Source organism: Bos indicus x Bos taurus, chromosome 3 (assembly GCF_003369695.1).
Source record: "Bos indicus x Bos taurus breed Angus x Brahman F1 hybrid chromosome 3, Bos_hybrid_MaternalHap_v2.0, whole genome shotgun sequence".
Lineage (NCBI taxonomy): Eukaryota > Metazoa > Chordata > Mammalia > Artiodactyla > Bovidae > Bos > Bos indicus x Bos taurus.
Window position 1 is genome coordinate 2,955,903 of NC_040078.1, and position 121,896 is coordinate 3,077,798.

The 121,896-nt window shown below is 44.9% G+C and overlaps 1 protein-coding gene, 1 long non-coding RNA gene and 1 other non-coding gene across 6 annotated transcripts; 2 read left to right on the forward strand and 1 right to left on the reverse strand.

The window, feature by feature from the left end:
* Positions 1-28,845: 28,845 nt before the first annotated feature.
* On the reverse strand, positions 28,846-107,309 carry UCK2 (uridine-cytidine kinase 2). Of its 2 annotated transcripts, none has more exons than XM_027526931.1 (7): positions 107,027-107,309; positions 51,127-51,286; positions 50,251-50,347; positions 43,053-43,195; positions 36,425-36,522; positions 34,349-34,397; positions 28,846-33,075 (listed from the first exon to the last, which is right to left on the reverse strand). In XM_027526931.1, the coding sequence occupies exons 1-7, from the start codon at positions 107,123-107,125 to the stop codon at positions 32,936-32,938; spliced, it is 786 nt and encodes a 261-aa protein (XP_027382732.1). In that variant the 5' UTR covers positions 107,126-107,309; the 3' UTR covers positions 28,846-32,935. The 2 variants fall into 2 exon arrangements, with proteins under 2 accessions (XP_027382732.1, XP_027382724.1); XM_027526923.1 differs by lacking the exon at positions 107,027-107,309 and adding an exon at positions 106,414-106,791.
* On the forward strand, positions 30,087-30,158 carry TRNAC-GCA. Its single transcript has one exon. It is a non-coding gene; the product is annotated as a tRNA-Cys (tRNA).
* Positions 107,310-107,487: 178 nt separating the features above from the next.
* Positions 107,488-114,629, forward strand: LOC113883313. 3 transcript variants are annotated; one of them, XR_003508620.1, is made up of 5 exons: positions 107,488-107,584; positions 108,597-108,691; positions 109,433-109,603; positions 109,949-110,062; positions 112,731-114,453. It is a non-coding gene; the product is annotated as an uncharacterized LOC113883313 (long non-coding RNA). The 3 variants fall into 3 exon arrangements; XR_003508621.1 differs by lacking the exon at positions 109,433-109,603 and adding an exon at positions 114,509-114,629 and having other exon boundaries at positions 107,498-107,584; positions 112,731-112,933; XR_003508619.1 differs by lacking the exon at positions 109,433-109,603 and having other exon boundaries at positions 107,498-107,584.
* Positions 114,630-121,896: the final 7,267 nt, after the last annotated feature.

Consider the following 121,896-nt stretch of genomic DNA (forward strand, 5'->3'; position numbering starts at 1 on the left):
TTTAGATCAGTGCTTGTCAATCTCTAAATGCAGAGGCATCAGCTGAGGACCTTGTTTAAATACAAGGTGCTGATTCAGTAGATCTGGTGTGAGGCCCAGAGTCTTTGTCAACCACAAATTCTTAGATGAGGTCAATGCTCCTGGAACATGGACCACATTTTTAAGAAGCAGAGGTCTGGATCCACAGTTTTCAGGTAGAGTTAGTTTTGCCCCATGGGAATATTCAGTTATGTCTGGAGATATATATGAGTCTCACAATTGGAAGGTGAGTACTACTGGCATCTACTGGGGAAAGATCAGGGGTGCTGCTAAACATCCTACAAGGCACAGGACAGCCCCCACAGCAATGGGGCTGGAAAATTCCAGCCCCAAAATGTCAACTGGGCTTCCCTCATAGCTCAGGTGGTAAAGAACATGCCTACAATTCAGGAGACCCAGATTTGATTTCTGGGTTGGGAAGATACCCTGGAGAAGGAAATGGCAACCCTCTTGAGTATTCGTGCCTGGAGAATCCCATGGAAGTAGCCTGCCAAGTTCTTCTGTCCATGGGGGTCACAAGAGTTGGACACGACTTAGCAACTAAACCACAAAATGTCAACAGTGCTGAGAAACCCTGGTCTGCCAGTGTGGTCCACGTCATTCTTAGTGTGGGTAAGAATCACCTGTGCGATTTATTAAAACACAGATTGTGGGCCTCTTCCCCAGAGCTTCTGATTAAGTCTGGAGTGTGACCAGAGACTCTGCATCCAGAACATGTTCCCTGGTGGTGCTGATGCTGCTGGTCCCAGGATGCACTTGGAAAACTACTGGTCTTGGTGACAGCTAAGCTTCTTGTAGCTCAGGCATGATGTGCTTCTCCCACTCTCACATCCATACATAACCACCAGAAAAACCATAGCCTTTACTAGAGGGACCTTTGTTGGGAAAGTAATGTCTCTGCTTTTGAATATGCTATCTAGCTTGGTCATAACTTCTTCCAAGGAGTAAGCATCTTTTAATTTCATGGCTGCAGTCACCATCTGCAGTGATTTTGGAGCCCAAAAAGATAAAGTCTGACACTGTTTCCAAGGATAGTCCTTGTTAAAAGCAAAGTATTGTGAGGACAACCTACTCCCAATCATACTGTCCCATTTTTTTCTTGCTCACAAGTGACCCATTAAATGCCAGAACCATGGGATTCAGCTAATAGGCAATGAAAGTTGGCTGTCCATCAAAGATTACATCTTGGCAGGCCCAAGAGATAGCACACAATGTCACCAAGCCACCCCAACCCCTCTACTCTCCTCCCATAAAACAACACAGAAAAAAAACTATCTGGTTTAATCAGGAGAATCTAGCAATAAATATGTGTGCTCTCATTACCTTGCTTGTCCATTTCTCTGTGTGACCTTGGGCAAGTCACTTTTCCTGAGCCTTTGTTTGCAATCTGTAGATGAGACTGACACAGTACTCCACGAGGCCATGGTGAGCACTCATGCATGAGGCAATGGCTATTGACTCCCTGCTACATGCCAGCACCATTATAAGCATCAGGGCTAGAGCAGTGAACAAAATAGACAAAAACCACTGCCCTGCAGGGCTAAGCCCTCAACACTTTTTGTTGAATTTACCCAAGGAAAATGAATGGGGGTGCCTCTCCCTACGACTTCACTTCTCTTTCATTACCAATATAGAGACTCTCAAAGACTTTAACATGAAATGAAAGGTTATAATTAAAGAGTAGGCAGAAGCAATTCTTGGAGAGGGAACTGGCAACCCACTCCAGTGTTCTTGCCTGGAGAATCCAATGGACAGAGGAGCTTGGTGGGCCACAGTCCATGAGGTCGCACAGAGTCGGACACAACTGAGTGATTTAGCAGCAGCAGCACCCTCTCCCTAGGAAATCTGTCAAACACAGCCTCCAATCCACTCACAAAGAAAAACTCCAGCAGGCAAGGCAATTGGAGCAGAGAAAATGGAGCCCAGTGAGGCCTCCTAACCAGGATGATTTATCTCTAGTTCAATATGGTACAGGGCTGTGGCTCCTGGAGCTTTAAATATTAAGGCTTTCATTATGACTATTTCATTATCCCAAGCAGTGCGCTGCAGGAGGCAAAGTAGCTTAGTGTGACCGGGCGAGAGGTGGGACGGGCTGGGGTCAGGAACAGAGAGCCCCTGGAGGCAGGACCGTGACTCGCTGAGCAGACCTCACCGTGTGCTGCACACTGTGGGCACAGAGGGCACAGCGGCACCTGGGGAGCTGCCAGACCTGCCCCAGGACAGCCAAGAGCCTGGGGAATTTCTGGGTGAAGACTTCTAGAAGACGGCCAAGAACTTCTTCCTGGTCAACACAGCAGACGGATCCAGAGCCTCTGCAGGCCCAACAGCTGGTTCAGTTCCATGAGGCCAGCAGCCCTAAGCCAACCTCAGCCCTTAGCCTCCCTCCAGCCCTCCCTGGTAGCTCAGCTGGTAAAGAATCCATCTCCAATGCAGGAGACCCTGGTTAGATTCCTGGGTTGGGAAGATCCCCTGGAGAAGGGATAGGCTACCCACTCCAGTATTCTTGAGCTTCCCTAGTGGCTCAGACGGTAAAGAATCTGCCTGCAGCAAGGGAGACCCAGGTTTGATCCCGGGGTTGGGAAGATCCCCTGGGGAAAGGAACACGTACCCACTCCAGTACTTTTGCCTGGAGAATTCCATGGACAGAGGAGCCTGGCAGGCTACAGTCCATGGGCCTGCAAAGAGTCAGACACAACTTTTCTCTTTCACACTCATTGCCCTCCCTCATGACTCACATTTCAGAGCCTCCCCTGGGCTGCTGCCCCATTACCTCCTCCCAAGGTGAGACCTCCCTATTGGTCTGGGCCTTCCACAGTTTTCAATGCTTACCCTGCCTGTGTCCCTGCTCCCTGAAGTTCATGGCTAACTAGATGTGATCAACTATCCCAGGGCCGGTTTGAGTGAATGCATCTTAACCAAACTGCAACACTGATTCACTAAATACAAATTTAAGTACTTTCTACAAGTCTTCTGGAGACTATTTCTTAACCCAAGGGAATAATGGATGTGGAAATTTATGACTACGGAAAAGTGTAGGGGGATTAAAGATAAGATAGGGGCATTTACTTATACTTGAGATGGGCTGTAGAAGTCACAATAACCCTAAGATAGATAGCAGTGAGGCAAATTTCTACAAATGAAGAATCTGTGGATAGGAGAGCTTAAAGGGCTTTCTCTCAAGGGTCACACAGTGACCAATAGACCCACCAGGATTTTCCGAGTCTAAATTTGCAAGTCCATCACCTCTCATGAGACGAAGGAGAACTAGAGTTAATAAAACATGGGGTAGGGGAGCCTGGAGAGACGAGGATTCCCCTAACATTTGCACTGAATCCACACCCGCACTTTCCTTTTTTTCTGATAAGGGGTTGGTTCATTTTTTGTTTTTATTGAAATATAGTTTATTGACAATGCTCTGTTAGTTTCAGGTATACAGTAAAGTGATACATATACTCTTTTTAACATTCCCTCCCATTATAAGTTATTACCAGACAGTGAGTATCATTCCTTGTGCTATGTAGCAGGCCCTTGTTGTTTATGTATCTTATATATAGTAGTGTATATTTTAATCCCAAACTCCTAATTTATCTCACTACCCCTCCTTTGGTAACCATAAGTTTGTTTTCTATGTCTATGAGTCTATTTCTGTTTTGTAAACAAGCTTTTTTAAAATTTTACATGATAAAGTGATATCACAAGTGTGTAAATGATACATGATATTTGTCCACTCCCTCACTTTCACCCCTTCCCTGAATAGGAGTAGGCTACCCATTCCAGTACTCTTGAGCTTCCCTGGTGGCTCAGAGGGTAAAGCATCTGCCTGCAATGCGGGAGACCCGGATTCGATCCCTGGGTTGGGAAGATCCTCTGGAGAAGGAAATGGCAACCCACTCCAGTATTCTTGCCTGGAGAATTCCACGGACGGAGGAGCCTGGTGGGCTACAGTCCACAGGGTCGCAAAGAGTCAGAAACAACTTCACTTTCACTTTCACTCTTAGCCCAGCAAAGCCCTAGACTGAAGAGTGGAGCTGAAGCCATCAAGGAAGAAGCCAGGCTGTAGGGATCCCCCCTGAGCCAATGGTGGATGAAAACATTTCAGGTGTTCCCTGGACCCAGGCAGCCACCTCATCTGAGAGCTCAGAGGTCCACACCAGCTGGTTTTGACTCAGGACCCCTGGCCTCAAAAGGGCGGCTTCTCCAGGCTTTACCCTGGGCTTCATTGAAGCTCAGATGGCCAGTTGAGCAAGCTTCAGCCTCACAGCTGGTGGTGGCTTACAACGCCAGCTCTTCTGACACTGGCATTTCCAGCCCTTCCAACACTGGCATTTTCGCAGCCTTCTTCACATTGCCACACTGGAGCTGGGAAGGGCTATTTGAGAGAGAAGCAGGGCCTTTCCTAGACCCAAGAAGTGTTTGATTCCCCAAGTGCTGTTTTCCTGTTTTTTCCATAAGCCTTCCCATGAATGCCGCTTCTCAGTTCTTTCCTCATTGGGAAGGGCTCGCTGGCCTTCTCAGCCCCCTGCCTGCCTTTTTGCAGCAAGTCAGCTTAGCCTCAGCTGGGGCTCCTTATTAGGCAAGGGTTCCAGCTAATGGGCTCCCTTGGATCTTCTGCAGCCCAGGGTGGAGTCTGGGAGGGGGGCGGGTGTCCCTAATGCCCTTTCTGCTGCCTCCTCCTGATTCAGGGCCACCCTCCTCCACCCCAGTACCCCCTCCCAGCTCCTCAACCCTGCCTTGGATTTCTCTGTTTCAGACTCAGTGCCTCTGATGACTACACTCCTGCTAGCTTCAGAACAGATATTAATACATTAATTTTGTCCTCTACATCCCTGCCCCTGGCACATGGGATCATCATATCACGCTTGCCCAAGCCCATGGTGAGAGGGAAGGGGCCCCAGGCTTAGAGCTGGGTGACTCCGGTGTGATCCCAGCTCTGCCTGGAATCTTGTTAATTGTATGGCCTTACTTGGGACATGTCATCTCCTAGCCTCTGTTTACTCACCTGAGAAAGGGGGAGGAAACTGAGACCTGCCTGACTCCCACAGCTCTTGTGAAAGTCAAATAAAATCATGTACTTAAAGGGGCCAATAAATAATATTCCCATCCTCCCTTTTTGAGCTTAGTACTAGTTAAGAAAAAAGACAAAAATGAAGCAGTAAATTTTTAAAATCAGTTTATGGTACTTCCCTGGCAGTCCAGTGATTAACACTCCATGCTTCCACTGCAGAGGGTGCAAGTTTGATCCTTGGTCAGGGAACTAAGATCCCACATGTCTCACAGTGTGGCAAAAAAAACACAAAAAAACAAAAAAAAACCCAAAAACTTATTTTTAATTGGAGGATAATTGCTTTACAATGCTGTGTTAGTTTCTGCCATACATCAGCAGGAATCAGTCACAGATATACATACGTCCCCTCCCTCCTGAATCTCCCTCTCATCCCCCACCCCATTCGACGCCTCTAAGTTGTCAGCACTGGGTTTGAGCTCCCTGCATCATATAGCAAATTCTCGCTGGCTATTTCACATCCAGTAATGCGTGTGACTCAGTATTGCTCTCTCAGTTCGTCCCGCCCTCTGCTTCCCCCGCTGTGTCCACAAGCCTGTTCCCCATGTCTGCATCTCCACTGCTGCCCTGCAAACACGTTCATCAGTTCCATCTTTACAGATTCCATATATATCTGTTAATAAACAATCTTTTGTTTTTCTCTTCTGACTCACTCACTTCACTCTGTATAACAAGCTCTAGGTTCATCCATCTCACTACAACTGACTCCAGTTCACTCCTTTAATGGCTGAGTAATATTCCACTGTATATATGTTCCACAACTTCTCTATCCGTTCATCTGTCGTTGGATGTCTAGGTTGCTTGCATGTCCTGGCTATTGTAAATAGTGCTGTTATTAACTCTGCACATGTATCAAAGTTCACGGGGTATGTGCATCTTTTTCTCTGTTGTTCATTTTTCTGTGTTGGGCCTTTGTTGTGGCATGTGAGACCTTCACTGTCTCGTGGGAGATCCTTCACTGCAGCATGCACGAGGCTCGTGTGAGCAAAGGCTTAGTCGCGTGTGAGATCTTAGTTTCCTGACCAGAGGTCCAACCCGTGTCCCTTGCATTACAAGGCAAATTCCTAACCACTCTACCACCAGGGAAGTCCCCATGCATCTTTTTGAATTATGGTTTTCTCAGAGTAAATGCCCAGTAGTGTGTTTGCTGGGTCATATGGTAGTTTTATTCCTAGTTTTTTAAGGAATGTCCGTACTGTTCTCCATAGTGGCTGTATCAATTTACATTCACATCAACAGTGCAAGAGGGTTCCCTTTTCTCCACATTTTCTCCAGCATTTATTGTTTGTAGATTTTTTGATGATGACATTCTGACTGGTAGGAGGTGATACCTCATTGTAGTTTTGATTTGCATTTCTCTGGATGAAGCACAAGCTGGAATCAAGATTGCTGGGAGAAATATCAATAACCTCAGATATGCAGATGACACCACCCTTATGGCAGAAAGCAAAGAAGAACTAAAGAGCCTCTTGATGAAAGTGAAAGGAGAGTGAAAAAGTTGGCTTAAAACTCAACACTCAGAAAACAAAGATCATGGCATCTGGTCCCATCACATCAAGGCAAATAGATGGGCCAACAGTGTAAACAGTGTCAGACTTTATTTTTTGGGGCTCCAAAATCACTACAGATGGTGACGGCAGCCATGAAATTAAAAAGATGTTTGCTCCTTGGAAGAAAAGCTATGACCAACCTAGACAGCATATTAAAAAGCAGAGACACTAACGTTGCCAACAAAGGTCCATCTAGTCAAAGCTATGGTTTTTCCAGTAATCATGTATAGATGTGAGAGTTGGACTATGAAGAAAGCTGATCACCAAAGAATTGATGCTTTTGAACTGTGGTGTTGGAGAAGACTCTTGAGAGTCCCTTGGACAGTGAGGCGATCCAATCAGTCCATCCTAAAGGAAATCAGTCATGAATATTCATTGGAAGGACTGATGCTGAAGCTGAAACTCCAATACTTTGGCCACCTGATGCAAAGAACTGACTCCTTGAAAAGACCCTGATGCTAGGAAATATAGAAAGTGGGAGGAGAAGGGGACAACAGAAGATGAGATGGTTGGATGGCATCACCAACTCAATGGACGTGAGTTTGAGTAAACTCCAGGAGTTGGTGATGAACAGGGAGACCTGGTGTGCTGCAGTCCATGGGGTTGCAAAGAGTTGGACATGACTGAGCGACTGAACTGACTGAATAATAAGCAATGTTGAGCATCTTTTCATGTGTTGGCTATCTGTATGTCTTCTTTGGAGAAATCTCTGTTTAGGTCTTCTGCACATTTTTTGCTTGGTTGTTTGCTTTTCTAGTATTGAGCTTTTTGAGCTGCTTGTATATTTTGGAGATAAATCCTTTGTTAGTTGCTTTATTCGCAATTATTTTCTCCCATTCTAAGAGCTGTCTTTTCATCTGGTTTATAGTTTCCGTTGGTTTCCTTAAGTTTAATTAGGTCCCACTTGTTTATTATTGGTTTTATTTTCTAGGAAATGGGTCAAAGAGTATCTTGCTGCAATTTATGTGAAAAAGCATATTGCCTTTGTTTTCCTCTAAGAGTTTTATGGTATCTGGCCTTACATTTAGGTCTTTGATCCATTTTGAGCTTATCTTAGTGTATGGTGTTAGGAAATGTTCTCATTTCATTCTTTTACCTGTAGCTGTCTAATTTTCCCAGCACCACTTATTGAAGAGACTATCTTTTCACCATTGTATATTCTTGCCTCCTTTATCAAAGGTAAGGTGCCCATAGGTGTTTGGGTTTATCTCTTGGCTTTCAGTCTTGTTCCATTGATCTATATTTGTGTTTTGTGCCAGTACCATACTGTCTTGATGACTGTAGCTTTGTAGTATAGTCTGAAATCAGGAAGGTTGATTCCTCCAGCTCTTTTTCTTTCTCAAGTTTGCTTTGGCTATTTGGGGTCTTTTGTGTTTCCATAAAAATTGTAAAATTTTTTGTTCTTGTTTGGTGAAAAATGTCATTGGTAATTTGAAAGGGATTGAATTGTATCTTAGATTGCTTTTGGCAGTATAGTCATTTTCACAGTATTGATTCTTCTAATCCAAAAATATGGTATATCTCTCCACCTGTGTGTCATCTTTGACTTCTTTCATCAGTGTCTTATAGTTTTCTGCATATAAGTCTTTTGTCTCCTTTGGTAGGTTTATTCCTAGGTATTTTATTCTTTTTATTGTAATAGTGAACAGGATGGTTTCCTTAATTTCTCTTTCTGACTTTTTATTGTTAGTGTATAGAAATGCAGAGTACCTTCGACTGCAAGGAGATCCAATCAGTCCATCCTGAAAGAGATCAGCCCTGGGATTTCTTAGGAAGGAATGATGCTAAAGCTGAAACTCCAGTATTTTGGCCACCTCATGCGAAGAGTTGACTCATTGGAAAAGGCTCTGATGCTGGGAGGGATTGGGGGCAGGAGGAGAAGGGGACGACAGAGAATGAGATGGCTGGATGGCATCACTGACTTGATGGACGTGAGTCTGAGTGAACTCTTGGAGTTGGTGATGGACAGGGAGGCCTGGCGTGCTGCAATTCACGGGGTTGCAAAGAATCGGACACGACTGAGCGACTGAACTGAACTGAACTGGCTGATAGAAATGCAAGGGATTTCTGTGTGTTAATTTTTAAATTTTTTTAAATTTTAAGTTTTTTTAAATAAAATAAAACAAAATCAGTTCAATTGGTAGAGAACCTGGATTGAATTTGTGATCAGTGAAGCTAACAAATCCCTCCTGCATTCATGCATGGCACTCTGGGCCAAAGGATGTACCATTTTTAGTTTCCAAGAATCACTTGGGAGACCCGAGGCAGGTGTGATTCTTATCTGTTACAGAAGAGGAGCTGAGGCCCAAAGAGGTTAGGAATCCTGCCTAAGCGCACACCACAAGCAAGTTGCACAGCTGGGTTCTGAACCCAAGTTAGTTGATTGCAAAGCCCAGGTTCTTACTACCAGCTCACAGGGGAGACACTTTCTTGCCACTGGAAGCAGAGGCACTGGATAATGGTCTTGACCAATGGGTAATGTGTCCAGTTTTCAGGGCAATTTCTCATGCATTATCTCATTTTATTCATTCAACTATTCAACAAATATGTGTTGAGCATACCTGTATGCTGGACAATCGGCTGAGGGTATGGCAAGAAGCAACCCAAAGTCCCTGCCCACAAAAAGCATACATTCTAGTGAAGAGACAGACCTCAAAGAATTATCCATAGAAAGAAAGACAGGTAGGTAGATCTAGGCCTAGCCATAGACAATCTCAATGAAAACACGGAATCAGGATTAAAGGATAGACAGAGAGTCTAGGATGGCAGCTCTGAGTGTCACGTGCAGTAGAGACTCAAAGTAAGTGAGAGAATGTGAGCATCAGAGGAAGGGCATTCCAGGCAGAAGGAACAGCCAATGCAAATTTCTCGAGAAGGCAGTAGTACAGTGATCAAGGACTAGTAATAGGACACTGTGACTGCAAAAGAGCAAGAAGGAGGGTGGTGGGAGGTGAGGTCTTACAGCTGGGGAGGTGGAGAAGGGAACATGTAGCCTTACTAGTCACAAGAAACACTCTGGATGTTTTTTCTTAAATGTGTTGGAATCTGGGAGATTATGGAGGGATTATGGGCCAAGTGAGTGGCTTGATTTGATTTAAATTCTTAAAACCACAACTGCAGCTGTTATGGTGAGAACAGGTTCTAAAGGGTAAGAAGTAAGAATGGAAGCAGAATCATAGTCCACTTATAAAACTAGAATATTCCATCTGACAAATGAGATTGGAGATGCTGGGAAGTGTTTGGATTCTAAATCTATTGCAAAGGTGGAATCAACAGGACTGGGCTTCTCACAACTCACTTGTGAAGGCAACAGGGTGGGTTTTATCTGAACAAGCAGAAAAGGAACCCAAAGCCTAGAGCAGGGAAGGGAGTATGAGTGTGCACACGGGAAGTGACGGGTTCATGAGAGCTGAGCCCCCTCTGGAAGCAGCTCCCTGACCCCGCCAGGGACCTCTGCATCAGAGGTATCAGAGCAACCACGATGTCCCTCTGGAAGCCCAGTAACCAGCCTCAGGCTGTCCTTGGTCCCCATCCCTCCCCCATTAAGCTGGTAGGCCAGATGCACCATCTAATGCTTGCTGCGTATTTTTCAAGTGACATTTCCTCAACAGTGAAAACACCGCATGCCACGTTAATGCAAGATGATAGGGCAAAGGCCCAAGGCTGGGGGAGGCGCTTCAGTGCCCTCACAGTCCGGGAGCCACACTATGTGTCACACCAACAAGCTGGTGATGCTTCATTTCAACTCATGTTTCTGAGCATTTGCTTGCCAGGTGTTGGCTGGGGGACACTGTGCTTGTAGCCTGGTGGTAGCAAGAGAGGTTGGGGGACACAGGAGAAAGAGCAAAGGATGACTCCAGGAGTAAGGGAAAGGGCCAAGAAGAGAGTGCCCTGAACAGGACTAGGGGGACAACAGTGTGTAGGCAGAGGCACCCAGGTGTGCAGAGGCATGGGCCCCAAGAGTCCTGTGCAGGGGGGCTCTGTGGAGCCTGAACAGTGGGAGCAGAAACAACTCATTCTTCCTGAGCAATGTTCCAGGCAAGCCCTGCACAAAGAGCTTAAAAGTCGCTTGGTCCTCCCTACAGTAGGAAGCAGCCCCATTGTAAGGCGTGAGGAAATAGGCTCAGAGAGTTTAAGTGACTTGACCAACCAAGATTACTTACTAAAAAGTAAAATTTAAATTTTTTAAAAAAAATTTATTGAAGTGTAACACACATACAGAAAAGAGTACAAATCCTAAATGTTACAAAACAGAAAAAACAGACTCACAGACTTCGAAAACAAATTTATGGTTAGCAAAGGGGAAAATGGGAGGGGGGATAAATCAGGAGTTTGGGATTAACATACATACACTACTATATTTAAAATAAATAACCAAAATGGACATACTATAAAGCACAGGGAACTCTACTCGATATTCTGTAATAAGCTAGATGGGAAAAAGAATTTGAAAAAGAATAGATATTTGTATATGTATAACTGAATCACTTTGCTATACACCTGAAACTAACACATTGTAAATCAACTATGCTCCAATATAAAATTAAAAATTAAATTAAAAAATTTAAAAACTTGTTGAAGAATAACACAATTTGAAAAGATTACAAATCCTAAGTATGCTGCTGCTGCTGCTGCTGCTGCTAAGTCGCTTCAGTCGTCTCCGACTCTGTGCGACCCCATAGACGGCAGCCCACCAGGCTCCCCCGTCCCTGGAATTCTCCAGGCAAGAACACTGGAGTGGGTTGCCATTTCCTTCTCCAACACATGAAAGTGAAAGTGAAGTCTCTCAGTCATGTCCGACTCTTAGCGACCCCATGGACTGCAGCCTACCAGGCTCCTCCGTCCATGGGATTCTCCAGGCAAGAGTACTGGAGTGGGGTGCCATTGCCTTCTCCGAATCCGAAGTATATAGGTAGATAAATCATCACAAAGAGACTACACCCAAGTTACCACCAGTCAGGTCAAGAAACCAAATCTCACCCTTCTGAAGTCCCTCTCCAGCCCCTTCCCCAAACTTTCCTTTCCCTTCTTCCCAAAGGTAAGCACTCTGCTGACTTCTGACTCCACAGATTCATTTTCAGAGTTGAGATTTACACCCAGGTTTGTGGGAATCCTGAGGCCAGGGTTTTTAGTGGCTGCAGGCATACGCAGAAGGACTTTCCCGGTCTGGCTGGGTCTGTACACCATCACCAGGACTGTTTTCCTCAGCCACATACCATCCTGTGCCATTCTCCTTGCAGGGTCATTGGTGGCACCAGAGGACAGGGGACAGCTCCAAAGCGGACTCTGGAAACAGGTGTGGGAGCTGCCTGCCTCCAGCCCAGAGTCCCTCCCCGGGCTTGGCGATAGGATCTGCAACTAGACTGTAGGTCACTGAGGTTCCCCATATCCCATCTTCAGGAACACATGATCTAACAAGTCTGTCCTTTAGGAAAGAGCAAACCAATAGCCCTGAGTGGTGTCTTTGAATGGATTTAACCATATTCTCAAAGCTAAGAGTTTTATTTTGAGAAACATGAAGAAATCTATACAGTCACTGCAAAATAGAAAGACTCCAGTTTGTCAATAGGACATTATGACACACTCTCCGTTCCCCCATCGAGCCCCCTAGTCTATGTTCTGGTACAAAAACAAAAAAGAAGCATAAACTTTGCTGAGACAGTGATCAGCTTGGGTTCTTCTGAAACCCTGAGTAACACAGCTCTGACTCATGCCCTGCCCCTTCACCCCCAATCATATTTTGGCCAAGTCCTTAATGCAGAATTCTGTGGTCCACTCACTCTTGACAAATCTTACTTTTCGTGTGTCCTTTCACTCAGGACCAGATCAACCCCTGACTGTCTCAGGCAGCACCCATCAAGGCCCTGCTCCCCTTCCCTGGCCATCCTGACTGGAGTACTGCTGGATGGAATCAGTCTAGTGAAGGACTATTTCTCCCTGTGAAGCCATGGTGAGTTCCGGGAGGAGCCACCTGAAGGGAGACAGGCAAGACACAGAGCTGAGTAAAGTAAAAGGACTGCAGATGGCGTTGGAAAGGGCAGTGAGAAAGAACTTTAACGTGCAGTTGTAATGGATACTGTCCCAAACGGGGGTGTCCTTGGGAACACGAGGCCTAGGTCAGGGGGCCGAGGTAACTGTTTCCTGGTCGGGCGAGCAGGGGCCTCCGAGGGGCTGGGTGAGTGGAGAGCAGTGGAGCACTTGTCAGGCTATGCAGTGGGGGAGAGTGGGGGGAGTCCCTGCCAAAGGCTGGCAAGAACCCAGCCTTGGGGACGCAGGACACAAAGGAGGCAGCAGAGTGTAAGGCACAGAATTGAAGCTCTGCAATCAGGAAAACACAGGTTCCAACTCCAGCAGCTCTGCGCACGGCCAACTTAGCATAAGTTACTTAGCCTCTCCTAAACCTCAGTTCCCTTATGGAAAGTGGGGTAATCTGATCCACGTCGTAGAAGTCAAGTGAGACTGAAAACAAAATGATGTATTCAGGTGACAGACATGTGGTAGAGGCTAGGTACGTGGTTGATGAATGAAAAGATTAGGAGAAATTTCAATTTCGCCCCCAGTGGAATTGTGAAGCCTAGCACATTGGAGAAAGGAAGGAGATGGTGTGACTGTAGAATGTCATGGCCAACACACACACTCACTCACACCTAAATGTCTGCATGGAAATCTCATTTTAACTAAAGTTTTAAAAACACTGATTGTGATCAAATGGATTCACACGTTGTTTTTAAAATAGACTCTGGTGGCAAAAAAAAAAAAAAAAAAAAAACCAAGCTGAGAATCCCCACAGGGGCTGGGGCAGAAAAATAACTATGGTGAGTGTGTTCCTTGATGGGACAGGAAGGTAACTATGGTGACATGTCTCCAGGCTGTCCCCTTCCCTTGAATCATGGGAAGATACCTGGTGTCTCCCATCAGCTGGAGGACTTGATCCCCTTCCCTCTATAGTGAGTGAGATAGGAAAACCGTCACTAGCCTTTATCACTGCTGCTGCTGCTGCTAACTCACTTCAGTCGTGTCCGACTCTGTGCGACCCCATAGACAGCAGCCTACCAGGCTCCCCCATCCCTGGGATTCTCCAGGCAAGAACACTGAAGTGGGTTGCCATTTCCTTCTCCAATGCATGCAAGTGAAAAGTGAAAGTGAAGTCGCTCAGTCGTGTCCGACCCTCAGCGACTCCATGGACTGCAGCCTTCCATGTTCCTCCGTCCATGGAATTTTCCAGGCAAGAGTGCTGGAGTGGGGTGCCATTGCCTTCTGCCTTGAAAAGGGACAGTGGCTTTTCCTCTTGAGAGCTTGTTTCAGGGGATAGGACAGCATCACACTCCACATACACAGCCCTACCCCACCCTCGATGTCATTTTCTACAAGGCCCCTGCCTGGGGAAGGAAAAGAGACCCTCTCCCCAGGCTGAGGCAGACCCCTCCCACAGCACCTGAAATAGGAACTCCTGCCGCAGAAGACCCCCTTTCTTGGACCAGGCTGCACCAGGTCCGGGAATCATTAGGGGCTTAGCCCAGCACTTCAATGACACTGCTATCTCCTTAGCTCTGAATCAGCTGGTACACATTAACCAGTGTTGGGCCTCCTCTTCCAGAAGAGTTTACATTCTAATCCATCCAACCAATGCCCAAGTGGACCTAACTTTTCCTGAAAGAATTTTAGAGAATGCTATATGAACAATGATTTTAATGCCTCCTAAGTCTATGGCACTTATGAATTTTTAAAGCATTGTAACATTTATTACTTCACTTAAGTGTGACACAACTCCGGGAGATGGTAAGGACCAGTACTGTTGTTTGGTTGCTAAGTCATGACAACTTTTTGCAACCTCATGGATTGTAGCACGCCGGGCTTCCTTATCGTTTGCTCAATCTCCCAGAGTTTGCTCAAATTCATGTCTATTGAGTCGGTGATGCCATCCAATCATCTCATTCTCTGTTGGACTGGTATTATGCTCCCTAAACGAGACTGAGGCTTAGAGAACAGTTAATCCAGGGTCACATAACTAGTCAACTGCAAAGCAAGGCCTAGGAAGAAAACCTGATGGGAACAACAAGATATATAACATGAAACAACTGTGTGAAGACGTTGGGTGAAACTGGGAGGGGGTGACCCGCTACCAGAGGCTTCCGTCTCATAAACTGACCAGCCTGAGTCCTGAAGGGAAAAGATCAGTGGTTCTTCCTTCTTGAGACTCCTTGGGTGTAATTTGAATCAATCAACTCTGTGTCTATACATGAGTGACTACTGGCCATTTATGAGGTTCCCAAAAGCAGAAAAGGATTGGCAAAGTATCTGGCACGTGACAGATGTTCGATGTTTTTGAATTAGCTGTCTTTCAGTTGTTCTGAAAACTAAAGCCGGACTTGTGTGTTGTGGCTCATTCTCGCCATCTAGTGGCCAATTCTAAGAGCACTAGAACAGAGGGAGCTGAGTTCCCCTAGCCAATCTGCAAGATGAAACCAGTCAATCCTAAAGGAAATCAACCCTGAATATACGTTTGGTCTTTCCCAGGCTCAAGCAGTAGAGAACCTGCCTGCAATGCAGGAGACACAGGTTCGATCTCTGTGTCAGGAAGATCTCCTGGAGAACTAAATGGCAACCTACTCCAGTATTCTTGCCTGGAGAATCCCATCTACAGTCTGTAGTGTCGCAAAGAGTTGGACACAACTGAGCAACTAACAATTCAAAAATTCAGGGCCAGTGCTAGCATGAGATGCACACACATTTTTAAAGTGTCATGGAAATCTGAGTTTTTCCTGACCAGAAGAGTGGGCTGTAGCCTAGGTGTGGCTGTGCTGCCGGATTGGCTTGTTGTTATTGTTCAGATGCTAAGTCCTGTCCAACTCTTTGTGACCCCATGGACTATCTCCTGGAATTTGCTGTCTTTCACTGTCTCTTGGAGTTTGCTCAAATTCATGTCCATTGGGTTGGTGTTGCAATCTAACCATCTCATCCTCTGCCACCCCCTTCTCCTTTTGCCTTCAATCTTTCCCAGCATCAGTGTCTTTTCCAATGAGCTGGCTCTTCATATCAGGTGGCCAAAGTATTGGAGCTTCAGCGCAGTATCAGTTCTTCCAATGTAAACACACATGGGTGCTCAGTCAAGTCTGACTCTTTTGCGGCTCTATGGGCTATAACCCACCAGGATCCTCTGTCTATGGGATTTTCAAAGCAAGAATACTAGAGTAGGTTGCCATTTTCTCCTACAAGGCATCTTCCCAACCCAGAGATCAAACCCACATCTCCTGTGTCTCCTGCGTTGCAGGCAGAGTCTTTAAAAATATGTGTGTATCCCATGGCAGCACTGGCCCTAGCTCCAAAACAAAAGTCAAATAAATAGCCAACTACTGAGAATCAATTATGTGGACAAGTGTTGATACTATGCAGGAGCACATGAAGATACGAGAAAGGCACATTTCCAGCTCCTTTAATTCCACACCCTAGACATCCCAGCACCCTCACATGCTTAGAACCATGGAAGTTTTAGAACTCCAAGTAAAATTCGGTCCTGTAGACAAAGTGAAATTTTTTTCTGGAGAAAAAACATTTGAAAAGATCAATAGGATACTTTCATATCCAGAAAAATAGAAAACTCTCTTGTTATAAAATACTAGAAATTCTAGATAAAATACAAATATATATATATATATAACTTAATGCATAGTTGAATACATAAGAAAAGTACAATTTTTTACAGTGGCCATGAATAGAAACTGAAAATATAAAGATAAGACACTAAAGAAAATCAATAAACAGATTTGTAATAAAGTGAAATAGTTTTCTAAAAGCCAAAAATATGGTCAGCAAGGGAATTCTCTGGTGGTCCAGTGCTTAGAACTCTGTGCTTCCACTGCAGGGGGCACAGGTTCTATGCCTGGTTGGGGAACTAAGATCCTCATTGATGCACGGAGGTGGTCTAAATAAATAAATAAAAATACGGTCAACAAAGTTAAAAACTCAATGGGTAGGTTTTAGACAGCAGAATAGATCTGAGACCCTTTGCAAAATTGTAGTTAAAAAGAAGAAAAATAGAATGGGAGCAAGAGACTCAGAGGAAAGAATAAAAGGTCCTAATATATGTAACTACAGATCCAGAGGGAGAAAGGTGAGGGGCACGTTAGGAAAGATAGTAGCTATGAATTTTCCAGAAAGTATGACACACATAGATCTTGCCGATCAGGGAGCACAAGTAGGATAAATGAAAATAGATCCACATCTCAATACTTCAAGGTGAACTGCAGAACATCACAGACGAAAAGAAGCTATTCATTAAAAAATATATATATAGCAGAAAAATATGCTCAAAATGTTGAGAAGAAATATACGGCTAAATTATCTTTCAAAAGTGAAAGTAAAATGGAAAATAAAATAGACATTTTCCAAGAAAGAGCATACCACTAACACCCTTTGTAAAAGTATTGCTAAAGGGTGCACTTTAGGGAAAAAATTTAATCTGGAACTAAGAAGAACAATGCAAAATGAAATAGTGAACAAAGGCATCAATAAAACTCAGTGAATATAAAACAAGCGCTGACAGCATAAAAAAGTAATGATTTTTTAATAAAATAAATGATTATTTAGGGGATATAAAAGCAAGGTGGACATAATAGAAAAGATCTGAAAAAGAATACATACATACATATATATGTATGGGCTCCCCTAGCGGCTCAGAGGCAAAGAATCCACCTGCAATGCAGGAGATGAAAGGTGGATCCCTGGGTGGGGAAGATCCTCTGGAGAAGGAAATAGCAACCCACTCAGTATTCTTGCCTGGGAAATCGCATGGACAGAGGAGCCTGGTGGGCTACAGTCCATGGGGTTTCAAGAGTCAGACATGAATTAGTGGCTAAACTATTACCACTAACATATATAAATATACATATGTTTTGAATCACTTTGCCCTACATTTGAAACATTGTAAATCCGCTGCACTTCAATAAAATACTTAAAAATAAACATTAAAAAAAATTTTTTATTCAAAAGTGAGGTGAAGGGCTTCCCTGATGGCTCAGTGGTAAAGAATCCACCTGCCAATGCAGGAGACACAAGTTCAATCCCTGCTCCGGGAAAGTCCCACATGCTGTGGAGCAACTAAGCCGGTGAGCCACAACTATTGACCCTGTGCTCTAGAAGCCAGGACCTGCAACTACTGGAGCCCTTGTGCCCTGGAGCCCGCGCTCCACGAGAGAAGCCACCACGGTGAGAAGCCCAGGCACCGCAAAAGAGTAGCCCCTGCTTGCCGCAACTAGAGAAAAGCCCTCGAAGCAACGAAGACCCAGCACAGACAAAGATAAAATGAAATAATAAATGAATAAAATTATTTTTTTAAAGCAAGATAGAAATAAAACTCTTAGCAATACTAACATGTAAATTGGACTGTGCGGAGTTATTCATAAAACTCTCTAAAGCTCTTATACTGTTTGATAGAAGATTAGAGATTTTTTTCCATTTTAAAAGATAATCACCAAAGTAAGAAAAATATGATTTCCAAACCTGTAGAGATGCTGAAAGACAATACAGAAATTTTAAGAACTTTTCATTAAATATGGTAGATGGAATCAGTTTTATTTCTGTTCCCTCCTGAAAATACTCTAAAAATAGTATCAACATTAATAAGTGAGTTTAGCAAGGTGGCAAGATAAAAGACCAGTACGCAAAAATCAATTCTATTTCTGTATGCTGGCAACAAGCAATAGGAAATCAGAATTAAAAAAAATACTTCGGGGACTTCCCTGATGGTCCAGTGGCTAGGACTCCATGCTATTAAACCAAGGAGCCCAGGTTCAATCCCCTGATCAAGGAACTAGATCCCACATGCTGCAGCTAAGAGCCAGTGCAACCAAATAAATTTTTAAAAATACTATGTAAAAAAGCACCAACAATTATGAAATACAAAGGAAAAAAATCTGATAAAAGTGTATAAAATCTGTAAACTGAAAACTACAAAGTATTGCTAAGAGAAATCAAAGAAGACCAAAATAAGTAGAGATATATACCTTGCTCATAGATCATGATGACATATTTAAGATCATTTAAAAATCAAAATGAATAACTGTGGTTCAGGCATTCAAAATGGAGCCAGATGGCCACGGTGGATGTGGTTTCAGTCATGTTCTTGCACCACTGAGAACCTAAATTTTCTGAATTGTATTAAACTCAAGAACCACCAGTCCTTTTCAAAACAGTATCTGCTATCAACTTCCAAATGCAACCTTGTAACTGTGTGATGGTTCTAGATCCTAATAATTTCTTGTTTAACAAGTTCCCTTCTTACCAGTGGCCGATCCTAATTCTTAAAAAGCAATTTATATAACTTTGCGGTTTTTGCCCATATTTACCTCCCCCGTTTTGTAGTTCATAGAACACAATTCAAGTGCTTCTTGAATTTGCATCTCCCAGGCTATAGTCCTCAGCTTGGCTCAAATAAAACTCTTTTCTATTCCTATTATAGATTGTTTATTGATGATTTGTTGACAGTAGAAAGATACAATGTTGTTAAGATATCAATTCTCTCCCAATTAATCTAAGTATTCAATGCCATCCCAAATAAATTTCCAGCAGGACTTTTTGTAGAAATTGACAAGTTGACTCTAAAATTCATATAGAAATGCAAAGGACTAGAATAACCAAATCAATTTTGGAAAAGAAGAACAAAATTGAATGGCTTATACAACCTCATTTTAACACATTATAAAGCTATAGTAATCGAGACAATGTAGTACTGCCATCAGATAGATAAATACATCAGTGGAGCAGACTCCAGAAACAGAACCACAAATATATACAACTGACTCTTTGCAAAAATGCAGACAGTTCAATGAAGCACTGTCCCCTCAACAATGCTGCTGTTGAAAACTAGCTGCCACACGTAAAATAATGAACTTCCATCTCTACCTCACACCATACACACATATGAACTCTAAATGGATCACAGACCTAAATGTAAAACCTAAAATTGTAAAACCTGAAGACAACCCAGGAGGAAATGTGACATTTGATTATGCAAAAATTTCTTAGATGTGGTACCAAAAGCAATTTTGACTAAAAATTTGATAATTAGACCATCAGATTTTTCAACATTTGGCACATGGAATGACACTGTCATAGGAAAACAGAAAGACAAGTCAAAGAGTGGGAGAAAATACAACTGACCCATGAATGACATGGGGGTTGGGGCACCAACCCCCCACACAGTTGAAAATCCATGTATCACCTGATAGTCAGCCTTCCATATACACTGTTGTGCATCTGTGGATTCAACCAACTTGGGAATCTTGTAATACCTTAGCATGTATTTATGGGGGGAAATCCATGCATAAGTGGACCAGCACATTTCAAATCCATGTTGTTCAAGGGTCAACTCTACTCACAAAGAACATATTTGAAAAGGATGTGTATACAAAATATTCAATGTATTTAATTCTAGAAAATACACAGTAAGTAGTCTATATTGAGAAAGTCTAGGAGGAAGCGCTTCCCTGATAGCTCAGTTGGTAAAGAATTCGCCTGCAATGCAGCAGACCCTGCTTCGATTCCTGGGTTGGGAAGATCCCCTAAGAAGGGATAGGCTTCCCACTCCAGTATTCTTGGGCTTCCCCTGTGGCTCAGCTGGTAAAGAATCCACCTGCAATGCAGGAGACCTGGGTTTGATCCCTGGGTTGGGAAGATCCCCTGGAGAAGGGAATGGCTACCCACTCCAGTATTCTGGCCTAGAGAATTCCATGGACTACTGCCCATGCGGTCGCAAGGAGTGGAGCACGACTGAGTGATTTTTCACTTTCACTTTCAGAGAATATATTGGATATATGGATATATTTACTATCTCGAATGTGATAATGGTTTCACAAGAATATACATGTCAAAATCTATCTAATTGTCAACTTTATGTGCAGTTTATTGTATGTCAATTATACCTTCGTAAAGCTCTGTTTAAAAAAAATTTTTTTTTAATTAACAGCTGTCATTTATCTAGAGCTCGGCATGCTTGGTTGTTTTTCTGGTTGTATTATGTTTGCATGTTTCTATTTTATTCAGAGTAGGAACGATTCAGCTAAAAGATCACACTTCCCAACCTCCCTAGGTGGTAGATACAGACATAGATTAAGTTCCGGCCAATGAGATGTTGGCGGTATATTCTACCATGGTGCACTTCTGAACAGTCTTTCTTAACAATAACCCGTGCCTTACGTCCCTGGTGGCTCAGACGGTAAAGCGTCTGTTTACAATGCGGGAGACCCGGGTTCGATCCCCGAGTTGGGAAGATCCCCTGGAGAAGGAAATGGCAATCCACTCCAGGATTATTGCCTGGAAAATCCCATGGACAGAGGAACCAGGTAGGCTACAGTCCATGGGGTCGCAAAAAGTCGGACACGACTGAGCGACTTCACTTTCACTTTCTTTCTTGTCCTCTCTGTGGAAGGCAGACTTGCTGACTAGTCCAGCAGACTTCTTGGAACACAAAATGATCTTCATGAGAAAAATAGACTACCTTGATTAAAGTTAATTATTTGGGGCATGTTTAGTTTTCTGTTGTTGTTGTTGTTATATTCAACTGAACCTAATCCTGATAGAGACTCTTTCAATGATGCTTAGTATAGTCGAGCTACTTCCCCGACTTTGGAAAGGTTAGATCTTGTGACAGGTTGACACTTTGTAACCAGAGGTAAAGAAACACACATTGTCTTCATGCTTCCTGCAGACTCACAGACACTGTCCCAGAGGCATTCTCTCCAAGTGGCTGACACAGCTTTCACTCCATGAATCCACTCTGCTGTTTTCATCTGCTCTCAACCTCCTTTCCAGAGAAGGCAATGGCACCCCACTCCAGTACTCTTGCCTGGAAAATCCCATGGACGGAGGAGCCTGGTAGGCTGCAGCTCATGGGGTTGCTAAGAGTTGGGCACGACTGAGCGACTTCCCTTTCACTTTTCACTTTCATGCATTGGAGAAGGAAATGGCAACCCACTCCAGTGATCTTGCCTGGAGAATCCCAGGGACAGGGGAGCCTGGTGGGCTGCCGTCTATGGGGTTGCACAGAGTCAGACATGACTGAAGTGACTTAGCAGCAGCAGCAACCTCCTTTCTGGCTATGTACAACAGCTTATTTTCCTCACCTGCAATTGGTCTGAGTCCAACTTGATCATTTCTTAATACTACTTTGGCCCAGTTACACTTTCCACTGAAAACAAATAACACATTTTATGTTGGACAGCTTTTATTGCTCTAATTCATGTTATAGCTATTATTTCACGTTATAGCTATACTTTCACATGATCTACTAAGCCATTATGTTGAGGAGGGCAGAGAGGCCTGGCAGGAGAAGCAATATGACTTGCCAGCATCCCAAGGAAAGAGTGGACAGAACCTCAGACCAGACGAGGTTCCCTGACTCTGTACCCATCCTGCTCTGCACGCAGAGCTCTCCACCTTTATTTGTTTATTCCTCCCTTTTAAAAAATTTGTCAGACACGTTCTGTTGCAGAACTATGCCGCCTCAAGCACTGGAGATCCTAAGTGTAGCCAGACATGCTCTTGGCTCTCAACGAGCTCCCCCAAGCAGGAGACAACTTTTTACACATGCAGACAGCATGGAGGATGAGCGTGACTGAGCTGTGGTTTATGACAATTCATTGGTGTCTACATAGTGACTAAGCTGCGGTTTAAGACAATTCTCTAGTATCTTCCCTTGTCTGTTTTTAGTAAAGAACCAGAAGATTCTAGGATTTCCCCCTTTTCTCCTTTCATTATCAGTCATTTCCACCTTCTATTTCATAATCATCACCTTTGAACCTCCATGGGATAAACGGATTTTTTTAAATATGTTCCCCAGCTATTCACGATTATCTCAAAGATTTTGCCTTTCCATACTACTTATTGACAGTTTTCTTTTTATTTCCCATTCATTTCTGAATTGGTCATTTCATCTTCATCCATTGCTTAACCAGCATATGTTCTTCCTGCTGTGAGGTGACCACCCCCCCTACCCCGCAACCATTTCTGACATCACCAAATTCCCCTTCACTCCCGCATGATTTTCTCTCATTAGCTGTTTTTCTGGCCTTCTTCACTAGGCTTTTGGAGAAAGCACTGGCAACTCTTGGGCCTCTCTTTAAGAACTCAAGGCCTTTGGAACTCAGGGCTGGAAAAAAATGTAACCTTTCCTGTAGGGCAACTTGATGGCAGACTTCCCACTAGACCAGGGCCTAACACAGCCTGGCTCTCTAGCTAACTAACCAGGACCTTGGGCAGATTGCTTCCTCTCTGGGCCCCAGGACCCATTTTGGTAAAAGAAGATTTTATTGGAGCCCCTACCTGGCACAGACACAATGTAATTCTAAATATACTGACTTGTGCTGTCCAATAGGCAGCCATTAGCAAGGCCACTGAGGCCTTGAAATGTGTCCAGTCCAAATTAAAATGTGTCCCAAGTGTGCAATAGACACTGGATAACAGATGATATGAAAAAATATATATAGATTACACATTGAAATAATAGTAATTTGGATATACTAGGTTAATAAAGGAGAGGGCAATGGCACCCCACTCCAGTACTCTTGCCTGGAAAATCCCATGGATGGAGAAGCCTGGAAGGCTGCAGTCCATGGGGTCGCTGAGGGTCAGACATGACTGAGCGACTTCACTTTCACTTTTCACTTTCATGCATTGGAGAAGGAAATGGCAACCCACTCCAGTGTTCTTGCCTGGAGAATCTCAGGGACAGGGGACCCTGGTGGGCTGCTGTCTATGGGGTCACACAGAGTTGGACACGACTGAAGTGACTCAGCAGCAGCAGCAGGTTAATAAAATATGTTAAAATCAATGTCACCTTCTTCTTACTGTTTTAAATGTGGTTCCAAACACATTTTCAATTATACTGGGGTTGCTTATTGTGTGTCCACTGGCCAGCACCCAGATAGCTGTCACACAAGAAGCCCAGCACCATGGCTGGAGCCTGACTCACCCAAGACACGTAGTAATAGTACCTTAGTCACCAGGTGACCTGGAGGATATGGATCTAGACCAGGGTTTCCCAGTCTGAGGATTAAGGACAGAAGCCTTGGGCAGAATCCAGGTGGTCTATGAACTTTATTTGTATTTATTCGGCTGTGCCAGGTCTTACTTGTGGAATGAGGGACCTTTAGTTGCAGCAAATGAACTCAGTTGCAGCATGTGGGATCTAGCTCTCTGGCCAGGAATCTAGTTCCCTGCATTCATTGAAAGCACAGAGTCTTAACCACTGGACCTCGGGGGAAGTTCCCTAAACTTTAAAATTTACATCTTTATTTTCACTAGTCTCTACCTGAAATTTTACCATTTCCTTCCATTATGAGTGTAGGCAACAAGCCACTGGAATATTAGCCATACTTGTTTCTCAGCAGTAAAAATCAAAGTTATTTTCCTAACGCTTTACAGTTGTTGCGGGATTTCAAAATACCGCTTAATTTCATCACTACAACACCACTGTGGTAGTTATAAGACCTGCCACTGGACCTTATTATCGGGTGTGTTAATAAAGAAGCACATTTAATACTGTACCATAGATTTGCTTTTATATTTTGGTAAATATGTCTCGGTATAATTTATTTTCTTAAATGTTTTTTGGATGCTATTTCATATGCATAAAAACATTATTATTCTGAGAAGTGGTCCTTAGACTGCTAGAGGGGTCCATGGTGTGCACACGCACACACACACACACACACACACACACACACACAAAGACTAAAAACCCAGTCAAGGAAGACAAGCCATTTTCATTGGCAGGGGTACTGGCAGGCAGAATGTAAGGGGAACCCCCACCCTGAAGGGGCTGCCAGGACAACCTACGCTGCCCCCTGGAGATGCCTAGTGCCCTCAGTGTCTGCCCACGGACGCTTCAGTTACAGAACAAGAGAGCATAGTGTCGGATCCCTCTGGTTTGGTGCAAGGACGTTTTGGTAGTCGCTGTTTTGCGGTCCTAAAGAGCAGACCATCAAGTATTTGAATCCATTTTAGATCACTAAATGATTGTACAACAGACATCCTTCCTATTCCATCGGTAATCTGTCTCCCATCTCAGAGCCTCACACTGGGGTCAGGGTGAACAAGACGCCCAGGAATGGGAGTTTTTACTTAGCATGGACGTCGTCACCCTGCTCACTTAATTTAAATGCAGAGCACATCATGAAAAACACTGGTCTGGACAAAGCACAAGCTGGAATCAAGACTGCCAAGAGAAATATTAATATCAATAACCTCAGATATGCAGGTGACACCACACTTTTGGCAGAAAGCGAAGAAGAACTAAAAACTACACTCTTGGTGAAAGTGAAAGAGAGTGCAACAGTTAGCTTAAAACTCAACACCCAGAAAACTAAGATCATGTTATCTAGTCCCATCACTTCATGGTAAATAGATGGAGAAAGAGTGGAAACAGTGACAGACTATTTTGGGGGGCTCCAAAATCACTGCAGATGGTGACTGCAGCCGTGAAATTAAAAGACACTTGCTCCTTGGAAAAGCTATGACCAACCTAGACAGCATATTAAAAAGCAGAGACATTACTTTACCAACAAAGGTCCATTCAGTCACTGACTGACTGAACTGTTACTTAGCAGGCAAGCAGGCACAGCACGCAATGTTCTTAGCCCCAGGGCTGGGGTGGGCTAAGGGTCTGAACCCTTTTGGGTTGGTCTGTGCATGACTATAATCCTGTTTTGGTTTTGCTAAACCCTCCTCTGGCAACTAGCCTGAGGGCAGGGCTCTGACAAAAGCTACAGAGAAATACGGTTGAGGGATTCTTCCCCATCAGCCAACTTCTCCCAGGTACCCTGAGCTACTAAGAAAAGGCCTTCGAGGAACTCAGTTGCACCCATGGAGCTCAACTACTAAGTGTATAAAGACAGTTGCCCCTCGCAGGACACCATATGCCCAGGCAGTCCTGCCTCTGTGAACCAGCTCTCATTCAACACAGAGCAAAGCAGGGGCCCTTATCCCTACAGCACAGCTTGCCCTACACCACACAGCCATTACGTATAGCAGCCAACATTTAAACTAAATCCGTCAACTCCAGAGTGATTTCCCCCAACAGGCTACCTGAAACCAAACAACACTGAAATCAATGGGCAGAAGGTGGAAGCCCTTTTACAGAACTCAGCTGACCTCCAACTAACCAAATGCAATTTTTAAAAGAGGCTTGATTTTGTCTCCTCCTTCTCCTGTTCTCCAAGCCAGGCCCTGCTTCCTGTAGCTGCCAGAAAGAATCAGTCCAGTAGCAGCACCTCCACTTCTGCTACCAACACTGCCCTGGAGAAGCCCTAAAAGAAAAAGGGGCTTTTGCTTCCAATCCCAAGTCAAATCCACTGCAGACCTACAGCCCAGTAGTGGGATCTGGAGCCAGGCATTTTGCCTATGGGCCCTAGGTTCCTCGTCTGTGGAATGAAGGGATTGGACTTCAATGGATGTGAAAGTTGGACTATAAAGAAAGCTGAGCGCCGAAGAATTGATGCTTTTGAACTGTGGTGTTGAAGAAGACTCTTGAGTCCCTTGGGCTGCAAGGAGATCCAACCAGTCCATCCTAAAGGAGATCAGTCCTGGGTTTTCATTGGAAGGACTGATGTTGAAGCTGAAACTCCAATACTTTGGCCACCTGATGCAAAGAGCTGACTAATTGGAAAAGACCCTGATGCTGGAAAAGATTGAAGGCAGGAGGAGAAGGGCACGACAGAGGATGAGATGTTTGGATGGCATCACCGACCCAATGGACATGAGTCTGGGTGGGCTCCAAGAGTTGGTGATGGACAGGGAGGCCTGGCGTGCTGCACTCCATAGAGTCACAAAGAGTCAGACACAACTGAGCGACTGAACTGAACTGAGTGATGATGGCCAACTGTGGGAAACACCACAGTAGATTGTAGCAATAGAGAAACTAACAAGTAGGAGCTGATGCTCCTGTCTCCCTAGTGAAGACTTTATTTAATAAAGATCTTCCAGACAAAAAAAAAGTCTAGATTTCTAGGCCCTGACAGCTCTCATAAAGAGCACGAGTCCAACAACCCAAGGCCATCTCCTGTTGAGAAATGAGTTCTACCACTAGATGGCAGACGTGTGCCAGGCAGCCTCATCCTACAGCTTGACCCACTTCGTAGCTTCCTCTGTAAAACTGGAACAGGACCACATTGCTTACATACTTTGCAGGACTGAGGACTGGTAAAGTCCCAGGAGTTATCATCAAAGTCAGGAATTTCAGGAACCTGAAAAGAGTACATGGTGCACAGGGCACGCACTGATAAAGAGGAATCTGGAAACATCCTCAACTCTAATACCCTTGGTGAGAGCCTCCTGGGCCTGTCAGATAAAACCCCATGTGACACATGAGCCTGTAAGGAGAGGTTAGGCTGGCTTTCCCTGGTCCAGGGCAGTCAGCACTCAACTGTGGTGAAGGCCACTTCATCCTCACTCAGCAACACACCATGGGCACCTCATTGTAAAAGGGCATGCCAAGCATAGATTGCCCTGTATGAAAAATCAGTTTACGTAACGCACAATTTCACATTCTCCCGTCCATTCATTCGAGGAGATATGTCTGGATAAATCTTTGCTGTTGTTTTGTTGCTAAGTCGTGTCTGACTCTTTGTGACCCCGTGGACTGTAGCCCTCCAGGTTCCTCTGTCCGTGGGATTTCCCAGGCAAGAATACTGGAGTGAGTTACCATTTTCTTCTCAAGGGGATCTTCCCAGCCCTGGGATCAAACCCCGTGTCTCCTGCATTGACAGGTGAATTCTTTACCATTGGGCCACCAGGGAAGCCCCGGATAAATCTTTAGTCCTGGCTCAAACTGATTCCACTGGCTAATTTGTTGTTTCAGTTCATGGTTTATTGAGAAGATAAACCATGGATAGTTAACTTCATGTTGGGTTTTAGCAAATGTATCTCAACTGTTTTAAACTGCCCTCAGCACCAGATGATGACAGAAATTGATCTCTGTGGTCCCCTCCTCTCAAAGCTACCGTCCCACATCCTAGGTCTCCTTCCCCACCTCTCATCTGTAGATCTTTTATGCAGGTCCTAACAGGTTTCTTTCAATCTGAGTCAAGGTGGTTTGACTCCAGCAGCACTTACTCGCTCATCAAACTAGTGAGTCCAGGCTGTGGAGCAGCAGGTGGCTCAAAGGACATTGTGACAGATGGGTGCGGAGGCAAAGCGAATGGCTCAAGAGCTCCACTAGCCTGCACCACTGCCCCTCCAGTTATAAGGAAGCAGAAAATGAGCGAAGTCCCAAGCAAAGCATCCAGCTCCAGACATGGTACACAGATCGGGGAGATGTGAATGCAATGCACAGAGAAAACTGGATTACAGCTAAAGTGATTGTAAAACCATGGCTCACAAGGTCTTCATCTGCCCGCAGATAATCACCAAGCTTGATAACACACACCTATGTGTGATTTAAAAACATACCAGCCTTCTGGGATGGATTCCTCTGAAATTCAAGTTCTTTTGGACCCAAACTCCTCCGTGGGTTTGCCTCTGTCCTTGGGACAAGTGGCTGGAAATAGCAGGGCCACTCTGCACGCAGATGAGGGTCATGTAGTGCCTGGGGACAGCGGGTGAAGGGACACAGAGAAGGTGGGGAGCGAGGGGGGACTGGGGTGCTACAAAGAGGGCAAAAGCCAATCATTTTAATTATTTTAAGATCTCTGGTGGTGGGTGGCCTAGATCTTTTAATATTGAGGTCAATGGTTATCTGCATTGATTGTATGACTATACACTAAATAGATATAGTCACTTAAGGTAATCACACACATGGATGTATGTGTATTCAGCTTGAAGTTGTTCATTGTTATAATGCCAAGTTTCCTCCAGCCAATAAGGGTTTAGAATGTTTTGTTTTGGCTTTTATTATTAAAGTTGAGGAAGGGACAGCAAAGGGAGGGGAGGGAGGGAAGACACTGCAGAAACTGGATGACCTCAAAGGAAGCAGAGCCAGCTAGAGCTAGAGAACAGAAGCCTCCCAGGGACATTGGCCTGGCTTTCAGAGATGGAGCAGAAGTGCACGCATGGAGGCCTGCAGCGCAGCAGAGGATGGGGAAGCTTAGCGACAACAGGCTGGTGCCCATATCCAGCCAGCGAAGGCCTAGAGGGCTACCCTCCCGTCACCCGCTGGCCTCAGTCACTGTTCCTCCTGCACAAGCACCACAAAGAAGGCAAGAGTGGGTTCTTTTCTGTTCAGTCTTTATTTACAGCAAAGTACAGAGTATGTGGTCATTTAAGTAAGTGCTAACAAGTAAGTGCAGGGCAGTAGAAGGAAAAGGGGAAAGTGCAAGCATCTGAAAGACCAAAAAAAAAAGGCCTATGTCTCTATTTACCTACTCACCCTGTGCCTGAGGCAGGACCAGCCAGGCACTCACCACCTCTATGGGTGGCCGGACACTGCCTTGAAGCCAGCCCACTGCCTGAGGAGGGCCACAGAAGGCGCAGAGAGCAAGCTCAAGGCGGGGAGTCAGCTCCAGACTCGCCCTGACGGTTTCCCGAGCATGCTCGTCTCACTCTCATCTGCTGGGACACAGACTTTGCCCCTCTACCCTCAGGTCAGGGGGAAGGGCAGGAGTGGCAGAGAAGCCAGCCCCCTCCCGAAGCCCAGCCCTGAGACCCGGAACCACCCTTGCCTGCCTCACCCACGTGGTCATTGACAGGCAGCTGGGAGACTCCAGGGTAGAGGAGAACATTTCCCTGCAAGAGGCTACTAGTTGCTGCCAATGGCTCTGGGCCCTGGAGCAGGTCCAGGTTGCTAAATTAGGAACGCCGCACAACAGCAGCAAAGGAGGTGATGCACCAACCAGCTGGGCTCCGGCCCCTGCTGCACACAAGCCTGACCTCACAGCCTCCCAAGAGGCTGGCATCCCACCCTGAGCGCCACGACAAGCGTCCACGCCAGCCCAGAGAGGCAGCAAGCCAAAGTCCTTGACCGTCCAGCAGCCAAGACCACAGTGGGTTGTTGCGGTTCACAGGCTCTGAAGGGTGAATGGAGACTTCTGCGGTACCCTCCACGGCCTGTTCTTCAGAGACCATGGCTTCTCGAGGGCCCACCCTATCCACTCCAAAACCGATGACGCCTGAGGTAACAACACTGCATCTTCCTTACACACACTCCCAGCTCTCTGCTCCTGTTGGTCCCAGGGCGGCAGAAGTCCCATTAGCGTGAAGGTGTGTGGGACCAGGACTTCCCCCGACACAGCGCCTGTTGCCTAAGCACATGGTTCTTGGACAACACCTGCACAGCGGGAGAAGCAGGCGCCACCGGGCGTCTCTGAAGGCAAGAGACCCCCATGCGTACACTACCAACACTGCCCTACGCCGCTCATCCGCGTTGCCTCCCCAGACAGTGAACAGTATCCATTTCTGGCCTAATAATTATATCTGATGCTCCAGCAAAAACAGAGATCCAGTGGGCTTCCCTGGTGGCTCAGAGGGTAAAGTGTCTGCCTGCAATGCAGGAGACCCAGGTTCGATCCCTGGGTTGGGAAGATCCCCTGGAGAAGGAAATGGCAACCCACTCCAGTATTCCTGCCTGGAGAATCCCATGGACAGAGGAGCCTGGCAGGCTACAGTCCACGGGGTCACAAAGAGTTGGACACAATTGAGCAACTTCACTTTCTTTCTAGTGGCTCTTAAAATACCAATTCCAGGATTTGCTGCATAGAAAGATCAAGTTCAAATAGATACCCAGTTGGCTAAATGCTGGGGTCCCCACAGGGTAGAGCTTCCTATCCCCTCCTTGCCCCAGACTTTCTGTGTCACAGAACCAGAGGAGTCATTAGCATGGCCAGCGAGCCCCCAGCCAAGAGGCCAAGATATCAAGAGGTGGGGCTTCCCTGGTGGCTCACACAGTATAGAATCTGCCCGCAGTGCAGAAGACCCAGGTTCAAACCCTGGGTCTGGAAAATGCCCTGCAAAAGGGAATGGCTACTCACTCCAGTAGTCTCACCTGGAGAACTCCATGGACAGAGGAGCCTGGTGGGCTACAGTCCACTGGATGGCAAAGAGTCAGACACCACTGAAGGACTAACACTCTGACTTTACCAAGAGGCAGGGCAGCCTGAGAACTGTTTCCTACCAAGGACAGGGCTACTCGGAGACCCTGGAGGCTTGGTCCCAACACCACGAGTGGATGAAAAAGCAGCTAAGTAAGTCAAGGCTCAGAGATGAGAAGACTCCATCTTCCAAGGCAGTAGGATAGACAGCCAAGGCACTGAATGGTTTGGCACCTGGGAGCTTCAAGTAAAGTTGAGCGTGCTACCCACCCAGGGGCCAAGGCTCCCCGAGACAGGGAGCGGCTGCCCCTGAACACAGACAGGCCCCAACAAAGCAGGAGGCCCTTGGGTCCTCAGGATCCTAACCCAGGCCTGCCATCCACCCTTCACCTCAGAACTACACAAGGCATGACTGGAAAGATAATCAATACTGGTTTGGAAATGCACACTTCAGAACTCAGCCAACCCACGGGGCACTGGCCTTCAGAACAGGCACCTTGGGGGCCTTCCCTTGCTCCAACTCAGCAGTTGCTACTCTCAGGGGCTCCTTCCAGAGCCTATAGTCCAGTCTCAGGGGTGGCAAAGCCCTGCTGCGGATTAGGTTTGACTTTCAGACAGAGCCCAACAGAGTTAGAGTCAAATGGAGTCCAGAAAAGGGGAAGCAAACCGGGTGAGGCTGAGCCTACAGGAACAATTCAATGTGACTGCAGTTAATGGTGTTGGATTTATCAGAATGGCTCCAAGGGGCTACAAAAGCAATGGAAAGAAAAGGGGTCCCAAAATGTTTCAGGCTGTGGCAGCCACAAGGGTAGCCTATCGAGCTACCTAAGGGCGATAGAGTAAGGGCGTAGCCTATCGAGCACTGAGATGGTCAGACGCCGAGATTAAAAGGTTCTGGCTCTTCTGCAGTTAAAAGATGAGGCTTTAGAACAGTATACTCACAGCTCCTCCATCTTACTAGGTCCCCTGCTTCCTCTAGCCCTCCCCACCAAGAATCTTCAGGAATCTGTACTGCTTCCAAAGAAGGAAGTCTCCACCAAGAGGGAGCCTCAGGGAAAGCTAGAATTCTCCACCCCAAATGTTTTCAGCCTAAGACTCCAACTTGTAATTTAAAAACGCTACTCTTCCTCCCCGCCTCTGTGCCCAGCGGCCAGGTGACGTGGCTGCATGGTAAATAAGTAAATCGGCGTGGCCATGATACTGCCTGTCATGGCCCCTGCTGTCTTCACCCTGCTGCAAATCCCTCAGGGTGGGGAAGAAATGCTACAGCTCCCTATACAGCTGAGCTCTCTGGCTGCCCTGGGAGGGGCTGGCTGCCAGGAGAGGTCCTCAACCAAAGTACAGGCTGCTAGGGTCCACTGTGCACCCCACAATCTGGGGGAAAGCCTGAGGACTATCATTGTGACCTCCCTGGAAGACGTCAGCATCTCAGACGCTACGATAGGCACAGTCCCTCTTTCCCCACTCTGTCAGGAAGCAACCCCATCGCATCCCCACCAGGGAAGGAGAGAGAAGCCGCTCTGGTTTTCAGAAGTGGGTGAGTAAGGAAGGAAATAGCGAGCTGCCTGAGCAGCCAGGGGTGGGGTCGGGGCAAGAAGAAAACACAGAAGACTCGTTCCCCTCCGTGGGCTTCTTCCCTGAGTTTTTTAATTGAGGTCTTGCCTAATTTCAACTCAGAAAAAAAAGAGAGAGAGAGAGAAGAAAAATAAAAGAGGATCTCTTATCCACATTATCCTAAAGCTCCAGCTCCAAGAAGGTAGCATCTGGCAGGGGAGGTGATCAAAGGTCCCAAACTCCACTTCCAGTGAGTCGCACAGACGCGGAGAGCCACGAGTCCCGAGCCTCCCTTCCAAGGCCACCTGAGCCTGCCCCACCAGGCACACGCTGGGTACCAGGCCTCCGGTGAAACCCCAGGTCCAGCCCCAACACACTCAAGGACAGGCCCTCCTGCAGAATACTTACGGCAAACAGCTGTACAGTATTTGTACATTTACACAAAAATAGATCCTTTTATATATATATATGTATTTATAACTGGTTACACGTTGGACTCATAATTAGGCATCACCAGTAGTAGTTGGCACAGTTTGTCATTTAAGCTCAGGGTCAACTTCTGTTTCATTTCGTCGCTCCAAAGTACCAAAAAAAAAAAAAAAAAAAAAGGCATTTCATCTCCATGGTGTTTTCTTAAATACAGCAATGTCATAGGAAACCACATGTATAGATGCACAGTGCCTCCTGCCCCCTCCTCCGGCCCTTTGGAGACGGGGTCAGTGCGGCCGGCTGCTGGACTCCGAGGCCTGCCTCTTGCGGGAAGGGGTGTAGCCGTTGAGATAGCCATTGGTCTGTCGTTTGGAGAGCCCCCCGTTCAGGATGTCCTGGATGTGCTGCACGATGAGGTTGATGGCCACTGTGGAGCAGAGAAGGGCAGAGTGTCAGGGGCACATGGGGGTGGGGGCGGGGCTGCGGGTCTGTTTGGGTGGAGGGCACACAGGAACCGGAGATGAAAAACCGCTCCAGGAAGCCGGCTCTGCTGCTTGTGGGAAGTCACCCGAACTCCCCAGACCTCTATGGGGGCTAATATAACCCCACAGCAGAGTTCTCAGAGTAGGACAACCAGGGACACAGTAAGCCCTGAATCAGAGGCAAGAACTGGATGGAAGCAATCAACCCAAATTCTGCAGACATGAGGACTGGTCTTTGTTCTGACACCATTCCACCAGGGAACCTACCAGCTCCCCACCCCAAAGACAGGGAACCCCACAGAAGGCCCTCTCCTCCAAAGCTAAGGCTGGACTCTCCTTCCTTAGCCTTAGAAAAAAATCATATGCTTCAAGCACATGATCAATGTTAACATCACCAAAAACAAGACAAACATCAAGTGCTTTCTGGGGTGATGCCCCAAGAACATGGCCCCCCCAGGGTATTCTCCACGTTGTATGAGCTGAAGCCAACCATGAGGACACAAAGGCAAACCCAAGCTGAGGGCTGTTCTATAAAAACGACGGGCCTGTACTCCTCAAAAATGTAGCGTCACAAAAAAACAAAGGCTGAGGAAGGTTAAAGGAGTCAATATTAAGTGTCCTGGATGTGACGAGTGCACTGTGGCTTGAATGAAGTGAAATTTTCATTGCTGAGACTAACTCCCAAATGGCTCAGCAAAAAAATTACCTTTTTAAACAGAGGAAAACTGAAATAAATTATAAAGAGAATAGGAAAACAGGGTCTCCCAATTCAACTCTGCCCCATTACGCCTAAATCCAGAGATATTCCTACTTTCTAGACAAGGCAAAGCTAATGCATAAGTACACAGTGGTAAAAATCCTTCCCACCCCAGGAAAAGCTACTTTGAGCTTTCTAAATGAAATTAAGAAGGAACTCTGCTTTTACTAAAAAACGGCCTTAGATACAAGGTGCCCAGGTATCACTGGGAACAGCAGCAGAAGGTATCCACCGCCAGAGGAGCAGGAACAAGTTCGCGTCTGTCCCCGCTGATGTACACGCATAAGCACAGCGGCCTGTCCTGGAGGCCAGGTGTGTAGGTATGAATCCCTTTCTGGCTGCAGCAGCGGCCGGGGCCTCAGCCACACCTACAGAGCCTTGTTTGGTTACCACATCCTATCCAAAGTATAACTGACAAAGGGAGGAGTCGTGCCCATGCATGGCACCCCACGAGGACTCACCGAGATTATCTGCACCTCTAGGAATGATCACGTCAGCATACTTCTTTGTCTGTGGAGAAAGATATTTATAACACATTAGATGGATTGCAATGCGTTAAAGAGGAAAGCTGGCCCAAGCCCTTCTCCAAGGGAATGTGGAGAAAGGGCCAGCCTTTGCCTACTAATCCCAGAGGGCAATAATCTGTTACTTCCAATGTAATATATTTTATCCCCTTTATCTAATTTGTAATAGATCAGCTTTTTCCTGAGTTCTCATTAACATTTAACACTTGTTCAGCTTACAACCTGTACAATGAACATGGTCTTGGAAACTAAATATATAACTGCCTCTTCACCACTATGAAAAGCCTCAATTCATAACAACCAGACTTAGGAAGAAGCAGTTCACCTTGGACTTCAACAGTTTGTCTAGTCGGAAAAAGTAAGTCCCACTGATGACCATTTTCTTCAGCTCTGTTATGACACAGCCTTAAAAAAAGAAAAAATAAAGCGCACAGTTTGTGGGTTTTTTGGTTTACTAAGACTTGGTGAACCATTTTACACACAACTGTGTCCTGGTGAGGCTGTGTAAACAATGCCTTAGGCCATGGGTCTGTACCCTGCACCATGTCCATACTACAGCTGTGGAAGGCCAGAGGCCCAGCGTGAACTAGGCAGACGATGTATCAGGCCCAAGCTCACACAGACTGAGCTGCTCTTTCCTGAGCTGAGTGGCTGCACAGTGGGAGCTAGTAGAAACAACCTAGAAAATACTTACTTAAAATTCTGAGTTCTACTACAACAAAGTTAAACAGCAGAAAGTTGGCAGTAAACTCTAATCTATGTCCACAAAGAATACTTTGTATTTTTATTATTAACCTAGAAAGAACAGAGAGGTCCTCAGATGGATGGGTAGAACTTCAGAGCACCACAGCCACCTCTGCCCTCTCCCCAGAAACCTAATCCTGTGACCCAGGCCTCTCCAGGGAATGAGCAGGGCATCAGGGTTACTCAGGCTGACTCACACAGCCCGCCTGGTTCCGGATCTGAAACAAAAGTCAAGTCGGTTTTGAAGCAAAACCTACTAACATACTTGAAGAAACAAAGACAGCTTGGGATCTTATTTTTCCAGTACAGAAGAAAGAAGTTAATTATTAACATTAAGAGAAGTAGAAAAATCCCCACCCTACACTACTTCCCAATAGCCCCACACGAGCCAGTCTCCCTAAAGGCATCAGCCAAGATCTGGCGAAGACCCAGCCTCTCTCACACTCTCAGGACTGAACTCTAAATTCTCAAGGAGTGAGAACATGGTTTAGCCAACGTGAAAAAGATGTATGAGGAGGTATGAGTCTCCTGAGCTGAGACTCTTTCCAAAGCTAGGTTCTCTCCCATGCCTTCCTCTTTCACACCCCACCACTCTACCTCTTGCCCCTGACAGCCTTCCCCAAACTTTCACCTTACTTTCCTCAGGAAGCTGGGGTGCTTCCTAGGCTGAGGGCTGATTCACTAAAAGCTGAACACTGCCCAGTCCCTACTCTTCCTTCTCTGAAAGTCATCTCACTAGAGAGTTCCCAGCTCATGGGGAGGCCTGACGAGCCTGGGCTAGGGTAGACATACAGGAAGGCTGCTCCTCCGTGGTACACCTCCCCAAGGGGAACTTACATAGGGACAAGCTCAAAATAGGGCTCAAAGGTGGTGGCAGAAGAGATTCAGAAGGGAAGACTCTGCAGCTGAGGTCTCGTGCACCAACATGCCAACCGTCACAAATCTTCTGAAGACCCAAGTGGTCGAGTCTGTCCTTGGATACGATGCCTCCTTAATAAAATGCCTCCCCATGAGCTCACCAAGTGAGAAGTGTACAGCTTGCAGGAATATGGGACAGCAAGATCCTGAAGGACCACCCCGAAAAAGAGTGGCAGGGCAGAGCCCCGTGGTAGGAGGCAAAGCACCAGAGACTGCCCTTTCTTAGGACTCGACAGAGGAGCAGTCAGAGGAGCGAGTGAGATCCTGGCCGGGGAGCTCAACTGACAGACCTTTATTTGTTTCATTACATTTTAAAGACTAAATTCAATGAAAAACAAGAACACAACTCACTGGCAAGCAGAATTCCTCAAAGGCAGGCTTGACGAATGTAATGTACTGAGATAAAATCTGCTCAAGGTCCCTCCCTCTTTCGCTGATGTCCCTTAATACTAGAAGAGAAGGAAAAACAAGAATCAAGAAAACGGTGCATGAGTCAACACATGTCCGCCCTTCGCGAGGCTGATCAGGATCATACAAGCTCCACGAGGACTCTGGATGATTCACATGCCGGATTCCTGAGAGATCAAGAGCCGGTCAGCAGCAGCTTTGGGGAAAAACAAGTTGCATTTTCAAGTCTTGCTACAGTCAAATTCAGCTATGGCAAAACACTCTCTGAAATAAAAGGTTTCCGGGAAAGGCCATTAGTCTTCTCATTTCAAGCAACACTTGCCCCAAATAAAACTTCATTGTGAACCCTCCCAAAAAGGTAGGACAAACTCATAACAGGAAGGAGACTGGGCCGAGAGAAGTGGTGGGGCTTCCTGGCAAAAGGGGCAGGTTGCCAGGAGACGTCTCCTTTGCCCATCCTCATCCGATTACCCTTGCACGCACTCACCTGTGTTCAGGCTGGCAACCCTCTGTGGATGAGCCACCTCTGTCTGCCTGGCTCCCGTCCACACTGGGGCCCCCCCACACCGGGTGGAAGTATGGCAGAGGGCCCAGCTGCGGTCAGCCACACCTGCCCACCTCAAGCACAGAGAAGACCACTAAGAAAAGATGAGAAAACTATGGTGTCAGAAACCATGGGCCAGAGCTGTGAAGCAGCCCAGAGGGACCCAAACTTATCATATTCCACCTTCTTCCTCCTTGAGGGTGGGGGGTGCTTTTAACAGAGTCTTTTGTCAAAGCACAGAAAAGAGACCAGAATCCTGGTTCTGCCTCCCTGGGCCTGAGTTTCTCCCAAACTCAGCAAGTGAGTTTGATTCCCATATCAAAAGCAACCCCTCCCTACAAATGTTTTCAATCATGGCTATTAAAATCTTTCCTCCCACCCCCAGAAGGGTATCAATTTATCTACAATCATTTGCAGTGGACCCTTGGCTCCTCTCAATCACTTGTCAAGTAATCATTTCAGCATGGGATGAAACTCACTGTAAACAAACACAGGGAACACTTGTGAGTGCACTGCTGGAAAGTTGTGTCTGTAAATAATTCTGTGGACATGTATGCACGCACACAGGAACACACGCACGTGGGGAGGGGCGGGAAACAGAGCTTCTGTGGTTACAGTACAGGCTGGCGTGAAGTCTGTAAGATCAGAAGGCTAGAAAACTGTCAGGAAGACCCCATTCCAGAAACCCAGGTAATACACTGCTACCACCACTGACTTCCAGCTCCGCGATTCACAAGGGTCTTCCCCCCATGGGCCCTGCTAATAAAATGGTTGGTTGGTCCCTAACTTGTCAGGATTTGCCTCACAAACCCAGCTGCCTGCATGCCCAGCCCAGCCAGGAAATGGTCTTCTCGGGCATTTGGACATGGGGCCCTGCTCCAGCTGCTGCCGCTGCTCTGCCAGGGACACTCGGCGGCCAAGTAGAAGCTCCAACAGCTGCCACGTGGCTCAGCCCCACGGGCCTCCAGAGTGCGGGCCTGTGGGCCAAGGGGCTGAGCTCACCAAAACACACAGCTCCAGAGCAGAGGAGCCCGTGTGGCCTCCAGCTCTTCACATGTCTCCAGATAAAGCCCAAAGGAAAAAGGAAGTCAGACCAAAAGGGCATCAGAGCTGGGGGGGGAAAAAAAGCAAGCACATGCCTGCACTTCAGCAGCTTTGACTCAAAACCGTATAAGAGCTTGATGTCGGATTTGTTTTGCAAGACATGCATTTCCCACAATTGCTGACAGCCTCAGCACCGTGCAAATCTCCATCCTCCCCACAGGACACACACGCACGAACTCTCCCCTTTCACAGTGCTCTGCCGCCGCCCTCAGCCCACGTCTGCAGCTCTCCTGTGCCTTGCGGACCTAGAGCATCACCTGTCAAGTCACAGGAGTGAGGAACAGGAGGGGAGAGAGCAGGTGGAGCAGGTGAATCACACCTGCCTCTGCTCTGGAGCCCAAAGCTGCTTCTGGCCCCATCATCTAGAGCGATGGGGGCAAAACTGACCCTATTTGAATCCTGACCCCATTAACTACTACCTTTGTGGCCTCAGACAAAAAGCTCATTTTTCTTAAGTGTAAAGCAGAGACCACAATAGCAGCTTGTCTCACAAAGCTGCCACTTAGGAAGACTGGAGATATGCATAAGATTCTTCAGCACCATGACTGGCACGTGGTGTGCGTTCAGTAAGCCTAAGAGGCACGATCATGACGCTGACAGGACCTGAGGAAGCTCCAGGAGAGGGATGGCTCCCTGATAAAGCAGACCATCAGGAGGACACGAGCTGGGAACTCAGCTAAGCAGGCTGGACCCAGTGGGAGGTGGGGGGGTGCAGTCCCGGGAGCAGCTGGGAAGGAGGGGGTGGGGCTTCAGTGGGGAGGGGAGGGCAGACACGTGGAAAGACAGCATGGCGGGGGGAAACAGGCAGACGGGAGGAGACGTCCCGCAGCTTCCACGCTGGAACAGGAGACGGCAGGGGGCCAGAGCGCAGTCCAGACACATGAACACGCAAAACAGAAGGCTTCGCCCACCTCTGCTCCCAAGAGCCTCCCATCCAATTACCACCTTAGACAGACGGCACCCCTCCTTGAGCCCGGGACAACTTGGGACCAGCTAGTTCACTACTCTGAAGTGCCCTCCTCCTCAGAGTCAGGAAAGGTAACCAAGCCAACCACTGAATCAGAACAAGGTCTTGGCACAAACCGGAAACTCCAGAGACTCAAAGCCGTCTCTGACCCCGGCACACTTGCTGCGCCGGGACAGGTCACCTAAGAGCGCCCTGCCGGGTGAAGGGCAGGAAACTCCAGGCCTGCTCTTCCCTGCCTGGCTTCCGCTCAGCCCTTCCAAATCAGCCTGTGCTGCTTCTGGTCAGCCAGAGCCAAGAACCAAATGCAGAAGGACCAGAATAAACACAGTTCCTCCACGGTTGTCAATTCCCTTTAAAGATCAGTTGAGGAGATGTGTTATTCTAGTAAAAGAACCAACTGCCTATGTCAAGGCTCAGTGAAGCCCTAATTCTGTGTAAGCTGGAGAGAGGGCCGTGGCAGGCGGGCCTGAGGCCAGCGGTCCCAGGGCCCACTGCAGGCCCTCTCTGGTCCTGGTCCAAGGGTAGGTTACACTCACACGGAGGGGAGGCATGGCAGGCTTTGCTGGGAGGAGACCAATCCCCTAGACATCAAGGGGCCCCCTGGGAAGGAAGCAAGTCCTTCCAAAGGCTGTGAGACTCCCTCCCTTCCACATGAGGGTCAACCTGGAGTGTGCCCGGGAGGATGTGACCCACAGACAGTAAGACCATGGCACTCAAGTCCCCAGGAATGTTCTGCTCCACAGCTCCTGACTAATCCTCCTTCCCTCTCCCTTACCCTACCCCGCCCCAGCCCACAAAGCATGTTCTCCGGCCCTACAGAGAGAGTGAGTTTGTAGAAACAGCATTTGGGAAGCCCCACTAGACCAGCAGAAGGGTAACTCGGCAGTGGGTGACATGACAGGACGCAGGTCTGAAAGAAGGCAGTGAGCTGCCGCAGGGGAGGCAAGGGGTGCAGAACTGGCCCTGAGAAACCCCAGAAGAGGCTCTCCTCCATTTCACGGAAGGATCCTAGGATCAGGTCTTACCTAATCTATCCCAGAATTATCCATCTAAAAATGTGGTTCCAATTTCCACATTTTTGTACTCACTTCTCTCTCTCAGGCATCACTCCATCCCCTGGGACGTTAGTACCACCTGCTGGACTAATGATGATCTCAGCCCAGGTGTTACCAGCTCCAGAGGACATGTCTACTGAGGTTCTGACAAGTCCTGACAGAACACTAGGGAAAACAGAACATCAGCTACCCTCTCAAACGAAGCAGGTTTCTGATCTGCCACGTTGACATTTATCCGCTAAAGCCGTCACCAGGCATTGCCTCTCACGGCACAACTATCCTAGGAGTACTAAGCAGTCATTACATGATCCACCAGTAGGAAAGTAAGGTGCAAACTGATTAGAACACAGCCTGCTCCAAGTCACACATCGACTAAACAGTGAAAAGTGAAAGAAACTGCAAGTGTCAGTCGCTCAGTTGTGTCCAACTCCTTGCGACCCATGGACTGTAGCCCGCCAGGCTCTTCTGTCCACGGGATTCTCCAGGCAAGAATACTGGAGTGGGTTGCCATTCCCTTCTTCAGGGGATCTAAATGGTGAAAACAGAATTAAAATAAAGTCCAGTTCATCTGACTCCCATTTTCCCCCAGTGATGCCTCCCAAATCTGGCAAGCTAACATGGATATCCGAGCAGATGAGCTGGGAGTAGAGCAGCCTAGGCAGGACCTGGATTCATGCATGAAGTTATAAACCAGACCCTGGGATCAGGTGCATAAGAGATTCTCAGGCTCTAGTCTCAATTATCTGTCAAAAAAGACCATGTAATCCTTATCTGGCCTGTGTCATGACCCTAAAAAACAGGACTGTTTCCTTCATATTACCTATTAAAAAAAAAATTGCCTAGGAGGTCACCAAAGTCACAAAGCTAGGGGGAGGCTCTGCTGGGACTAGAATTCTCTTCATTCCATCGGATTACCCTTCCCGCATGCCACCTGGGAGGCGAAGTACAGCTTCCCTGACTTGCAGAGTATGAATCCTATTACTTCTCAGGAGGGCAAATCCCAGGGACTCATTTCTCTAGACTCTGCCCTTTCCACTTACAGTCCTTGTGATAAGCACACTAAATTGGATAAACACCAAATTTGTTTCATGAACTGGAAAAGGGAAAACTTCACACACTTTGAGGTTGGAAGGCTTTGGGTTGGGGCTTACGAAATCTGAATCTGCCACTGACTTGCTCTGTGACTAAGGGCTAAGCCTGGAGTATCCTGTGTCCCTCCTCCTCCACATGATGGGGACTCAAACCTTAGTCACCCTTCATGCCTCCCTTCAGTCACTTCCACCGCACTGCCTAGGCTGTGTCCTGTCGGCTCCAACTCTGCTGGGTTCCCCATCTCTCCTCAGTGGTTCATGCCCCAAGATGCCACCCACAGACCTCAGCCCTCCCTGTCATCCAAATCAGAAAACAGTCCTAACCAGCCACAGTGTCTATTTTTGCAGCGAGTGCCTTCTCGGGTTGCCTACACCATCAGCCCACCACATCCACGTCCAGACTCCACTTCCCCCACAAGCCCTCTGGAGCTCTTTGCTCTGAGCCCCAGGGCTGAGTCCATGGACTCTGCTTCTCCCACAAGGCCTCCCAAGCTCTCTGCTCTGCGTCCCAGGGTGAGTCTACAGGCCCTGCTTCCCCCATAAAGCCTCCTGAGCTCTCTGCTCTGTGCCCCAGGGCTGAGTCCATGGGCTCTGCTTTCCCCACAAGGCCTCCCGAGCTCTCTGCTCTACGCCCCAAGGTAAGTCCACAGGCCCCACTTCCCCGACAAGGCCTCCCGAGCTCTCTGCTCTATGCCCCAAGGTGAGTCCACAGGCCCCACTTCCCCCACAAAGCCTCCTGAGCTCTCTGCTCTGTGCCCCAGGGTGAGTTCACAGGCCCTGCTTCCCCCACAAAGCCTCCTGAGCTCTCTGCTCTGTGCCCCAGGGCTGAGTCCATGGGCTCTGCTTTCCCCACAAGGCCTCCCGAGCTCTCTGCTCTACGCCCCAAGGTAAGTCCACAGGCCCCACTTCCCCGACAAGGCCTCCCGAGCTCTCTGCTCTATGCCCCAAGGTGAGTCCACAGGCCCCACTTCCCCCACAAAGCCTCCTGAGCTCTCTGCTCTGTGCCCCAGGGTGAGTTCACAGGCCCTGCTTCCCCCACAAAGCCTCCTGAGCTCTCTGCTCTGTGCCCCAGGGCTGAGTCCATGGGCTCTGCTTTCCCCACAAGGCCTCCCGAGCTCTCTGCTCTACGTCCCAAGGTGAGTCCACAGGCCCCACTTCCCCGACAAGGCCTCCCGAGCTCTCTGCTCTGTGCCCCAGGGTGAGTTCACAGGCCCCGCTTCCCCCATGAGGCCTCTTGATTTCTCTGCTCTGTGCCCCAGGGCTGAGTCCACATGCTCCACCTCCCCCACGAGGCCTCCCAACCTCTCTGCTCTGCGCCCCAGGGTGAGTCCACAGGCTCCACCTCCCTGCCAACAAGCACTTCAGTGTCTTCCGCACACGCTCAAGGTGTTCAGAGGGAACAACCAACTGTGCTCCTGAGCTGGCTGGACAGAGTGACCAAAGCTTCACAGAACTTTCTGGACAGCAAAGGGCAAGCGGAATGGGCAGATGGGACCAGCTGCCCAGAGCTGCCAGCAGAGGGTGTTCCTGCCCCAAGATGTGCTACAGTGAGTCCCCATCTTGACTGGACACTTATGGGGAAGTCATAGGGAACTAAGCACTTAGCCAAACTTCTCCCCAGCAAAACCAGAAGGTAAACTTATTTCATGTCTGTGACCTCACAAACCTTTAACAAAACAGTGAGTGAAACTAATCCCTTCTCAAATGTCACTTGGGCAGCAGGATGTCCCTGCGGCAAGGCTGACTGGCCTGGGCTGGGCCCCAGGGGCACAAGGCCACCGATGCGCTGTTGGCAGCTTCTGGGACGCACCTCTGCGGGAGAGCCGGGTGTCCGCATCTGTGTCCACAAAAAGCTTCATCTGGAACAGGTCTCGCACTTCCTGGGAGTAGAAGGCCAGGATCCCTTCGAAGAGCACCACGTCTGCGGGGTAGACAGTAACCGTCTCCTCCTTCCTGCAAACCAGAGGGCAGAAGAAGGGCTGGGTCAGGTGGGAGCAGCAGGGGAGGGGGAGTCTGGAGTTCCGTCCCCTGGACTGAAAGCGGGCTGAAAGGGTTTAAGCATAGCCTCACAGAGCGCTGGGACCACTATGGAGACCTAAGAATGAGCGCCAGTGCGGCTGGGCCAAGGCCTCCTGTAACCAGCTCTTTGGAGCTTTCACTGTAAAACAGAAACAGCAGGCCTACATCCCTCTCCTTGGAATTAAAAAAAACCTGCTGCTAAATGAAGAATAAAGACAGACAAAAGGAGACGTGAGCACTTTCCCCCCACCCCCCCGGAGGCATCCCTAGGAATGCTCTGAGTCCTGTCATGTATGGAGCCTCACACTCTGAACTTTCAAAAACAGAAATTCAGTTTTCTCCCAAGAAGCCCATCCCGTGCCCTCCATGCTGAGGCAGCTGGGAGGAAGACAGAAGGGGCCCAGGGAAAGGTGCGGATAAGAAAGCTTTAGACAAGAGACTGGGAAGGGGAAGGGTCTCTGTGGAAGGAGGAAACAGCCCCAGACCTGCCTGCTTTGGCTCTCTTCCTCATCAGCAAAGCAGAGACACACAGTCATCCATCTACCCGCGGGGTTGGGAAGCCCAAGGCAGAGAGATACTAATGTAAACATGACTGCTCAAAAGCCGGGGCAGTGAAAACAGGTGGAGGGGCTTGATGGCGCCTAGCTCTGCCCTGCCTCAACTTTCACTGTACAGTTTTATCTTTTGCTTCTGTCCTAAAACCACATTGCACCTCATTTCAAAATTCATTGGAAGTAAAGTAAGGATACCACTGAAGGTTTACCACTGACCCTGACTGGCAGAGCAGCAAACATTTGTGAAGAAAACCAAATATTTATTTCAAAAGCTCCTTAAGATGATAGGTTTTATTTGGCAAATATAGGGAAGTCAGTAGCAGCTGCCCGCTAAGGAGGAACTTCCTTCCCATAAACATGCTTTGATTCTTTACTGGCTCAGTTCCTTGGGCTCGGGTCTAAATTTTAAGGGAGCACTGCTGGAGCAGCTACCAAGGTAGCAGAACATGGAGCATAAAAGACGGCAGAAAAGGGCCAGGTTAGAGCAGTTAGGAGACTAGAACAGTGGTGTAACTCTTGATGCACAAAGAATCAACTGGGGAGCTTTTAAAAATATTTATTCCTGGACCCTACTCCCCTGGGGCTCTGATTTCATTAGTCTAGGGTGTAGCTAGGGCATCAGTACTTTTTAAAAGCTCCCCAGGTATTTCTTTCTCTTTTTTAAGTCATGAAACTTTATTTACTTAACAGCAGAGGTTTGCAGTATATTGAGCAGATAAAAATACCAAGAGAAATTGCATCCACATTCATATTGGAGATACTTCTAACTTCTTTATTTTAGAAACTGACAGATAAAGAAGGAAATGGAAAGTCTGAGTAACACAATTAACAAAAATATGTGGTTTGAGCATACACACCACTTTGTACAAAACTTTGAAATACAACTGCAGCAGGCACAAAAATTAACTGTCAGGCCACAGTGGAATATTAATCAATTCCAAAAAGCAGAACTCACTTGTACTTTTGTTTTTTATCTATCCTGTTTGGGATTGTACGGCATGAAATCTATGGATTTGATTTCATTAGTTCTGAAATAAAATTAAGCTGGTATCTCTTCAGATATTGTCTTTATTCTCTTCACTTTCATCTGATTAAATATTTTTCAGGTCTGAACTATCTTCCACGTCTCTTAATCTTTTTTGTTTTTTTGTTTTTTCTGTCTTTTTCTTTCTTCATCCATTAAGGCATTCATGCATTAATGGAGGATTTCTTCAGATCAATCCTCTATTGTCTGAATTGAGTTTTTTTTTTTTCCATTTGGCTGCTAATACATCGACTGAGTTTGAAAATTTTGCCATTGTGTTTCCCATTTCTAGAAGTAATTTCTTTTCTCATACATTATTTTTTTAAAATTTACATTTGCTTCTTCCAATTTTATTAAGATATAAAGCACTGCATAAGTTTAAGGTATACACATAATGATTTGACTTGTATTATGAAATGATAACTGTAATGGGGTTAGTGAACATCCATCATCTCATATAAAACAAGTATCGAAGAAATAGAAAAAAAATTTTGTGATGAGAACTCTTAGGATTTACTCTTAACGGCTTTCACCCAGAACGTACAGCAGTGTTATCTATATTGTATTGTACATTACATCCCTAGTTCTTATTTATCTTTACAAGCTGGAGCATGGACCTTTTGATGATCTTCATCTAATTCTCCCTCCTTCACAAACCCTATCTCCTCGTTCCCCAACCCCCTATGGCGGTAGCAATAATCTCTTTTTCTATTAGTTAGTCAGTTTGTTTTTCTGCAGTATAATCAAGCTACAATACTATGTCAGTTGCTGGCACACAACACAGTGATTTGATATTTCTATACATTTCAAAATCATTACCATGGTAAGTCTAGTTATCACCTGTCACCACACAAAGATATTGTTATTGAGTAAATTCCCCACACCGTACACTTCATACCTGTGATTCATTTATTTGGTAGCTGAAAATTTGTACCTCTTAACCTCCCTGACTATTTCTTTTTCCCTACTCCCTTAACTTCTGGCAACTACCAGTTTGTTCTCTGTACCTATCAACTCTTATCTCTGTTTTCTTGTTTGTTCATTTGTTTTGAGACTCTACATAATACATAAAATCATACAGTATTTGTCTTTGGCTGATTGATTTCACTGGCGTAATACCCTCTAGGTCTACCAATGTTGTCACAAATGGCAAGATTTCAGTCTTTTCCCCAGCTATGTCTGCAGCCAGGGTTGAGACGTATCAGTCTCTGGGATAATGTCAGGTACTGGAAAACAGTGCCCACTGTGGTTCAGGATAAGGGACCAAACTGGGCAGAATTCAGAAGCAAGATGGACAGAAAAAGAGATCAACAAGTGAGTGAAATAATGAGTAGTCTCTAGACAGCTGGCCTGGGCCAAGAAGAGGGTGGAAAGGCTCTGCTGGGAAACAAAGAATGTGTGTTTTCCTGGGATTTCTAGGGTTCCATCTGGAAAACACACACACTGTGCTTACACAGACTGACACTGTCTGGCAGTGCTGATCGGCTTGCCTAACGGATAAAGACTAAAAAGACTGTTGACTGTTTCAATTCAGTCATGCCTCTTCAATCCTGGGACAGTAAGGAGAACAGAACTGCATGCCCCATGGGTGGTGCCCCCGGAAGCTGGAATCAATCACTTCCCTAATCCACATGAAGGTCTGGGTGGGAGAAAATTTTGAAGCAGTTTAGAGCTAAAAGCAACATTTATTGAGCAACTACTAGCCCAAGATGGAGAAGGCAATGGCACCCCACTCCAGCACTCTTGCCTGGAAAATCCCATGGACGGAGGAGCCTGGTAGGCGGCAGTCCATGGGGTCGTGAGGAGTCGGACACAACTGAGTGACTTCACTTTCACTTTTCCCTTTCATGCATTGGAGAAGGAAATGGCAACCCACTCCAGTGCTCTTGCCTGGAGAATCCCAGGGACGGGGGAGCCTGGTGGGCCGCCGTCTATGGGGTCACACAGAGTCGGACACGACTGAAGCAACTTAGCACTAGCCCAAGATGTGCCAGAAGCCACATACGGCGCAAGGTCCTGTTTAGGAGTTTGGAGATGGGCTGTGAGGTTCACATAAGAAACCTGGAGTATTAGAGCATTTAGGATAACCTAGCACAACCTTCTCACGTGAGAATTATTCCTTACAGTAAAGAAGGGGAAGATCAGAGAAAGGTATTTACAGAGAATAGGAGACTTCTCAGTTTTCGCCCGACATTCATTTGTAGTCATCACAAAAAACCCAAGGCTGGAACGGGATCAGTTAACCCTGAGTGGCTGGGTCCCTCACAAGTGGCCCTTGAGAGCTGGGGGACTGTTGGGGTCTTAGATGGTCACAAAGCCTCAAAGAAGAGTTGGACTCTGGGCCACTAAAGAACAGGATTTTAAAATAAAAGATATGAGAGCAGAATTAGGAGAAAAAAGTAAAACATGTCTGGATGTGCAACTCTGTGGGGTTTTTTGTTACTCCGTGAACTTGACGGAGCCCATGCCAAGAAGATACTCATCTTCACCTCTTGCACCTGACTACACTGGTCAGGCCTGAACTCCTCCCAGCTCCCCTCACTCCACTCCCTTCCATCGGGCCCTTATCGGTGTCTCACCTGGGCCACTCCAAAGGGCTTCATAAACAGCACTGTGCATCTTCTTTTCCTGCCACAAGAATGACCTCTCCACTCCTACATAATAGCCGTCTTTGGCTCCCTACCCCCAACACATTTGCACCCTGGCTGTAAGGTCTGTGCCCTTCCTGATCTGAGGCCTATCTACCTCCCAGCCTCCTTCACCTCCTGCCACTCTCCCCACATACCGACCCCCTTCCCTCCATACCCAACCCACTGCAATCTCCCACCAAGCTTGCCCCTGAAATGCCTCCCTACCCATCACCTTGGAGATCCCTTTCCCAATAACTTCTCATGTTTTTCAATACACAGTTTAAGTATCACTTCCTATACACGTACCTGCTCTAACTACTCCAGCCTCCTTCTTCCTTTACATCCCTCCACGGGCCTGTGCCTTAGCTGTCAGGCTGCAGGTTAATTCTGTAGTAGTGCCCCACCCTAGACCTGAAAAGGGGGTGGGCTTGACTGTTTCTTGTCACCACCAATCTCTGCTAAGGCTGCTGCTGCTGCTGCTAAGTCGCTTCAGTCGTGTCCGACTCTGGGCGACCCCACAGACGGCAGCCCACGAGGGTCCTCCATCCCTGGGATTCTCCAGGCAAGAACGCTGGAGTGGGTAGAAACTACAATTTCCAGAATCTCTTTCCCTAAATGGTCCCAGCTACTTTGCCAAAGGAAAACTTAGAAGATGAAAGTGAAACAAAATCTAAAATTTTTAGAAGATCATAACAGCTAGACAAGGAAACTGTGGACACTCCACACAGAGGCTGTGGGGACTTCCCTGGGGGTCCAGTGGCTAAGACTCCACACTCTGGATGCCCCCCTGAATCCTTGGTCAGGGAACTAGATCCCACATACTGTGACTAAGACCTGGTACAGCCAGGAAAAAAAAAGGCTGTGGGCCCAGATGCAGCAGATTCATGGACTTGGCATGAACACAGTTTCTTTTCCAGGGGCCTAGTCTGCCATCAGTGGGAACTGACTTCTCTGATTCTCCACCTGCAGTCTCCCAGATCCTCGCTCTCCCAGCCCCTCATTATTTATGTTAGTTCCAATTTCTATCTAAACATCCCTCTATTCCTGCACAGTCTGTAGAGGCAGATACAGGAGGCGTATCTCGTTCTTTGAATGTCAGTAGAACTGGCTTCCACAGATACCAGAGAGGTATGAAGGTGAGCACCAAAGCAGCTGGACTTGCCATCACAATGTGCTATCTCTTTTCTCCTCCTCCAACCAAACCTCTGCCACACCCTCAAGTTCTGAGAAAGTTCCAGAAAGCAGCACAGAATGTGTGAGCTAAACTGCATTAAAAGCTGAGATGTGTCCTAAAGGAACACACAGAGAGATAAAGATCGGGCTTTTAAATGGAGAAGCAGACATAGAGAATAGGCTTATGGACATGGGGAGAGGGGAGGAGAGGGCGAGATGTATAGAGAGAGTAACATGGAAACTTACATTACCATATGTAAAACAGATAGCCAATGGGAATTTGCTGTATGTCTCAGGGAACTCAAACAGGGGCTCTGTATCAACCTAGAGGGGTGAGATGGGAAGGGACGTTCAAGAGGGAGGGGACCTATGGCTGATCCAGTGTTGATTCACACTGATGACAGAAAACAACAAAATTCTGCAAAATAATTATCCTTCGATTAAAAAATAATTAAACAATATTAGGTTTTTAATCATAGAAATATTTGGTAGTAACAGTTGCACAAGATCTAATTTCCCATTTAAGGGGGGGAAAAAAAAAAAAACAACTCAAGACAGATCAAGATAAAGGAACTAGGAAAGAAAATGAAAAGTGGGAGGGAGAAACTTTCAAAAACACAGCCCAGAGCTGAAAGCAACACTTACTGAGCCATCACTAAGCCCAGGATATGAAGCAGCTGTACATGGCCTAACACACCGCTTGGGAGTGTCAGCTGTGCCTGGGAGGCCCCAAAGTAAGCAGAGAGCCCTGGGCAGCTCTGAAGGAGCTCTAGGCCAGCAGGAAGGAAATCCTCCAGAAGCCCCTTTTCACTGCTCAGAGGGGAGGAGGCTGTGATGAAGTCAACCCACTCCTCTATTGATCAGGAGCATTACTGCTGTTGCTCAGATGCTCAGTGTCCAACTCTTGGCGGCCCCACGGACTGCAGCACGCCAGGCTTCCCTGTCCTTCACTATCTCCCAGAGTGTGCTCATACCCATATCCATTGAGTCGGTGAGGCCATCCAACCATCTCATCCTGTCGCCCCCTCTCCTCCAGCCCTCAATCTTTCCCAGCATCAGACAGAATCTTTTCCAATGAGTCAGCTCTTTGGATCGTATGGTCAAATTATCAGAGTTTCAGCTTCAAACAGAAGCATGGAAACTGACAAATGGAAGGACAAATCTGACCTGACTGAGAAGATCCCTAGAGGGCCTGGTCCTGGTGACTTCAGGACTCTCACAGCTCTCCACACAGCCCAATCCGAAGTGAACCAGAGAGCAGAAGTAACAGCTTCCTTGTTCTTCTTCCCGTTCTTGCTCCACTCTGCCTCGCTTTTTACTCTAGGAACATCTTGGGCATGTGAATAAAGATGTATGTGCAGTCCCTCACCTGAGCTCAAATTCATAGATCCGTCCTTCAGGGTAACAAAATAGGATGATCATGATCGGACTGTTCCAGGAACCACCTGGAACTGTTGGAATTCCTGACCTGTGTATCTGCGGACACCCTGACGTCACTGCCCCACCACAGACAGGATGCAGTGGGCACCAGGCGGCGGGAGGGGAAAGGAGACTGGCACTTCTGAGGAGCAGCAGGCAGCAATCCCCAGCCCAGAACAGCTCACTTACCGGGAATGGGAAACAAAGTCGTACACGGGAATCTGGACAGTTTTCCCTTCCGTGATTTCTTTGAGTGTCTTGAAGATGAGTTCATTGTCAAAGGCATCTGAAGGAAATCAAACTGTTAAGATGTTTGCTAACTGTAAAATGATTTCTCCTATAATGATGAACAGGTATCCCTTTAAGCCTGTTTTCTACCCATATATGCATCACACCCTAGATAAGCATCCCCTCTCCCCAAAAAAGTCTAATTTCAACCCAAAGCAGGATGCAAACTCCCTACATTTCAAACCAAAATGTGTGAGTTCTGAGAACTGGAAGTGGGTTCTTTTCTTTTGCCTTAATGTCCCATCCCTGGCCTGTATCTCTCTAAACCCAGCATACGAAAGATACCTCACGACTAGGTGAGGGCAGCAGGCACTACGGCAGCTTTGACTCAACTGAAAGAACCCTAAACCAGCTTAAGAGGCAGCGTGCTGACCTGGGACTGTCAGGGCACTGGACCCTCAGTCTCCCTTTCTGCCTTTGGGTGAGTTTAACGCACAAGCCGCGTACACCCACGTGCCAGGCGGTGGCAGGAGGCGGGGCCACAGGCTGTGTAGACCAGAGGAGGCAGGAGAACCAGCTGTTCTGGCCTGTGTCTGTCCCGCCCTGAGTCATGGGTTTTTCCAAGATTCACCCTTGTTTAGACACAGACTCAATCAGTATTTAAGGAGGCAAGCATTGCAGAAGCCACAGCAGAAGCCCTTCTTTACTATGAGCCCACAGCAAGCCTGCAAGGTACCCAAGAGTCCTCCATTCAATGGCTAGGAAACAGACTCAGAGAGGTTAAGCCACTTCTTCAATCAACACCTCCACATAGGCCCTTTCAATGCCCCAGCTCACCTGGGTGATCAAAGTTGAACTGGCCCTTCAGGGCTTTGGCCTTCTGCTCTGAAGTGAGGGCGCGGTAGAAGCTGTCCTGGCTCAGGATGACCACCTGCTTCTGGCGATAGTCCACCTCGTTCTGCCCCAGAAGCTGCACGATCTTAGCACAGACGGAAGACTGCAAGGAGAGAAGAGAGCAGTGCAGACCACAGGGTGAGGCCCAGTCACTGTGTGTGTCCTGAGCAAGGGCCTTTGCAAGGAAGAATGCAAAGGCTACCACCACGGATGATGGAGTAGGGGAAGGGAGGATATGTCTGCTGAGAAGGAATTCAGGGGGCCCAGAAGTCTCTTCCTCCCCCATTCCTTAACACAAATTACTATGCTGAAGTATCCACAGTGATGACGTGGGGACGATGGCAGTAATCTCTGCTTCTATTTCATAAAGCCTTCCCCAAAGCCGCAAATAAAAGGTGATGCTATTTTATCCTTTACTGCCACCCTAGTATAGATACACAAAAAAGACAGCAGAAATTAGGGAAAGGGCACAGAGATGATGTGCTGATGGGCCAAAGGGCTGCTGGGTCATGAAATGACTGAGCATTTTCAAGACATCTCAGCCCTTACACATCTCTTTATATCAAAGGAATCTCAGCTGGTTGGCAGTGAGGCCAAGGCCTTGGCTTCCCTCCTACTTTCGCTCTGGCCTACAGCCACAGTACACAAGGCAACCTTCTCACAGATGTATGCCCCCACTTCTGGAGCTGCAGACATAAACATCACCAATACTGCAAACAGTAGGGCATCCTAATTAAGAGGAGGGACACCAGCTCCCAGTGAACTTGAACCTACATACTTGTAATACACATATCTGACTTCTTTTCTCTCCAGTGAACACACACTCTTTGTAAAAAGGAAAAGTATAAAAACAAGTGCATTCAAAAGAATGAGATAGTCGGGACTTCCCTGGCAGTCCAGTGCATAAGATTTTGCCTTCCAACGCAGGAAGTGTGGGTTTGATCCCTGGTCAGGGAACTAAGATTCTACGTGCCTTGTGGCCGGGAAAACAAACAAACAAACAAACAAAAAAACCATAAAACAGGAGCAATATTGTAAAAAATTCAGTAAAGAATTTTAGGGCTTCCTTGGTGGTCCAGTGGTCTGCCTGCCTCTTACCATATTCGATCCCTGGTCCAGGAAGATCCCACATGCTGCGGAACAACTAAGCCCCTAGGCCATAACTACTGAGCCATGCACACTGCAACAAAGCCTCCCCACTCACCACAACTAGAGAAAGCCCACACACAGCAATGAAGATTTAGTGCAGCTAAAATTTCTTTAAAAAATGAAACAAAAATTTTTTAAAGAATTTTTAAATGGTCCACATCAATAAAGATCTTTTTAAAAATGAGATAGTGAAGGATTGTATTTATCAAATAACTGACTTCTTCCTCATTTGCTACAAAGATTAACTGAAAAATAAGAATGTCTACTTCACAAAACCTCTAGAAGATGTAATGGAAGTCCCCTTATGGAACTGGCTGACCTGATTATAAGCGATGAAACAATGAGCACAGTTGAAAGATGAAAGAAGGAGAGGTTTCTTGGGCTCACCCTTAGAAATCTCACAGTTGAGACTATTTTACCAATTAATTTTAACAGGGAAAAGCCAGGGAACTTTTAACTAAAAGTTACAATTCATATGAAGAATGTATTCGATTCGTCCAAGCATAAGGAAAACTCATTATTCCTGTTGTACTACTCAATGTAAATCAAAACTATTTTGCACAGTATGTCCTGTTGTATAAGTTGTGAAACACACTGGCATTTTATAAGGATCTGTGGGAGAATAATATTTTGGCTCAACTGTTAGAAAGTTATTTTACTTTGACATTTTTGCATATTAATACACAGATAAAACATTTAAACTACTTAGGATTTTTGGAACGACAGATGTGCCACACAAAAAAAATCATAGGAAGATATAAAGCTTGCATATGACTTAAACTAGATTCAAAAATGAAAATGCTGTAACAATCCAAGGGTTCTATGCGGTTAAAAACTTTTTAGGTTTTTATACTTGTATAGGTCCATAATTTCCTTTTCCTAGCTTCCATCTGCTTCTTGTATCGTAAAGCTATGAGTGGGGAATGGTTATACCTGCAGTTTTCACTAGTAAATAGAATTCCTTCTAGAAGTCCAAAGAACTGGGGCTTTCCTGGTAGCTCAATGGTGAAGAATCCACCTGCCAACGCAGAAGACACAGGTTTGATCCCTGATCTGGGGAGATTCCACATGCCTCAGAGCAACTAAGCCCGAGCGCTACAACTCCTGAGCCTGTGCTCTAGACCTCATACGCCTCAGCTACTGAAGCCCACGTGCCTGGAGCCCGTACCCTGCAACATGAGGCGCCACTGCAATGAGCAGGCTGTGCACCACAAACAGTGAGCAGCCCCCGCTTGCCACAACTAGAGAAAAGCCCACTCAGCAACAAAGACCCAGCATAGCCAAGAATAAATACATAAATAAAAAATTTTTAAAAGAAAGTCAGCGGGAGGAAGTGAGACAAATTTGGAGTTTGGGGTTAACATATACACGCCACTATATATGAAGTAGATAAACAATAAGGATTTACTGTATAGCACAGGAAACTACAGTATCTTGTAAAACCTACAGAGGAAAAGAATCTGGAAAACAGAAGTATAACTGAATCATTTTGCTGCACACCTGAAGCTAACACAACACTGCAAATCAACTATACTCCAAAAAAAACAGGTAATCAGAAGTTTCAAGGCAAGGCTCCCTTGGTGGCTCCTTCCTTACTTCCCTGGAATAAGGTGGTAAAGAATCCACCTGACAATGCAGAAAACACAGGGTTCCATCCCTGGTCCAGGAAGATCCCAGCTGCAACCGAGTCCCTGCGCCTCAACTATTGAGCCTGTGCACTAGAGCCCGGGCGTTGCAACCATGGAGCCCACGTGCCGCAGCGAGTGAAGCCTGCACGCCTACAGCCCACACTTCAGAACAGAAGTCACCACACAGCTCCACTGTAGGAGAGCAGCCTCACTTCCTAAAACTGGAGAAAAGCCTGTGCAGCAACAAAGACCCAGCAGAGCCAAAAACAAATAAGTAAATAAACAAAATTAGTTTTTTTAAGTACTAAAAAAAGAGAGAGAAAGAAAGTTCCAAGGCATACGAAACCCATTATCGTTCAGGAGATAAATACCACTGCATGAACGAGCAAAGAAACACCAGCCTCTAAGTTAATCTACATTTTTCTAGTATTTTCTTCTCCCTGAAACTTTTGTTAAAAATGGGCCCAGAATATCCAGATAACTGCTGAATCAGGGAGAGGTTCATTGTATTATTCTGTCTTCTGGCGCTTAGGTCTGAATCTTTACACAATCAGAAGGAAGAAGTGCTACAGAGGACTTCTGCAATGAGTAAATACTTAAGTCCCTCCTTTTATGTCTTCTTCACTTTTAATTTCCCTTTTCTCCAATCCTGCCCTCTTCAAAAGGATGAAATGGAGCTGTAAGGTGTCTTCTTCTCTTAGGAAAGGGTTTGAGATAGGAAAAAAATTAATGACTAGGGCCTGGAGAAGGGAAAGTCTACCCACTCCAGTATACTGGCCTGGAGAATTCCATGGACTGTATGGGGTCGCAAAGAGTTGGACAGGACTGAGCGACCGACTTTCACTTTCTCCAGTACTCTTGCCTGGAAAATCCCATGGATGGAGGAGCCTGGTGGGCTGCAGTCCATGAAGTCCATAAGAGTTGGACACGACTGAGCGACTTCACTTTCACTTTTCACTTGCATGCATTGGAGAAGGAAATGGCAACCCGCTCCAGTGTTCTTGCCTGGAGAATCCCAAGGACGGGGAAGCCTGGTGGGCTGCCGTCTATAAGGTCACACAGAGTCGGACACGACTGAAGTGACTTAGCAGCAGTAGCAGGGCTTGAGAAGAAGGCAAGCAATCATGAGCTTCTAGAATGCTAAAAATGGGAGATGGTACAACTGCTGTGGTGAGCTAAGACTTATTAATAACTATAGTTACAAAAACACAAGTACCATATGATGCCACTTACATGAGGTATCTAGAGTAGTCAGATTCATAGAAAGTAGAATGGAGACGGCCAGGGGCTCGGGGGAGTTGCATAATGGATATAATTTATTACAGGATGAAACAGTTCTGGAGATTGGGGCCCAAAGCAAATATACTTAACATTACTGAACTATATGCTTAAATATTATTTTTAAGACAGTAAATTTTATGCTATTAGGTTGGTGCAAAAGTGGTTTTGCATTGCTGAAAATGTGGTTTTGCATTGCTGAACTTTGCTTTTTGATATTGGAATACATTCTTAAATGCAGTTATGTTATATATCATTTTAATGCACATTTCTCCATTTTTACGCTACAGGAATAAACAAACTTATTTCTTGTTGGCTAATATGTGTTAATTATAATGGTTCCTATTTTCATTCATAATGATGTGTTTGACCCTAGTTATAATGATTTAAAATTCACTTCCTAAAACTGCAATTACTTTTGTACCAACCTAATATGTATGTTTTATCACAATTAAAAATAATAATTCATATAAGAAGAATGTGCCTTTAGAGGTAGTTTCTTCCTATGTGCTAGTTGCGTGATGTGTGCTCAGTTGTGCTGGAATCTTTGTGACCCCATGGACTGAAGCCTGCCAGGCTCCTCTGTCCATGGGATTTCCCAGGCAAGAATACTGGAGTGGGTTGCCATTTCCTCCTCCAGGGGATCTTCCCAACCCAGGGATGGAACCCAAGTCTCTTGTGCCTCCTGCACTGGCAGGCGGATTCTTTACCACTGAGCCCCCAGGGAAGCCCACACTGGGCTCAGTATTTTTAAATCATTCCATTTCCTATTACAACTTTGTATGCTGGCCGTTATTATTATACCCACTCGGTGCAGACTGAGGTGAAGAGAGGCACAGCCCAAGGCCAGCTGCAGGGGAGCCAGGACTCTCACCAGGAGCCCCACTCTGGACCCACTTACTCTACTTTCAGCTAAACCTCACCAGCAAACTGGCACTGCTCATGGAGCTGGGAGGAAACTTAGTTGCACATAGTGCAATGTATCCTGAACAGACTCTGTCCCTGCCACTTTTAGCAGGCTATTTTAGCTGGGGGGCAGTGTGGGGGGTGGGGTTGGTTTGCAGGGACACACAATAACAAGTCAGCTTAGGGTTGCTGTCTGAATACAAAATTAAGATCAATATGAGGTTACTTTTAGAAAAAGAAAAAAGATTAAATGGAAGAATCAGTGAAGATAATTTACAATTTCTTCACTACTATGCCATTTGAAGATATTATCTCACTTAATTCTATTACAAAAGATATAGTTTTATCTTTTTTTCCACCTTAATGAGGAAACTGAAGCTTAGAGATTTCAATTAAGCCAAACAACTTGCTCAAAGGTCATGGAGCTGAATCTCAAGCCTAACTGCAGATCTTCTAACTGCAAAGGCACAATTCTTTTCACTATTCTAGAACTGAAGCAGCGTTGGCATCACCCCCAATATTCTATATAAATTTACTCCACTTCCAGAGAACAGGGAGGGAACTACTTAGACATGTAATACTGTTTTGTCACACTGTATCATTAAAGTCAACTTTCACAGAATATCAAAAAGAAGCTAAAAAGCACACACACACACACACACACACACACACACATATTCAAGGTATTTAGTCTTAAGGATTGTGTTCAAAGAATCCAGCCAGTAATGTTGGGGGGCCTAGAAAATTCTTCGAAGAAAAGTCTATAGAATTAAGTCTCACAAACAGCTACTCCGGTGATGGAGAACCACTCACAATGCCTTTCAGATTCCTTCCTGTGCTGTAGTTTCTAAAACATGCCAACCCTGGACTTCATCATTAGGCCAGTGCTCAGATGTGCTGACCAGTGTGGCAGTCTCTCTTCCCAGAGACACCTCTCACTCAGGAAGCCCCAGGAGAGCTCAGTTACCAGCGAACCAATGGACCCTTCCAGCTAGTGGTTTCCAACAGGGCGGCTATTGGGTCCTCACTGGTTCCCATTTTGCTCCAAGCAGTACAGCGATTTCCTAAATTGATTCTCACAGAGGAGGGGGCTCAGATAGCCTAGACACTAAGATGGTGTCTAGAAATGTCTAGTGTGTCTGTGTCTTCCAAGATCTTCCTTAAGATCCTCTTGTCCAACCCCAATACTGCCCGGTGAGGAAAACAGAGCAGAAGAACCGCCAACCACCCCAACACACAACCTGGAAAAAGCCCCAGCTGGTCAGCTCAGAGCAACTCAGGTCAGCACTGCAAGGGCTTCGGGCTGGTATGTCCTCAGGAGACAGGGTAGGTATTTCTCAAGGCAACTTTACAGGAGAGTGCGGGATTCCATCAAGCTGTCTGTGCTGCTCAGAGGAAGCTGCTTCATCCTGAGAGAGAGCTCAGATGGAGGAAAGTCTAGCACTGTCACGGCCTGGGGCTTACAACGGCCAGCCAGCTCCAGGTGAGACGCCTGTGGCATCTCTCCCTCCCAGCCCTTCAGGATGGGTTGTGGATATCAGTTAATACCTGCTCTGACGGCACCATCCAGCAGCTAAGAGTGCAAGAAGACCCTATCTAACTCCTTCACTCTGGGACTGCGTATAAGTCACCTCAATAAATCTTGACAGAAGCTTTCCCTGTCACTATCATTAAGTAAGAAACACACCACTAACCTATATGGTGTCCAGCATGCCCCCAGACATTACATCACTCCTTTGAAGGCAGGGGTTCCTCTCCATGCAGCTCAGAAGCTCTAATTCACAAGTATGAGAAAACCAAAGCCCCAGTAATCTGCCCTGAGACAGAACAAAGCTGAAACCTGCTGACTCAGTTCCTGGTCAAACCATCTATGCGGAAGCAATAGGGAGGCGCCACTCAATGCTTCTGTAAGGCCAACCAACCGTGGGGCCATGGATGACCCCAGAACACATGCACTGCTAAGTTGGTTCTGCTAGCTCCCATACAGTTATACACAAACACAAACAACTAAGATCTGAACCAGAAACTCACTAAGTTGCTACATAACACAATAACTAAGAGCTCCTGGAGCACAGCGACCAGTTGTGACTCGGCTTTTATTCCAGGGCTTGGCAGGCCTTGGCACCTGGCGGGCTCACTCAAATGTGGTTAGATGAATGACCACAGGGAATGTCTGAATCCAGCAGAGTACCTTTTTCTTTTCCCTTCAGATCTGGAGCTTCAAATATATAGTTTGCCCTGTTCATCCTTAGCATCAGTCTTGACTCCATGCTGTAGTACATAACATACTCAGAGATAACTAGTTGTGTAACCAAATCTCAGTCCCTGAATTTTAGCTGAGCACATGACCACATTTCCCAGCTTCCCTTATAGCTTGTGATTGTACTAAGTTCTGACCAATTAGACAAGTAGAGGTGTGAAGCAGAAGCTTCTGGAATCTCCTGAAAGGATAAGGGTCACCTTTTGACTCTCTCCTTCCTGTTGGCTAGAAGAAAACTTGACGGCTGGAGCTCAAGCAGCCACTTTGTAAAATCATTATCATGCTAACTAAGGTAGTGGGGTAGCTAAATAAAGGAGCCACAGACTCCAGATCATAGAAGTAATACAGTAATGAGGTAAATTATCTTGTTTAAACCCTACTGTTTGAAATTTTCCATCACTTTCAACTTAAATAATACTAATGTCAACACCCACATATCCAGTATACCTTAGTGCAAATGTTCTCTGGAAAGCTATGGTAATTCTCCTGTCCTGGGGCAAGAGGGTGCCTTATTCATCACAATTTGCCACAAGCATCCCCTCAACCAAATAATTTCTTTGTTTTAAAAGGTGAGGTGGGAACGTTTGCCTCGACCAGTGTCCCAGACCACCTGCTAACCTCTCTCTGTGTATTCATCCTGATGTGTCAGAGTAGTATCATCCCCATCTTTCAGCACCTTGCTTGTGCTGCAGGCCAAGCTCTCCACAGAGGAAGCCATGACTGGTAGGGGTAAAATCAGATTATAAACAGTACTAAATGAAAAACTTCCCAGAATAGAAACTCTTGGTTTTAATTACTGATTTGTGTTGGTAGTAGAAAGGTAGTCCAGCCTAGAAAACCCCAGGTGTTAGCCTGCACCTGAGAAAAACTCTGGTTGATCAACAGTCACCGATATAAACATATTCCCAGGACTTTTCAGTGAACTCGGAATCCAAGCTCTACTCCTAGCAAAGACATTTAAAATAATTCACGTCTAGGTTTGTAGAATTATAGTTGGCTCTGTTCTCTTTGGAGTCATGAACCCTGACAGAGAGACTCCCTCAAAGAATACTTACTCGTGAAACTAAACTGGTTCAGAATCAACTGAGGGATGACGAACAACAGTGAACATACAAACGCCAGGGGCTGTTCTAAGGAGTTTACGTTTACTACGCTATTTAATCTTCAAATCAATTTCACGAGGTGCACGTTCTTCTTATGCCCATTTAACAGAAGAAATGGAGGCACAGAGGGCTAGATTAAGTGACGTGGCCCAAGATCAGATGCCGAGAGAGCAGCTGAGCTGGTCTTCAAACTCACGCAGGCTGGCTTCAGGACGCCAGACCTCAGCAACCACACACACCACCTGCCTTGCCACTGCGTCAGAAGGGGCCGCGGACCTCTTCTCATGAGAGACACAGTGACCTACCACGCAGGTGCAGTGGCCACAGTGTATAATACAGGAGCTGCTGGGAACGAACACTCTCAGCAAGGCTCTGTAATTTCCTTTCCTTGGGCTCTGCAAAGCACAGGCTTGCTGGACTTCCTTAGAAGTTAGTTTTCCTGAGAAATATTTTACTAGGAAAACAGTAAGACAAGTCACTTCTGATCCACACTCTGCTGTACATGTGAAACTAACACAAAATTGTAAAATAACTATATTTTTCCTATTTCTATATCCTATTTTCTATTAGGAAATAAAATATTTCCTACATTTTTCCTATATAGAGAAAACTCTATATTTCCCTATTTTTCAATAGGAAAAAAAACAGGAGAGGGACTGCTGCCCATGGTCCTTATGTGAAGCCAAGTTCCACTTTAATCCACAGCCTGGTGGCAGGTATTAACCTGCCATCCAACACAGGTGAAACATTAGGCAAGAGACGGGGCCCGTGAGCAAGCGGTGATGCGGGCCTCAGCGCTGGCCGACACTCATTCCGTACAAAACAGTGGCTGACTTCAACCTCCTGTGCTGATTTTGAGCCTGAATATAAAATCTGTGGACACTTCTTTGTATTCCCCACAGGACATACACAAAAGACACCACCTCCACTCTCCCCTCCCCACCCAAAATTGAATGCATCTCGGCTGATTGCTGGCTTTGATGAATTTGCTCCTCGTGAAGCCCTCTGCAAAAGACAGAAGCCAAGAAGGGGAGTGCTGGAGGGTCAGCTCCCACTGCCTCGTGGATACACGTGAAGCTGGATCTCTTTCCTTCCCCTTTTACTTGAGGGGCAGGAGATAAGCAAAGAGGGTAAAACCCAGACGACTGAACTCCCTGTTCGAGGGAAAAACAAGCACATCCTTGGACAAGGTGTACCAAAACCCACCCACTTTGTACAGTTTGGCTTACGAAGCAAGGATAATATGCCTGTTGCAAAAATTATGGCCCAAGACTTGAAGTCCTTCTGGAGAGAAGCACAAAAAGAAAGGCGACTCCCTTCTGTTCTTAGAAAAGTGAACGGATACAGGCAAGCACAATGTGCCAGTGGGATCCCCGGCTGGATCTCTGCAAATTGAAGCCCACACATGAGTAAACATTTAACAAGGACTTAACAGCACAAGAGTGCTTTGTTGTACGAAGTATACTTGAGTTAACTCTTCCTTTCCAGCAGTCCTTATCCAAATTGTGGAAAACCACAAGTTAGACTATCTGGCTCTCAAAAGATTGCTTCTTCAATTTTCTCTAAGTTTCCTCCAGCACCCCTGTCTAACTGCAGCACAGCAGGGGGAGGAAACCGAAAGTGTGTGCCAGGCACCCACTTCCCCTTCTTTTTGGAAAGGCTCTTTCACTGTCCTTGAAAACCCAACTTCCTATTCATCCCTCACAGCCTCTGAAGAAAGGGCTTCAAATCTTCTGTTAAGAAATTCAACTTCCTCAAGTTGTCCTTTCCAGATTTTGACGTACTTATCATTCATCAGCCACCTCCTTGGTCACCAAACTCCTCTGAAATCCAAAAACAAGTAAATAAATAAAAGAATTGTTACAGACCATGTTACTCTGAAAAGGAGTATAGTGAAGGGACTTCCCTAGTGGTCCAGGGATTAAGAATCCGTCTGCCAACGCAGGGGGCACGGGTTCGATCTCTGATCCAGGAAGATTCCACACACAGTGGGGCAACTAAGCCTGGAGCCACAACTGCTAAAGCCTGTGCTCTAGAGCCGGTGCTCCAGGAGAGAAGTCACCACAGTGAGGAGCCTGAACGCCTCAGCCAGAACGTAGCCCCCACTTCCTGCAACGAGGGAACGCCGGCATGAGCGCTGAAGACCTAGCGCAGCCAAAAATAAGAAATTAACTTAAAAACTAAAAATAATTTTAAAAAAGAAAAGAAGTGTAAGTGGCTCATCTCCCCAGGAAAACAATTTGACACTTTCTTTAAAGACTAAACATGCATCAACCATATGATCTTGCAATTGTACTCCTTCCTGGGCATTTATCCCAGAGAAATGAAAACATGTTCACACAAAGACATGTACACATATGTTCACAGAAGCTTCAGTCCTAACAGTCAGAAGTTGGAAATCACCCAGATGTTCTCCAGTAGGTGAACGCTTAAACAAACTGGTGTACCCACACGACAGAGCACCACTGAATAATGAAAAGGAATGAACGTCTACCCGTAGCAATCTCCAGAGAATTATGCTAGGGCGGAAAAAAGGCAATCTCAAAAGGCTACGGAACGTATGCTTCCATTTATATTAACATTCTAGCAACGACAAAATTATGGAAATGGAGAAAGTTCCTGGTTGACAGGGATGAGGGATGAGGCAGAAGGGCAGTGGTGGGAGAAAGCAGGGATGGCTAATAATGGGCAACACGGAGGAGGGATCCTGTGGTGATGAAATGTTCCGTGTTTTCACTTTATCCATGTCAGTGCCCTGTAAGATCCTACAAGATCCTACCACTGGGGAAACTGAGTAAAGGGTACATGGCATCTGTATTATTTTTTTACAACTGTAGTATGAATCTACAATTATCTCTCACAAAAACTTTATTTATTAAAAAAAAAAATCAATGACCATCCATCTTTTGTGACTCAACTACTGCCATGGGTTGAATTGTGATCCCCCAAAAGCTATGACCATGTCCTAACCCCTGGAATCTCAGAATGCGAGACCTTATTTGGAATAAAGTTCTTTGCAAATGCAACTGAGACTGCGGATCTCAAGATGACGCCATCCTTGGAATGGAGGAACCCTAAACCCAGTGACAAGTGTCCTTGTAACAAAGAGAAGAGAAAGAAACAGACGTGAGGGGATGCCAAATGAAGACGAAGCTAGAGACTGGAGAGATGAGAGAAGCTGGAGACTGAGGAACTCCACCAGAACTAGGAGAGAAGCATGCACCAGATTCTCCTGCAGAAGGAACCAAGGCTGTCTAACATCTATATTTTGGACTTCTGGCCTCCAGAAATACAAGAGAATAAATTTTCATTGTTTTAAACCACCAACTTTGTGATGATTTGTTACTGCAGCCCTAGGAAACTAATACATTTGACATTTTTCAATGAGTGGGTTCAATTTCTCTCTTTTTTTAAATCACAGAAAATATGAGCAAGTCCTTAACTTCTATTTATGTATATTCCTGGACATAATTTTTCCCGCCCCCCCTGCAGAGGATATAGGCCGTAAGGACATGTATCATTTCACTCTACAATCTTTTCTGCGGTGTTTTCCCTGGTATTTTGTTTGTTCTAACTATAAACTATTACTAGGTGGCATATAGGAGTGTCCACTCATCAAATATCCTGGTTAATAATTATCATACGTGCTAAACAGGCTCAATCAACTTTCAAAGGTTCCTTAAAAGAAGCCATACTGACTAACAGGCTAAGTCTACTGTTTCCTTGGTAACTAAGAATTTGCTTTTAGATCTTGCAATGTGCTTCAGGGTCTTCAAAATGAGTAGTAATTACTAGGCTGAAGATACACAAAAAGTACTGTTTTGTATCTTGAGAGAAATACCCTAAGCTTCTGGCTTCTGAGCAGGCCAAGATGGACAAAAACTACCCATTAACCATGAAGTTTTAAGAAGGTGGAAAATGGATCTTTTGAATCAGGCTTGATTTCTGACTGTACCGCACCAGTTATGTTCAGAAAACACGACCTCTCAGACCGTAACTATCCCTGCAGTACACGGTGGGACTGACAGCCATTCCACAAGTGGGCTGCAGGGGTTATCAAGTTAGTGTACACAGCAGTGGCTAACAGAAAATGCATGCTCAATAAAAATTATTCTTGTCTCTAAATCTCCTTAAACTTTCATTTATATATATTTATACAAATATGTTAAATGGATAACCAACAAGGACCTACTGTATAGCACAGGGGACTCAGCTCAAAGTTATGCGGCAGCCTGGATGGGAGGGGAGTTTGGAGGAGAATGGATATGTGTATATGTATCACTAAGTACCGGAAACTATCGCAACATTATTAACTGGCTATACTTCAATATAAAATTAAAAGTTTTAAAAAATAAAAAACAAAATCTGAGCTGAAATTCCGGGTTATATTTTCTCTGCTTTTAGTTTTTAATCTTGTTTTTTTTTGTACCTACTTATTTCTATTACCCTTTTCCAGGCAGTTAGGTTTTTAAGAGGCAATATCTATGGTACATAGTACAAGATCTAAAAGGTATGAAACAGCAGAATGTGATTCGCCTTTTTCCCACCCCACATCCAACCACCTCTGACTTCCTTGAAAACTGTTTTCAGTGTTCATATACATCGTTTGAGAAGTGGTCATGTCACATAAAAACATAAGCGTGTACAATTCCTCAAAAAAAAAAAAAAAAAAACAGTATAATGCAATGCTGTGTGTACCTTCATTTATTCATATATCTTGAAGATTTTCCCAGTGCATTTAAGGCCACTTCCTTTACAAGTACATACATTCCACTGTAAGAAGGAATTGCAGCTAGTCTTCCACTGATAAGGATTTTAACTGTGCTCAACTTTTTCTAAAACAAGCACTCTGTATGGCCATACGTATATACCTGTGAGAAATGGGATATTTCCTGCCATACCAGTAAACAAAGAATGTTACAGTCCCTAGCAATTACAGCCACAGATGGTGAGCTGGTGACACCTGAGGGAACTCAGGAAGGAAAGAATACCTGCCATCCAGCAGTCATCAGACTGCTGCCACTACCTACAGTGAGTCCTGAGGAAACTGAAGGCGTGAAAACAGGGTAACTGAGGGACATATCAAAGGAATGGCTTCAGTGAGCCCAGATTCTTGCATCTTCCCATACACAGAAAAGCACTACATCCGTTAACTTGGGATTCCTGGTTTTCTTTCACTAACAACCATCTTTTGGGACTGCGCTGGTAGTGCAGTGGAGAAGAATCTGCCTGCCAATGCAGGGGACGCAGGTTAGATCCCTAGTCCAGGAAGACTCCATAGACCAACGAAGCCCACACACCACAACCACTGGTCCTGTGTTCCAGAGCCCAAGAGCCACAACCACTGCGCCCACGTGCTGCGACCACGGAGCCGCAACTACTCAGCCCATGCTCCAGAGCTCGAAAACCGCAACTACCGAAGCCCACGCACCTAGCACCTACGCTCTGCAATGAGAGAAGCCACTTCAATGAGAAGCCTGTGCATCCCAACCAAGAACAGACGCTGCTCATCACAATGAGAGAAAGCCCAAGTGCAGCCACAAAGACCCAGTACAGCCAAAAATAAATAACATCATCTTTTGATACTTTTTGCAACTCTGTTGTTGCAAAACTTATATATAACAGGGATCTTCTTTCGCTGCCTCAGCGCAGCTCTCTCAGGGTTACTTGAGATGCTGCTTCCCAGGCTCGAAGTCCTAAATATTCCCACAGGATAAAACAAAATATTCCCATGGGATAAAACATACTCGTCAACTTTTAAGTTGTGAATATTTTTTTTAAGCCAACAACTGTCAGATTAATTTCTGCTACTGGATCTGCTAGGCAAAGAATCTGTATTTTTTAATTTCCATACATAAGCCCAGATAACCCCCACCATCAATGATTTACATACACCTATTTACTCATATCTGAAATTCTAACTTAATCCTCTCTGCTGCTGCTGCTGCTAAGTCGTTTCAGTTGTGTCCAACTCTGTGCGACCCCATAAACGGCAACCCACCAGGCTCCCCCGTCCCTGAGATTCTCCAGGCAAGAACACTGGAGTGGGTTGCCATTTCCTTCTCCAATGCATGAAAGGAAAAGTGGAAAATGAAGTCGCTCAGTCGTGCCCGACTCTTAGTTAGTGACCCCCTCTCTACCTATTTAATTTACATTTCTATTTTATATGAGGCAAAGCATCATAAGCCTTCTGTTATTCTTTTTCTGAAAACTGTCTGTTGATATCTTATCCTCACTCTCTGTTAAGTTGCTGGTCTTTTCTCATTGAAAAGCTCTTGATTTCTATTCAGAAAACGGACTCATTTCTCATTTGTATCACAAATATCCTTTCCAGTGAACTGCCTTTTTCCGTTAAAAAATGTGATGTTTCCTAAAGAAATTTTTTATTTGTATAGTTAAATTGACTAGCTTTCTAAAAACTTTTATCATGTTCTACTTTAAAAAGTTGCATCTATGGGGATTCCCAGGTGGCTCAGTGGTAAAGAATGTGTCTGCAATGCAGGAAACGCCCAAGACACCACTTCTATTCCTGGGTCAGGAAGATGTTCTCACGCAGAAATGTATAGTAAACTCTCCCATATTTTATTCTTCTCAGGTATCCTTTCTTTCTCTTCAACTCCTAAGATGGAACCAGCTCAAAGGAGGGCCACAAGAGGGCACCAGTCCAGCGGCTCTCTGAACCCTGAAGCTGCAGGCCAGACACCCAGGGCACACCCAGGGCAACAACGGAAAGGAAATGAGATCTAACCAAGTGGGTTGTAAGGAACTTCCTGTGCACATACAAAGAGCTACAGAAAAACCTGCAGCTGTGTCCCTCTGGAATTCATCCTGAAAGACACAGAAGATCTGTTTTCAACCCTCTGGCCCACAGCTGCACACATGGTGAGATCAGACTTGAGCTGTGGCACAACTTCTAGGGCAAAAATCTGCAGCAGGTTTAGAGTCCATCAGAGATCAAGGCCATGTGTAAAGTGACCTTTCTTTCAAACACAAGGTATGTCTTCCCACCTCACACAGGGTATTCCACTAAAAGTGTGAAATCCTGTTTCTTCTCTACTGGGTCAAACAGCTAATGTAAGTACACACATCCTCACAAAAAAACCCCTCCACAAACTAATGGGGAATTTCAGGCCAAACAAACCTCCTATAAAGAACACATATATAACTAAAAATAGAAGATTAAGAAGCACATTAAATATCATGTATTCTCAAGTTATTTTTTTTTAATTTACTTAAATTGGGAGAAAATTGCTTTACGATATCGTGTTGGTTTCTGCCATATGCAAATCAGTCATAATTTTATATTTATATATATATATACACAAAAAGGCAAAATGGTTGTCTGACGAGGCCTTACAAATAGCTGAGAAAAGAAAATAAGCGAAAGGCAAAGGACAAAAGGAAAGATTTGAATGCAGAGTTCCAAAGAACAGCGAGGAGAGAAAAGAAAGCCTTCCTCGGTGATCAATGCAAAGAAATAGAGGAAAACAATAGAATGGGAAAGACTAGAGATCTCTTCAAGAAAATTAGAGATACCAAGGGAACATTTCATGCAAAGATGAGCACAATAAAGAACAGAAATGGTATGGATCTAACGGAAGCAGAAGATATTAAGAAGAGGTGGCAAGAATACACAGAAGAACTATACAATAAATATCTTCATGACCCAGATAATCATGATGGCGTGATCACTCACCACAAACAAAGTGATCACTACAAAGCTAGTGGAGGTGATGGAATTCCAGTTGAGCTATTCTAAATCCTAAAAGATGATGCTGTGAAAGTGCTGCACTCAATATGCCAGCAAATTTGGAAAACTCAGCAGTGGCCACAGAACTGGAAAAAGTCAGTTTTCATTCCAATCCCAAAGAAAGGCAATGCCAAAGAATGCTCAAACTACCACACAATTGCTCTCATCTCACACGCTAGCAAAGTAATGCTCAAAATTCTCCAAGCCAGGCTTCAACAATATGTGAATCATGAACTTCCAGATGTTCCAGCTGGTTTTAGAAAAGGCAGAGGAACCAGAGATCAGATTGCCAACATTCGCTGTATCATGGAAAAAGCAAGAGAGTTCCAGAAAAATATCTACTTCTGCTTTATTGACTACGCCAAAGCCTTTGACTGTGTGGATCACAATAAACTGGAAAATTCTGAAAGAGGTGAGAACAGCAGAGCACCTTAGTGGCCTCCTGAGAAATCTGTATGCAAGTCAAGAAACAACAGTTAGAACTGGACATGAAACAACAGACTGGTTCCAAATCAGGAAAGGAGTACGTCAAGGCTGTATATTGTCATCCTGCTTATTTAACTTATATGCACAGTACATCATGCAAAACGCCAAGCTGGATGAAGCACAAGCTGGAATCAGGACTGCTGGGAGAAATATCAATAACCTCAGATATGCAGATGACACCACCCTTACAACAGAAAGCAAAGAACTAGAATCTCTTGATGAGAGTGAAGAGAGGAAAGTGGAAAAGCTGGCTTAAAACTCAACATTCAGAAAACTAAGATTATGGTATCCAGTCCCATCATTTCATGGCAAATAGATGGGGAAACAATGGAAACAGGGACAGACTTTATATTTTTGGACTCCAAAATCACTGCAGATGGTGACTGCAGCCATGAAATTAAAAGATGCTTGCTCCTTACTACAAAAGCTATGACCAATCTAGACAGCATATTAAAAAGCAGAGACATTACTTTGGCAACAAAGGTCCGTCTAGTCAAAGTGATGGCTTTTCCAGTAGTCATATATGGATGTGAGAGTTGGACCATAAAGAAAGCTGAGTGCCGAAGAATTGATGCTTTTGAACTGTGGTGCTGGAGAAGACTCTTGAGAGTCCCTTGGACTGCAAGGAGATCCAACCAGTCCATCCTAAAGGAAATCAGTTCTGAATATTCATTGGAAGGACTGATGCTGAAGCTGAAACTCCAATATTTTTTCACCTGATGTGAAGAACCGACATATTGGAAAAGATCCTGATGCTGGGAAAGATTGAAGGCGGGAGAAGGGGATGACAGAGGATGAGATGGTTGGATGGCATCACCAACGCAACAGACATGAGTTTGAGTAGGCTCCGGGAGTTGGTGATGGACAGGGAGGCCTGGCGTGTTGCAGTCCATGGGGTCGCAAAGAGTTGGACACAACTGAGGGACTGAACTGAACTGGTATATATCCCCTCCCTCTTGAGCCCCTCTCCCCTTCCCCCATCCCACCCATCTAGTTCATCACAGATAGCCGGCTGGGCTCCCTGTGTTATACAGCAACGTCTCATGAGCACTCCACTTTACACGTGATAGTGTATCTATGTCGATGTCACCCCACTCTCTCCCTCCCACACTGTGTCCACAAGTCCATTCTCTCCATTTGCATCCCCGTTCCATCCCTGCAATAGGTTCATCAATACTATTTTTCTAGATTCTATATATATGTGTTGATACATATTTATTTTTCTTTCTGACTTACATCACTCTGTATAACAGGCTCTAGGTTCATCCACCTCACTAGAACTGACCACTGTTATTAAGCCCCACATCTTTCTTGCCCGTCCGTCTGCCGATGGACGTCTAGGTTGCTCCCAGGTCCTAGCTCTTGGAAACAGTGCTCCTGTGAACACTGGGGTGCATGCATGTGTGCTCAGTTGCTCGGTGGTGTCTGACTCTTTGTGACCCCAAGAGTCTGCTCTGCCCATGGATTTTTCAGGCAAGAACAGTGGAGTGGCTTTACATGTGTTTTTTCAATTATGGTTTTCTCAAAGTATACGCCCAGTAGTGGGATTGCTGGGTCATATGGTAGCTTCATTCCTAGTTTTTAAGGAATGTCTATACTGTTCTTCATAGTGGCTGTACCAATTCCCAACAACAGTGCAAGACCGTTCCCTTTTCTCTACATCCTCTCTAGGATTTACCGTCTGTAGATTTTTTTGATTATTGTCATTCTGACTGGTGTGAAGTGATACCTCATTGTAGTTTTGATTTGCATTTCTCTGATGATTAGTGATGATAATCTCCTTTCTCTTTCCCCCTTTCTCAATTGAAATAGCTCCTGCAGATACCCAGGAAACTGCACAGAAGTTCCCTCAGGGAAGCCTCCTGGAGTGTGCTCCCTCACCAAAATGCAGTGAGAGGCTTGAATCACTTCCTCCCAGATCATTCAAACAGAACCTTCTTGCCAGAGACCGTGACTCAGTAACTCCTGTGAGTTGCAGCTAAGCATCTTCTTTCCTATGATAAAATTATCTTTCAACTAACTGTATTAAAACGAAGATGTATAATCCTACCTTATACAATATACCAAAATTAACTCTAAATGGACCCAAGGCCTAAACCTAAGATTTGATATGACAAATCCAAAACTCTTTCAAGAAAACAAAGGAGGAAAGCATCCTGACACTGGATTCCGCAAAGATTTTTTTGGACATGATATCAAAACCACAAGCATCAAGAGAAAAAAAATAAGATGGACTTCATCAAAGGTAAAACCTTTTGAGCATCAAAGGACACTATCAACAGAGTAAAAAAGCAGCCTAAGGAATGAGAGAAAATGTTCGCAAATCACATATCTGATTAGAGATTGGTACCCAGAATACACTAAGAACTCTTACAACAAAAACCAGGAGGGAGGAGGGTTCAGGATGGGGAACACATGTATACCTGTGGCGGATTCATTTTGATATTTGGCAAAACTAATACAATTATGTAAAGTTTAAAAATAAAATTAAAAAAAAAAAAAAAGACAAAAACCAATTAAAAATTGATCAAGAACTTTCCTAGTGGGCCAGTGGTTTAAGAATCCACCTGCCAATTCAAGGGACATGGGTTCAACCTGGTCCAGGAAGAAGCCACATGCCCAAGTTCCACGACGACGGAAGCTCACACGCTCTAGGGTCCAAGGCCGTAACAAGAGCAGCCACCTCAGGGAGAATCCTGCACATCCCCATGAAGAACAGCCCCTGCTCACCACAGTTAGAGCAAGTTTGCACACAGCACCGAAGATACAGCTCAGCCAAATAATAAACAAATAAATAAAACTGGGGGGGGGGGGGGTTGGAGTGAGATGTCAATAAAAAAATTTCATAAAAAAAAATCAAGAATCAAACAGACACTTCTCCTAAGACTATATGTGTGCCCAATAAGCGTGTGAAAAGATGCTCAACATGACTAATCATTAGGGAGTGATGCCTCTTCACACCCATTAGGAAGGCTATTAGCAGAAGAAAATAACAAGGGTTGACAAGGATGTGGAGGCAGTGGTGCCCTGTGCACTGCTGTAAATTGCAGTGAAGGACTGCAAAACAGGGCAACCACTGTGGAAGACAGCACAGTAATGTCTCAAAAACTAAACACAGAATTGCCAGAAGATCCAGCATTCCAGGTCTAAATATATACCCAGAAGAACTGAAAGCAAGGAACAGATATTTGTACATTCATGTTCAAAGCAGCCCTATTCACAGTAGCCACAAAGTGGAAGCAATCAAAGTATCTATCGATGGATGAACGGATAAACAAAATGTGATGCTATATTACTACCCAATGGAGTATCTGTTTACCCTTAAGAAGGGAGGCAATTATGACACATGCTACAACATGGATGAACCTTAATTCCTGGAGGAATTAAGCCAAATGAAACAAACCAATCACAAAAGACAAATACCATACGATTCACTTATGACATACTTAGAGTGGTAGTGGTCTCCATGGGCTGGCTGCTGCTGCTGCTGCTGCTAAGTCATGTCAGTCGTGTCCGACTCTGTGCGACCCCATAGATGGCAGCCCACCAGGCTCCCCTGTCCCTGGGATTCTCCAGGCAAGAACACTGGAGTGGGTTGCCATTTCCTTCTCCAATGCGTGAAAGTGAAAAGTGAAAGTGAAGTCGCTCAGTCGTGTCTGACTCATAGCGACCCCATGGACAGCCCTACCAGGCTCCTCCATCCATGGGATTTTCCAGGCAAGAGTACTGGAGTGGCTTGCCATTGCCTTCTCCATCCATGGGCTGGAGGTAAAGGGAAATGAGGAGTTATTGTTAAACAGGTACAGAGTTTTAAGCTGGAGAAGGTTAAAAAGTTCTGGAGATGAATGGCGGTAATGGGTGAACAACAATGTCAATGTATTTAATGCCACAGAACTGTTCACTCTAAAATGCTTCAAAAGCAAATATTATGTTACGTATATTTTACCACAATAAAAACTTATCTACTTATATTACTAATCTCTTATCATCAAACTACATAAATTATGGGCAAGGGTCTGAGCTCATTCATCTTTATACACCTATCCCAGTGCCAAGCCCTCAATAAAAGTATACTGAGTCAAAGTCACATTTCTCAAGTAGAGTCTAAAACCAGGATGTTTTCCAGGTTCAGAGTACTGAAAGGTAACCCCTGAAACCTTGAAGCGGAACACACACACACCATATCACATCACCCTTTTCTCAGTTTCAGACATCAATTCTCTCACCAACAAATATTTAACAAAAAATAAAAATCAACAGCTTGCATTGCTATTTATCACTTAAAGCCAAGCTCTTGCATGCGTGCTAAGTCGCTTCAGTGTCTGCCTCTTTGTGACCCTATGGACCACAGTCCGCCAGGCTCCTCTGACCATGGGATACTCCAGGCAAGAATACTGGAGTGGGTGGCCATGCCTCCTCCAGGGGATCTCCCAGACCCAGCGATCAAACCCCTGTCTCTTATGTCTCTTGCATTGGCAGGTGGGTTCTTTAACACTAGCGCCACTTGGGAAGCCCACTTAATTCCCAGTACATCCTAAAAACACAGCATATACTCCAATCTTGCAGAGTTAATGTCCTCTTCCAGGAAGATTTGAAAGATTGCGCCTAGAAAGTGCCCTTCCCCCCTCCTCCCCCTTTTTTCCCTCTCCCTACTCCCCATACGAGCTAACCAGTTTTCTGCAACCCTTCCTCAGCTTCCAGCCACACACCAAGTCCTATGAAGAAAGCCCGGATTACTGAAAAAGGATAGATCTTTCTGCTAAGGAGGTGGGAAGCGGCAGGCTTGGTCTCAGACCTACATAAAAGCAAAAATCTTGGCACTGAGTCCTGCCACCACTGGTGGAAGTAAGTCTGATGAGATGCGTGCTCTATAATTAGTTTTTATGGCTGCTGTTACCCGAGTTAACCACCCACTTGCTTTTCCAAGTTCTTTCACAGGGTCTTTGGTTATGAATTCATTTGTACCATTTTTTTTGATTCTGTATATAAGTTACATCATATGTCTTTCTTTGTCTGACTTACTCCACTTAATATGATAATCCTGCTATATTTAGAATGGATAACAAGCAAGGACCTACTGTTAATCAGGAAACTCTGCTCAATATTCTATAACAACCTAATGGAGAAAGAATTTGAAAAAGAATAGATGCATGTATGTATAATAAGTAAATAAAACAATATAGGTCTCTCTTTTCACATGAAAAAATAAGGAATATATAAATTAGGGTTGTTTTCAAGAAAGACCTTATCCCACCCCATCCCCCAAAATTGCAAGAGTTTTTTTCTAGCTCTTTCTTCTGAGGCGCTCACCATGCCTGCCCGGGAAAGCTTACAACATTGCTGTCCCAGCAGCACTGCATCTGGGCCCCAGCTGTCTTGAGAAACTACTCTCAGTGGCACCAACAGCAAGCACGAAGGACCCCGCTCCCGGTTTGCCAAGATATGAAAAACGTTCATCCTTTTAACCTGTAGTTCAACCTGAAGGAATTTACCCTAAGGAAATAATCAAAGTGGAATGCAAACCTTGTAAAGATGTTCATCACTGCAAAAAAGTTGATGACAACCTACTTAGTCAACAATGAGGGGGTGGGTTTATTAAATAAATCCTGGAACACTGCACATACAATATAATACAGGTACCAAGCCATGTTTGCAAAAAATAAATTTGGTAATATGGGAAAATTCTCAGGATACGTTAAGTTTTAAACAGCTATGTTTTTCTCAATTTTGTCCCAAACCAAAATAAGTTCCATGGACATATATATTAAATTCAGAAAGAAATTTAATAGTTTAAACAATGGTTAGGGGTGGATGAAGCAAATACAAAACACTTTTCTTCTGCCTTATACAGTTTTACTTATTTTTATACATTAAATGATAAATTTCAAGCAGAACCCATAAACATAAAATGACATTTGTTTCTGAAATGTTACTTTGAAAAATCAGTCTATTTATTTTGGAAAGATTGCTAAAAGGAAAAGTTGTACACTCTGGTAAGGTTTACCATCCATTATCACTAGGACAGGTAGAGATGGAAAAAATCCTATGGTTTCCTATTCTCATTTGGCACCCTGAATCTGTCCTTCAAAAAAGCCAAAGAATGCACAAAAACAGGAGGCAGATCCAGGACCCAGAAATGAGGGGTCACTTACCTGGTTGTTGGAAAAATAAAGGAGGAACTATTAAAAAATAAAAGACACCACTTTTTATAATACAATGTAAGGTGATTGCTGTATTTCACAAATACATAATGTAACTGATGTACACCATATAAGCTTTCTACAGACACTCGGAACTTAGTCTTTATTACACACCAAACCGGTTTGCAAACCAGCAATTAGGAAGCATAAGATGATCTCTATGATCCTACTACTAATACTCTGAATTTCTAAACACTCTGTTGGAAGTCATTCAGGCTCAACCATACTACAATTCAATCCAAAACTAATTTCAAGCATGCTTTTTTAGCATCTGGTTCCAATGACTTCCCTTTAACCCACAAAAGGTCCTGGCTTTCTGGTTTCCTTCTTTACAAAATACCCTACAAGCAATCCCCAAATTTACACACACACACACACACACACACACACAGCCACCAAAAAGTTCACTGGCTGTGCAAAAGTAAAACACATTTTTCCATATAAATAAGTGAGGACTGTGTTCCCAGTATAGTTTCTATTGTCATTTAACCCAACTGATGATCTCCCTACAAATAAGAAAAAGCACTGCTGCTGCAATTCTAAACTTGAGTAAAGAAGGCCAGCGCAGCTGAGCGCCTGCTGGCGCCTGAGGGCACAGACCCATGCTTCTGGGGCTTTGCTCTTCATGCCTCTCACAGCAAAGGGCCAACGTGACTGGTTCTCCAATACTCAGTCTGGCCATAGGTCTCCAGAGGTCCCTACTCCAAACCTCTCTGCCTCACTAGCTTTCTGTGTGTCCCCAGAGATGAGCCCTCAAGCGCATAAACCCCTCTCAGGGTCAATCTGCAAAGCACATCTCTAGCACAGGAGGGAGCGCGCTCTAGATGGAGGTCCCAACGGCCACGCAGTTCTTGCCTCAGGGCCCAAAGGCTCACACATAATTACATGTTTCCCAAGTTCCAGATCTGGCTGAGGGCAGCTGAGAACCAGACAGTAAAATTATCTCTAAGTAGCCACATGCCTAGCAAGGTCCCGGATTTAGATAAAACTCTGCTTTTTCTACACAGGGAAATCCTCAATTATAGTTATTTACTCTTTCTTTTTACCCACAAAACTGAGAAGCTTCCCTTCCAGAATTCAGTTCAAAGGGATTAACAATTGCTGAGTGCCTCTGTGTGGTACTATTTTACTCTCCCTTAAGCCTGTAAGTGCCTTGTCAAGGCCACTGGCAATGACTCGGCCCATGACCTGAAACTCGACCCCATCTGGTGGCTCTCAAGTCCGAGGTGGGCAGAGTGGGTGCCAGGAGTCCCAGCCAGCTGAGTGTACTATTAAGGTAGTTTAAAAAAAAAAAAAAAAAAAAAACAGCTGACACAAGTCTCGGACTGCAGCAGCTCCATTCACGAACTGCTCCTGATGCAAATAAAGGGTGCTGGAGATTTTGTCCCCTAAAATTAACTTTTCCCAAAGTGTTGGTACTTACCTGGGTTTCTCTGAAATGTGCCAACCTCGAGGTCTGGGGGAGGGTGGTGCTGGGGTTTTTACTCCAGAGGACCCCATACTCCTACTAGGCATGACAAGGCACCACGCCCTGAGCAGCGTGATGCGGCCAGACTAGAGTCCTACGTTCACTCAGCCGCACCTGCTCACAGTTGCAGCAAGCTAATCTTCGGTCTTCCCTACGGCACATGAGATCTTTAGTGGGGGCACAGGGGGTCTAGTCTCCTGACCAGGGATCGAACATGGTCCCCCCACACTGAGAGCACAGAGTCTTAGTCACCAACCAGCAGGGAAGTCTCGGTCCTACAGGGGCCGTCAATGCGGACGCAGCCCTCCTGGCCCTTGCTGCCTTAGCACGGGCAACCTCAAGCTTCCCTGAGTATTAGTGAAGCAGCAAGAAGAGACACTACAGAGACAGGTGACAGGACGAACATCTGAGGATTATACCGTCAGAGATCACTCAGTAGGAAGGGAAGACAGAGCCAGAGCGAGAGACTATGCATATGAATAAAGAGACCAAGAATAGCACACACCCCAGTATCTAGTAAGGATTTCCACCGAGGCTGACAAGAGGACTTTATGGCTTCCTCTTCTATAAGCAAGAGCTTTCAAGGGGGAACATTAAAGAATAAAAAAAATGAGGAGGGTCTCTATCAGAACTCCTCTCTCTCGAGGGCCATTCAATAATCAATCAGTTTAATGAAAATGATAACATAATTTACTGAAATTTAAAAGTAGCTTCAGGAAATTGGGATGTATTTCCTTGGAGGCAGAAGAGCACAGTGAGGACAAAATAGGCTTGCTTGCAGATCTGAGTTTGAATCCGGATGTGGATGGCTGACCTTGAGCAAAAGCACTCACTTTCTTTAGCCTCAGTTTCTTCATCCACAAGATGGTCAGGTAGGAGACACCTATCTTATAGGAATGTATAAGCATTCAATAAACCAGAGCTAATTCATTTTACTGGTGATAAGACACAACTATACTTGACAAGTTCCTTTCTTTTTTTAAAAACAAAAGGAGTTTTAAGCACTTACTCTGCCTGGTAAAGTATGGGGCATTTATGGAAAATCATGTAGAGCTTATCATCACAATCCCAAGGATATTAACAAGGGATATTGGATAAGATTCGATTTTAGATAAGATTAAGAATTTACTCTACATAAACATCATGTGTAATTGTAGGGAGGTGAGCTAGAGACCTCTGGTCATAGTCCTCCTTTTAATAACACTGAGAAAACTTTAACAGAGCAAGAGACAGCTCAATGGCGGTGGTGTCACAGCCTTAACTTCAGGAAGGAGGGGGACAAAGGTGGGGGAAAGAACGACTAAGAAGTGGATCCTGAAAGGCAGGTGGTTAACACAGCAGACAGTGGCCCAGGGCAAACATCTCAATCCTGCGAGCACAGCAGGAAAACCTGGAGTTAAGGTACAGAAAGGCTTCAGATCAAAGTCCAGTGCTTCCGTGGTACTGGTGAGTTTTCCTACTGCTGATGTGATGATTATGTGAGCTGACCCAAACCTAGGAGTGACGATTCCAGACAGCCCTGGCCCCACACCGCAACCTACATGGAGGCTGGGGGGAGGGGGAGGGGAGAGCTACTGTCAAAGGCAAGACAAGGTGGGCAGGGAAGGCAGTGTTCACAAGAGAGGGTGAGGGACCTTCCCCCCAGATTTGAGTTTGAAAAGGACTTTCTCCTTCACTCCAGTTGATCCTGCTAACAGGTGCGATTTGGGTCTGAAATGCAGGGGGAGGCTCGAATATAGAGATTTATATAGATTTCATTACAGTCCTCCAATCACCGTGTCATAAATGTCACAACCCTGTGAACTGCCTTCTCTTTCTCATCGTTCAAACCAAAAGGCAGGGAGTTAGCGCCAGCATCTCTATGAGCTTGTAGAACGGGATTTGCAATGGACACTGCTAGCTCAGCAGATTCTGTGATGCGTCCAGACACTTCTGCTTCAAGGCCTGGTGTAACCTTCCTGGACTCGGCCTTTCCCTCCAGGGACAAGTTCCCAGGCCTATCAGAGCAGCTGCTGCTGGCTCGTTCATCTGGCAGCAAAAACCAGCTAACGTAGGCAAGGCCGCCAAGGGGGCAGACTGAGGAACCGCAGCTGCCTTCTGCACAACACCCAGGGCTGCACTGCCAGGCCCGCCGACACCTGCGGCAGGCACAGGGCATGTAGGAGAGGTGTACAGACCCATGAGCAAAGCCCTGGGTCCACCCCGTACTGGCTGAGCAACTTCGGGCAGGCTGCTTAACCTCGCTGAGTCTCCACTCCCTCCCCTAAAACAGAGGACCAGAACCTCCCATCTCAGGATAAAAGTGAATGGCAGCTTTTCATCCTTCGGTGCATCCTGCATGCTGCCTAGAAAGCTCAACGATGCTGGTGGTGGCCCCCACACCAGCCTCATGCACACACCTCACGTGCCCACCCTAAGATTTTTTTGCGATGGTCTGTCCTCCGCCCATTCACCTTCCTCACTTTCTCAGAGTGCTGATTCTAGAGGCCAAGACCCTCAGAACTCCTCCTGTACGCTCTCCCCAACCCCCAGGGGGCACACACACACAGGGACAGAGCTGGCCTGCTGAGAGGGTGTCTAGTGTGTTAGTCACTCAGTTGTGTCTGACTCTTTGCAACCCCATGGACTGTAGCCCACCAGGCTCCTCTGTCCATGGAATTCTCCAGGCAAGAATACTGGAGTGGGTTGCCTTTCCCTTCAACAGGGGATCTTCCCAACCCACAGATCAAACCTGGGTCTCCTGGATTGCGGAGGGATTCTTTACCATCTGAGTCACCAGAGAAGCCCTGGTGTAACCCTTTAATGTGGGAGACTGACATTGACAGTCCAAGAAAAGGGCTGGGAGAGGGGGGTTAAAAAAGGAGGAAGGAAAGGGAGACAGAAGGACAGTCAGACAACAGCCAGAGCAGCAGGTAAAGGACATGTGGGGTACACTGGCAATGGGACATCACTCAGACGCCTCCGCTTGGCACAAAGAGCTGCCAAGCTGGCGCCGACCGGCTGCTCCTGCCACGTACCGGGCATGAGCACACACTGCTGTTCCCAGCCCTCCAGTTCTGTCTGGAACACCACCCTGCAGGTGTCCCCCGACCGTTCCAATCTGGCAAACTCTTGCTCGTCTTTCCTGCTTCAGCACAGCCATCGTCCCCGCCTTCTCCAACTCCCCAGCCCGCATTGACGTCTCCCTCTGGACGTTTCCAACGTACTCTGCACTCCACACTATGTCACTTACCAAACTGCACTGCCTGCCGTCACTTGCATTTTATCTGTCTTCTCCTGTTCCCTTACTCATCTTTGCTGGCCAGATACAAGGGACTCAATAGGTTCTCAAATGGCTGAATAAACTGATGACTCAGGTGGCACTCAGTACCATAGCTTGCCTCCTGCTCTGTATACCCATGGCTGATTCATGTTGATATCCGACAGAAAACAAAATTCTATAAAGCAATAATCCTTCAATTAGAAAAATAAATCCCTAGGTGAGCCCAAAGCTGAAGAGTTAGGAAGGTTAACAGTTAAATCACCACCTGGGCAATTAAACCAAGAGTAGAATGGTTAAAAAGAAGAAAAGTTTTGTTAAACTCAATGCCTTTAAAGATCATTACAAGTTACTCAGGGGAAAAAAAAATTGAAAAAAAGACAACAAACAAAACTCACCTAACACCTAAAATGCCAGGTATTAGGGACACAAGACATTGTTGGCTGAAAGAGTATCAGATGGCACCTAGTACTCCTAGTTGCCCACCCCTCTTATGGAGCCTGATTAGCTTAGAAGAAACCGGGTTTCAAAGGCAAGATTCAAGTGCTAGCTATGCCATCTACTAGCTGAGCAAGCTTCTGAGCCCTAGTTTTATCATGTGTTGTATGCAGGACAGGTACCTGTTTTATAGACAATTTAACGCACTGTTTAGAACACATAATGGGGCTTCCCAGGTGATGCTAGTGGTGGGAGAAAAAAAAAAATCCGCCTCCCAAGGCAGGAGACATGAGACACCGGTTCAGTCCCTGGGTCAGGAAGATCCACTGGAGAAGGGCATGGCAACCCACTCCGGTATTCTTGCCATGGATCAGGAGCCTGGCAGGCTACAGTCTACAGAGTCACAAAGAGTAGGACACAACTGAATTGACTTTGCACGCAGAACATGTAATACCCTCTACACTAAAAAACACCCATCGCTTTATCATGGAGAGTTCTTTAGGGTTTTAAAAACATTTTCATATTTCACATTTTATTTTCATTGGCTCCTGGATGCTATAGTCAGAGTAGCTTCCTTTCCACTTTTTAGAGATAATCAAACATCTGGGGATACAGTCAGCCTGCACCACAGCATACCAGAGGCTGAGCAGACTGCAGATTCAGAGCATTTTGACCTCTCTGCTCTGTGGATCTTCCCAGGAAGCAGAGTTCCAAGCCTCTCCCAACCAGGCTGGCTCTGGGAGGCTGCACAACGCCCTCTCCCACCCCCGCTGCCCCACTCTGCTCTCACCACATTCCATGTTCTACATTATGGGGTGGGGGCGGAGGGGGGGCGGTGGGGGGGAGGCACGGGGTCCCTGCCTCCACACACCAGTCTCAGACCCCAGCACATCACCCAAAGCAAGTCTCAAACAGCACATGTTCTACCACCCCGCAGGTGTTCAGACATCTTCAGAAATCCTGGGGTATGGCAATTCTGCTGACAGAGGTCACATGAGTCCCAGTCAGGACAGAAGGCCCTTGTGACAGAAAACACAAAGACTGGGCAGTGACTGAGCCCGTATGTGAGCACAGTTTTACTTCCCACCACAGCGGATTCTGCGTCGACTGAGAGGCATTCAACTGTGAGCTGTTCTGAAACAAGATGCGAGGAAGTATGATCTGCTGCTGTGTGTAAGTGCCTCATAGGAGGTCATCTTTGCTGCCAAGTAAATGGAGATTCAGAGGGACTAGAAACAGGCGTCTATGGAATGAGTTCAGAAAGCCTGACTCACTGGAGCTCACCTTTACACGCTGAGGCCCACGATTCATGGAAAGAGGTCCTGAAGAGAGCTAGCTAGACCCTACATCATTCCAGAGATAAATACCTAGCAAACTATTAATTATACCTTCAGAAGAGACTTACATGACTTTTCAAACCCAGTTAAAATCTTTTCAACCATGTCTTTCTAAAGGAGGCTCCAATAAGTGCTGAGGATCTAAGTATAAAGGAAAGAATTTGGGGGCTAAAATAAAGCAAGTAAGGTATTATTTATAGACTCAAAAAGATATGGCACAGCCAAAAAAAAAGAAAAGAAAAAAATATGGTGAAGTAAGAGCTGTGGATGCAGGGAGCTGCTTCAGGATGAATAGCTGAACAAAAATCAGGACATCAACAGAGCATAATACAGATTTCTTTTTTTTTTTTAATCTATAAAGATTCAAAAAACACATCTTAAAAAAAAAAAAAAGAGAAAGGAGGGTGAGTTAGCAATGTACAGTTTAAGAGGCGGGGTGGGGGCTGGGGGAGGGGACACAGCTACACCAGTTGGAACAGCCACAGGGCCTCACACCAGCAGTCGGTTCTCTGGTGGCCCCTAGAGCTCCCACACTCAGGATGGGGACCCAGATATTCACATGACATGTAACTCACACAACGGAAGGGGCCACTTGGGAGAAAAGAAACTAGCGCCAGGGGCCCTGGGAGGAGCACAGCCTGGGGAACAAGTCTTCAAGAGGGAGACCTCGCTTCGATATTTGAGAGATCTCTGACTCAAAATCACAAGAGCTGTACCGGCTTGAGTTTGATTCTCATCATCCTCTAAGAGGACTTTTCAGAATGTCCCACTTAAGCCAGACTGTACCAGGTATCCAGTTTGGGCACTGAAGTCTTCCCTGAAAACCACACTCAGATCCAGGAAAACAAAAACCAGGGGCACAAAACAAGAGCTTCCGTCCAAACATTCAAAAGGAAACTAAGACAAAGGAAAGAGCCTGAGAATCTGCGTGCTTATGAAGCCAGGAGACAAAAAAATAAACCAGAGAGAACCATCCTCACAACGCTTCCCCCAGGGGCTGACGGGATGACTTAATCTCAGATACAGGTGTGCTGGGTCAGCTCCAAAAATGAGACACATCACAGAGGGAACAGAATCTTGGGTTTACCTTCCCTACAACTTGGTACTACATGACCTGGAAGGGACTTTTAGGGCTAAATTCCTAAGCAAGGAAAGTGTATATTTGGGGATATGGAGCAATCTCAGATTCTTTTCCTGGCTTTCCATACTGTTTCTGGGTCATGGCAGTCACACCTCTCATCTGTTAATCCAGTCCATCTCTCTGAATAATGAGTGTTCGTAATTATACCTATTTGATATGGAAGAGGGCTTCCCTGGTGGCTCAATCGTTTTAAAAAAAAATCTGCCTGCAATGCAGATGAGATTCAGTCCTTGGGTCGGGAAGATCCCCTGGGGAAGGAAACAGCAATCCACTCCAGTATTCTTGCCTGGGAAATCCCATGGACAAAGAAGTGTGGTGGGCAAATTCCATGGGATCACCAGGACTCAGATGCAACTTAACAACTAAATCACCACCACCACCATGATATAAAAAATGACCGACCAAGTTACAGACATTTATGATTTACCAGTAACTATTCAGAAAAACCTGGTAAAGGCTGGATGAAAAATGTTGAGGAAGGCATCAGCCCAAGAACAGAAGGGCAAGAACTACTGTGAACCCACACCTACTGTGTAGCCCTCTGCTACTCACTCCAAGAGACATGCTTTTCCAGCTAAAACCAGCTTTTCCTGTGTTTACAAACCCTCACTACAATCACCCAACAAAACTGGTCACTAACCTCCAACACAAAAAGGTTAGAGCTAAAGATGAGAAAAGTAGAAATGAATCTCATGTTTCTCTCTCAACACTGGATCTGACCATTCTGTATAAAACAGTAATTAGTACCAGACCACTGGCTTCCTCCTCTCTCCACCTCACCACCGCCATCGCCCTGCGCCTTCCCCTCTACATCTCAGAGGTCAGGATCCCTTTAGGACTGCTTCATTAACTGCAACTCCAGAGAAAAATTCTGCTTTGGTTGTGGTTTTTCCCCACTCCTCTCCTAGATCCAGAACCCACAATTTCACCATGTGCTATACAAAGAGAATGTTTTGTCTCCAGCTGGGATTCTCAGAGCAGAGGCACCACACTGCCTGACCTCCTCTGTCTGGTTCGTTGGTAAACACTTGAGATCCACAAGACCACAACTCCAGCTTTGTCCTTTTTCTCCGCCCCTGCCCCCACGCTGGGCACACTGTACCAGTAGAGGTAAATCAACACGGACATTCCATCTACGAGAATCTGCCTCGCCATTCTATGGAGCGCCCTTGAAGACGCAGCTTTCCCCACTATCATTCGTATTTCCTTTTCACAGTCGTGTTACTTGTCTGTCTTTTCCCACACTGGGCTCATTTCATTCCGCATCCACCTAGGCAGTCCCAACTTGTATTGTACAAGTCCCAACTTGCACAATACAGGCAGACCCACTGTATTTTCTGAAGCCTAAGGCTAAGGCAGCTAGCAACAAGAGCTGACAGACCCACAGACATCCATGTCTGCTCCAAGTTCCCAGTCTATCTAAAACCCAGCATTTCTTCTAAAAGTTTAACCTCTACCAATTATTTCTCAGATTCCAGTATGGTCATACAAACAAACGAGGTAAAACTAAACAGCTGAGGAGAAATAAGCAAGTCACAAAATAATTCTGAACAGCCAGCAACCGTATGACAACCTTTAACTTCATAAGCAAGACCAAATTGACAAGAACCTAGTCATTTTTTTTCAACTCAGCAGAGCACTCAAAAAATCCGGTAACACCCAACACTCTCAAACATGATCCCACAACGCAGTATGAACAAAGTCTATATGATCATAATAATACGAAACTCTAAATGTCGCTCTAACCAAAATGATACACTTAACTATGTTAGAAGAGACACAGGAAAAGGTTAAGTGTTAGCTAAAACCTCACCATCTACAAGAGGAAGTCAATAAAGCACACTCAATATTGAGAGGGGAGAAAAGCAGAAAATATCAGTGAAAATGTGATTTTTTCAAACAGCAAAATAATCAAAGGAATTGGAAGTGCTTGTCTGTGGGGAGATGGGATGGAGTGGAGGAAGGACTTATTTGGGGTTATGAGCTTTGCTGCAGAGGTAGTTACCCTCATTGCCATGGTCACCATCATCTCCCTAAGAGCTAACACTTACTGGCTGTTCACTATACACCAGGTAACATTTCAGTGGCTTGCTCTGTATTGTTACTGCATGTGTTATTTCACCTCTTTCGAGAGGTACCATTTTGGTGCCCATTTTACAGATGAGGAAAATGAGGCACAGCAAGCAACTCTGCCCAAGACCACTGCTCTAGGTAGCAGCAGAGCTAAGGCAGGACTATTTGTCTTATATATCAAACGCATTTTTTTAACTTTTACCACAGTAATATACAGGTTAAATTTTCAATCAGATCCCTGCACACAAGCAGCAGCATTTGGAAATAAAAATAGCCAGTTAAATGTGAGGGTGTGTGCTATTTCCAATCTACATGATAGAAGGCTCAGATGGGGACAAAAGCAGGCACGACACTGCTGTCACACCAAAATGGTTGTTTAACCTGAACAGGTGCCCCCTGAACACAGGCTGAGTCCACACATTCCCTCAATCAGTGAGAACCTCTGTGCCCTAATGAGGAAAAGTCCAAAATACCCTCTCTGAAGTTTTACTCACACACACCTCATTTTCTCAGACTAGGAAATATACTTCTAATCTCTAAATGAAGTCAGCCTCCAGGATCCCTGTAGCCAGAGAATGAGAGTGTGTTAATACCCATATCAAAAAGGGCTTTTTGTGTCCTCACACTTGATTGGGAGAAGGCAATGGCACCCCACTCCAGTACTCTTGCCTGGAAAATCCCATGGACGGAGGAGCCTGATGGGCTGCAGTCCATGGGGTCTCGAAGAGTCGGACACAACTGAACGACTTCACTTTCACTTTTCACTTTCATGCATTGGAGAAGGAAATGGCAACCCACTCCAGTACTCTTGCCTGGAAAATCCCATGGACGGAGGAGCCTGATGGGCTGCAGGCCATGCGGTCACGAAGAGTTGGACACGACTGAGCGACTTCACTTTCACTTTCATGCATTGGAGAAGGAAATGGCAACCCACTCCAGTGTTCTTGCCTGGAGAATCCCAGGGACGGCGGAACCTGGTGGGCTGCCATCTATGGGATTGCACAGAGTCGGACACGACTGAAGTGACTTAGCAACTTAGCAGCACACTTGATTCTAGAAAGCTCCTCCAGCAAAATATGCACACTTAACAAGATGCTACATAGTTTAAGAAATTGATGGTCTTCTGGCAGCTGACCCCATGCTCACCTAAGAGTCCCTATCCCACAGGGAAACCCTCTGCTCCCACTGGAGGGGAACAGAAGGAAAGATAAGAATCACTTCTCAAACATTATTATAAAATGTTATTACACAAAGAAAAAATAATTTTAATTTTTAAAAAATGCATTTGGCTGTTCTGGGTCTTAGTTGCAGCATGCAAGATCTTCAGTTTTTGTTGCAGCAGGCAGGCTCTCAGTTGTGGCATGTGGGATCTAGTTCTCTGAGCAGGGATCCAACACTGGCCCCCTGCATTGGAAGTGTGGAGTCTTAGCCACTGGACCAGTAGGGAAGTCCCACAAAGAAAATTTTAAGCAGTCTTTCTCATCAGCGCCAACTATAGGAACTGGGAAAAGATCAGAGTCAGTAACCACACACTCAAAACTCCAAGTACATATGCATGCTAAGTTGCTTCAGTTATGCCCGACTCTGCAACTCCATGGACTATAGCCTGCCAGGCTCCTCTGTCCATGGGATTTTCCAGGTAAGAGTAGGTTGCTGTGGCCTTCTCCAGGGGATCTTCCCGACCCAGGTATCAAACCTGCATCTCTTATGTCTCCTGCATTGGGGGGGGTTCTTTACCACTAGCGCCACCTGCGAAGCCCCTTCCAAGTAGGTATACCCTCAGAATTTAGCACCATTAATTTTCGTTACAGGGATGACAACTCGCAGTAAGAACCAACAGAAAGTAGGTGACAGCAGCCATCTGGAGGAGCACTCCTATCCCCAGGATATTGCTGATGAAGCTAAACTGTCCCCCACATCTCAAGGAAACTAACATTTAGGTAAAATAAAAATCTCAGTCCTGTCCATTCTTTCATAGCTTAGACAATGTCACATCTCAAGGGACAGAGTCCCCAAGTGGTTGTGGAGGAATAGAAATGTTTCCCAAGACGGTAATGTTTATGTAAAAGGACTTTGTCTATGAATACTGTATGCTTATAATTGAAAAGAAAACGCTTTTTGAGGAAAACAACCAAATTGCCCTGTAGAAGGGTGCTGAAAAAATACTTCATTCTTACTTTTTGTTTGGTATATTTCATGTTCATTCCATGCACCAGTGCAGAGCATCATGTTGGGAGCTGCAAGAAGCAAGCCGCCTGCCCTATAGAGCTTATACTGAGATTCAGCAGAGCAGAGTAGGGTTTGGGACACTGGAGTCAGGGGTGTGTGCGTGTGTGTGTGTGAGAGAGAGAGAGAGAGACACTGGAGTCAGAGGTGTGTGCACGTGTGTGTGAGAGAGAGAGAAACATTGGAGTCAGGGGTGTGTGTATGTATGTATGTGTGTGTGTGTGTGAGAGAGAGAGAGAGAGACACTGGAGTCAGAGGTGTGTGCGTGTGTGTGTGAGAGAGAGAGAGAGATACTGGAGTCAGGGTGCATGTGTGCACACGGCTCAGTCACGTCTGACTCTTTGCGACCCCATAAACTGTAGCCCACCAGGCTCCTCTGTCTATGGAATTTTCCAGGCAAGAATACTGGAGTGGGTTGCCATTTCCAACTCTAGTAGGAATCTTCCCAACCCAGGGATCAAACCCTCATCTCTTGTATCTCCTACATTGACAGGAGGATTCTTTACCACTGAGCCACCAGACATGCTTCTTGGATTTAAATGTCATTCCCACCATATACTGTTTATGCACTTAAGACTTACTTAACTACTCTGTACTATAAGCTCCTCACCTGGAAATCAGGGATAATTACAGTAACTTACCTTTCAGGGCTCTTAAAAGGATTAAAGGAGTTAATACATATATGACACTTGGAACACACATAGTCAGTGCTCAGAAAAATATTCCCTATTATTTGTAAAAGTGTTTTGAAAAGAAATAGATAAGAAACACACATACAAATAATTTCAGATAGTATTAAGTGATATAAGGAAAATAAAATAAGGTAGTACAATAGAGTGACTGCAGGCACTCCAACATGTCATGTCAGTGTCTTACAAGAGCATGTGTTACTTTCGATTAAGAAAAAAAGAAGTGACAAAAGATAAGTTTGTTCTTTCTAAGAAATTATAAGACTGTGCCACCCTCAAAATACTTGAGCCCAACAATTTGAAACTGAAATATCTACCTAAGAGCACAGAGAAAAGTAATGGCTTTTTCCTATAAATACAGAGTTCATTTAAAGCTGAATTTCTTTTCCAGGTCACGTATAGTAACTTTTGACATGCACTAGTAGCTCTTGGATTCACAAGATCACAGTTTTGCACACTAGTGCTATGTTCCAAAACCTCAGTGCACAGTCCATCTGCCGTCCCAATGCGTGCTCTTCTCCCTTCACAGCTCAACACTCATGTGGCAGGCAGAGCAGGGGGTCGGCCAGATGCAATGTCAACAAGCATGGCTCCTGCTAGTACAGGTCCTACATTAGTCTAACGTTCAGCTCTGCAGAGAACAAGTACCATGAAGATCAACCAGGAATTATATATATATATATATATATATATATATATATATATATATGCAAGATTAACTTTTCAGACCTCAAATTCTGATGTTAGAATGAAAAAAAAATTTACCCAGATAAATCCATACAATAACTTAACGTTATCAGATCAGATCAGATCGGTTGCTCAGTCGTGTCCGACTTTTTGCGACCCCATGAATCACAGCACGCCAGGCCTCCCTGTCCATCACCAACTCCCGGAGTTCACTCAGACTCACGTCCATTGAGTCAGCGATGCCATCCAGCCATCTCATCCTCTGTCATCCCCTTCTCCTCCTGCCCCCAATCCCTCCCAGCATCAGAGTCTTTTCCAATGAGTCAACTCTTCACATGAGGTGGCCAAAGTACGGGAGTTTCAGCTTTAGCATCATTCCTTCCAAAGAAATCCCAGGGCTGATCTCCTTCAGAATGGACTGGTTGGATCTGCTTGCAGTCCAAGGGGCTCTCAAGAGTCTTCTCCAACACCACAGTTCAAAAGCATCAATTCTTCGGCGCTCAGCCTTCTGTGTTCACAGTCCAACTCTCACATCCATACATGACCACAGGAAAAACCATAGCCTTGACTAGACGAACCTTGTTGGCAAAGTAATGTCTCTGCTTTTGAATATGCTATCTAGGTTGGTTATTTCCTTCCAAGGAGTAAGCGTCTTTTAATTTCATGGCTGCAGTCACCATCTGTAGTGATTTTGGAGCCCAGAAAAATAAAGTCTGACACTGTTTCCACTGTTTCCCCATCTATTTCCCATGATATTGTCACCCTGTTTATTATGCAGAGTACATCATGAGAAACTTAATGTTATACTCATGGCCAAAAAAGTTGGGGGGGGGGGTACTCATTATATTCACTCAAGTATTTTGAGTACCTATGACCTCCTAGGCACAGATAGGTAAATAGAGATGAAAGACATTGCTCGGTCTGCTGGTGGCTGGTGGTTCAAGATGACGGAGTAGAAGAACATGTGCTCATCTTCTTCTTCGAGAGTACCAAAATTGCAACTAGCTGTTGAACAACCATCAACAGGAGGATGCTGGAACCCACCGAAAAAAGATACCCCAAGTTCAATGACAAAGAAGAAGCCACAACAAGATGGGAGGAGGTACAATCATGATAAAATCAAACCCCATACACGTCAGGTAGGTGACCCACAAACTGGAGAACAATAATACCTAAGACGATCTCCTATTGTTGTGAAGGTTCTAAGCCTGGGGATCCGGCAAAGGGACTAGGAACCCCAGAGAACCTGTCTTTGAAGGCCAGTGGGACTTGATTACAGGTTTTCCACAGGACGGGGGACAGCGAACACCATGCTAGAGGGAGGAGAACGGAGGATAGGAACCTCAATTCAGAGCACAGTAGACAGAGAACACCTCCTTTTGAAGAGAACAGACCAAAGTGGAGGGGACAACAGAAGCAGCCACACATCCAGAAATATGGTGGTGAGCTCTCTGAGATCTGGGAACTGGAAGCTGATGACTGGGTAGGAAAGGACAGGCATGGTCTATGGGGAGACACAAAGTAAGGCTGGAAAGACTAAGCCATAAGCTTAGGTGGGAGGGAATCCTGGCAGCAAGACTGAAGGCAAAGAAGAGCCACACACTAAGCATTGTGGGGGAGTGACAAGCATGACCCCTCCTGGAAACTGGAAAAGGCCAGTTTTCATTCCAATCTCAAAGAAAGGCAATGTCAAAGAATGTTAAAACCAGCACACAAGTGCACTCATCTCACAAGCTAGCCAAGTAAGGCTGAAAAATCTCCAAGCTAGGCTTCAACAGTACATGAACTGAGAACTTCCAGACGTTCAGGCTGGATTTAGAAAAGGCAAGAGAGTTCCAGAAAAACATCTATTTCTGCTTCATTGACTATACTAAAGCCATTGACTATACGGATCAAAACAAAGTGTGGAAAATTCAAGAGATGGGAATACCAGACCACCTGACCTGCCTCCTGAGAAATCTGTATACAGGTCAAGAAACAATTAGAACCAGACATGGAACAACAGACTGATTCAAAATCAGGAAAGGAGTACATTAAGGTGGTTTATTGTCACCCTCCTTATTTAACATATGCAGAGTACAACATGCAAAATGCCAGGCTGGAGGAAGCACAAGCTGGAATCAAGAGTGACAGGAAAAATATCAACAGCCTCAGATATACAGATGACAGCACCCTTATGGCAGAAAGCAAAGAAGAACTAAAGAGCCTCTTGATGAAAGTGAAAGAGGAGAGTGAAAAAGCTGACTTAAAACTAAACATTTAGAAAATTAAGATCATGGCATCCGGTCCCATCACTTCATGGCAAACAGATGGGGAAACAATGGAAACAGGGACAGACTTCATTTTTCTGGGCTCCAAAATCACTGCAGATGGTAACTGCAGCCATGAAATTAAAAGATACTTGCTCCTTGGAAGAAAAGCTATGACAAACCTAGACAGCATATTAAAAAGCAGAGACACTCCTTTGGCCACAAAGGTCCGTCTAGTCAAAGCTATGGTTTTTCCAATGGTCACATATGAATGTGAGAGTTGGACCATAAAGAAAGCTGAGTGCCTAAGAATTGATGCTTTTGAACTGTGGTGTTGGAGAAGACTCTTGAGAGTCCCTTGGACTGCAAGGAGATCAAATAAGTCAATCCTAAAGGAAATCAGTCCTGAATATACATTGGAAAGACTGATCCTGAAGCTGAAGGTCCAATACTTTGGCCACCTGATGCAAAGAACTGATTCCCTGGAAAAGACCCTGATGCTCGGAAAGACAGGGCAGGAGGAGACGGGGACGACAGAGGATGAGATGGTCAGATGGCATCACCAACTCGATGGCCATGAGTTTGAGCAAGCTCTGGGAGTTGATGATGGAAAGCGAAGCCTGGGGTGCTACAGTCCATGGGGTCACAAAGGGTTGGACAAGACTGAGCAACTGAACTGAAATGAGGCATGACCCCTCCAGCAACAATGTGCAGAATGTTTTGAAAGAAGTCCCAGATTGGCTGCTGGGACATCTGCCACTGGAGAGTTATCCAAGCAAGAAACAATAGATGCAGGGGAGGAGCTGTGCTGTACTTGGTCGCTCAGTTGTGTCTGATTTGTTGTGACCCCATGGACTGTAGCCTACCAAGCTTCTCTGTCCATGGGGGTTCTCCAGGCAAGAATAATGAAGTGGGTTCCATACCCTCCTCCGTGGGATCTTCCTAAACCAGGGATCAAATCCAGGTCTCCCGCATTACAGGCAGATTCTTTACCACCTGAGCTATCAGAGAAGTCTGCAGGGAAGGAGGGGAGGTGGGTAAATCCAAGAGAAATTCAGCAAGTAGAACTGCTGGGACCCTGGGAGTCTGGATGGATGTAAGGGGATGGAGGAGGCTGGAGAGTGAGAGAAAGGACACACGGTTGCTGTCCTTGGCATTCATGTGGAGAGAAAATACTGGTAGTGCAGCCTGTGAGTGGAAGCAGATGAGGTTCTAGTTCTGAATAAATTTAGTTCAGGACCATCAGTGGGCAATGCCCAGGAGACAGCTGCATAAGTGAGAAAGGAACCCAGGAATAGGCTCAGGGCAAGAAATCACTTGGGAATCACCAACAAATGGAGGATACAGGATATGCAGAGCGTGAAAACCAGTGAGCCAAGAGGGGGTTCTAATGCATAACACACTCACAGGCAGAAAAAACCCTCAGAGGTGACTGAGGAAGAACACTGACACACGGAGAAAACAAGCCTGCCTAGAGAGGTGAAGTCAAAAAACCTGCCAGAGGAAATGGTCATGGTTAAATGTTACAGAAAAGTAAACCAAGGAATCAACAGCTTTAATGGATGCAGGGACTAGGGGATTACTGGCAACTTTAGCAAGAACAGCTTTACCATAGCCATTAACACTCTCCAGCTCCTCAGAACCTCTGACAATACTTACTGACTGTACTGTTTACTTGGCACTTGTCACACCTTCAATAATCAGACTAAGTCCTTTCTGTGCAAGAGGCTAGAATGGATAACCTACATTCCAGGACCCTGGAATCTAGAGGTCAGGTCTTGGATGGACTGAGGTATCAAGCTGAGTGAAATAAATCCGACAGAAAAAGACGTATATCCTCTGTTATCACTTATATGCAGAATCTGAAAAATAAAATAAGTGAGTGAATATAACGACAACAACAAACAAACAGACTCGTAGATATGGAGGACAAAACAGCGGTTACCAGTGGGGGTAGGTAAGGGAGGAGGGGCAAGATAGGGATAGAGGATTAAGAGGTACCAACTACTATGTATAAGATAAATAAGCTACAAGGATATATTGCACAGCACAAGGATTATAGCCAATATTTTATAGTAACTATAAATGAGCGTATCATCTACAAAAAACTTGAATCGCTATGTTGTATACTTGAAACTAATATAATATTGTAAATCAACTATATCTCTTAAAGACATGGGAAAAGAAAATCAGAGGTCTAACAGCTGACTGCAAGAGGGTGACCACCACCAGAGAAGAGTACAGGGAGTACCTTTAGTTGGGTTGAGAAGACATTTGCTAAACACCTGCCACATGTTTGGGCGCTAGGTCAGCACTGGTGAGTAAGACCTAGACATGTAAGCCCACTGAGGCCATGGGCTTTATCTAATTACTGCCGTATGCATAGCATTTACCTGCATGCCTGGCACTGTGTCAAAAGGTAATCAATGTTTACAGAACGAACCAGTGAATGGAAACATGAGCTTTTCTCTCAGAGGAAGACAGAGTCTCAAAAGCTGCAGTGGTGTATTTACATATGTGTAAAGCTAAGTCGCTCCACTCGTGTCTGACTCTGTGCGACCCCATAGACGGCAGCCCACCAGGCTCCCCTGTCCCTGGGATTCTCCAGGCAAGAACACTGGAGGGGGGTGGCATTTCCTTCTATAATGCATGAAAGTGAAAAGTGAAAGTGAAGTCGCTCAGTCGGGTCTGACCCTTAGCGACCCCATGGACTGCAGCCCACCAGGCTCCTCCATTCATGAGATTTTCCAGGCAGGAGTACTGGAGTGGGGTGCCATTGCCTTCTCCGGCTCCCATCCCTAACTACCCTTTATAAAATAAGTCCACTTCTTCAGAGAAAAGGGCCGCCACAGGAATTCCCTGGCAGTCCATGGTTAAGACTCCTCACTTCCACTGCCGAGTGGCAGGCTCCATCCTGGTTGGGGAACTAAAATCCTACAAATTTGGGCCAAACCAAAAAAAGAAAAGAAAGTAAAGGTTCACCTTAACAACTACAGAACAGAATCACTAAAGCCACCAGCAAGCTGGTGATGAGAAAAAGAACACTGAAAGGCCAATATCCGACTAGTCGTGGCCTCAAGGAACCAGCATCACAGTTAGCAAGTGAAGTCACACACCATTGCTGCCAGTGCCACCAGCCCAGACAGCACCAGGCTCCCGTGTTCATGGTGCTGTGCTGTCAGAAGGGGCAGCGTGACGGCCAAAGAGCCTGCGGCGACAGCACAGCTGCCGCAGAGTGCGAACCATAGTGCAGGCGGGCAAGGATGGCCGCTGCGAACCTCCTGTCATGGGTATACTTCTGCGCCTTCTCGTGGAATTCTAGCAACTCTCCAGACTAGACAGCATTTCCTTTTCACAGACGTAGAAAGGGGCTCAGAAGAAACAGATGAAGGGTGATAGACCTGGGGTCTTAACACAAGCATGACTCCAAAGGCCATGGAGCTATCTGGACCTACAAGAGTTCTACTTCAGTCCTTGCTGGAATGAGACATCACAAAGCTTTGATTCTATCACATCAACAAGACCTGCAAAAGGAGCCTTGTGCCAGGTTGGGGATTTAGCCTTTCTCAGATGTCCAAAACACAAACTTCTCCACTTCAAGCATGATGTCTCCTGATCTTGTCCCTCCAGAACCCAAATGGTCAATCCAGCACAGCCTCTGGCTTATGTCATCCAGAGGCAGACGAGGAGGGCTCCACTTGCATCGCCTTCCAGAAGAGTACTCACTGCCTCTTATTCAACTATGATGTATCACTCAAGAGTCTGAACCTTATGCTTTCAAACGCTTACTTTCTCTACAGAGCGGGCAGAGGAAAATGAAACCAGTGACTAGTCAAAATGGCATGTTTTACAATCCAAATGTCCACTGACAGATGAATAGATGTATGTGCTATGTGTGGTATATATATATATAAAATATACACACACAGCGGAATACTACTCAGTCATAAAAGAATAATGCCACTTGCAACAACATGAATGGACCTAGACATTAGCCTACTAAGTGAAATAAACCAGAAAGATAAAGATGAACATCACATGATATCACTTTTATGTGGAATCTAAAATAGAACATAAACAAATTATCAACGAAACAGAAACAGGCTTACAGATACAGATAACGGAATTGTGGTGGCAGAGGCGGGAAGGTAAGGATGGATTGGGAGTTTGAGATTAGTGGATGCAAACTATTATAACTGAATGGATAAACAACAGGTCTGACTGTGTAGCACAGGGAACTATATTCAATATTCTGTGATAAACCATAATGGAAAAGAATATGAAAAAGAATGTATGTGTGCGTGTCTGTATATAGTCACAAAGTCACGTCTGACTCTCTGCGACCCCATGGGCTGTAGCCCACCAGGCTCCTCTGTCCATGGGATTCTCCAGGCAAGAGCACTGGAGTGGATTGCCATTTTCTTCCTGACTCAGGCATTGAACCCAAGTCTCCTGGCTTGGCAGACAGAGTCTTTACCAGAGCCACCAGGGAAGCCCATATATATCTGTATATATTATCTGTATATATAACTGAATCATTTTGCTGTACAGCAGAAATAAATACAACATTGTAATCAACTATACCTCAATAAAAAACGTGTTTTACCTCAATAGAAAAATCAACAGATCCCCAGGAGATTCGGCCCATTTGAAACAGCAGTCTCCTCACCAAATGCAACTTTCATAGAAATTCTGGAGATAGTGTCCACAGACAACCAATACACCAGACAACAGAGACAGATCCTCAGAAATCCTCCACTGAAATAAAGGGCGGTCACGTCACAGCTGCTCTGACAAATGCCAGGCTGGTTTCAAAGCACCTGTTGGTAGAGGTGCCAACTCATGAGCCACACAGATAGGCAGGCAACCTGTGGCCCAGCGGTCTCTGCCCTGGCTTCCCAGTTCTGTTCCTGCTCAGAACTACTTCTTAGTATCAGTCCCTATCATAAATTTACTAGAATAATAAAGACTGTAACTGTTTCAGTTTACAAAGTATCTGCACTTCTTTTGTCAAAAAAAGAAACCATTTTAAATGGCAACATCTCAGATCTCAACCTGGCTGTTTCACAGCAGAAACTCAAGTATACATATAATCATCTGTGTTGATGAAGAGAACACTAATAACCCCAAAGGGATAACACAAAATTACACATATGGCTATGGGCCGTTTCTTTCATGTCAAATCTCTCTATTTCAGAATGTTGCCTACAGGCCGCCCTAAATTCAGAAGAACCCAAAAAGCTACTTACAGTGTTTTCTCATCCTATGGCTCTACTCAGCACTTCACCAACTCCACTCTATGCTCCTAAAGGCCTACATTCAGATGAATGCAAGGTGCCTAAAGCAAAGATAGTTTTTCCCAAAAGACAATGCATCTACCTCCCTCTAAGATAATAACTGTGGTTTAAAAGATCTAGCATTTTAGCATTTCTTGAGTTTAAGATCTAGTTTATATCAATAAGCATTTCATTAAAATTAGGAGGTATCGCTAGTAAGACTTGACAGTAAAGTACTAAGGTTGATTTTATATATATATATATTTAATTAAACAGGGCTTCCCTTGTGGCTCAGCTGGTAAAGAATCCGCCTGCAATGCAGGAGACCTGGGTTTGATCCCTGGGTTGGGAAGATCCCCTGGAGAAGGGAAAGGCTACCCAATCCAGTATTCTGGCCTGGAGAATTCCATGGACTGTATAGTCCATGGGTTACAAAGAGTTGGACACGACTGAGCAACTTTCCTTCCTTCCTTCCCTCCTTCTTAAACAGGCACCTAAGCCATCTACCATGTACAATGATACTGAGCTGAGCAATGCGCCTACCATCCAATCCTAGTGAAGAGATGCCCAAGAAGAGGAAGCACAAATGTCACCAGCAAAGGAACAATGATCTCCTAGCAACAGCCAAAGCAACTAGGTTAAGGCCTGAAAACTAGTATTGGAAGCGATAACTGAGCAATGGACTGGAAAAATCCAATTCAGGTGGAAAATACACATTGCCCCAGGACCTACTGACCTGGAAAAATCTAGTTTCAGGTGGATGCTGGGAAGTGGCGAGAGACATCAGTCTTTCAGAACCCCATCTAAAGATTACAGATGCTTATGCAGGTTCGGAGTTGAGGATTCGAGAAGTACCTCGTCTGGGAAACGATTATAGGATACTCAAGGCAAGTTGCAGAATTGTGACATGCTACGTTCTGACAGGACCCTCGAACGTACCTAAGAAGTAACTGGCAAAGCTGGACTGGAGCCCAAGTTTCCTAAATCAGTGGCCACGAGGGGTGACTTGAAGTACTAGTACCAACACTGTGAACTGAATGACCTAATTAGGGGGCAACAGATCCTTTTACAATCCGGAGGTTTCCAGTTTTCTGCTCTCAACAAAATTAAAGGGAGCTAAGTGTTGAGTTAGTTGATTCATAAAGTCACATCAGGTTTCAACATATAATTTAAAAGATTACAAACTAAGTGGCCAGGGCAGGAATACAGTCACAGATGTGGAGAATGGATTTGTGGGCAGGGGTGTGGGGTGAGTTGAGAGTGGCACTGACATGTATACACCACCATGTGCCATACACAGCTAGTAGGGAGCTGCTGCACAGCGTGCGGAGCTCAGCTCTGCGTTCTGTTGAGACCTAGAAGGCTGGGACGCTGTGGGGGAAGCAGAAAGGAGGCTCAAGAGGAAGGGAATATATGTATACGTACAAGGGATTTATGTTGTTTTACAGCAGAAACTTCTGTAAAGACTGTCAGTTTAAAGACTGTTCTGTCAGTCTTTAAACTGACACAACAGTGTAAAGCAACTCCACTCCAGTTAAAAATAAAAATAATAAGTGAACCTGATATAACAAAAGTTCTTCTGATCCCATCTACTTCTGTCAACAAGGTTTCTCAAATTTTACATCTATGCAAATGAAAAATCTTATTATCGCATTAAGTAGTAATCATTCCCCAATACATGAAATAATTCAGTGTTGGAGCTCCATTTGTCTCAAGTTACTTTCCAACATAATTCTACCTTTCATGTTTAATTACTTATCCAAAACATATGCCTACTTGTTCTGATTAATTTATGTTAATAACCATACTGACACAAACCAAAAGAAATTAACACTGAAGAGACTTATGAGGATAGAAAATAAAAAATCATTCCCATCACTCCATATTTTTGTTGCAGAAGGATGACAGAATGATCAATAAAAGATTTTCAAGTATAAAAATAAATTAACATTTTGTGGAGGAAGTGGAACTGAAATATCATTTCAAGGAGAAAAAAATGAAAAATTAACATTTGTGATTCAATGAAAAGCTTAGTCATGTATTTTTTAAATGGATGACAATAGGTCAACGTATAACAGTATTTAGAGCCCACTAGATTCATTTTGGAGAAGGAAATGGCACCCCACTCCAGTACTCTTGCCTGGAAAATCCCATGGATGGAGGAGCCTGGTAGGCTGCAGTCCATGGGGTCCCTAAGAGTCAGACATGACTGAGTGACTTCACTTTCACTTTTCACTTTCATTCATTGGAGAAGGAAATGGCAACCCACTCCAGTGTTCTTGCCTGGAGAATCCCAGGGGCAGGACAGCCTAGTGGGCTGACGTCTATGGGGTCACACAGAGTTGGACAAGAAGTGACTTAGCAGCAGTAGCAGATTCATTTGAAAAGAATGAGATAATTGTTATTTTAAAACATCAACATTTACAATATATCAGAAATTACATGATTTGCTACTCATGTGATGAAAAACCATGTGATGGGGATAAAGAATTCTCCAAAATTAGCAGAAATGTATGCAAACATTTAAAGGCCATAGTCCAAAACCAGGGGTCAACACTCTTAGCATCCTAGTACCCTACAAGCTCCCTGTGCCAACGTGCACAGAGCAGAGACAGGGCTTACCCTGAAGAGATGACTCTAGAGACACCTGCAGAACTCTGGACTTCCTTCAAGACAGGCAGGCAAACAAGAGGATGTTTGCTGAGATATGATGCAACAGCTCTTCAGCTGAGGGGAGTGAAGAGGAGGGGAAGGGAGCGGAGATATCAGACCAGACAGCATACTTACAGTGATTAAAGTGATTAAACAAATAAAGATGCACAGCTCAACTTCAAGGACGCATACAAATATTCTTATGCTTCCATGTGTGTACTAGACAAAAAGTCATACCTTACTGAAGCTCTACAAAAAGGTGCCACAAGTCATACAAAAGGCCAAGTGGTAGAATCTTCTGTCACCATTATTGTGAAAATGAGTGCTCAACCAAAATGAATGTGGGACCACACAGGATGGGACTAAAACGCACTGCTGGACATCCTAGGGCACTCGAGGTTACTATGTAGGGCACTCAAGGTTACTACAGAAGTATGAGTGGTTCAGAGATACTCTTGACACTTTTCCTGCAGTTTCACACAGGGTATCCATGTGAAAATAGCTGCTTTTTATTAATAAGGAAATGGCAACCCACTCCAGTGTTCTTGCCTGGAGAATCCCAGGGACGGGGGAGCCTGGTGGGCTGCCAGAGTCGGACACGACCGAAGCGACTTAGCAGTAGCAGCATGGTTCTTTTATTAATAAAAGAACCACTTCCCTGGTGGTGCAGTGACTAAGAATCCAGGCTTGATCTCTAGTCAGGAAACTAAGATTCCATTCGCCTCTGAACAACTCCTAGTGGCTCAGATGGTAGAGTCTGCCTGCAGTGTGGGAGACCCAACTTCGATCCCTGGGCCAGAAAGATCTCCTGGAGAAGGAAATGGCAACCCACTCCAGCATTCCTGCCTGGAAAATCCCATGGACAGAGTAGCCTGGTGGGCTACAGTCCATAGGGTTACAAAGAGTCCGACACGACTGAGCGACTTCACTCTCTCTCTCTGAACACCTCAGTTCGTGCACCCCCATGCACTGCAAGGAAGATCTTGCATGCTGCAACTAAGACCCAAGGCAGCCAAATAAATAAATTTTTTAAAATTTTTCTTTTTTTCTTTTAAAAGGAACCCTATGCTCTGAAAAGATCATTTTTAATAGCCAGGTGCCAATGCAAATTGATCTTTTTTAGTATTATCATCCTCTCCCATCATTATTCAAAACTCTCAAAGCATACATGGTTTTAGAACCAATGTCCCCAGGACGTCCCTGTGAGGACTCTGTGCTTCCACTGTAGGGGGCCTGTGTTCACTCCCTGGCAGGGGAGCTAAGATCCCACAGGCCACACAGCATGGACGAAAGAAAAAATAGAAAAATCATACCTAATCAGAGTTCTGCTTACACGAGGCCTGAAAGTCCAGTTTTATACGATTCTTCGTAGTTCTCCAGTTAAATAGTGCGCTGATGGTACTTCTGTGACTGTAAATGCTTTGCCTTCTGAGTCAACTCTCCTGTTAGACTTTACTGAATGCTGATGAGTCTGTTCTGTTAACACCTGACGATTTTTATACCTCTTACTTTGTCTTTTAGAAAGTCTGTCTTTTGGGACTCCCCTGGTGGTGCAGTGGCTAAGACTCTGATCTCTCAATGCTGGGGCCCTAGGTTTGATTCCTGGTTGGGGAACTAGATCCCACATGCCACAACTAAGACCCTGTGCAGCCAAATAAATAAATAAAAATAAATATTAAAAAAAAAAGAAAGTCTGTCTTTTCTTTATTATCTTCATGTAAACTTTTCAGGGTATTTGGAAATATTTCACTTTCAAAAGAAGTTTTTGATTTGCTGTCGAAAGAAAATGAATACATGTATTAAAATCAAATTAGCAAATTAAATATTAAAAATAATACTTTGTGCAACTATAAAACTCATAAATAGAAACTTGTAAAACCTTTAAATACTTCCAAATGAGGGTTTTCAGTGGGTTTTGAATCCACTAGTTGAAAAAAAATAAATAAATGGAGCACCTTGGTTTGCAAAAACAGCTGATGGACAACAAAGAAGATGAAAATTTCCTAGCTATAATTGGCGGATGGGACTCTCATGATTAGATAAATACTACAAATGATGAGTTTCTTGTACCTGGATCATTTTGGGCAATAACTTTTTCAAATACAGTCATTAAATCAAGATTTGAGAGACTTATTAACAGAACCAAACCTTCAGCCTTATATAATCACTAAGAGTAATATCACCAAAATCATGAATCATCACATTTAAGTAAGGTTTTTAAAAATCAAACATTCAGTAAGAACCAAAAGGCTTTATACTGTTAAAGAAGCCACATTTTTAAGTGTATATCTCATCTTTCTTATCATTCCATAATCCCTATTTTTGTTTTGAATTCTATTAATTATACTGACATGATTTACATATACAGGTAGATGTACTTCATAACATAATCAAATGCTTTAATGATAAATCAGCTTATTGATAAAAAGTTTGCTGGACAAGAAAGCACATACATATATACATACACACACACAGATTATACCCTCGAACTTTAAAAAATTGAGACACACGTCTAAAAAATCTTAGGGATCTTAAGCAAATCCAACAGCACCATCTCTACAACCTGTCTCCATCACAACATCTCATGAGAATAAGACTCAACAAAGAAATAGTATCAATGAAAAGACACAATCAAAAAATGGGAGGAAGAAAAAGATAAAGTATTACAAAAATGTTTGAGACAAAAAAAAAAAAAAAAATGGGCAGAAAACCTAAACAGACATTTCTCCAAAGATACAGAAACAGCCAACAGGTACGTGAAAACATGTTCAACATTGCTAATTATCAGAGAAATGTAAATCAAAATGGCCCCCATAAAAAAGTCTACAAATTACAAGTGCTGGGGAGGGCATGGGGAAAGGGAAACCCTCCTACACTATTGGTGGGTACTTAAAATTTTTTTTTTAAATAGTATCAGGCAGAAGACCTAAGCAAATGCTATAGGTATGGTGAGCTGGAGCTAGGTGACCAGACAGCATGCATCAGGAACACACTTCAGAGACTTTCCAACAGGAAGTAAAGGAAACAACAGCAAGCAGCATGCCCTGTTGTCTGGGCTTCATTCTAATAGGCATGTGCTAGACGCACTAGTGCAATGAACAAGAGGAGAATTTCAGTCAGAGCAAACAGCAAATGTGAAGAGCCCCGGGTGTCAAGGTGGTAGGGAGCCCGATGGACCAAGCCAGGAGTCTGGCCAGAATCAAGAACAAAGAGAACAGTGGCAGGAGAGCAGCAGGGCCAGATCATGCCAGACCTCTCCGGCAGCAGCTTGGGGTAGTACAAAGCAGACAATGTCAGCTCTATTTCTCACAGCAGGACTTCAATCCCATGATTCTAGAAGCACCTGATGGAGGGACGGTATGGAATAAATGATCTGGTTGGATGGGGATGGCTGCTGAAGTTCTAAGAACCCAGGTCCAGGGAGCATTCCAGGGCGCTCCAAAAGCAGATGCTGACTCATGGTCAAGCCAAGCTGACAGCTCCCACCTCTGAAGGGACTGCAATGTCCTCTCTTGGGCTGTATTATTCATACACTGTCCAACTGACCTGCCTTAAAATACCACTGAGGGCTAGTCTCTGCTGGCAAAGAAAGTCCAAAACAGGAATAGGTTTAGTAAAGGAAAAACCTGGATTCCTATCTGGCTTCTGTCACTGACTAGCTACATGACCTCTCCCATTGTTACCCATCAATGGGGAAGATACCTGCCCCACTTCAAAGGGAAGAGACAATCAAATGCTTTAATGCTAAATTGTCTGGCTGGTAAAAGCTGTTTAAGCAGTTTTAAACTATCCTGACAGAGACTTTCTCTCATATTTTCTTATTTCCTGAGTTCCTCTCAAGTCCAAGCACTTGATACAGTATTCTACACAATGACATTCAGCAAATATCCATTTAGCACACATTAAACAAATACTAGACTCTCAATAAGCAATACCAATGAGTCCTAACTCAAGTTCAGGTGGGCTTTATATTGTCTAGTCATTGCAACACAAATAGGACAATTAAATATGGTTTCAACTGTGGCCTCAAAAGCCTATTTCAAATAGTCATGAATGAAAAGAATAAAAGGCTAATTATAAATTATGGTTTGCCTCAGTCCAACAAATGCTGAATGACAATGCTGTATAAAACACTGCAACAGGCATTAAAGCAAAAATAAATGAGTTGCTCTTACAGAACTTTTATTATAGTGAGGGAAGCAGTCAACAAATAACTCCAGCAATTGGGGGCTTCCCTGGTGGCTCAATGGTAAACAATCTGCCTGCTAATGCAGGAGATATGGGTTAGATCCCTGGCTTTGGAAGATCTTGTGGAGAAAGAAATGGCAACCCTCTCCAGTATTCTTGGGCTTCCCAACTGGTGCTAGTGGTAAAGAAGCCGCCTGCCAATGCAGTAGGCCTAAAAGACAAGAGTTCGATCCCCGGGTCAGGAAGATTCCCTGGAAAAGGGAATGGCAACCCACTCCAGTATTCTTGCCTGGAGAATTCCAGGGACAGAGGAGCCTATAGTCCACAGGGTCTCAGAGAGTCATGCACAACTTAGCAACTAAACAACAATGGCAAAATGTGGTGAAACTACAGAAGCATTAGAGATAAAAAATAATTCTGATTAAGGATATGGATAACAAGGTTCCCTGGGGAAAGTGTTAACCTAAATGAAGCCTTAAAAGGATTATAGGCCATTCCAGGGAAAAGACCAGGAGCAAAAGTAGAACTGAAAGCAAGGGAGGTTCAAAAGGGTGAGGATATATGTATACCTATGGCTGATTCATGTTGAGCTTTGACAGAAAACAGCAAAGTTCTGTAAAGCAATTATCCTCTGATAAATAATGAATTTTTTTAAAAAGTATAACTGAAAGCAGTTCCACAGATGTGTGGTGTATATTTGGGTGTGGGGAAGCAGGACAAGAGTAGAAAAATAAAGTCTGGGGCCACATCTTGGGGGCAGGGAACTGTGCAATGTGCTGAAATACCGGACTTGTAGTCTGGGTGATGGAGACGCATCCAAGGTTTCCCAGAAGAGTGACGCAGTCAGAGCTAAGCTAAAGAAGACCTCTCTGAGGATAGTGCAGAAAAAGAAACTATTTAAACGGCCGAGGAAGAAGCCACAGGGCAGTAAACAGCAAAAATGAAGAGAACAGGGAATGGCAGCTAAAGTCAAGGGTATATATGCAGGTAAAGAAATTTAAACTATCATTTTCCCCGCCAACCACGGTTACTTATTGCTCTCTAGACCTGTCCTTTAAGAGGAAATGTAAGAATCTGGTCTTTAACAAACATTTAGATTATTTTCTCAACCCACCACAATTTTAGATGAGTTTTTAGCAGTGATTTGTCATGTCAGCCCAGTAAAGCTTACTCTAGTGTTCTAACTCATCTTCATTTGTAAAACAAACTTTTAAAATGTGATAATATGGAGCAGCAATCACTATTTTTGCCTTCCACAACCAAAATAATTTAGGCTAAGATAAAATACTTGCAACTCAGGGCAGCCACAACACTTAGACAAATTAGAGGTCTCCAGAGAAGCTAAACAGGGAGTTGTTTTCTCTTATCAAGCAGGGGCGGAGAAGGCAATGGCACCCCACTCCAGTACTCTTGCCTGGAAAATCCCATGGACGGAGGAGCCTGAAAGGCTACAGTCCATGGGGTCTCGAAGAGTCGGACACGACTGAGCGACTTCACTTTCACTTTTCACTTTTATGCATTGGAGAAGGAAATGGCAACCCACTCCAGTGATCTTGCCTGGAGAATCCCAGGGATGGGGGAGCCTGGTGGGCTGCCGTCTATGGGGTTGCACAGAGTCGGACACGACTGACTCGACTTAGCAGCAGCAGCAGCAGCATAAAGCAGGAGAGAGAGCAGTGAAGATCTACACTATGCAGCCAATGTGCATTTCCATTTCCTTTTGGGTCAAGCACCTCTGAAACCATTCTATAGCTGTTTCCAAGTAGCCCCTTTCCAGGTTGAAGGTGTAAACTTGTGTTCTGCAGGCATGCCTTAGTCAAGTCTTCTTAAACAAGAACAATGGCTAGGACAGAGCAGTACCTATCTAGTTCTGGCTCCACCACTAAATATATGATCTGAATTCATTACTTCCCTCATCCATCAGTGATGAGATGAAGTGCTGGACTCCAGGACCTCTGAGGTTTCTTCTAGCTCTAAAACTGTCATTTTCTGTTGATGCCCTTGGACCCTTTCAGTTCAGTTCAGTCACTCAGTCATGTCCGACTCTTTGCAACCCCATGAATCACATTACCACAGGCCTCCCTGTCCATCACCATCTTCCAGAGTTCACTCAAACTCACGTCCATTGAGTTGGTAATGCCATCCAGCCATCTCATTCTCTGTCGTCCCCTTCTCCTCCTGCCCCCAATCCCTCCCAGCATCAGGGTCTTTTCCAATGAGTCAGCTCTTTGCATCAGGTGGCCAAAGTACTGGAGTTTCAGCTTCAGCATCAGTCCTTCCAATGAACACCCAGGACTGATCTCCTTTAGGATGGACTGGTTGGATCTCCTTGCAATCCAAGGGACTCTCAAGAGTCTTCTCCAACACCATAGTTCAAAAGCATCGATTCTTCGGCGATCAGCTTTCTTCACAGTCCAACTCTCGCATCCACACATGACCACCGGAAAAACCATACCCTTGACTAGACGACCTTTATTGGCAAAGTAATGTCTCTGCTTTTCAATATGCTATCTAGGTTGGACCCTTTGCCTTCTCCCAAATTCCTTTAACAAGCCCAGAGCAAATACCCAGGAAGTAGAGTATCAACCTTGCTTCCAGAGCCCCCTGTACTAAAATGTTCAGGCTTGAGACCCCCAAACGAGGTCCAATCTGTTGATGGGGACCATCCTTTAAACAAAAACAAACCCCCCCACCCCCCAGCAAAAACAAAAACTCAAACTCCTTGGAAGAGAGATGCTAAGGACTGGAACATAGAATCATGACAATAATTGCCACAAACTGACTACAACACAAAATTTTTAAAATCCAATGCTCCTTGGGACTTTTTTAGTAATAAAAAAATTATAAAATAACTCTAAACAATGACAAACTATTTGTGATTGCCCAAAAGGTACAACATGCTTTAAAAATTGCATGAGGGATTTCCTGGCAGTCCAGTGGTTAAGACTCCACATACTGCCAATGCAGGGACTGCATGCTTGATCTCTACTGAGAGAACTAAAATCCCACATGCCACTTGACACAGCCGAAGATTTAAAACTGTGTGAAAACAGACCCTTTTTGGGGAGTATCTTCTTCCTTGATTAGAAACAGGGACAAAAGAGAGCTCCCTTAAGAGCTCTTTACTAGTTTGTACCTGACACCTTACCAAAATAACACTTACTGTATACTGATATCAACTGAGAACAGGTGATCATTCAGGACACAAAAATAAGAAGGAAGTTATTTCACCTTTCAGATTTCAATTTCTACCTCTGTAGTAACTAAATTATTTAGTTGATTACTAAGGTCATTTTGTTTCTAAATGCTATACTCATATGTCAGTTTGTCTCCCTATCCCTAGGAGGGCTGGATCTCAGGTCAATATTTGAGTCCAGCTATATACCCCACGTCTCCCAACTATACTCCAGTACTTTCGCCACCTCATGCCAAGAGTTGACTCATTGGAAAAGACTGATGCTGGGAGGGATTGGGAGCAGGAGGAGAAGGGGACGACAGAGGATGAGATGGCTGGATGGCATCACAGACTCGATGAACTTGAGTCTGAATGAACTCTGGCAGTTGGTGATGGACAGGGAGGCCTGGCGTGCTGCGATTCATGGGGTCGCAAAGAGTCGGACACGACTGAGCGACTGTACTGAACTTAACTGACACCCCACGTCGGCTTCCCTGGTGGCTCAGACGGTAAAGAATCTGCTTTCAATGCAGGACACCCAGGTTCGATCCCTGGGTTGGGAAAATCCCTGGAGAAGGGAATGCCAACCCACTCCAGTATTCTTGCCTGGAGAGTTCCATGGACAGAGGAGCCTGGCGGGCTCCAATCCATGGAGTCGCAAAGAGTCGGACACGACTGAGCGACTAACACACACATACACACATACACACGCCAGGTATTGTGCTAAAAGCGCTGGGAATACAGCCATCAACCACAAAAAAGAAGCCGCGCAACACGAATATGCTCGGGGGGGTGGGGGATGGAGTGCTGGTTCTAATGTAACAGGTAAACTTCCTAAAAGAACTGGCATCCTGGTTTGGCTTTGGCGTAACATGGAACAAATTTCAAAATTAAAAAAGGCATTCAACCAGGGGCAAATTCAACAAACTTCTGGGCCCTAAAGCAGGCAGATTTCCTAACCCTGGGAGCTATGGGTGAGATTAACTAATCAATAAAGAAGTTCCACAGCGCCAGCTGCCGCGTCTGGGCCACACGCGCCGAACTAGTTCAGACCTGGAGGGAAACGTGTAAAACCAAAATGGAGGAGGGGCTCCGGCAGAGTCAGATCCGGAGCGAAAACCTCGTGGCTCTCCTCTCATGGCGCCAACCAGCCTTCCTGCTCCGCTCTCCCCAACCCTAGGAGGCATCATCTCGCCTAGCCAGACCCAGCGCGCAGCACCCATGTCTCGCAGGCTCCCCTTGAGTCCGTGCGCCGAATCAACTTGGAGATTGTTAAACAGTAGGGGAAACAAGTAGCCACCTTAAAGGAAGGGGAGCAAAGAAAGAAACATCTGTGAGGACTCCACCCTTCTCCACCTGCAGAAAAAGCCGGGGGTAAAGCTACGAAAAGCATATCCCTAGCTTTGCTGATAAAACAATAAAGCAGGCTGCTAGAAGGGTCAGACACCCAGAGGATGACCACTTTCCGCGGATCCAAGACGCCTACGGCCCCAGACATCTAAGAGCCCGGGGCCAGTACAACTTTCTCATTGAAGATGACCGCGTTTCCTCTTAAAACCAGAGAGGGAGAGAAAGAGAAAAGCCCTTGGTATGATCATTACACTGATGTCACCTTGCTTATTTGGCTCTCAGGATTTTTCCCGGAAACCCCTGCAATCCCCGGCCCCGGCATCCAGTCCAAGCGGGGCTCCTCTTCTTCCCCTGGACGCTGCCTCGTGCTTTCTCGCAGCCGTCCGGATAGGGCTACGCGGCTCGCTCCGCCCTTGGCACCGGGGCTGCGCCGCTGGGCGAGCGCATCAACGCCAGGACAGGGGAAGACGGGTGTACCGGGGGTTCGTAGAGGACCCTGCTTAAAGCCCTCTCCCCCACGTCGGACTTGCAAAACAATAAGCATCCTTTTTCTCTGCCCCTCCCCCACAGGACCCCGGCCACGAGTCACTGCCGCCCGGGGAGCGTGCCAGCCCTGCGATCGGTAGCCGGGGTACCTCTGGAACCTCGGGTGGCCCGAGTCCCCACCCGCCCGTCCCCCGCAGCGGCGCCCGTAGTCCGCGCAGGGAGGTCTCGGCACTGGAGCGCTGCCAGGAGCGGAGGCGCGCGGGCCACGCGGTGGCTGCAGCAACTGACACGGCCCGCGGCCGCCGGCCACATGCGCCGCCGAGGGGCCGGGACCCGGGAGGGGACCTGAAAGGAGGGGGAGAGAGCGCGGCCCCGGGGCCCCGCTGTACCTTGCCGCTGGCCGTGCCCCCGCTGACGCCGATCAGGAAGGGCTCGCCGCCGTTGGGCTGCTGGTGGTTCTGCAGGGTCTGCTCGCTGTCCCCGGCCATGGCTCGCGCGGCCCCTCCTCCCGCTGCCTGTGCGAACCGACGCACGCTCCCCGCCCGCGCCCGCTCCGGGCTCCCTCTGCTTCCCGCAGCCGCCACTGGGCGCTGCCCAGGCCAAGGCTGCCGCCGCTCCCAGCTCGGAGCCCGGTGCTGCCTTTCCCTAAGGAGCGCAGAGCCTTCCTCTGCCCGCTGCGGCCGTCCCGGTTTACATCCCAGGCAGAGGTCAGCGTGATGCTGCTGCTCCAATCCGGGCGGGCAGCGCACTGCTATTCGCCGAGGCGGCGGCGGCGAGGCGTCTGGCCCCCGCCTCCGCCCCTCCCGGGCCCCGCCGCCACCGCCCGAGGTCTCTAGGAAAGGTGTGAGCCCGACCCTCCTTCCTACCCACCCGGTTAACCCTATCAGCGAAGACGGCCTGCCGAGGACCAAAGGAGAAGAAAGGAGCCTTCTGCGTGTTTTAATTGGGTATGCCCCCACCTATTTCAAAAGGGATAAAAAGCTAAAAGGGCAGATCAAATAATAGAGAGGATGCCTCAGGTTTGAGAAGCAAAATCAGAACAAGCTTGAAAGAGTAAGATGAAACAAAGGGTTAATGTCATTTATCCATTGTCCAGACTAAAAACTTGTGTTCCGAAAATTAAATTCTTTCCCCCTCCCGTTTGCCAAAATAATATTTCAGCCTCTGGCTTTAAATATTTCCTCTTTTGGGAATCTCCAAACACCATCCTCTAACTTAACAGGCGACTTTCTGTAGCCCTTCTTCCGAAAGAAAGATAATTTGAGGGGGCTCTGAGGAACGCCCTCCCTCCCGACATCAATGCCCTTTCTAACCATAGTTTGAAATCCCAAACACGGAGGTTCCTGTGGAGTTAGGGCTGTGGAAGCGTTAAAACAATGCATGTCGATTTATTAGTACCTTTAAGTGAACCGGTTTAGGTGGGCAATTAGGTACTTGGTTACAAAAGACAGTAGCTGCTGGTGACCAAGAGTGGGGCCACCTCTGGAACCAGATTTCTGTATTAGCTGCAGTTCCCTGAGCAAGTCACTCAATCTCCCTTGCTCAATGTTCTCATCTGTTAAATGGGAATAATGGCAATTACATGCTAGGATTATTGTATTAAAATGAACTTTTATATTTAAAGTGTTTAACAGAGGGCCTGACACAGGTGCAAGCCTTTCTATAAAGGTGCTGTGAGAAAAGGCCCCAAAAGGGCTGAAACTGGAGAAGGAGCCTTTGCTGAAGCACAGGAAAGAGAGAGAGGACTAGACTAGCCAGTTCCAACCTCTGCTCCCTTGAACCCAGGACTGGCATCAGTGAGCTCCAGGCCCTACCATCTAAAGAAGAACTCAAGTCTATTGCATTCTCTTTCAAAACTTAGTAAATTATCTTAAATTCAGAATTACTTTGAAAAAATTACTAAAGAAAATTAAGAGTATTAGAAAAAAACATACTCTTTTCACTTTTAAAATATTTCAGGTTACCATCCCCAACCAAACTCCACAGAAGCTCAGACAAGAAACTAACCTGGGGAGAGCAGCTTCCTGGAACCCAGAGGCAGGCATTTGAGAGAGGTTAGTGAGAAGCCTTATCAGATTGCTGAGGGGTGGGTGGGTTTTGGCTGATTTGTAAATCTGCTTCTTCTCCTACAAGTTCTTCCCTTAGTGAAAAGATAACGATCTTTTAGGATTATGGCAGAGCTTTTCAGAGGCAAGAAAGGCCAACTGAAATTTGGAACTTGATGGACTCATAGCTAAGGGGATATTAGGTAATTGAGAGAAAGAAGAATAATAAAACAATGCCACATTCTCCATGAACTTTTCCCAAATTCCCATCTTCTTTATCATTCCAATAACTTTTTTCTACAACATTTTAATCATAAAAATTTTCAAACTTAAAGTTGAAAGATTTTACAGTAAAGACTGATATAGCCACCACCTAGATTCTCCTGTTAACATTGTATTATACTTGCTTTATCACATCTATACATTGTACCTTTTGTTTCCCTTTCTTAAGTGACTTACTACAAACTGGTTTACACATTTCTTGCTTTGTTTGTCTGTCTTTATTTTCTATCCTAGCACCTAAAACAGTTTCTGACACATAGCCTTAGGGAGTAAAGAGACACCATACTTCATTTCTACATTCTTAAGGCCCACAGAACAGAATAACTGCGGGTAGGAGGCACTCACACAATACATGTTTGTTGAGTACTGGATGAATGAATGAACAAATATGAAAGAGGTAGGAAAATGTGCTGTGCTGTGCTTAGTCGCTCGGTTGTGTCTGACTCTTTGTGACCCCATGGACCCCAGGAGCCTGTCAGGCTCCTCTGTCCATGGGGATTCTCCAGGCAAGAATACTGGAGTGGATTGCCATGCCCTCCTCCAGGGGATCTTCCCAACCCAGGGATCGAACCCAGGTCTCCCACATTGCTGACGGATTTTTTACCAGCTGAGCTACCAGGGAAGCCCAAATACCAACAAGTAAATATCACTTCCGCCATTTTGGAAGAAAATGTGGTTTTCCCTAGATTGCATTTATGTGGTTACTATTATTTCTGAATGTTCTGTTTTCCTGTCATTCCAAGTAACTGTCTACCTCTAATCCTAGTATGTGCATCTGTTAACTAGTGGAACTAACTCCTTAACTGAGCTAACTCATTACACTTATCTGTACCCTGTTTAATAATAATAATAATATTTGACATGAGTTAATATACATAAAAGTGCTCTGAAAAAAACAAAAGCTATCTATAAAGGCCTAATCCAGCTGCTCTCTGCACTCCCTGTTTTCACTTTGCTATTTTCTTTTTTTCTGTTTGTCCCTAGGGCAGGCTCACCTACACAGAAGGAAGTTCCCCTGTCCATTTAAATTATTAAAAATATTCTCAGCACTGGTGACCTCAACAAGGACTTCTGCATCTTTGCTTTCTATAAAGCAAGGTAGGCTGTCTGTGCTATTCCGTGTGCTGTGTCATCCTCTCTCGGGAGCCTGGTCACCAAATCCCACAGCTTAGGATGTTCAAATCACGTTTGAGCCTCCTGCAGCAATTACACTGCAGATTCTGGATTAAGTGATTTCCAGATGCCCTCCTTCCCCTCCCGCTAAGAAGAAAAAAAAAAAATCAAATGTTTTCAATAAAATCCAGAGCTAGAACAGATGCACGGGAATACATTTTCTTGGTATCTGTGAGAATTTTCTTATATGTACAGAGATTCAGTCTGATCAAGTTCTGGCCTAGTTAACATTTGGGAATGAAATCAGCATGAATGTGCAACTACAGCTGTAGCTAAAGAAGAAGAAAAGAACTTGCTACTGACAGTCCTCTGCCTCCCTTATATCCTTAGCTACAGTTCTGAGCTAGACAAGCAACCTTACATTTTCCCTCCAATTGACAAATGCTACCACCAGGTGCTTCACACACCATAGCTAGTTCTCTAATTGCTTATCACATTTCCCAACCAGAAAAAAATGTTCTCACACTTCAGTATGTCTTCTGCAGCATGTTAGTTCCCTATTATGCCTTTCTATTTACCTCCTGTCTTTTATTAATCAGCAATTACTTTGACAGGTCATAAGTACTGTTCTAAGATGACCAGATGATATGAAAGCTCCCCAATATCTGGCTTTGTAATCTTTAGTTCAGTTCAGTCGCTCAGTTGTGTCCAGCTCTTTGCGACCCCATGGACCGCAGCACGCTAGGCTTCCCTGTCCATCACCAAATCCCAGAGCTTGCTCAAACTCATGGCCACCAAGTCAGTGATACCATCCAACCATCCTATCATCTGTGATCTTAATCAGTCACATTCTCAGATAGATACTATTAGGCTGCAGGACATAGCAGTCTTAGAGCAGCATCAGCAGCCTCTGAAGGCAAATCCATGGTCCCCACCCCAGAAGTAGTAAACCTGAAACTTCGTGGGCCAGGCAATTTGTCTTTCTTAAACTGTACACATAATTCAAGTGCTTACCAAAGTCTGAGCACTCCTGATTTAGTGGAAAGAAGACAGTGTGAGCTCTAGTTAGAAAAGCGCAGTTTACATCCTTGCTTTGTTACTTACTCATTTTATAACCTTTAGCAAGTTACCTTCTACACACCTCAGTTTCTTTAACTGTTAAATGGTACCTGGCTCATAGGATGGTTGTAAAAAATAATAAAAATATTATCAGTATACATATAATGGTTGTTAAGTATCATTTCTCTTTCCCTCCTATTTCTGTCACAAGTCTCTAACTATTCCAAGAGTCACACCATTAGAGATTAGGCGTTCCAAAGGTAAGGACTTCTAATCCCTGTGGACACTTTAAACTAAAATGAAAAAGATAATGTCCAAAATAAGTAACTCTACATGTAGTGCTTGCCTGCAGTTGGAGAAGTTGGGGATAAATGGAGAGTGGCGGCTAATGGGTCTGGGATCTCTTTTTAGAGTAAAGGGAATGTTCTGAAATTGTCTGGTGGTTGTGCAACTTTTGCATAAGAACCTTTTAATCATATAAGATGGTGAATTATATGGTATGTAAGTTGTATCTCAGTAGAGCAATTTCAAAAAATAGGTCTCAACCTGCAGTCTAGGAGGGGAAAGAAGTTTTGCAGAATTGGTAACAGAAATAACAAAGGCACAGGGGAAAAAAAGACAGAACTAAAAAGACAATGTTAGGGGATTTTGTAACCTAAAAAACAGTGCCCAGATGCAAGTCATTAATTTTTTTATATTCAGTATACTGATTTTTGCACATATGCCCTTCCCCTTCCTCAGAAAGATAATAGTCATACAAGGGCCCTTAAACTTTAGTTGGCCCAACTTCAGAAATCCCACATGTCCCTAGAACTCTTCCCAGACTTTGAAAAAGTTAACATACAAATTTTAGTCCTATAGCGATTTATTTTCTCTCCCTACCTTATAACATGATTTGTTAGTGTGATTCTATGAAAATAAAGTCAGGAGTTCAGTTGTCTTGCCCAGCAAGCTTGCAGCATCCTTGTTTTGTTCACACTGTGTTCTAAGCCATTTACCTTTATTCTGTTCCCAGTTCTTATCCCAGACCTGTATCTGACCCTGTGCTTCTTTGCCTATCACCAGACCACCTTGCCCATCCCACTTTTCTGCAGTGACTTCCTTCACCTTCCTCAATTAGCTCCGAGGTCACTTTCTCTGTAAATAGTCTACTTCTACCCCTCCCCCTTCACCCTAGGGCTGATGCTTTGTCCATTACACCATAATGGACATTATGGTTGGTGATGTACAGTGCTGGGACTAGGGTGACACAAGGGTGTCAAAATGTAAGGAGGCCCTGACTCTCGGATGGAGCAAGTGCTAGAGTAGCTGTGCTGTGCTTAGTCGCTCAGTCATGTCCAACTCTCTGCAGCCCCGTGGACTGCAGCCCACCAGGCTGCTCTGTCCATGGGGATTCTCCAGGCAAGAATACTGGAGTGGGTTGCCATGCCTTCCTCCAGGAGATCTTCCTGACCCAGGGATCAAACCGGGGTCTCCTGCATTGTGGGCAGATTCTTTCCTGTCTTGAGCCACCAGGGAAGCTAGTGTAGGGTGGGCCTTAAAAAGGAGTCTTCCATATGTGTTTGTTCTAAATGTCTTCTTTGTCTCTCTCTAGTCCCAGCCCTAGTAACTGTCAACAGGAGAAGCAGAAGATGGTACAGCTGATGGCATCAATCTCAGAGGAGTAGCTACATTTAGACTGGTGGCCACGGATGGCAGGTCTGACTGTCCTGGAGGTGATGCTGAGGTGCCAGTTTGTGTTGGAGGCTAAATGAGATTGCAGATTTAGCAGATTAGTTTTTGCTCGGTGTTCAAATGGTATGTTGCTGAAAAGTTACTTCGGTATCTCAAAGCAAACTCTCCCCAGATCATTAGGAGAGAAAATTAATTCAACTCTGCTTCATAATGAAATTACAGCTGTTCCTGGTGGCAGAGAGGCCTAAAGGTTTGAGTGATAGAACCTAGTGTTTCAGAAATATTTTTAGTCAGAGACTGAGAAAACTAAAAAAAGCAACAGATTCCCCAGGCACACACACACACACTCACAAGTAGAATTTTGAGTGTAATTTACTTAGGTCTGACACAGCCTGCTGGCCAGGGGAGGTGGTGGGGGTAAGGGCAGCTTCAGAGGAGAGCACCCACTGCCAGCAGAATGGAAGTGTTAGCTCTTTTTAAGGAATCTGGGTCACCTCTGCCAGCACAGAGGACCCAGGGGCATGGTGTTTGCAAAGACAGTATCCTCAAAGGCACCTATCCAGATGTCCCCACCCATATCTTAGGATCTTAGGTGTTTACCACCAAGACCCTGACATCTTTCTACCGGTCCTGCCTTGGCTGACCAACACAAGCTCAGTCTTGAGCTCTAAGCCTGTATTCAGCCGGCTGAAATGACATGCACTATCCCAACTTGCTGGCAGTAGGGACATTAATTAGCTGGGGCTCTTGGTCAGTTATGTTGCTTGCAGGCTGAGTTCTTTGAGGTGCTTCTCATGGTCACCATATATGGAGAGCAAAGTCTTAAAATCTCTGATTAAAATTGTTGAATTATCAATTTTCCCTTTCAGTTACGTCACTTTTTGCTGCATGTATTTTAGGACTCTTTTGTTAAGTATGTATACATTTATGAGGGGTCAGATCCATTATGAAATGTCCCTGCTTATCTCTCAGAATATTCTATGTCCTAAAGCCAATTCTGTCTGACATTAATAAGCCACTCCGCCTCTCTTATGATTACTGATTGCATGGTATATCGGTTTCCATCTTTTAACTTATTTGTATCTGTGAATCTAACGTGTATGTCTTATGAACTGTATATACTTGGATCTTGCTTTTTTATATAGCCTGACAATCTGTAGTAGATATAACAGTATAGTATAATAAGTCTGCTAGTAACATCTCCTCTCAGTTTTTGCTTATCTGGTAATATCTTTATTTCAATTTCCTTTTCAAAGAATGGTTTTATTGGATATAGAATTCTTGGTTAAGAGCATGGTACTTTGTCCCTGGCCCTTTTAATATGTCATTCTACTGTCTTTCTGGACTTCATTATTTCTAGTGAGAAGTTAGCTATTAATTGTTGTCCCCCTAAATATGATGAGTCATTTTCCCTTGCTGCTTTCAAGATTTTTCTCTTTGCCTTTGGTTTTCAGAAATTTGCCTCATGTCGAGGTGTGGTTCTCTTTTATCCTGTTGAAATTTCATTGAGTTTTAGGATTTGTAAGTTAAGGTTTTTCATGAAATTTCGGATGTTTTTTGGCCAGTTTCTTGAAAATATGTTTTCTTCTCCTTTCTCCCTCCCCATTTTGGGACTCCCATTAAAGCTGGAATACTTGACTCCACGGTTTCCAAGACTCTGTTTAATTTGCTTCAATCCTCTTTTTTCTCTGTCCTTAGGTGTGGACAATTTCTATTAGTCTGTCTTCAACTTCACCAATTATTTCTCCTGTCATCTCCGATCTGCTGTTGAAACCATGTAATGAATTTTTCATTTGAGTTATTATGCTTTTCAAATCTAGGATTTCCATTTGGTTCTTCTTAATACTATTTTCCTATTGAGATTTGCTTTGTGTTGATTCATTGTTAGCATTTCTAAAGTTATTTGAACAAATTTATAATGGCTGCCTTGGAGTGTTTCTCTGCTAAAAGTAAAAGCTGGGTCTGTTCCTAGTTTCTTCTTTTTGGTTTTTTTTGTTTGTTTGTTTTTCTTGTATATGCGTATAACTTTCCCAGGTCTTTTTGCATGTCTAGTAATTTTTTATTTAAAAAAACTGGAAATTTTAGATAATATATTTTAGCTACTCTGAGTTCCATTTTATATTTCTGATGGTTATTGGATTTTTCATTTTTTGTTTAATAAGATGCTTAAACTGCAGACTCCATTTCCCTGATGTACAGCCTCCTGTCTCTGCTGTTATATTTATTTTTAATTAATTAGTTTTTTTCTTTTGGCCTAACCCTGTGGCATGTGAGATCTTAGTTCCCCGACCAGGGATCGAACCCACACTTCATGCATTGGAAGACACAGTCTTAACCACTGTGCCGCTGGGAAAGTCCTTCTGCTGTTTTATTTTTGCTTGTTAGTTTGCTGTGTTTGCTCAGCCTGGCTCCCTAGTGATTTCTTCTATGACTAATTGCTTAGTGGTCAGTCAATGCTTTGGGCAAAGGTTGTACTCAAATACCTTGAGCCAGTTAGGCTCTGCTGATATGTGTGGATTATGGAATGCATTCAAAGCTTCAGCCTGTACTCAAGTCTCCCTCATCTTTTAGTTTTTGCTGGATTCTCCAAGGTCTGTTGGATCTCTTCTATACATGTGTAGTGTCCCAGTCAGCCAAGAGGGTGAGCAGCTTATCTCAGCTCTTCTATCCCTGCTTCAATTCCAGGATTGCCCTGTTAAATTTCTGGCTGCTTCACCACTTGCTCTGAACCTGAACCCTATCTTCAAGCTGCAGGGATGCTTGAAGCATTTTCCCTTGTGTCCAACTAAAGTGAAAGTGAAGTCGCTCAGTCGTGTCTGACTCTTTGCGACCCCATGGACTGTAGCCTACCAGGCTCCTCCGTCTATGGGATTTTCCAGGCAAGAGTACTGAAGAGGGTTGCCATTTCCTTCTCCAGGGGATCTTCCCGACCCAAGGGTCAAACCCAGGTATCCCGCATAGCAGGCAGATGCTTTACTTTCTGAGCCACCAGGGAAGCCCTGACTGAGTCCAGCTAAGTCCACTACTTGTTACTGGTGAGGTTTGTAGGACTGTGGTCCCTACACTGAATAGGGTCTGACTCCTCTTGCCGATATGAGATTCTCTTGCAAAATTGAAAACTGTCCAGTGAAATAAAACACAGCAAGATAAAATTCCAGGCTCTGAAACTTTATTCAGGGAATTCTACCAAACATTCAAAGGAGAGTTAACACCAAGATTTCACAAACTACCAGAGAGAAAAAAAAAGATGGAACATTTAACAATTCATTTTATGTGACCAGCAAGAAATTTAACACCAAAACCTGACAACACAGGACAAGAATGGAAAATTAAAGGGTTTTTGTATAAGCATATAGTCTCTCCTATAAGCATAGTAAGTAAAAATCCTAAATATAAATCACAATTTTAAATATGCATGCTATGCTAAGTTGCTTCAGTTGTGTCTGACTCTGTAAGACCCTGTGGACTGTAGCCCTCCAGGCTCCTCCATCCATGGGATTCTCCAGGCAAGAATACTGGAGCGGGTCGCCATGCCCTCCTTCAGGGGATCTTCCTGACCCAGGGATCGAACCTTGTGTCTCTTAATGTCTCCTGCACTGGCAGGCACTAGCACCACCTGGGAAGCCCAATTTTAAATATATCAACACATAAAAGAATAGTCTATCACAAACAAGGTTTATTTTAAAAATGTAAGGTTAGTTTAATATTGGAAAAATCTATACCTTCAATGTTCTAGATCTGGCTCAAAAACGATGTGCAGAGAGCAGTGTATATTTAGATATGGATAAATCCTGCAATAAGAAGAGTTAGTGTCCTTCATTACCTATCTCTATGAAATGAACTCTTTCTTTAATATCCTGCAGCAGTATTTCCCAAAATATGTGCCTTGGAACAGTGGTTTTGGGAGGAAAAGAGGTGTTGGAAACAAGTAAGTTTGGAAAAACCTGTGTACTATCCTCTGTTCCCACTTTAACTTCTAGGCGGGAGTGACAGGGCACATTAGCATATTAAACACCCTGAGAAATACTGCAATAAAGAAACTCACTTATGTTTGTTGAAGCCAGTGCTTTACCAAAGTGCAGAATCCTTTTCTTGGTATGCCTATTACTAAAAGGCAGAGCCAATATTTTGTGGAGCTCAAAGTGCTAGTAACCAAGAGTCCATACAGCAAATTATCTCTTACAAAGAACAGTATTTTGCTAGCTTGAAAGAGGCTGTAAGAGACCTATTCACACTAAGAAAGATATCTATTTACTTCAGCTATTAGATATCACATATTTAATGTTATTAATATTTATTATAATTGTTTTCTAGCTTAGGTTATAGATGTTTAGTGTATAAAAATCAATGAAGAAAATTTTTATATAGAATATTGAAGTTCTCTTTAATTCCTCCCTTAGAGATAATTGTTATTATCAGTTTAGTGTTATTATTCAGTTTTTAATATTCATATTTTTTGCAAAGCTTTTTTTAGAATAATTGCCCACTAGCAGAAGAGTTCATCAGTTTCTGCTAATGAAAAATAGACATATCAATACCTCTAAGCTTTCAAATAAATATGAAAATATCAGAGTTTTTAAAAATATGTACAAGGGACTTCTCTGGTGGTCCAGTGATTAAGAATCTGCCTTGAGATGTGGGGAACCCAGGTTTGATCCCTGGTCTCGGAACTAAGATCCCACATGCTGCAGAGCAACTAAGCCTGCACACCGCAACTGTAGGAGCCCACGCTCCACAACGAAGGATCCTGCACGATGCACTCAAGATCCCACGTGCCACAACTGAGACCTGATGCAGCCAGATGTATATATATATACACACAAAATATGCATGAAAGAGTACTAAAGTACAGGGACTTCCCTGGTGATCCAGCAGCTAAGACTCCACACTCCCAACGTATGGGGCCCAGGTTCTATTCCTGGTTGAGGAACGAGATCCCACATGCCAAAATGAAAATTGAAGATCCTGCATGCCACAACTAAGACCCAGTACAGCCAAACAAATAACACTAAATATTTAAAAATGTTAAATGTAAAAGGAAAGATAAAAGAAGGAAAAAACCCTCAGGAGAGGAAAGCTGAACACTATGACATCTGATTAACTTTAAGGAAGACATGGAACACACCAAAGATGGGAAACAAACTGGGATAATTTATTTCTTTTTGGATACACAAAACACATTTTTGAATGTTCCGACAGTTTCATAACAAACAGTTTTCACTATGGCTATTATAAATCAAGGCATACTTACACAGGAAAGTATTCACAGACATAAAATTAGTTTAGCAGACAAGAGAAAATGGATAAAAGACATGAGTAGTTGACAGTTATGACCGATGGAGAGAAGGTGTCTCTCATTCACAATAATCCAGGATTTGGAATGAAATGAAGGTCAACAGAGGAAGAACTCCAAGTCAGTGTCAGCCTGTTGGCAGCTGGAGCGCCACTGTCGCCAAGGGAGACAACTAGGCACTCACTGTCCCTTCTCCATTGGTGACGTTTCCAGGGATCAGGTGGGAGTTGAAATGACAAGAGAAAGGGTTTTGTAAATAAGGCCACAGGAATTATCACACTGCTCAGTGTTCTGGATCATCTGACTCATCGCCACCTCTGACAATGGCATCCAGGCCTATTCTGTGGAAGGGTCTCATTTTCTTCTGTATTGCAACTTCCAAAGTTTCAGGTCCAGTCCCCACAATTATTTTCCTTTAACCTCTCAGGCTGAAATATCAGAACATTTATATCCTATTCTTCCAGTTGTCAGATTAGTTTCATGTCCTCCTGCGGTTCTTCTCCAGCGTTAGCGTATCTTTCCTCTGGTGTGGACACAGAGCTATGTACAGTATTCTGGATGAGAACTCTTCTGTTTGTTTTACAATGCCCTTCCTAATGACCTCACATTGGTGTTGCTCTCTGTGGCTAAAGAACCATGCTAATCTGGACTACCATGTTCAAAGAACAAAAGGATTGCCTATGACACCCCACTGGCTTGCTTGCCTTGGTTTAGGCAGAAAAGAGATCTAGACCAACAAGTCAGGAGACCTGGCACATAGTCTGGTATTACCAGTAATGAGCTATGTCACCTTGTAAGTTATTTAAATTTTATTGGTTATCATTTATTCACATATAAAATGAAAGGATTGACTTTTAGATGCTCTTTAGTTCCCTCCCGGCTCTGAATTTATATAATTATGATATGTAGCTTGAGCTTCCCTGGTGGCTCAGATGGTAAAGCGTCTGCCTGCAGTGCGGGAGGCCCGGGTTTGATCCTTGGGTTGGGAATATCCCCTGGAGAAGGAAATGGCAACCCACTCCAGTACTCTTGCCTGGAAAATCCCACGGACTGAGGAGCCTGGTGGGCTACAGTCCATGGGCTCGCAAAGAGTCGGACACAACTGAGGGAGCTTATCTACCATTATTCTCTACATTGTTACACCTCATAGGAATTTTTAGTAGTATATTTGTATCTTGGCATTTCACGTACTGCAGTTGGCTATACTACAAATGTAAATATCTCACCTTAAAACCTCAAATCTTAAAAAAAAAAAAAAAAAAAAAACTCAAATCTTAATGAAACATATACCTCTGCATCAGTGTGTAAGGAACCATATCCATAGTGCATTTCAAAACCCCAACCTTTTATTTTCTTGTTCTAAATCACAATTCTAATGGCCATCATCAAAAAATCTACAAACAATAAATGCTGGAGAGTGTGTGGAAAAGACTTACACTGTTTGTGGGAATGTAAATTGGTTCAGCCACTATGGAGAACAGTATGGAGGTTCCTTAAAAAAACAAAAATAAGCTGTCATATAATGCACTCCTGGGCATGTATCTGGAGAAAACCATAATTCAAAAAGATATATGCACCCCAGTGTTCACTGCAGCACTACTTCCAATAGCCTGGACATGGGAGCAACCTCAATGTCCATCAACAGTGGAGTGGATACAAAAGATGTAATACAGATATACAATGGAATATTACTCAAGTCATAAAAAGGGGAATGAAATTGGGTCATTTGCAGAGGTGGTGGATGGATCTAGAGAGTGTCATACATAGTGAAGTAAGCCAGATAAAGACAACTATCATCTGATACTGCTTATATGTGGAATCTAAAAAAAATTATGGTTATGGTGGGGAGGAGGGAAGTGGAGAGATAAATTGAGAGATCAGGACTGACATATACACATTCAGTTCAGTCACTCAGTCGTGTCCAACTCTTTGCAATCCCACAGACTGCAGCATGCCAGGCTTCCCCGTCCATCACGATCTCCCAGAGCTTGCTCAAACTCATGTCCATCGAGTTGGTGATGCCATCCAACCATCTCATCCTCTGTTGTCCCCTTCTCCTCCTGCCTTCAATCTTTTCCAGCATCAGGGTCTTTTCCAATGAGTCAGTTCTGTGCCAAAGTATTGGAGCTTCAGCTTCAGCATCAGAACTAAAGAGCCTCTTTATGAAAGTGAAAGAAGAGAGTGAAAAAGTTAGCTTAAAATTCAATACTCAAAAAACTAAGATCAGGGCATCCAATCCCATAGCAAATAAATGGAGAAACAATGGAAACAGTAAGAGTCTTTATTTTGGAGGGCTCCAAAATCACTGCAGATGGTGACTGCAGCTATGAAATTAAAAGACACTTGCTCCTTAGAAGAAAAGGTATGACTAACCTAGACAGCATATTCAAAAGCAGAGACATTACTTTGCCAACAAAGGTCCATCTAGTCAAAGCTATGGTTTTTCCAGTAGTCATGTATAGATGTGAGAGTTGCACTATAAAGAAAGCTAAGCACCAAAGAATTGATGCTTTTGAACTGTGGTATTGGAGAAGACTCTTGAAAGTCCCTTGGACTGCAAGGAGATCAAACCAGTCAGTCCTAAAGGAAATCAGTCCTGAATATTCACTGGAAGGACTGATACTGAAGCTGAAGCTCCAATACTTTGGCTGCCTGATGTGAAGAATGACTCACTGGAAAAGACCCTGATGCTGGGAAAAATTGAAGGCAGGAGGAGAAGGGGACAACAGAGGATGAGATGGTTGGATGGCATCACCAACTCGATGTACATGAGTTTGAGCAAACTCCGGGAGATCGTGGTGGATAGGGAAGCCTGGCATGCTGCAGTCCATAAGGTTGCAAAGAGTTGGACATGACTGACTGAACTGAATAACTGATTCAATCTGCTGTACACCTGAAACTAACCACCCAACGTTGTAAATCAACTGTACTCTAATAAAACGTTTTTTTAAAATCACAACTCCATTCATTTATACATTCTTTTTTTTTTTAAATGTTAAGTTCTTGTAATTTGCCAGTAAGACAGATATTATTTCTGTTCTTATTGAGCTTACAATCTAAAGACTGGTACAGGTACTTGAACACGCTATGACAAGAAAATGTGATCCTATGGAAAACACTAGGGAATATTTAGCAGAGACATCTAACCACATCCCAAAGCAACCTCAAGTTTTTAAAATAACCTTTGACTTCACTATTTGAAACTTTGAACATTTAAACAAATTACATCTGCAGCTCTAATTTTTTTTTTTTAATTACATATTTATTTGCTCAGTGGCACATGGGATCTTCCTGGATCAGGGATCAAACCAATGTCTCCTGCATTGGCAGGCAGGTTCTTAACCACTGAGCTACCAGGGAAGGCCCCAGTTCTCCTTTATTTAAGATAAAGTAATTTAACTAAAAACATTAGAAATTCTCCTTTCCCTAAAAAAGTACATTCAGACACCTCCATATCAATAACATCTTACAACCCAGGAGAATATTTTCCAAATGGCTTTAATAGTAGCTTATTTATTAGTTGATAAACAACCCTGCAATTTTCCTAAGTTTCTAAGTACTGTGCAAAACTGGCCCGCCATAGGTGAAATAAACCCAATATAATTTATGCATTGTTTACAGAAATGTTTCAGCTGTATTCTACATGGGATGCCCCACAAATGAGTGTAATACATTTGTTACAAAGGAACATAATTGGCCAACACAGACAATAGTCTTTTGTGTATTAAGACCATAAAGCTTCACTGTTGTTATTGTTGAGTATTTTTAATCTTAAATGTAATAGTTTTGACTT

Coding starts and splice junctions, on each gene's coding strand:
- UCK2 (XM_027526923.1), bottom strand. CDS start 106,695: ATGCTTATTGTTTTGCAAGTCCGACGTGGGGGAGAGGGCTTTAAGCAG. Junction 51,287..106,413: donor CTGAGAGCCAAATAAGCAAG/GTGACATCAGTG, acceptor CTCTCCTTGCAG/TCTTCCGTCTGTGCTAAGAT. Junction 34,398..36,424: donor TTGAGGAATTCTGCTTGCCA/GTGAGTTGTGTT, acceptor CTTTCTCCACAG/ACAAAGAAGTATGCTGACGT.